We start from the raw sequence: 124,358 nt of genomic DNA on the forward strand, positions 1-124,358 counted from the left end.
CCCCCTCGGTCGTAAATGCGGCTTCGGAACGTCCGCGCATCTTTACCTTATCTGATTCGAAAATTTGATTTATATTTCGTTGATCGAATTAATACATTTACTTATTAATTTAAATTTTCCCGTTGTAATTTTATGATAAATTGTTTTCAACGTGTTACGCTACTTAAGCGGCTTCCGCGGTTCTTAATCTCTCTCCGCCTTCCTTCGTCTTTTATCCAATTTCTTTCCCTGTTTTGTATAAAATATTCGAGTTTTTACCTCGAATTGTCGTTGGACGAAGCGATTTCATCTCGAGATTATATTGGCCGAAACAGTTTTTGTCACCAGTTTTAATTGGACGGAGCGTTTTGACTTTTCTTCGGGTAAACTGTACGGCTCCAACCTATCGCTTTCCTTCGCCAATTTACGTTATCTATGTATATATGCATACTAGGCGTATATATAAATAAATATATTTATCACACACGTGGTATGTATTTATGTATAAATATATATACATTATGTATCGTTGTACGGAGGCAAACACTCCGTATGGGCTACTATATGGTGAAAAGGCGAGAAAATCGTGTATAATAGCGTTTCTGGCGAATTTAAAACTCTCGAAAGTTGTTTCTTCTGGTTTTTCCGTATTAACGGTATTGGTCTATCCCCGTACTCTATGCGGGAGGGCTCAAAAGTCACTTTTGTGCTCTTTGCACGAACTGAGTTTAGAACAATGCCATTTCCTGGTACAAAATTTATAATTAAATAATAATAGTAATAGGACAATCTAGGCTGTAAAAGGTTAGCTTTTCGAAGGAGACGAATGCTGCTTTATATTATTTAATTAAGGCCGATCTTTTCCTATATTCACTGACTGAATACGTAAATGCTCTTCTTGTTCTTCTCTTAAGCGCACATATTTGGTTATAAAATATATATTTTTTCATTTTTTAAATATTATTTTTGCAAATAAATTCAAATATTCTGCTGCTCTTCTCTCCATTTTTACTTCTTCTGGGCGTTGACTTACGCATTAAAAATTGATTCTGGCAATGGCCGGTTCCCTTCCCTCCGCTCTCCACTTTACTCAATTATACACATATATTAGACCTATATTTTTTCAAACTTTCCCGCTTATAAATGTCTAATTAATTTTGTGAATTTTATCGACTTTTAATCGAATTTATTTCGAAATTTTACGACGCTTCGGTCAATTAAAGCGGCTTTTATCTTTAGTTTTTATTGGATATGCCGATTTTATCTACGTCTTTCATCGGTTCATGCGGTTTTGTTTGGTGTTTGCACCGAGCAAAACGGGTTTGAAGCATATAAGGCCTACGGAGCGGTTTATCTTAAATTTGATTGCACCGATTAAAACGGTTTTATCGTGGATTTTCTTTTGAATTTTCTTCAATTTTCTTCGTCTCGAATAAGACGTTTGTATAATTAAGGCAATTATACAGAAACATTGACATAGAATTAAAGTATTTAACAATTTGTCAAATTACAATTTATATAAACAAAAGATCTTAATCAAACGTACAAATTCCTAGAGAGAAATTACATGTAAAACAAATAAGATAGAAGATAAATGGTGACAAATGAAGATAAAAGAGTTATTTAATAATAAAAAAAAAGCACTTAAGTAAATTTAATTTCAAAAATAATAATATATATTTTATATAATTACATTTACATTACATAAAACAATTTTCTTAACTTAAAACATGTAATTATAACCTGTTCTTAGCCTTCGGGAAGGGAAAAAAGAAGGACATAACTTGTTATAAGCATAAATCATGAAGCTATCGAATCGATGAAGCAGAAAAAACAAGAAGAATTTAGAAAAAGAGGAAAAAATAATGTTTTTGCAGCTTCGACATGTCGTAAACATTAAATTCTTAATGATATACTGTAATCAACGAAGCGAAATTAAAGTTAAATTCGCAAATTAAAAAGAAATAAAAGAAAAAATAATAGAAGGAGAAGGAAAAAAGAAGAAATTACGATTGCTTTCATTCTATTTCAGTTTTTTTATTTTATATTTTATAAATATTTTTTCTTTTATTTTAGTTCTCCCTCTTTCTGCTTCTGTGCACGCCGTAGACCGCATACAGCGGAAGATGTATGATAATATGACAAGGACAGATGAGCAACTGCCTTAGACAGGTTATATAGAAATTTCAGAGGGAGAAGAAGAAGGAAAAAAACTAAAGGCGGTCGAAATTGCTCGGGGCAACAGATTGAAGGACGGAGAAGGAAAATGCGGGAGGTTACAAGCGAAACAGGATTGCCCAACAGATACCAGACTACGCATAGTTATTTGCTAGTTTTGATTGTTATGTGCAAGATTCTTTCCGAGATACAACTGGATACCTCGTTATTTTTCCCCGTTTCTTTTTCCTTTTTTTATTATATAAAAATTAAGAGTTATTCCGAGACTTTACGCGGACGTCTTTGCTAATTTTGCTGGCGAATTATTCCTAAATTATAACTATTTATAACTCGGATATACTTCTTTTCGATAAAATTCAAATATTCTGGCCCCGAATATCGAGAGATAAAAACTGGGATTTAATTGAACGGGATGCATTTCTACTCCTTGATATCTCGATATCGAGTTTTTGCTCCTCTATATCTCCTCCGGGACGAGGTTTTGCTTCGTTTCCCCACCCTCGATATCCGCATACGAAGCAAAACATTATCCCGGACGAGATATAAAAAGGCAAAAACTTATCGTCGAGATATTATCGAAAGGCAAAAACTTATCCTTAGGATATCGAGGAACAAAACTTCTTTTAAGGTAAGGGAATGGGCAACCCGCGGCCCTCGGGCCGCATGCGGCCCGCAGTAATATTTTTTGCGGCCCGCGTGGCATAAAACGTGAATAAATATATCAATTTCCCAGCTTAATGAGATATTCGACAAAAATTCAAACGTTATTTTCTACAACTTATATTTGTGAAAAGTTTTTTCCCAATGAATTTAGTAAAAATTAAAACAAGAAACCGGCTAACAGATACATCGAAACTAATTTAAAACTAGCAGTGACTGATATTTAACCGAATATTTCCGATATATTACGTTTAGATCAGTGCCAAAAGCTATATTAAGTATACCTATGCTAATTTATAATTATATATGAATAAAGAATCTGTGATTTACCGACAGTTTCCCCCTCTTTTCTCTTGTGTGCGGCCCGCGTCAGTTCAAAAGTTTATCGAAAGGCAAAAACTTATCCTTAGGATATCGAGGAACAAAACTTCTTTTAAGGTATTAAGAAATAAAATTGTTGGCAGAAATATCGAGGACCGTGTCTTATTCTCGACAGATATCCGAGTGAAAAAGCCTATCCCGAACCGACTTTAAAGGAGAAAAGGTTTATCCTTAGATATTAAGAGGCACCAAACTATATACAACGAAGACATAACTGCATTTTTAACTCGGTCTTTTATTTTTCTATTTATACCTTACGTTGTGTTTATAGTTTAACACGATTTCTTGTGATAAAAGCTACATAAATTCTTCTTGTAACATTAAATAAATCCGTTTTCTGTTACTTTTTTCAACTAAAATTTCAGTTTTTCTTTCTTCCGTTTTATGCATATTGCAATTTCTCAATTTTCTAAAAATATAGAAAGTGTACCTTTTAATCACATTCGTAAATGTGTTATTTGAAAATTTCACAGACGAAAATGTCACATAAATTATTGAAAATAAGTGCTTAATACTTTAAAGTGCGCTTTACTTCGAGACGTTTTGTTAAATTCTACAGATGCAGTATTACAAAGAAAAATTGAATATGTTTATAACTAAATCTAATAGATTAAACTTAGGATTTCATTTAAAAACAATTAAATCGGTAAATTTTATAATAAAAACGCGTTTTCTCTCATTTAACTCGTCTAGATGCTTAAAAGTTTAGGCTACGGTGTGCGGGGTGGTCGGGCGTTTATTCTCCACAATTGCCAATTGACTTTCGGACCATTGTGCGTATAAGTAATTTATACTTTTTGAAATAAATTTACGTTTACGTAGATGCATTTGAATGGTATTTATGCGCCGAAAATGTAATAAATACGACGGAAAGTGGATAAAAAACCAAACCGTAGCAAATTTTTCGTTTATTTTCTCATAAACCCAATTCGTTTCTTAATTTTAAACACAAATTGATAGAAAATCTGGTAATAAATCAAAATTATTAAGAGGAAAACTCGTGTATTCGTGTATATATAGATATAGATAGAAGCGTATAATTTGTAGGAAGAGAAAAAGTTGAAAGAATCCGCTCCACGATTAAAGTGAATTAGAAAAATTGTAATTTAGGAATAAGAAAGATTAAAAATGAAATTATATTTGTCACTTCGTAAACAGCCAGAATATAAAGAGGAGGAAAAACACAGAAGAGATTGTCATAAATTATCGAAATTATCATCGATAATAGCAAATAATCCCGAAGTTTCGGTAGCAAATTTCGTATCTTTTATTATCATTTTCTTTATCCATTAAAATGTTGTCACGTCATTATTGCCTACGAAATAAAAAGTGCACTTATTCAATGGATGATTTAGTCTCTCTCTTTCTCCTTCCTTCCCCTCTTCTCTTTTTTCCTCTCTTCGCTTCCCTTTCCTCCGCTTGTTTCTGTTGTAATTTTGTTTCGTCGGTTAATTTTCTGTCATTTTCCCTCTTTGGAAAATTGTCTCGGTAAGATTTCTTAACACGACGAAGCAAAATTAAAGGAAAAAAATTATATATATATAATAATAATACGGGGAGGGAGAAGCGAAGGAGGAGAAGAAGAAGAAGAGGATGCTGGCTGGCAGCCAAATGAGACGATTCTTGTAAGTTCGTTTAGAAAAATTAAAGAGACGTCTTCCAATTAGATTATCAAAAACGTTTCTTTTAATATTTTTGTAATTTTGATAAATTATGTGAGGTTTTAAGAATAGATTCGTGGTAAAAAAAGCGCAAGAACTTTTACTTTTATTCCCCTCTTTCAAAAAAATATAATTTTATAATTCGAATACGCTCTTTAAAATGTCTTTTTTAAAGATAATCTTCCGTTAATTAAAAATTATTAGTCGGTAACTTTTTACTTTAAAAAATGTTATATTTATTCGTTTATTTTAGGTTTATAAATATAAATTCAAAGCCGCAACTTTAATATATAAATTAAGTAAAGAGCTACTCTTAAAAAATAATTTATATAAATATTAACGTAATTGTACGTGTAGGGTGGCCCGAAAGTCGCCCGAGTATAAAACGTAAAGGGATTTTATCGAGTTTACGTAATTGGCGATTGAACATCGAGGCGTTAGAATAAGAATGGTGTTTAAAAGGTTAGTTGACTTTTGGCTCGGCCTTCGCATCCAACGTTCGCTTAAAGAGGTTAAAAGCCTTTTGAATAGTTAACCGACTCCCTGTTTTATAAGAACAAATTCTATATTCTACCAGATAAAATTTAAGATAAATACACAAAATACGTTATAAATTCTCCATTGCTTTTATACGAATGACAAATTTTTGCGCTAAAAACGAATAAATCACTAAAATTCTAATTTTTTTATAATTTATAACGCATAAATTAAAATACTTATAAATTGTAAAGGTTTTATTAAATCGAGGATATAAATAATAATCGATTCTAAGCCATATAAATGTGGAATATAGGCCCTATATATTGTAACTACAACGCCCGAGAGCTTTATGTCGTATAAAGATAAGAGCTTTTTTTATTTAATCTCTTATCTTTACAAATAAAAAGAAATGTTTAGAAATATAAATGGGCATTCTCGATCTTGTAGACGTAATGAGCCCTGTCGTATAACTCGACGACAAATGTATCAAAATTGAAATCTCTAAATCGCGCCCTGAGGGCTGGCGCGTTATCGGCATCGATAAATCCAATCATTTAGAATTATTCTAATTATTATATCCGCCGCGTGTTATGACAGAATTCTCCTTCGTCTTCTTTTTATCTGTCGAATCGAAAATATTTGGAAGGAGGAATTGTGTTTCGCCATCTTTTGAGATAATATCAGATAAAATGGATTTGCATCGATTAATATCAAGTCGGACAAATCTTACTTAACAGGATAAAAGTTAATCCATAAAAGTATGCATTTTTCTTTGTTAACTCCGAGTAAAGATATAGAATGGCGATACGCTCGCTTCTGTGTTTAGTTCTTTGTCTTTCTATCTTCTCGTCTCTATCTTCCGCTTTTACGCGTGTATTGTACCTTATAAATATACTAAACTTTTCTACGTTGTAATTATAAATCAGCTAATTTTTTTGTCTTTATACGCTATTATATATACACTGATATACCGCTAAATATTGGTACGATCAATATATATATATTTATACTTTTAGATTATTATATACTGTTATATATACTTATTTAATTATTTTTATCGGGCTTTTAACTCTCGGCAAGGGGAATATTTAGTCTTTTACTACCGAGACGGGCTTCGTTTTAATTAATTTTTAAATAAAACTATTTGAACTTTGGAAGCGATGCCTTATTTGTATATAACTCGGAAATATTTAAAGTTTTTTTTTAAAATAGAATTTGAATTTTTAGAATTTTAAGGCGCTTACTCGACGCTTTTCTTAAGTAACGAGGTCCGAAAGAATGTAGTTTACGTACGAAAAAACGGGACAAGTTCAACTTTAAACGATTTAATTTTTCGAAGAAATAACGAATAATTAATCACTTATTGAGAAATCTAAGCCGATAAAATATGTAGAGTATTAAAACGGATGCGATGTTGTCATTATTTAAGCTAGATTTATGTTCAAATTCCAATTAATACTTTTGTAGTATTTTAAAAATTAAATTATCCTTTCTTTTTTGATTTGCTTTTGATTTCTTCCGAGAATTTGCCGATTCTTTTGATTGAAACAATCAAAGTTCTCAATTTACAGTTAAAAAATAAAATGAATTAATTTAAAAACTTTTAAAATTTAGTAATATTATTATTATTATTATATTAAATTAACAATAGTAATTCTTCGAATTATTCGTATTTTGTTGTACCAGTTAAATAAGTAACTTGCGCTATTCAGAAATAATTATTTCGATTTGCCTCAATCTTATAAAGTTTTAATATAATTCTTTAAGATTTTTTATTAATTTTGAACAAATTTTACTCTCGATATCGTCTTTAGTAAGATTTAAATAAAGGATATTAATTTTATGACCACCACGACCGTTTCTTTGTCACAAAAGACTCTTATAAGCGTTGTATTAAATAAAATCGCCTAAAGTATATTTTAATACATTTTTATTAATTTTTAACAAATCTCCGTGTCGGCAGTTAGTTCATTAAAATTTCAATAAATATTTTAAAAATTCCTTACTAATTTTAATACGTCGAATTCTTTATAAAGATTTTAAGAGTGAGAAACTCTTATTAATAGAGGAAAATGTCGAGTCGATTCTTCCCTTTTTTCATTGTAACTAAATTGAAAACAACTGTTTCACTCGGAGAAAGGATCATTCAACACTACGTAACAAGATTTACTTTGGCTAATGTTTACGTACGAAATGAATAAAAGTGTTTACTTATGGAGTAAAGGCTTACTTTTCAAGAACAACACCAGCCAGCCAGCGAGGAAATAAATTTGGAGAGTTACCAAGTCGAACGGCCAAAATCAACACGGTCGACTGTTACTAAGGAGAAACGTGAATCTGGATACGGGCCAAAATATACGCCCACACTACGCTCTAGTAGCTAAGTTTTTATCAAATATATTAAGTTATATACCGAGCGATATATCGGTTAGAAAATATAAAGGCCGGTGTAAAGACGGAAGACTGGAAAAAGTGCCTTAATTAAATGGATGAAATAATAAGTTTCGTTATATTTTACCAAAAGATGTGCGTAATTTTTCAATTTTAATTCCTTTCCTACGGTTACTTGGTTTTTGCCGATTCTCTCTGTGCAGCTTTTCTTTGGATGCCGTCCATTTTTTATTCCAAAGTTTTACTAAGATCTTTTCTTTACATTAGTTCTCTTACCCTCTAAAAGGGGACTGAAACGAATTTTGAGTCATCGACACTTTTCCTCCGAGTCGGGTTTTTGTGGTCGTTTTGACTCGTATTGAAATAAAAATAATGAAGGATTAAGAACTAATTTCGACACTTTTCGTTGAAAATTAAACGTCATTTTTCCATTTTGATTCCTTTACAAACTCTTCTTTCTCCAGAACTTTCCATCGATGCTGTCTTTTTCTTCTTATTCTAAATACCTACGAAGATCTTTTATTTTAGTGCTTTCGGCCCTTTAAAAAAGGTGTATAATTTTATTAAATATTTAAAATACTTTTCTAGTCATTTCGATTATTTTCTGCTTCCCATCGACTTTTCCGGCCTAGTTAAATTGGTTAAACTTTTGTTAATTCCAGCCATATTTAGTAAAAAATTTCATTAAATACGGCTGAAAATATTCTTTAATACAATAAAATATTTTACGTATTAAAAAAACTTATAAATAAATTTAAATTTAATTATTTTCTACACATTTTTCTCTTTGCCGAGGAATTTAGTGCTGAATATTCGGCGCGCAACCCTCAATTTAGAATTTATTTACCAGGTTTTTCGAAGGTTCTACCTTATCATTCAAACTCTAAAAGGCAGAAAAAGTGCAGAGAAAACAGTTTATTAGTCGAGCGAGCGAAATTAGTATCATTCAAAGGCAAAAATCACAACGAGAGACAAGTCGATCGAGATAAGTTAGGGCAGAAAAAAGGGGAAGCGGGGCACTCTCTTGAATTATGGGATAGCTTCGTGCCCTAGAGAGGTCCGAGACTATCTGTTTCCATCAAGGGAGCAAGCGCACGCCAGTGACACTGTTAATCATGGGGTTCGTGTTTGACATACCTACTGCAACATCCGGACTGTAATTTTCTCGTGCAGTCGGCACATTGTGATTGGACGATTGACAGGTCGAGTCCTTGGAGCAGCCCCTGTCAATAAGAACGCAGAAATACCGGTGCAGGCTATAGTTAATTACATAGGTGGCACACATCACTGTCTAACTTACGGGACATCTTGACAGATAATAGGAAGTGTGGTACTTGCTTTGCTCGCCCTTTAGCGGCCGGATAATGAAAGGCTTTACTCTATGAAAAGAACCGTGACCCGAGTCGGGTCACTCTCATGACGTTTCGAGTGTTTAAGGTACATTGACTTCACCAATTAAAAGGACTGCGGGTTCTGCACGAAATAAAAAAATAAAAATCCAATCGATAAATCGTCATAAAAAATTTCGTCGTCTTCGCCGCTCTATATAATAAAGATGGGCGCCGAATTTTATCGTTAATTAATCATTTTTCTCGTTGTTTCGTGCCATTTCTCGGGCCGTTCGCATTTCTACGAATGCTTTTCCAGTGCAAAAGTGCATATTTTACGCATTTTAAACACTACGTTTAGTGTCTCGAAGGGAAAGGCAATGTCGGCCTCCGTTTTCAAAGGCAGAAACAAAAAACGTTATTTAGATGAAAAAATTGTTCGGGCGACTACCCACAGGCAAGTTCGTGACTTTCAATTAAATTTAATGAAAAAGCTATAACTCCTATCGACCGTAATTCATATATAAATGTCTAATTATAGGAAAAATAGCAATTTATTCTGTTATAAACACACAATAAGTGCAACAAATCTCCCAAAAATGTTTTTCTTTTGTTCTTCGATTTGGCAGAACAATCGATTATTTTCCCCCTCGTGCGTTGTCATTAGCTTCCGATGGGCATTATAGCAAAATATTTTATTTAGACGACATCTGTAAAAATTCGTTCTCCTCGTTAAATCTTAATTCTCTCTTATTAATAACATCGCCTTTATAACTTGTATTTAGGCCTATTGTCGTGGCCTTTTTCCCCGTCGCATATACGCTATATAAAGGTCGAAATAAGAAATGGGAGCCGCAAATTTAACCAGAAGCCAGCCGATAATTGCCAATACGAATTTCGAGAAGCGCCTTCGTTGGAAGGGATGTTACTAGATTTGTCAATTAATTAATTACTTATAATTACAAGATAAAAATATAAAAAATTGAGGAAAAACGTTGGCCACTGTAAAATTGATGAATGTTGTCTTATTGTCTCGGCAACGTCTAATTAAAGAAGAAAAAATTTCAAAATATTTATATAGTAAATGAAAATACAGAATTTTTGTATTGTTTCCAAGAATTTCTGGGGCCTCCTTTGTTACTTACGTCGAGCGGATTCGTTTAAGTACAGGCTTCAACTTTGACAGTCCGCTCCGCCCAAATTCCATACAAGCGCATCATAGACGTCACTTAGCTCCTCCCGATCTCATCTGCCCGCTTGATAACTTTTTCAAATAAGTGTATATACATATATAGGACTATAATTTCCCGAGTGAAAAAAGAACCTCGGTAATCTCTCGTCATTATCTCTAATTAATTAAGTTTATTTTTTAAATAAAGAAAGAAATTCCGCCGGTTACCAAATTGGATTAAGAATAATAATAAGATTTATGATCCATTCAATATTTGATACGATGACAAGAGCTCGGCGACGCCGAGTGAGGAACAATCGATGCCAAAAATTCATCTTTTCTTCAGGACGGGCGACCTAAGAAGAGCGAAAGAGAAATACGAAGAAGAGAAAAAAGGCAGAAAAAAAGATCAGTAAACTGTTCGGTCGATTAAGTTAGAGGAAAAATCTCATCAAGTGCAGCATTTTTTCCTTCTTCTTCTTTCCGAACTACGCAGAAATGACTAGATGTAATTATAGTTTGCTTAATGGCTGTTCTTTTCCAATTAATTCTCATTCAGTCAAAAGAAATCTCCATCTGAATGAAACAAATTTTAGAAAAAACAAGAAGAACAGAAAGTTGTTTTCGTTTTTTCTTATTTTTTAAATCGCGGTTATTAACATAGGTGCTCTTTTTATAATTGATAAAAATAAATTGAAGATATTCTATATTCTTCGCTACACTTTTTCTATAATTAACAGAAATTGCGGCCTAGTTTGGTCGAATGTACTGCGCTCTTGTCTATCGTTTGCCTTGTTTTCGCCTATTCCCGCTCGTTCCATATATCGGTCCCACTTTTACACTAAAATAAAAAATGCTTTTCGAGTTAATAAAGCGGTTAGAGGTCTCCCTTATTGCATTTCGGAACAAGTTTTCGCGTTTTGGCATAAAACCCGAGAAAGGTTTCTCTTATATTTATTTACGAAACATAATTTATAAAATACTGGGCTACCTTACGGGATTTTTAACTTTATACGCAGTTTTCGTGTCCTATTATTATCTCGGTATTTATTTTTGGCTATTACATATAGTGTAACTACCACCGGAATGCCCCTCGTTCTCACCCCAATTCGACATTTCAATAATCCTTCGACGTTGTCTTATGGGATATTTGGAAGAAGACGTCTGTCGACATTTTAGAGAAAGTGAAGTAGAAAACGCGGCATCCTGCACCAGATGGCAGATCGCCCGCTACACACTTACACACGGACACACACAACGTAATTCCTCGGGTTGATCCTCTACACGAGTTATGCTTTCGGAATGTTTAATGGTTTTAGATAGTGCGCTATCGGGATAAGGAAGAACGACAGATTTTACTCGCAGTTTAAACGATAACCAAAACTGATATCAAATTTAATGGTTCATATCTTACATCCGAATGTCATCGACTTATTGTTATTCTAAACTCGATCCTCGAAACTCGCAATATTTAAAATCGCCGTAGCGACAGTCCTTCCGTATTCATTTCTGTTGGAGTTTTGTATTTGTACGGCTTACGAATAGGGATAATTAATTTTCTGTCACCGAGACGAGTCAAAAGATCTACCTTTTTTCTCTCTAATTTCGGATCTCATAAGCTAATTTTGGGTACCTTAACCTACAACGCCTGCGAGGAACTATGCTTTATCTTCTAATTTTGTTCGGTGTTTCCTATGTCGAGGGAGGAATGTTCGGTAGGAAAGTGGGGAGGGGATGGCTCATTACATATCTTCTAGTACTATAAAGAGGAAGATTGAAAGAATAGCTGGAGAGGACAGTCTATTCTTAGGGTTCTCGCCCTGCTGACTAGACAATGTAAGTCTTTTTGACAGATGGTGACAGCCAAATGACTCTAGCAACTTGTCATTAACTAGAAATTTGTAACACTGTATTTAATAGAGAAAGATGCCAAATAATTTTAACAGCGACAAGTTTTCTCTAATTAAAATTATAAAGATTCGCCCGGTCGAAAAGAAAGTGAATATTTTACTATCTAAATAGAAAAAAGAGATTTCGAAGAAAATATCTAGCCATACACACAGAAAAAAAGAGGCTCGAAGGAGAATATCCAGCAATGCACAGTACCCTACACAGAAAAATCAGATTTAGGGGAGAATACCTAGCAATCTGTACAGGGAGAAAAGATTCTAAGGAACGAAAACAAAGATATATTCCACAGGCTTCCATAATAACCTATCAAACTTACGAGAAGGTGAGAGGTAAAAGAAGAGATTGCATTAAAAAAGTTTTCTAGTAAATTTTTATTTTATTTTATATATATATATATATTTAAACTGGAGACAAAATACAGTTTTTAAGACAAGCTATTTATCTAATTTGAAAAAAATAATTGAGATTTATGAGCGAGAAGAATACGGCCTATAAAACTCACAAACATGATCATAAAATATAGTCTTGGGAAGATTAAGTTAGTGTCTTTGGCATTTTTATAACGTCGAGATTACTTTATATCACCAGTAGCCTAAAAAATAAAAAAAACTTTAAAAGATATTCAAACGTGTTCTAGAGTGGTTTAAAGCGTATGGGCCTTTGTTATCTGTATTAAGGTATATAATATTCAGATTTTTACAGGACGAAAATAATACTTTTTTATTATAATTCGATGTAACAAAAGGATTTCGTGTTTCATCCCTTTTTAGTAAATAACATACTCGAATCTTAATACGTAAAAATCAAGAAAATATAAGAAAAATAAGCCTGGTTTTAAGGGCTTTAACCGTGTTCTTCTATGGAGATATTCATTAAAATCATCAATTTTAGGGATAATTTGCGCCGCGTAATTAATTTTATGACGCAAATTAATTAATAATTAATTAACTTAGGCTTACTCTAATATACTTATAATTATTTTTAAGGCCTGCGTAGGCTTGACCTAATGCATTCGTTATGTGGTTCGAAAATCCTGAATTTTCTACAGTTTGAGTGTCAATAAAATAAACACTTATTTTAAATAGTTTAAAGGCCTAGGCGCTAAGCGCCGTGGAAAGTTATTGGTATTACTCGTAGAATTAGTTTTGCATGCGGGGTGTTGAACGTATTCGTAGCGTCTGTAATACGGATTTTCATCAATTTTTACACATAACCGATATTAACTAAAAATTTCGTGACTGTAGGGTTTGCTTAACATAGAATAAATGCCAAAAGCTTTTCGTGTCATCCGACAGATGAAAATTCATATTTTAGCTCGTATTCAGTCAATTCTCATATGCAAATTTTACAGAATTTTATTTCTACTTTTACTCGAAAATATTCAATTATAGTCTATAATTTATGTCTTTAATATTAAAATAACGTCGACAAGCCAACAAATTTGCATAGTTTAATTAAAATGTTTATTTATTTTGTTTTTCTAAAAATATTATCGATTTTATTTATTTTTTAAGTCATTCGAGCGGTTATCCTTAGCTGAGACTGCGCATTATTATTAATAATTGATGTTATAACGTGCTTCTTAATTCGATTTAAGAGAAAATAAGCTTAAGGAGCGGATAGAAGACGCCCAATGGGCTATTTGGTTGCGGTCCCGGACAGGGATGGCTTCCAAAATTTATTCTTCTATGTAAAAGCGTGATTGAAAACTGTTCATTTGTGATTAATTCGAACTCGACCTCGTTTCTCTTAGTCCTTATCCAGCCCTGTATTCATTTAATGAAGAATGTAGCATCTGTTTAAATATACCTATAAATTATATAAAATACTAAATATATTTTAATGGTTACAATCATGTTTTGAAAATGAGAAAATAATTGAGTATAATTAATAAAGTTAAAAGCCGAGTTGGCTTTTAAACATTTTTTTATTATTATTATTTTAAATAACGACGTAACACTGTTAGTAAACTAAGCTCTTATCCCAGGCCCCCGACTTTAAAGGGCCTCGAACGGAAATAATTTCGAAAGTTACTTAGCGCTTAGTCTCCGGATGTGCTAATCCATTATCGATTTTAAAGTAACTTATAATCATCATTATTAAAATGTGTTCGACCTCTTAATGCTTCTCTAAAAACGCTTATTTAATAATTAGTAAGATTCATTAACTTAAATTTTCGAGTCGAACAATTAATATTGCATTAGACAGACAGCAGTAAGCCTTAATATAGACCTACTTCTAAACACACAAACTCTGCGTAAACTTTTATTTTATTTTTTTATTCAAAACCGTGCTTTTTCTAAGAAATTTCCACAAAATTAAGTATATTAACGCAAATTTCTAAGAAAACCAATTATTTTAACGTGTAAAATGCATTTTTAATGACTCGTAGGCCGTTTAGATTAATTCTAACGTAATAATTAGCATATAAACTGCCTCTAAATACAAAATATGGCTAACATTTGTATAGTTTACACTCCAAATATACGTATAAAGTAACGCTAATTTATGTCACAGTTTAATTGGAATATTTGGAAGAAAATGAATATTTGAGTGTATCCCATTAAACATTTAGAGAATACAGGCCTAATGTAAAAAATACTTAAACTTATCTACGAATATCTAACCAATTACTAAGAGGACATTACAGGATGTGCAATTTCGAATATCTGATTATGCAAATTCGAGTTATTGCCTTTCTAAACTACAGACGAGTACTATCTGCGGTACATCCGGTACTTACGAAGCTGCCAGTCATGACAGATGACAATTACCATTTTCAGAAAGCGATTGACAGTACATTGTTATTTTCGCTAGGTGTGGGAACATCCACTTTTATAGATTTACTCCGCATAATGATCATTTTTTCAACTTGTTTACGTTCTACTTTACTCCATAAAGTTTCTAATTTAAAGGTAACACCTGCCCGAATACTCCTAACTATTAAACACGAACAAGGGACAGGGACTATGACGTATTTCTTTACGTTTATCCTCAGTTTTGTAGAAGTTTTTCGATAGAATTTAATGAGGAAAAAATGTATTTTTCACCAGGAAATGTTCATTTTCTATCTTGATAAAAGAAGGGGGTCAATACGACGCATTCCTATTCACTTACGATAAATTAATTAGGGATGTTGTAAAGTAATACGGGTCCTTGACACGATTAATATAAAAAAGAATACACCTTAATCTATAATTATAGTCGAAACGAAATATGATATAGCTAATTTTGTACAGGACTAGGTTTTTTTTAGGAAAAATGAAGGAAATGTCACCTGGTAGGAAGGATCTCGATGTAGGATCTCGCCCGACATTACAGGTTTTATGCATTGCAAATGTATTTTTTGCCAGAGAAATAGGTGTAAGAAGTTTATGTAGTTCACTGTACTGAAAATTTGTTTCATATTTGATTTCTTGAAGTATTCGTTCAAAATCCTGCAGAAATAATTATCTAAAATCTCGTTTAAAATCAAAAATCCTTAGAATTTAGCTCATTAAAATTTCTTTCTAAAATCATAAACATTCATTTACAATCGCGAGTCTTTTCAATTTAACGTCGTTTTAAATCCAGTTTAAAAATTTTTAATTTTAAAATTCTGTTAAAGAAATTTTAAAAATCCGATTTAAAATCCTGATTTTAAGCTCTTTTCTAATTACTGCATCCCGCTAATACTTCGCTATTTTTAAAATTTCATATTTTAGTTTAATTAAAATGATATAATAATAAAATATCACCTGATTATTTTTATCGATACGGTTGCAATTTCGCTTTAATATTTAATAGAGTAGCAATAACAGCGCGATACAAAATACGATTCTACGTTATAATCCAATTAAGGTTTACCATTAAATTGCTAACTATGGTACAATTTATTTAATTGGCTATTGGCTTAATAATAATAATACGCAATTAGTAATCGGGTTAGATATAATGTTAATTATTAATACTTTTATTAAATATATAATAAGCAATATAATAATGAGACGTCTGGACGAGCCTCTTCTTTCTTTAGTTCTTTTAAAAATTACAAAAAAATTTATAGGAAAATTAAAGTAAATAAAAATATTTTTACAATTTAATTATATTTTTAATTACGACGATGATTTTACTAGAAGATTTGCCGAAATAAACGATTTGTTAATTGAGAAACTTGGAAAACTCATTAAAAACTGTTATAAAAAGATGTATTTAAAATCCAGTATCGACAGACCGTCTTCGATTTTTAATATTTTAAAAATATATTTGTTAAGTAAACAACCCTATAATGAAAACGATTAAAATTCTTATTAATTGAAATGTAAAAATATTATTAAAATGAGCATTAAAAGGGTGTTTTTAAGCAACGATTACAGAATTTACACGGGAGAAAAAAATAATAAGAGTAGAATGCATTCATTTAGCATAAAATATATATTATAGAAAAAATAATTAAATAATAGAAATGGAGCGCCAAAAGAATTTAAAGAAATTTCGGGCCCTAGACGAAGCCGGCCATGCGGGCCCTTCGAGAATCGGTTCATTTCTATACCTACTCCCGAATCCCGCGGGAGAAGCTACAAGCCATAGGCATCTATATAGGCCTACTTAATATTTGATTCGTTTATAGACAAATTTACGAGTCAATTTACGGACCCCCTCGGATCCGGGCCTTAGACGATCGACTAGTTTGCCCAAGTGGGTCTAGCCCCAAACGGAACAGAATCCACGCCCAAAATGGCGATTCGACCACTAATTAGCCACAAAATCCGAAAAGTACGGAAGAAAGAATAAAAGATAATCACCGAATTAAAATCGGAGGCGTAAAAAACGCGAAAAGATTTTAGGGATTTAAAAAGCTTTAACCGCTGCGTAAACTTAATAAGAATATAAGAAGATACCCTGTCCGGACGAGTCCACACGGTGGAAGAGAGGAAAGGAAAGGCATAAAAGAATTACAAGTCGACTCTCATATATATATATACACAGCATATAGAAGCGGTAGAAAAAAGGCAATTTAATTTGGGAAGAGGCGAAAAAGTAAAAAATCGGATTTCATCATCCGAAACGTTTTCCCTTCATTACCGGAAGAATAGGATGGGGTAAAGAGAGATAGGTGCACCTTATCATAATTCCAGCTGTATCAACGAGATACAAGCGAAGAGCGAACATTCATTCCTTTCCAAGATCTGTAAAGGGGGAGAGAGAAGAGAAGAGAAGCGGGCGAGGCAATATCTAACCTTCTTTGCCATGTGTCATCTTGGCTCGCACCGAGGGAGTGGACGTAATCAAATTATCTTTCCCACGAGCACCGGCGAGCCCTCATTCCGTGTTTGTGCAGTAAGCTTTAAGCCAAACACGATCGCTTAATCACACGAGGACGTCTGTTTTTATCACCGTTATTGGATGAGGCGTGATAGAAAGTGGATTTCCGGCAAATGCGAGTTTTATGGTGTTCCGAACGAAATGGGAGATTAAGGAAAGTGTTGTTTGTACTCTGCAAAGTTCCGTTAGAAATGCGATAGAAACAAGCCCCCGCTCTCGCTCGCTTCCACATACAATCGTTCTTAAGAGTCTACCGGACGAGTCCATTCCATTTCGGTTATTGTTATAAATTGCCGGTGCCCGGTTCCATTTCGCTTTACGCCCCTAACGATAATCCACACTGACGATTTCACCCGTTTTACCTACCTTAAAATTACCTTTAAACTTTATCGTAACGCTTTCATTTAAGGCAAATTAAGCAGTCGAGGTTAAGGGGAGTTTGGCACCCGAATGTATTAAAAGGAAATACTCGCAGCCTGCCCCAATTCGTCCGCTATTGTCACCCTCGTGCGACTCGGTGGCGTCGGAGGGGCCCAAAATTCGGTTAAGGACGGTAGAGACTACGCTAATACTGTACAGCAGAGGCGAAACGTTTCTTCCGGGCTACGATAGGCTTTGGCAAATTACGGATCGCTCGAAACGAAAGCCGTCATCCGAGTTTCGGGCTCCCGTAGCCTTCCTACTTTTTTATTTTGTTATTTTACTATAAAAAATTGTTACGCGTATAGAATTTTTTAATCCGTGTTCTTAACCCACACATTTAAGGCACGGCGTCAGCAATTCGAAGATAAAAATTTCGTATTATATATTTAAAAAGTAATATTTAATATCTAGAACAAATTATTTATCTATATTTTCACTCTTTTACGAAGAATATGAGCTACAATTTTCTTATTAAGTTTTTTGAAAGATATCCTTTTCTTTCATTTTCTTTCGGCCGTTAACAAATCAAAATATTTATCGTCTTGGTGAAAACTCTTCGAGATTCTTTTTAATTTACTAAATTTCATTTTGACAAATTTCCCTTTGTTCGTTGAAAAATCGGTTTAATCAATTCGATAAATGGTGCATTTATTTTACGTTCAAATTCGTAGAACCGAGATGCTTAGCTCCTTCTAAGAGTTTTACTCTTTTCTTCGCTACTCAAACCGCTCGAAATAAGTTTTAAAATAATAAAATTAGCCATTTTTTAATTACTCGCCAGTTCCTAGTTTGCGCTATCGATCCAAACTACGAGGACAATCGAGGATTAATCGAGTATCGATTCTTCCAACCATTCCAGCATCGCGAGTCTGCAGAAGAATTCGTTTGAAATATCCACGCAGAGAATTAAATTGTTAAACGCATTTTCTTCTTCCTCGGCAGATACGAGTTTTCTCGAAGAGCAACTTCTCGGATATTTAAAAACCTGCAGATAATTACTTTCTAGATTTGTGGCCTTATTAAATATAAATTTAAGATATATGTATATATATATATTTTTTTTTATTATTTAGAAAATTATTTTTCTTCTTTCTTTATGAATATTGCAACGAATTCATTGATAAGTGCTCTTGGAAAGAAGCCAAATGTACTTCTAAGAAAATGTGGAATTATTAATTCTTCGAAATTATCGAAAGCAATTCGTACACGAGACGAATGTACAAAGGCTTTTTTGCATTCTAATTGCATCGCGTGCAACTTATTGCGCTCTTATTTTTCCAAGATTGTATTCCAGATAGTAAGTCCCATTCCTGGAAGTTTCCAGGTATTGTTGCTCCGTTTTGTTGAATATTTAGGATTGTTAATTCGAAGCCAACGCCCAATTAATTCCCATCCCGAAATTTCTATCTTTCGTCTCGAGCAAATAAATTTTCATTTAACACCAACTTAAGAATAAGCTGTTAAAATATTGTTTTAAATCTTAGCTTCGCAGCCGAATCCGTAAGAAAATATTCGGCGCACACTTTAATGCTATTTAATGGAATTTTCTCGGTTTATAAATAAGCCGATTAAAGATTTCGTAAGATCTAATTTAGTTTTGATTTTACGTTTGGTGCCGGTTTGACAATAATGACGTTCTCGCTATTAAAAAATATGCTCTCGGTCGAAAGGATTCTGTAAAGGTTTATTAGTGTCGCGGTTTTCGCTTTGTAGTACGAGAAATGCGCTAAGTTATTATAAAAATCACCAGCGATTTTCTATCGTAACGTGGCTGCAACTTTTAATTACATTTTAATTTATTTCATTTAAAATATGTGTTATCCACCTCTAATTAGCAGTGGCCCGCTCCGGTACATCGTACTGTACTTTGCCTTTAACTATAGTCGTGCCGGTCGTTTGCGTAACTTTTCAATCGAATATCCAACTCCGTTCTCGAAATTAAGGAAAGACGGTCTACAATTTTTTCAAATTGCGGCCCAATAAGAACTAAAATGATTATATTGAAAACGTTATTAATAAAATGCAAATTATATGATTCTGGTAGCTTAATTAATTTACTACATTTAATTTTATAGGGTTTTAAATACTTTACATCGAAATTGCACTTTTACGCATCGATAAAATGGTTCTCGCCTTCAAAATATCCTAATAAACTGGCAATTTTTATTTAACTTAACATTTAAGTTTTTATAAGAATAAAGTACGAAAAGAGGAGGTAAGCGAAGCCGACGTTGCCGTTCTCGCCTCTACTAATAATTTTAAGAAAAAATACCTAATATTGGCGTAACTTTTCGCGAAAAACTCCATTTACGAGCGTATTAATTCCTTAGTTCACTCGACAAGTTTCGATTGCGGATTAAGCCAATTTTTAACGATTAATTAATTGTCTACGTATTTCTATATCTTATTATAATGCTTTTCGACCTTACGTAATGACAAATTTAAGTCGTGTAGTTTGATAGAACTTACTTCAATTAAACGTTTTAATCTTCCACATTTTCGAGAAACAAGAAGAAAAATAGTATAATTAGGCCTATATTCACATTTTTCTACTTTAATACATTCAAACGTGCGTAGTTGTATTAAATCATTATTACTTTAAAGATTAACTTTTGCCGTTTATTTAGAAAAATCTATATTCGGTGGACGTAGAATTTTATAAAATTTCGGAAGAAATGTCGAATTTTTTATAGCGAACGATTTATTTTCGAGTTTTTTAAGCCACCAGAATTTGTCCGTAATTTATTTATTTAAATCCCGCCGACATTTTAATATCGAATTTCGGCCATTTAAAATTACTTTTAACGGATATCGATGGTCTAACGTTGTTACGAGTGTATTATAACCAAACTGGCAAGGTTTCGGCCTTTTCGGAAAAACCGACGAGACGGCCAATTGCGACCGATTCGGCGTCGACCGAAACCGATACCGGAACGAGCAAGTTTATAAGAAAATATTCGAATGCTTAATTGTTAGTTATAGAAAATAGCGCATCGATTATATAGACAATTACTAAAGAATTCGACCGGACCGAATGTAAATTGTAAAATTACGTGAAATAAATGCGAAAGGCGAATTATCAGAAAAATGATAATCGAATATCTCGGTCTCTCTGTCTCTCGTAGGGGCCAAAGAGAATTCTTATAAAAATATTTAAATCAATTTATAATAAAGCAGACGTGTTAACATCGTCTAAAGTTTCTAAGAGTTTTCGTAAAGCCGACGACAGTTTTCTGTTTTATCGTAGTATAGGTAAGACGAAAGTAGTTAATGGTTTCGCTAGTCCCGCGATAATTGGATATTATCGGCGGGAAAACTACGTTTTAAAGGAGAATCGCGAGAGAAATTCGTTCGACGTTTACAATATCTTTAATTAACGAAAAAGAGTACATTTAAAACTGCGTTATTGATTTACAAAATGTGGACGAGTCCGAGAATAAAAACGAATGCGTAAAATGATGTCTAAAAATTAAAACTTCGCATTAAAAGCGGAATGCGAGAAAAGGAGGAGCAAATAAAATAAAAACGAGGACAAAACGTAAAAGCGTAAAAAATTTTCTGTTCACATTTCTATTATTGCCCGATTTCTCTGGAATGTTAAACGTTTGTTTCATTTCGTTAACGGTGACCAATAAACGATTGTCTTATATCTTTAAAAATCGGTCACTTATTTTATATCCGCCAAAATAATTCGCGGGTTTTAATTTTGGTTAAACTAAAGCCACGCCTCGAAGCGGAACCGGTATACGAGTCTTAATTTGGTCGGTTAGGGGCGATGCGGGTGCCGGATGACCTACTACGCGGCCTACGGGCCTGGAAATTAAAAAAAAAAAAACAGCAATTTTACCGTTTCAATTGCGTATCGTAACTTATAATTAATTCTACAGCTACAGTTACATCTTTATCGTGCGGTAAAATTATGTAGACGGGCCGCAATCTTCTGCGCCTAGGGCCCGGCGAGGTCTCGATCTTCCTCCGAGTCGCATCGTCCTCCATTTAATACAGAGAGAACGAGTGATAAGAGTCGTCCGAATTATCTTAAAAAGCGACGAATATATTCGATTCAAAATAAATCGATCGACTTACCACCTCGAAGGATCCGGATCCTTCGGGGTGGTAAGCCGATCGATTTAATATTTTTCGCGGTTCTGAGCATTTATGGGATGTTTTAATGAGGAATATTTCTTATAAAATCTAGCTTCGTATTTTCTACAGTAGGATATTTATTTATCTATATAGTAATTTTATTTCCTTTAATTTTTTTTTTTTTTTTTTGTTGTAGACCTAAACTGTAACTTCGTTTCCATAGTTTAGTTAACGAACATTTGTGTAATTTGTTTTATATAATTGCGAATGTATAAATTTATAGAAAGCTGTTAAAAACAATGAAATTAAATCTTTGTTTTTCGCATTTTAGTAAGCATTTATTTTACGCAACTTCGATAATAATGTTAGTGTCGAAACATTATTAATAGCGTAATGTTTCTTTCGTAACCTTATGAATAACACGCCAATATTATCGTTAACATTCGAGAATAATTTTAAAATAATATTCAAATTTTATACTAAAATTACTTTTGACAAACGTATCTCTAATAATTTAATAGGCCTATATAATTAGACAGGGTGACCTAGAAGTCGGTTAATTATTGTAAAGACTAAGTCGATGCCTTTATTACTTAAAAAGTTTACAAAAAATTGTGGAATCGATGGCAAAATCGCGGTTAACAGACCTTTGGTCACCTGTATATTATGTAATGCCATACGACCGATTCTTTCCTCGTGTTGAATACGTAGATAAATGTTAAGTCTTTAATAGATAATGCTTCGTATGTACTGTATATATAATAGCATATATAATGCATTATCTACAATAGATAATGCATTATCTATGTACTGTACTCTAATTCAGTTTATTTTTAGCTCATCCTAAAAGCAACAAATGGTCTACATTTGCTGCTTTTAGGATTATTTTGATATAATTTTCGATTTAATATCGTAAATTATGCATCGAGAATGCATCCTGTATTTATGCTGTGTAAATACTGTAACTGCATTCGAAGAATTTAAATGCCGTATGCTACGTACTCATTCGAGTTAATGTCGAGTGCATAGCTTATAATAAGATATGTTATATAGCAAATATATTACATTATATTATAAAGTATAAGTATATAGTAAAATATGCAAATGTGTCACGAATTCGTACGTAATACAGTATGTATAGCTAGATGTTTAGCTGATACGAGGGTTTAATAATTGGCGTAGGCCCTTTATATTTATAAACGGTAAACATAAATAAGAGAGAGAGGAATTATGCTGTAGTCTATCTATTTAATTTGATTTAAAAAACATAATTTATTCGATAACCAGGAGACGTGCGAAGAAGCAAAATCAATTATTTGAATTAATTACGTAAATATTGTTCTCCGTTTAATTTCTCTAATTTTTTAATCATTATTTCTATCTGGAAGTATCTAAACATTTAGTTATTAATTGCACAGAGCTATAATAATATTCGGAATTCAGAACTGGATTTTAAAGCTATTTCTGATATAAATAACCTAAAAATATATTTGCGAAATAATTTTCCTGCGATTATCTTTAATATTCAACTCTTAAACTTATAAAATAATTGAAGGATAAACGATTTAACATCGTGATAAAATGAACTCGGTACGAGTAATATCTGATATCCCGATCGCTTTCTTTAATGATTCGATTCGATCTTCCCTCTTCATTTATAATAAATAAGTTAGTTTCGGGCAAGTTAAAAATATAAAAGTTCTCTACTTTTATTTGTTTACCGAGAAACAGACCGATATAAGGCTGCATGTAGAGAAAATATCCTTTAACACTATTAATAATGTACGAATGACAATAAAAATGTCAGAAGTAACAACCCGTTAATCAAATTTATACTCAAAATAAGCCTAAAAATTAGCAATTTCAAATTGGAAAAGTGTTTTGGAACAAAATAAACTCGGTGAAGAATGTTTCTGATACAAAATAATTATAGAAAAATGTCAAATTTGTGTGTTTTTTTAACAGAGAACAATTCTTTGCGTTGCTCTTAATTAGCAAATCCTCACTTTTTTCTGCCGTGGAAGACTTTCCGTCTTTTCTGACTCGTTAATTAGGCCCTACACATTTTTGTACTGTACAGTACGTAAGGTCATTTATTTATATGACAGTTTTTCTGCTTTTTAGAAAATAAATGGTTTATATTATCATTTTTAACAACAAAAAGTAATTGAATATATAATAAAAAGTTTCGTAACTCTTCTTTTAGTAGTTATTTATTGAATAGTATAATTATTTTAAAGTAGAGAGGCCTTTATTTATTCTATATTTTCGAATAGATATGCAATTTTGAGAAGGGCATAATTGCAAAATAATTTCGTGTTAACCTTGCAAATATAGGCTAGTAAAAATTTCTAAAATTTTGCTTCATTCGCATAAAACCTTATTAAAAATCTCTATAAAATACAATTGTTTTTTTGCGAAAATTCGTGATAAATGGTTCAAAATTGCTACAGTGTCAAATGAAATAACTATACCAAAATTATTAATTAATATAATTAAAAAGGATTAATTTTGTTAAGCAGCAACGAAGAGAAATAATGTTCCCTTTTTCTTAAGCGAATTTAAAATATAAAAAATGATTTCGGCTACTAGGAGAGAAAATTGAGATGTATAATTAAGAAAATAAGGATAAAAATGAATATTTAAAAGATAAATATTGTTAAAGAAGTTTAAAATGATTAATGTACAAAGTATAGGAATGATTCTTCCATATATGCTTATGGGAAGAACATGGCATTGGCTCGATTAATAAATTATAACAAAGTATATAAAGCGTATAAAGTTTTTTTTATGAAATCTGTACAACACGCGGAAATTATGTAACAATTATGAAAGAAAAACTATAAATAAAAAATAAAATAAATAGAAAATGACGTGCACCTCCTACCGTCTGGTCTTTTTCAACTGTAATTAAAATGGCCCCGAATGCAATCTTTTGCTCGGGGAAATAAATATTGATAAATATATCAACAGTTTTGATTAATATTTTAAAAATTAATACACAATAATTAAAACTTTTTAAAATTAACTTTTAATTAGGCTCTGTTATTTTGTATTTGAAGAAGGTGTAAAATTCTTAAAATTGAATTTAGTTTATTCTATTTCTATAAATTTTTCCTAAAATAGGTAAAAAATGTCTATTTTAACTTTACACATTTTAGGAATAATATAGGAATAAGCTATGCTATTCCTAAAAAAGTAATAGGCCTAATATCGAACCAAAGAAAAGAATATTTTTATTTGCCTTTTGGATGAATCCCTAAATAAATAAGGAATTTTAAATAGTCCCTATTTATCTTTATGCTTTTATTCCTTCAAAACACTTGACTATATTAACTCGATAAAATAAATAAATATAACAAATTATCTCTTGTATAATTTTGGTGTAAAAAATATCTAAATAATTTTAATTTTCATGCATCGAAAACTACGATAAAATATCGATAGAGCTTATAAAATTGTATAATATAAATCAAATTAAAGGCTGACGTAGAACAATCTTCACTTCCTCAGCCGATTACTTACAACTACACTCAAACACCAGAACACTTGCCGAGCTCACTGCAACTTTAATTTCTAACGTTTTCAACCTCAAACAACCTTCAAACAGGTCGTCTTCGGGAAAATTTTACGGTTCTACATTCGAACATAAAGCTTTCGAATGCTGGCCACATTTAAAATTTTCCAAATCTTTAAAAATTTATTACATTAAAAGATTAAATAATAAAAGGGCACGACAGCTTTAACTGGTTTAATGTACTTTCGATGCAATATTTATTTATTTTTATGTTTGTTGGTTAGTAGTGTATTAATCATTTGTTTGTGGTTGGTTTAATATTTATTATTTAATCCTTTAATGTAATAAATTTTTTAAAGATTTGGAAAATTTTAAATGTGGCCAGAATTCGAAAGCTTTATGTTCGAATGTAGAACTGTAAAATTTTCCCGAAGACGACCTGTAAAAAATAGGTTGAAAACGTTAGAAATTAAAATTGCAGTGAGCTCGGCAAGTGTTCTGGTGTTTGAGTACAGTTGCTTACGTAGAACTTAATTTATCTCTCATATACAATGCGTTAGCTTAGATCTGCATCATTTAAACTAGCAGAATTCATCTGTGGATAGTTTCAGAAGCAATTTATATAAATTTACCTTCGATATTCGGATATACAACGAAATTTTGCCTGTCATCTAGCACAAGTTTTAACTTTACTCGGAGAATAAGAATATTTTCGCAAAGTCGGCTCCAAAAAGTAGTTTTCGAAGCGTCGCTTACCTGAATTTTCTTTTAATTTTGATTAATATCTGGAAAATAAATACTTCTGGTGTATTTTATACGAAAGACAATGACATTCCCAAAGAAAATGAAACTGGCACCACGCTATTTATTTACGAGTTGTTCCAAGAGATGCTGTCAATTAATTGTCAAAATCAATAGAAAGAATAGAGGAGACGTATGTTGTAACGTGTCTGACCCGTCTTCCTTTCCAGAAATTCGATATTTAACTCAAAAATATTCGACAAATATGGAATTTTAATCTCACACGCCACAATTTAGTTTGTTATTACGAAAGCTTCGTATGTTTAATATTAATTACCGTCATTTGTATGCTTATTTAGCTTCAATTTATTTCTGCTGAACGTGTTCCACACAAGAGTTATTTAGTTGCTGGATCATATTATAATTTTGTTTATCTGCCAAGTCATCTTATTATAATGATATTTAACTGCCAAGTCTACTTCAATAAGGGAATATTTAGCTGCTGAGTCTACTTGTAAACAGATTATTCGCGTATTTTCTTCGTCGATATTTTTTAATTTTTTAAGAAGTTAAAAGTAAAATTTAAAGTTTGAAGAGTTTGTAAATAAATAACTAGAGTTTTGGAATATTTTATGAAGAAAAAACATGAGGAGAAGCGCATTATAAATAGGTGTAGATAAAGTAAATTGCTAACTGGAGTGCAGTACAGATTGAAAAATTAAATAACTATCTTAATTTTAAATTTAATTAATAATTAATATAAAAAAAAACTCGGAGAAATTTTGAAAAATGGTGGAAAATAAGCTAAAATCTTTCGAGAAAATCGATTTTTTAGTCATTTACTCAAAGGATAATAATTCTGCTACATACATTTTTTACATCATCATCGTTAAAAGATTATATTTAATATTAAATCATCCATAAATTTAGGAATTCGAGTGTGTATACAGGCTATATTTAACCAGGATATTATCGTAAATCTTTAAATATTATAAAAATCATTCCTGGTTAAATATGGGTTGGCCTAAAAGTCATTTCACCGTGTATTGTGTTTCAAATAGCCTGAACTTGTCAGTGTGATTTCTAAATTGAGTTTGGAACAACGTGAAACGACGTTCTTTCACAAAATTTGTAAAAATATGACCGTATAAGACAGAAATTTTCTTTTTATAACTACGTGGACCTAAATTCAGCTAACTGAGTTTAGGGCCATCCTGTAGTACAGCCCAAATAAAGTTGCTAAAAATAGTTTCATTTTTAACCATTTTTCTATAAGATAAATGCATTTCTTGTTATAAATTAGTCTATTAACGATAAGTTTGATTTTTTCCAGTAGAAGAATCTGGATGCCAGAGAATACAGATTATATTCAATTCCTGAAAGATAAAAGGGTTTAATTGGGTAGACATATGATTTTGATAACCTTCTGCTACAGAATAATAACCGAAAAGTAAATATATCTTGGGTACATCAAACCGTACAGGAACTTTAAATAAAAAAAAATGTAGCATATATTTGATGTCGATGCAAAGTGACAATCTGCTGGGAAAAAAAAAACAATAGAGCCAAACAACGTACTGTACAAGGAAAAAGTTTGTTTAAATAATAAATTAGATTCTCTAAGAGTTAAATTAATTTTCAAAATTAAATTACACAAAAATCGATTTTAACTTTAGAACATGATTGATATTAAACTATTTGAAACACTTCTCTTATCACTTAACTTACTAAGCGCAGAATAACTCTTCAAATCTGGAAAAAGTACTATGCTTAAGTAAACGATGAATTTATAGTTTAAAAATGCTGATAAATTCATAAATTTAATGTAAAGGAGTTCATTTATTTACAATTCAGTTTAATTCAATAGCTCTAAGTATCGTAATTAATTTTTGGTAGCTTCGTAAAGACTATAAAATTATTATGTAGTCAATTTAAATTAATATACCTCAATGTCCTTATATTATATTATATAGTCATTTTAATTGCAATTTAAGTTAATTATCAAAGCAATTAAGATTATTTCAAGATGATTTTTTATATAATCTACTTGGTACGACGAAGGTTTGTACAGTTTTGATAGTAGACAATCTAAGCGCAAAATTAAACTTCTTACAAGTTAAGATCACTCGAACAAATTAATTAACATAATGTAGCCTAGTTGTTTGTTTCGTGCATATAGAGACCTAACAGGGATAAATTATCTAGGCTATTCTCAAGTATGATCTATTTGAAGATGATATAGATCTAAATTCTTACAACACGAAGCATATTCAATTAGAAATGACCGCCCTACATACTTATTGAACAGGACATAAGATTGAATACATTACTTTTAGTCCGGTTATTGTCTTGGATTACATAAAAAATGAAGAAAATGTAGGAGAAAATACAAAAACCACTGCACTTTTGTTCGAAAGCTCAATAACTACTGCGATAGAATGGATAATAAATAAACAGATCAAAGATCTAAGCTTAAGTTCGAGATATATCTTCTATATAATCTTTATTTATCAATCTGCTATTTATTTAAAGTACCGACTTAAAAATTAAACTTAAACGGTTTTATATAAATGATAACGATTTAAAAAATGTGGAAAAATTGCTTGATAAATGTAAAATATCGGAAAGAATCAAATTTATTTTTAAGTGAATAGCGATGATTAAACACGCAAAAAACTTCCTCGAGTAAAGGGTAGAAGCAAAACGAATGGAAACGTCACGCAACTCGCTTGAACTTGACAACCTGTCACTTATTGGTTCCGTCTTAGCCACGCCTATTCTAACACGTAACCAATAGTAGATTTTTATCCATCATTCAGTTAAAGCGCGTTACGCCCACCTGTCTGACTCCGCAGGTGACTGTTGTTCTTCCTTTTTTCGTTTTTGTTTCTTTTTCCCCTCCTTCATTTTTGCTCGAAGAAATATTTATTTCAACTTAACTTCTACATTAAAGTTTCTCCTTCGATTTGACAAAACTTTTAACTTAAAATGACAACAAAAGATTTGATATTCTTCATTTCTTAAATTTCGTTTTCAAGCCTGGACTATGCGGGAATTTTTTTAATCTTCTAAAAATAATTATAACTACTGATTTTTAATTAAAAATGTCGCTATTTGCATAATACTGTATTGTTTTATATATATAATAATTTATGCGACATTTTTTAAACTATTGTGTGCTACGTTAAAGGTTTTAATGGCTGTTTTACAATAAATAAACAATGGACTATTTTACTTTAGCAAAATAACAAATATTTAAATTATTATCAGAGAAAAGTTTATGTGAAATTACAGTTCTTTACGTATTTTTATTATTTGTGGTGTTTAAATAATGTATTTAAAATATTCTATGCACTGTACATGTACAGTACAGCGCAAAGTTTGATAGCTCTGAAAATGGGTATTTACTAAAAGTATAGTAAATAATTGAATGATATCAGTTTAATCTACGTAAAACACAATAGGAAGGTTCTACAACAATATATACATATTCGAAAGAACAATGATTTCTTTTAACTTATAGAATACTAGCGCAGTTGGATTGTAGAAAATATTTATTCTCAAAATACTACTTAGCTTATGTACTGTACTGGACACCCTCCCGAAAAATCCAAGTCCTAGATTTTGTCTTCGAAATTATCTTAAATTTTGGTCTGAGGACTATCTGATCTTCAAATAAATAAAACATTGAGAAGAGATAAAGATTTTTAAATTATAATAAATCTAGATGTATTATAATAATATTATAAATGCTAGCATTATACTATGCGCCATGCGAATATAGTACTAGTACTATTCATAGTATATTATAAATAAACAATATTATAATAAATACAAAGACGTATTATACTTTAGTACAATACACCTTTGTATTTATAGCATAGCCTACCTGAATGTGGTGTTATAACAACAAACGTATCTTTTGTAAGCTATAATAAACCTTAACTTTGAAACGAAACATCTTTCTGTACCCGAATCTTAAATACTTTCTGAAATTTAGATAGGTTTTATCAGGAAATATTCTTATAAAGCTTATAAATTGTACGAAAGGTTTTAAATAATTAACGTATAAAAAACACAATTAACCTATTGATATATCTAATTTTCAGCTCTCATATCTAATGATTCTCTTCATTCATTTTACACGATATGTAAGTTTACTATACAGTACGTGTGTTATAAATATGTCATAGATCTATGATATATATATATATATCTTGATACTATGCTAATGTTATTTAAGTCTATACGACACAATTTTAAATCATTCTATTTAGACTATGTTATAGATCACATCGTATCCATAAATTGCTATTTTTAGAATCTATAATCTGTAAAAAAAAAATTTGGTGTTACGTAAACAAAGGCCTACGAGCTTTTATTGTTTGGATGTTGGAAATCAGCACGAGTTTTGTGTTAAAATAGACTTTTATTATCAAGCAGGCTAGCAGCTGTGAATACCTGTAGCCAAGTGTTAGCTTATTAATAATGCGCAATATTTGAATAACACATAAATCTACATGTTTTATAAATTACATAAATAATTTATAAATAAATATGAGTATAAATTTTACTTTAGGATAAGTCTGTGATAGAGACATTGTATCTAAACTATTTAACACTTGTAGAATATATCAATAATGAGAGCCTCTTTTAGACTTAAGAGAACTTGTAGGCCTATAATAGTCTACGTATTCCTTTATTATTAGATAAATATATAACTGTATTCAGATAACGCTTTCAATATCTTCTGTATGCTGTTATATCACAATATGGACTTACTTATAAAAGTATTTAAAGTATGATCATAATTCTATGTTGGCCTGTCAGAAATAGAGAAGAGAACGGATCGATTAACGTTTTGTGAGCCCCATAAATGCGATGCTGCTACTCTCCTTGTGATAAGATGTGGACAAAGTTGTAGAAATAATTTGAAATAATTTGCATAAATTACATTAAAATTAAATACAAACCTTAGCAAAATAACAAATATTCGCTTTTAAATTTAAAAACTTTGAATTAAACATTTGGATTTTGTTTTGGAGGAAGCAAAACGATCTGGAATTGTTCTGAACTGAGCAAAATAATATTAATGTTGCTTCAACATCATTGTATTACGATTTTCCGACAGACCTATTGAAAATGTATTAATATTTACTTGTCAGTATCGAAATTCAGTTCTGGTTTCTTTTGAAAATACTTGTTTAATTCTTGAAGTTTCTTCGTAAACGAATTTTTACGGATGAAAGTCTACAAAGCTGCGTGTGAAAAAATACAACTTCGATAATAGTTGCTACTTGGATGATGTAGCATTACTTTTTAAGCATGATAAAAAGGGTTGTTGCACGATTAATTGAGTCTGTAATCATTAAAAAATTATTAAAAGTTAGCAAAAGTTGACCGAAATAGCATTTATTTAGGGGGATAAATAAGAGAACGGTAGATGTTTCATTGTTTTATCCTAAACGATGGATCGGGTATTGTGAGGAAAAAATTATATTTTTTCTGCTTTCTTGTATATTATGCCATTTACTATGAAAAATTTATTAAAAGAATATTGTGACTATAACTGTTTTATTATTGAGGTTAAAGTGACTGGCATATAGGATATTGCATATTGCGTATGAGGAAATAGAAACAACATTAAAGAAATGATATGGTTGAATTTGAAACTTACCCTTAATTAATGTTTTGTTACCTATATTTAAAGAAATATACGGCTTAAAAATGTTGTAACAGCTTCACAATTCTTAAGTATTTATATATTAAACAATTATTTTTATTGTAAATATTGTATAGGCCTATATATTATCATAATAAAATAAAAATTGTATGTTGAATTCACTGTATTAACCTCGTTAAATAGAAATTTCTTATAATTTTAAATTTTGTTTTGATAGATGGATACAGATAAGTGTAAGCAGATTCGGAGAAGCGAATGAGTCCCAGGTTACTCACCTACGAAATCTCCTTTCCGAAAGACATAAAAACAAGAGAATCAAATCAATAGAACGTATAGAAGTTACATTTTTTAACACTCATTAAAACAAATCTTATATCATTTTTGTGTTGTGTTTTTATATAAAATACTAAATTTTGAGAGTTTCCCTATATTTGGATGCGAATGTAAAAACTTATCTGCACGAAATATTCCTATTATCTTGAATTATCTCAGAGAACGAAACATTTTTAAAATATGCTTCAAATTTAGATTAGAGTGTTATAAGTTTAAAGAGGTGTAACTTAAAGCCTTTCAAACTCTCCTTTTTTAATAATATTTACTAGTTCGGAGGAGGACACAAAAAGCTGCAGCTTAGAATGAATAAAAATTGTAAGAACGAACTTGCGTAATTCTTCTCGTTTTCTCCTTGTCTCCAAGGAACGGCACTCATTTCTTTGCACGATGCAGTATAACTTAATACACAAAAATCCTAATTTAATTTCATTTTTAAAAGGATTGTACGCATTACAGAACTATCTTTTAGAACAGGCTATATTCGAGAAGAAAAAATAAATCTCGACTGTAATTTTTCACACATCAATTTTTATCAATTTATTTCCTAAATCCATCAAAGAATCAAAGTAAAAATAAATAAAGAAATTAATGAAATTCGAAAAGTTATTATTCAATTCCCTTACGAAACTTAAGATTAAATTAACTGTCAAGAAGAATAAAACCGATGTGTAATTTGTGTTTATGTTAATGATGTTTCTTTTATACTTCCGTTTTAGTACGACTTGTTATTTAATACTCATCCATCAATGTTCGTTCTTCGTATCGATTTGCTCACAGGGGCTTTCCATCGGTTCTCGTAATTTATAATTGCATTATTTCTTTCTTAATTTACATTTAAAATTCATATCTTAACACATCGTAAAACACTAGATTTTTCCTCAATAATAAATTATTTTTTCTAATAATGTAATTTTTTATAGGGAAAAATGTGTATAGCCTATGTGTACAGATAGATAAGGAGACGTAGCCAGGGAGCCGAGCCTCGGTATTCTCAATAAAAGTACGCCCTAGCCAGGGACAAATTTAAGCTGTAATGTGTAGGTTAAGCACACGACGAATTTCCCTCCACTAAGTAGTAAGAAAGACTCGAGACCTTTAGTTCGTCAGGCGTCTCGTAGATCCTTGTTACAAGTTAAAATGATTCATTTTAGTTAAAATTACGAATAATTTCTTAAACTAGACGGATTTCAGTGCCTTGTAATTATTTTGCGGTTTAATATAACGAACTTTCCTTATTTGGTTACGATTGAAGAGACCCGATTAAAAAAATATTTAAAAAAATTTTACCTCTCTTGTCAACTTACAAGGAAACTTTTCGGTAGTTGTTTGTTGAAGAATTTATTTATTCTTCTTTTACACTAGGGATAGTTAGTTTAATAACGAGAAACGGCTCCACCCCTCTCTCGAGTGTAATTATAAGAATAAGGTGATGTACTGTAAGAGTAGTCGAAAATCGTCCTTATCTAACTTACACTTTATTCAAACCAATAAGATAAGATCTTTTATTTTATTTTTTATCTTTGAAACTTCCAAACATTGTGTGGACACCTACGCGCACTGTTAAGGGTTACACGGCGGCCAATTTACATCTTAAGAATATAATTTGAATTTCATCAAATTGAATTTTGTTTATTTTGCGCTCCACCCAACTCATCAATTTAAACGACACACATCAGCTTAAAGTAGTTAAATCTTAAACGGAACCTTACCCAAATATTAATTAATCTATGCTCGAGAGAGAAATTTTAATGTGTTTTTAATAAGAAGAGGTCAATGGTTCGAGTCGCAATTAAAGTAGGTTTTTTACAGATTCTTTGGGTGAATTGTACAGGTCAGTACATTAAACAAAGGCTGGAAGTAGCTTCGTTTGTTAGACTCTGCCCCTCAGATGCATACGTGCAGTATTTAATGTAGGCCTGCAGTGTTTGAGGCGCAGCCCGGGCTGTACGGTGGCCGCTGTAAAGAGATTGCGGTGGAGTCGACTGTGGTATTTTGCTAGACGAACAAACGTAAAGAAGGTAGGAATTTCTCGGATGGGATGGACGATGGGGAGTTTAAAAAGTATCGGTTTGTGCAAGTTCTACCGAAAAGAGCTTCTGTTGGAATATATTAGAGAAGAGTCGAATGGCATCGATTTTGCAGAGATAATAAAAGAACAGTTGGAAATAAGACAAGAAAACGAATCACCGTTTCCTATTCCTTGGATATTCAGTCCGTTTAGCCAGATTGGGTTGGCTATTCCCCGGAGATGCACACAATTCCATTGCCATCGATTCCTGTGCAGCAGATTTATTTAAATCGGATGGTTGTTCGCATCGAACATGTGTTCAAAATTGTTTCCGACATGTTCGCTGGTTTCTCTAAGAATTAACCTTTGTGTATTGTTGTAGCGTGTTTTCACGGAAGACACTCTTCTTTCTAGATTGCTTCTTCTTTGCAATTGCAATTATTTTCCGACTAGGGACGGGCTCTCTTTCTATTTTTCTTTTTCTTCCTCGGATGTACTTTTAAGTCTATTAAAAATCACTTTATAAGATTTATATTCCTTTTACAACTGTTTTTTGATGGTATCGGCAAAGGGATAAAAACATCAAATCCATTAATCATAATTCGCTATGCTTAATATGCGGGATACTTAAATATGTACTCTTAATTTACAGGCATTCTTGCCCGTACAAACGGCGTGTAATTCAAATATTTGTAGTGTAAGGAACACGGAGAATAAAGCTTGATTTTTGTGCTTAAATTAATATTCGTAATTCTTTATCGGCTGCTGACAAACGGAATTACTGTAAGTATGCAGTTTGTACACAGTTACTTTTATACGGCATTAATTAATGTAATCGTATGCGGATGCTCGAAAAGTAACTTAAAAGTTGTTCATATTAAAACGTTTACCCTCTTCTTTGACTTCTTTTTCTTCATTATAAACTGTTTTGTTCACATTTCCAATATTAAAATATTACTCTTTACAGCTTGTAAGGCTTAAAAATTAAAAAATATTATTATATAATACGATGACGGTTCGGCCGTTTAGTAAGTTAAAAAGAGCCAATACTTTGACATAGAGTTGTGATTTAATTGAAGTTTCTACGCTTGAAAATTACAAAATTCCACTTATAAATCCATCTTATATTATATAAAATGATATAATATAATTTCTATTCCAATTCGGTAGGCTAAAGCAGTGTTTCTCAATCTTTTTGGACCGCGACCCCCTTCTGCACTTAAAAATTTCAAAGGACCCCCGAAGAATAAGTATGTGTCGAAAAACATCCCGGAGGGAGGGGGTTAGGCTCGTATTTAAATATTATTTATATGTGCAATTTATTTAAGTAAAATTATTTATATATTTTTTATTTCTATTATTTCTAAACATGAATCCATAGTAAATTTATAAAATATTTGAAAAAATTGATCTGGCATCAATTTTTCAGCGACCCCCCAAATATTTTTCACGACCCCCACTTTGAGGATCACTGGGCTAAAGCGTGTGTCTGCCACTTTAAAAGGCCGGGATCAAATTGAGTGGGGTTCTCAAGAATAGAAAGAGTCTTCTGGTTCCGTTCTTCCCCGGACGCTTCATTGTGGGCCGGTCGAACTTACGGCAAGCACGAATGAAGGCTTCTTGGCCAATATAGAAAGTCCAGACCCGCAATGTGCACTAAAAAGTGCTCGTTGCGCCTAGTCGAGCCTATAATTAAATAAACAAGAGCCACATTAGCGTCGATAGTAGCCTAAGCCCGATCGATCGAGTGGCGAGCGTGAATAAAAACTGTCTGCGCTTCCAGTGGGCCCACCCGAACCTATAACGAACCCGAATAAAGGCCCTCTCGGTACTGTACCTACGGAGGACGAGTCTTTGAAAAAGATTGAATAAAATCTTAACATCCCTCGGGCATACAAAGGCTCCCGAAAAGGATCAAAACCCCAATTTCTACATAAAATTAAACTTTTGTAGCCACAAAATGGAAGTTTTTCACTACATAATGATCTTTTCTTTTAAATGTTTGTAGAGATGTTAAAACTCGAGATTTTATTGCTATAAAAAATTACTAGACCTATTCATGCTGACTGTTCAATTAAAATTTTCAAAAAAATGATAACTCAGAATAATAGATCTATTGTCGTTTCGTAATTTTGCTAATGACGCTTATTAAATTTTAATTGTCGTCATCAGAATCTTATTTAGGGTAGAATGTACGGTAAATTAATATTAAATTATTGACATCAATTTAAGATAATATACCTTGGAATTGCGTGTTGCTTACAGACGTTAACATAGACTTTGTGTTAATTGTTTACACGACTTACAAGCCAGTTTTTATATTAAAATCAAGAATTTTAAAACAGATTTTAATTCGAATAAATTCATTAGAACATTGTTAAGAATTAAGATAAATTTTTAGGGAAACTTTTAAGCTTATTTGGACGAATGGAGCTTATCTTTATTAAACTTAACTCCCGAAACACATTAGATCCTTGTTAGAGAATTTAACTAGAACCGCTTTAAATACGTACTTAAATAGAAAAGAAGAAAAATGGAGAGAAAATTTATTTCCTCGGAGAAGACTGATTAATCTTCTTCATCTCGACAATTTACTTTAAAATTCCGATGAGAAAGAGATTCGATTAATCGTTTGAGAACAACTCTGTAAAGAAATTCGTCTCAACAATCGATATAAAGATTTTTGCAAAGAATAAAATAATTTCAAAAAAGGTTCTTGGTTTAAAAATAAAAAAGAAAGAAAATTTCCTTTATCGCATTCATTCTCTCTTCCTTGCTTTGAGCGGGAGCTCGGAGAAAGATAGCCGAAGAGGGGGAAGGAGACAGAACCTACAAGTTCTAGCTTAATAAAAAAAAAGCAAAAGTAACTTCTGAGTAAGCTATTAACGGATCAAATAGGGGGTTAGAAAATAGTCGTGTTTGCATGTTGTTTGCAATAAATAATGACTTCAATAAATGTCAAAGCAGATGGATAGATGTGCCACCTTCGGATACGGCAACCCAATAACTAAAGAGGCCCGTCGAAGCTAATAAATAATAAGCCCCGAGCTAATTAATAATTTCCGAACCGCCGAAGAAGATAAAAATGATTTTCGCACGAGGCCCAAAAAAGTGGATGATTATCTTTAAAAATTCATTACGATTTCGGATAATTACGTAGATGATGATTGAGATTTCTCGCAGAGTTCCCGATTTTCGCCACTTTTTATTTTCTATTTTTGGTGGCTTCCGAGTCGAAAAAAGCAGCCATCTGTGTAGAAGATTAAGGACTCGAGTTTGAATAAAACATATTTATGTGCCTAGCGGAAGAGGGTACAAGTTTATCAGGTTTGTCTCGCTTGTTTACCGCGAATTAAGCGAAGAAAGAAGAAAATTTCCGATTCGGATCTCTGGGTCGAGGAATGCCACACCCCAGAATCGAAATCTTGGAGATTTTTCTGGCGCTGCATCAAATTATCTTAAAGGAGAAGAGAATAAAATTCGAACAATAATTGAATTTTTATCGCAGTAGCGAGGCGGAAAAGTGGCACTTCTTCGATAAATAGTTGTTGCAGTTTGCTTTGCGTTAAGGAGTAATTGGCGAGTCGTGTAGGGAGTTGCTGCGCTTCATAACAGCAATCAATCTGTTGTAAACACAATAATTAAAGCGAATGTGAAGCAAAGGGGATCGACCAATCACTGTCAGCGTTACAATGTGTCAAAATGATTCGGGAATCGGTAAAGCATTCGCTAAGTATATAAAAAGGGGTTTACCATTCGAATTTCAAGATTTTTAAGGGTAAAATAATTGTAAACATACGTAAATATCGAAAATGTGTTAATGTCTTATGGTATATATTTATGAAAATATGGCAAAGTCATGCAGACGTCATAAATATTAATGCGCTTTTATTTTAATATTCATCGTGATGTGCAGTTCTATTGGCTGTTTATACAATATATATATGTATATTAGAGTCACGTACATGTAAAGATATGTGCAAATCGATTAGTAAAACATAATTTTCTTTATTATACACAACGTGTCTCCGAGTTTGTCTCGTTTACATAACGCAAACTTGCAAATTATTGCCCGCTTTTTACCTATTTCCGTAGCATTTAATACTTTTCCGTCGGCGCAATTGTCATACGTTCGTTTTTCTTCTCGTCGCAGCTTTACCCTTCGAATTTGCCAGTTCTATCGACGTCGATGCTGCGGAGCACTCGACATAAGGCCACCATTGCGTAACACCGAGATCAATCCCGTATACATATATATACAAAGTAAGAATAAATTCGACATGGTGTGACAAATTAGGTTAAATGCGGCGAGAAGTTTAATGTAAAAGGAAGCGATGCACAGATAATTATTGTTTGTTTTTGTCCTCCCGTAGATTGTTTGGAAATCAAATCACCTGATAAAGAGGAAACATTCTTATAGAAGGAAACTGGTTAAGGAAAAACAGCTGAAAGAATCCGTATATAGGTCTAACAGCATGCTCCAATGCTGATAAAAGTGCCGCAGTGTGATGCTACCGAGACACGATTCGAATCCGAGATTCCTATTGACTTTTAAAAAAGTGAGCTTCGAGCGGAAGGGAAGGCAAAAAACGGCAGACAAAGAAGCGTTCTCGGCTACGAGTCGTGTGGCAAGACTCTATAAATAAAGCCTGTTTCATTAAAACACAAGAGAATGGTATAAATAAAGGCACCTAATTACTTGTACATTCTCGACGCAATCATCTTTCTTCGCCATTTACTTTTTTCATTTTCTTTTTTGCTTTCTTTAAGCGTCGTTCCAACTCTATTTTCGTTGCAGTTTGGTAAGAAGCGCGAGTGATAGCGTTGAAAAGGAGGAGGGCAGAAAAAATAAGTACAGAAATAGTTCACGTCCGAATATCTTCTCATTAGCGATGTGGTTGCGCCGGCGCGGCGCACCAAGCCACCCGCGCCGCGCCGCGCCGACACACCACCGACCAATAGTAGAGCTGGAAAAGGAACTAACCACGCCATCTACCCAGACGCTAGAAGTGGTATTGTCCGACAATCAGAGGCAGTCAGTCGACTCCATGCACGCGCTGGTGTAGCGGTGCCGCTACTCCATCCTGTAACGTTGAAAACTTCGATAGTGTCACCTTAACTTGACTTCGCTTCCGGCCCGCTCGACACTGTGGTGTGATAACTTTTAACACTAGCTCTAATCGTCTTTCGTTCGTAATCAGTTTGCCATCTGATAGAATCGGGGGTGTAGTACTTTAGATGTTTCGGGCCGGCCTAGCCGGTGGACGTCGTGCCTAGAGCTTGGCCTAACAACCCGATGGCACAGAGGGTAAGTGCTAACACCCGACTTTTTTGATCTAGTTCGTGCCCCTATAGGTTTAAGTAAAGCTGATTTTGTTGACCCGCAGTACGAAGATACGATGTCCCACTATGGGGCTATGGATGGCCCGGCTTCGATCTACGATCCACACGCCCACAGGTCCATGCAGACCTTGTCTCATGCGCCTCACATGAATCACACGCCTGCCATGCACCAGTATCATGGAAATCACGTTTCTTCGGTCATGTCCAATCACGTTATGGGCTCCGTGCCCGATGTTCATAAGAGAGACAAAGATGCCATTTACGGGTAAGTTAAATTTTTTTTTCCTATGGCGCTTTCGCAGCACAAATGTGACCTAAACCCGACACGCCGTAATAGAGTAAACACTCCAATTACACGTCACCGAGTTGCCAAAAAGTTGGCCAAATTGTAGCTAAGTTAGAGCGGGGAAAGAACATCAGTTTAACACGACTGGAAGCCTGGGAAAGGCTCGAACACCGAGGAAAAGTGTAAAAGTATTCAATTAACGATTACACAGTAATTAAATTAAGTATCGGATTTTTTAAGCCCTTTTCGCTTTATAGCAGTATCCTAGCGTAAGAGTTGTTACGATAAATTAAAAAGGGGCAATGAATTTTAAGAGCCTATTATGCAATAAAGCCTATAGTTTAATTATTTATTTACGATAGACATACAAATTTTACGACGTGTACGTTTTTATATTCCACGCACACTTGGTTACTAGTGCTGCTTGTGCAGCTGCTAGTGCTGTCGTACACTTTCGCAAAGGCGAGTGTGTAGAGATCTGGTACTTTTTTCCATCCACTCCAACTGCAGCTTCGTAATGGGGATAAAGGGAAGAAGTAATCTTTATCCGTTTAGTTTAGACGAGCGACTTACAATTGGAAATGGCAGCAGAACTTTAAGTGTTTGTTGCAGAAGCCATTGATTCCACTCCACTTGCCGGACAAGCTGGACGTGCAGTCGGGATATACTGTGACACTTTCTTAATCCCGTCTCTGGTATTGTTGGTAGCAATTAACAAGACATCTAGACTGTGTCACCGGCTCTGTAAGACCTCCCTAGGGCCAGGGTATAAACTCGAACAAGGTAGAAAAGGGAAAGTGAAGTGCAGTTGTGGAAGCGCCTCTATTATTGATCCGACTGTGATTATCTATAATTATCTTGCTTATCTCGGTTCCTTTTTTCGTTCCTTATAAATGAAGAAGTGTTTATAGACTTATTACTTCTTCTTCCTCGCACTTTTATACCGTTTTTAACACAGAAAAAATATAAAGCGCGTGTTATTACAGAAAAAAGAAGTTTACAATACACTTTTGAATCACATAACTGTGTATAAACTGCGGGCATTGAGAGCTGTTTTTGAAATTTGTGTAATGAACTAGACTTTATTTACTTCTTAGAATTTTAAAGGTTTATCTAGGAATTAACCAGGCCTAATTGTAGTTTTCATTACCTTAGGGGCTTCGTTTAGAATTGTAACTTAAGGACACACAAAAACCTTGGGATTTGCTGGACTTTTGCATTAGTACACACGTCTAATTCCTGAAAGTGCTCTATAAACAAGACATAAACAACAGGTAGTCACGTTTCAAGTAGATAATGTTACTAAAAAGAGAATGCTCACAATGATTTTCAGACATTATTCCATTTCTATTAATTAATTTCCGCACCAAATTGGCAGAGAATTTATTAAGCCAACACTAAAATTAAGTTGTATGAAACGCAGTTAGCACTAAGGGAGAACAGGATTTACAAACTTTTCTGGTGTATTGAATAAACACTAATTCAGGAAAGTTTTTCTGTTAGCAGATGTATTGTTGATTCTATTACGAAAGACTCAATATTGTGTTTAATTTGTAAAGAGAAAGTTTTAAGTTTTAATTATATAAAATTCTGTAGATGACAAACCTTTGTTTGTGTTGTGTTGTGTGTGTAAATTAATACGAGAAATTTACTTTCTTACTTTTTAGTGATTTAATTTGAAAGTAAATGTTTCTAAAAGATATTGTTATTATTAATTTCAAATATTGCTTTAAATTATACCACCGACTTAATTAATATTTATGTTATTAGATATTTAATACTGTATTTCGCGTGTAATATAATATTAAATTAGCATCAACAACTTCTTTCATACTAGAAAATGGAGTATATTGAATATATAAAAATATCCCCGATAAAAAGTGTTTATATGAAATTTAGCTCTGTAAATTAATTACAAAAAATTGTTAATTGTGATTAAACAAGAATTAAATTGTATTTTGTAAGAGATAATTTTGTTTAAAAGGTTATTCTGGTAACTTTAACGACGACATTTGATCGACTTAAAACAAAAATTGTCTTGTTAAGTTACACTAGATGTTGCGTGTTTGTTACTGGAGAATGACGTGTGTGTGTGTGTGTGTGTCTGTGCGAGTACAGTACATTCTACATTAAAATGTGTTTAGGTTAGAATACAAAATAACAAAATCTACGACTTTCTGTTGCGCTTAGTCTTAGTTACACTTCTGTTAATATAGGAGAAGGTATTAAACACTAAAAGCGTTTAATTAGACTAGAAAATGGAGAGAAGCTGCGCTTTTGTTACATTTAGTTGTGTTTTTCATTAATAGAGAAGTTAAGTTACGCCTGACATAACGTGCATGTGTCTTGTATTCTATAGTGAAATATGTATAAATTAGCATACAGAATAGTAAGAGTCTGCGACTTTCTGTGGCAATTATTTATACTCTTATTAATATAAAAGTTATGCAAGACGTAAGATCTGTACTTTATCTAACGAAGAGATTTTTTAATTTTTTTTATTTTGCAGCCACCCACTCTTTCCCCTCCTGGCACTGATATTCGAGAAGTGCGAACTTGCAACTTGTACACCTCGAGAACCGGGAATTGCAGGTGGGGACGTATGTTCATCAGAATCTTTTAACGAGGACATCGCTGTATTTGCTAAACAGGTTAGCGAATTGTAGCATTATTATCTTTTTGTGCTAGCTCTTTGATGGGAGATAAGGCAAACAATGACACTTTCCACTGCACCTGATAGGGCCTAACGAAAATCTTTATGGTTTGTAAATCTATCTGTATGTGTTTTTAACCTCTAAATAACTCTCTGTTATTGTAAAGTTTAAGCAAAAACAAAAAAAAAAAAAAAAAAAATGTATAAGACTTCTTTTTTCTAGTGAAGGTTGTGTGTTGTAATCGAGACGGCAATCCTCTGTTACGTATATATATATATATATACTGTACATTGTTATCATCTGTTGACACTCGACTGTTTCGCGGCCATCTTGCTTAATATCCTCTTTGTTCGAAGGCTAAATAGGGCGTGGTTGTGCCCCCTTTAAAAAAAGGCCTTAATAAATAGGCCTAGCTAGTGATACATTAAATAATAGTAGGCCTTATCCTATATCAAAGTCGCTTTTTGATATGGCTACTATAGATATAAATATCAGCTTTATCATCGGTTTAGAAGCGATAAAATTTTAAAAAATATGTGTGTAATTTACTTAAGAAAACGGCTTCAACAACAGAAAGAATTTCAGTAGCGCTCCAGGCTTGTGGAGAGAGGCTGCAAGACTACGATTTTGGGGTGTAAAATGGAGGGATTTTTGAAACATAATTACTATTTGTAATTAATTAGATGGTAGTTAATGAGTGACGAGGGTTCGAAGGGGCTTTCCGGGGGTATATTTTGTATATTTTGAGGGTTTTCGAAGCGGTCGGTCGACACAGCTGCTCAGTCTGTCGGTATATAAAAAGGCCTGAATGAAAAAAGCAGACAGTAAAGATCGGCCAATCAATAACTACTATAGTAACAATTCGGGAGTTGATCGTTAATCTAGTATTTATATAAATAAAACTTTGTTACTGTAGTAACAGTTTAATATTACACACTATTACTCTTAGCGGTGTTTTGATTTAATAATTTATTGTTTTGTTTTGTTAATGGGACAGCATTATAACGAATAGACCAAACGGATTTTCTAATTCGATGCTATAGTAGCATACTTTTTATCGAGTGTTTAATATTAATGAGTAACCGTTAGCTGTGTGTATTTATGGAAAGATTAAAAATGGAAATGAATACAGTAGTAAATGATAAATAGGGTGATTTGAAATTACTATAGGAATATTTTTAGTAGTGTATTTAGTGGAATTTTTCGACTAATCTAATTGGAGTTTATAAGCGTGCAGAACGAATGCTACTCGGTAAACAAGCGAGTTTACTTTAATCAAATCTCTTAGTAAAAGTGGCAGTTAGAAGAAGGAACGGGGGTCACGCATGGCAAGAAAGACACCCTAGGGTCAATACTCGTCACCTTTAGTAAAAGATCGGAGTTGGAGCTGGAGTAAAACTAGGATTTGGAACAGACGTACGAGTTGCAAATCCCAGAAAACAGGATGTGGAAAACAAGATGGCAAAAGTGGAGAGGCGTTGGAGAAGCATCGAGGTAAATTAACCATTAAGGAGTCAAAATAGGAGTAGATATATATAGGGAGAATATCCAGTAAAGCAATTTGGCCAAAGGAGCTAGAGTAAATCCTTTAGTAGGTAGGAGAAACGTGGCGCGTTGTGTCAGGAGAAGCAAAGGAGTGAACGTAACCTGTCGACTGTGTCGCTGGCTATTTTACCGAGAATATTAAACGATGTACAGGAGATGCTGCGTGTTATAAATACAAGCTGTCAGGTTTACGCCGAAAGGCAGTCCGTAGTCAGCTCGCAGTTAAATATTTGATGAGTGCAAGATTGCATCTGAAATCCCTGGCGTTCTTCCCTTCTAATAGAGTCGATGATTTATCACCTTTCGTAAATGCAAATATCCAAAGCGATGATGTATTTTAAATGTGCGTAGGGTTTTACCATTCCTTCTTCACAATCGATGGATACGCCATCATCTTTACTTTTTTTATATTTTTCTCCTTTGCCATTCATACTTTTCTTCTGTTTATTGTGTGTTTTTAGACAGATGCTTTCGTCTCTTCCTCTTTTATGGAGATTTATTTGTCCAACTTGCTCCTCGTCTCTCTCCATTTTTCATCCGGATTATAATTGGGTTTATCGGATTTTTCTTACTTACTCGCTTGCCACCTTTCCTACCACACTGCCTTACTGTTTTGGGCCTTCTTACGCCACCTAGGCCCTATTTAATATAAAAGAGTGAAGAGTCCTCTTCGTCTTTTCCCTTCTTACGACGTATCTGGCTTTTAAAAAATGCCTCGGGCCTCTTTAAAATCTCTTAGGCCCTATCTGATCTGGGTGAATGAAATAGTATAACCGTCTTTTCAACGTTCTAGACCAGGAATGGAAGAGTGCCTACCTTTTAGATCCCGTGTAGTGTAAAGAATCGACGGGTGTATTGGGCCTTCTTTACCACCTCTTAAGCCATACGTAATGTAAGAGAATGGAAAAACTGCTCTAGCTTTCGTATTACCTCTTAGGCCCCGACCAAGGGCAGTCTCGGGCCTGTCCATTTTCTAGGCTTTACCTAATGTAAAAGAATGGCGAGGGCATTCGGGCCGAAATATCCCGGTTTTTGTGTTTTCTGCCTTTTCTTTGTCGTTCGTTCTAAATATGGTGAAGCGTTGAAGGTCGCCCGGTTCAAGTTTGGTCAAAGTTGTGACCTGAACCCAAAGCAGCTTTAACAAACTCTTGGCATCGATACGCGTATATTTTTTCCTCGTCTACTTTTTGATCTCTTAAAATCTAGTTTAATCGCATTTTGCTTCACTTATAACAGAGTTTATTCGAATTACTCTAGTGGAACCATTGAAGTAAATGTAGTCTAAGTAACTGAACTGCTGAATTTAATATATGAAACTAACTTGTACCGGAAGAATTTTAAACTGATTGACACGGCCAACACAGAGGCAGTTACTGTTTAATTGAGAAATAAGACGAAATGAAATGGGTTATTGCTTAAATTATACTAATAAATTCGCCGTGAATGGCCTAAAAATCAAAAATTTGACACATGTCGATATTATCTTAAGCATACTTCTATTATCCGAGCCTATCAATCTTCTGTAATTATCGTCAGCATTATCTATTTTCTCTAATTGAGCCTAAGTTATCCCGAAACAAGTGGAAAACTATTTCCAGTTTCGAATATTTTTTAAGCATTAAATAACTTAATTACGAAATGATATTTTCGTAAACGTTATTTACACCACGCTTAAAACTTGAAGTCTGATCTCGAGGAGCGGAGAAGGCAAACTTTGAACCGTTCTCGGCCGTTTTCTGGTAGAAAACGTTGGAAATTTCGAATTTATTTGAATTTAAATGTGCTAAATTTAAAATTTTTGAAGGGAATTTAATTGCTTATATGACTTAGAGGTTAAACAAATTTACTCGGAGAGAGAGACTGGCAAAATGTAAGATTGCAGCTGTTGCTCTGTTTACTTTTACAAATCTATTTGTTTATATATACTTTTTGAAAATAATTTCCAACTAAAATAAATTGTACGAGATACGAGCGTACACAAGGCCCTTTCGAATTTTATTTTCTTAAGATTTCCTTTGCTTTTTCGTATATTTTAATGATTTTTACGGCCCTTAAAAGATATCTTTGACAAATTTTCTGTATAATTATAAAGAATATTTCGAAGGTTGTCAACTTAGAACAACTGGAAGCTCTTTAAAGTATCTGGCCGAATTTCCCAATTCTTAAAAACTTTAAAGAGCCTTTTAAGCTGCCGTACTTTTTCGTTTTAAAAGATGGCCCAAGTTCGATTTTAAAAGGCATTTTTATGTTTTGGGAGCTTCTAGACACAATCAAAATTGCAATTCACAATTTTTCTTTTAAAATGAAGCTGAATTTTTATAGCTCGTGGACTATCTCGTAACAGAATACAGTAATTATTTAAAATAATAATAATAATAAATCTCACTTCTGAACGATTCAGTTTCGTAAACTTTAACAAATATTTACATTAATTGCGTACAAAATTCGAATATTTCGGAAGGTCTAATTTAATTAGATTATTTCGTAAAACCTACTTAATTTCAACGTTTTACAAGGAATATCTGCCGATAGTTTAATTTCTTACAATTCACTGCCTATTAATAGTTATACAGTTCTTAACACTAGATCCTCGCTTCCTGGAAGTTAATTTCGACCTCATCTGATACAAAAAAAAGAAGTTTTTGATGTTTTTGTATCTTAAGAAACATAGAAAAACACTTAAAATTTGAGAATATAATTATAAAATATTTGTAAAGAGCAAATTTCTGTTGGGACAAGTCCTAGGATTCTTGTCTATTACTAGAATCTTGTTCCTTTTAAGCAAGTTTTAATCTTATCCAGTATAAATTATTACAAAAAAGTATTTAATTTTGATACTTGTAAGTAGAGAAAAACGCTTCAGCTTTGAAAACAGCCGAGTTTCCAGTAGAAAAAGTCCTCTCTAGAACAGTACGGTACGTGCACACAGTGCTTTTTTAGGAATTTCGACTTTAACCAGTAGAAGAAAGGATTAAAAAGTCCAAAATTTAGATTGTTGCGAGTAAGAAAGACGTTTAAATTTTGAAAATGGACTAATTGATATTTTTAGAAGGCAAATTTTAATTGACGGATGGCGTAGAATGTGATGAAGTCTTAACTTCGCAACGCCTAACAGTGAAGATATTATTCATTTTTCACGGTGGAAATTAAATTAAAAAAGACGAAAAAAGACCATCTGGATGACGATAATTAATTTTATTATCTAGATAAGTATTTTTAGATAAGATCTAATCTTTTTATAGATAATTAGCAGGTATTAATAAAGTTATCTACAGTCCAACTACCGGATTAATCCCTTTGTTTCTTCAAGAATATTCCTAATTAAAAAGTCTTTTTTCCCCTTCGTCTCTCGACTCCTCTCTACTGCTTTATAGATTAGAAAAATCTTATTTCTTGCTATCAAATCCATTAATGAAGTCGCGTAAGCCCTTATCAGAATAAATTATACATTAGAAAAAAGAATTTCGAGTCTATTCTTTGCCTTATGCTCACTATCTGGTGCAGATGGAAATGAATTTAGTTAAGGGAGGGGAGAAAATAGTGTTTAAGATCGTTGTTTAAAGCCGTAAAGTATGATTTAAACGTGTTTTTTTATGGATAAATTATAATCCCGGTGATGCTAAGCCATTATAATTCGAGGTTTACTCGTCGAATTCTAATTATATTTTGTATTAGAAAGGCTTCAAAATCTGAGTTGTTGCTGTGAATTTAAGACCTAAGAAGGTGCTGCGCGCGTTAAAAACAAGAAAATCTTATTACTTTTGATGCAATTTAACTTTATAATTAAAGATTTAAGTAGGAGGATGTCGAGAAATAAAAATTATTTAACGCCTGTTTGAAATTTTGGGGGTTAACGATGGATACGATTGGATGTGGCGAGTAAATATTTTGATCGACGTCAGTGAAATAATATAAAGGTGACAACTTTATTCTTTAAAATTTAAGATATCTTTGATCTGCAGAAGAAAGGAGTTACTACGGATATTAAGTTACTTGCAAGGTATCAAATTATATCAAACGGTTGACGTTTATCGGTGTTAAGTTGTCACAAAAATACAAAGAATATTCTTTTTTGAATCAAGCTAAATTAAGATACGGACAAGGTATGCGGAGTCACGTCTTTCCAGACGCGGGTAGCTTCTTAAATGTAAAGTAACGCAACACAAAGATTTGAATACATAAAATTGCAAAAACCAAGGAATTATCACCGAGTTTAAGTAAAATGTTGTATAAGGAGGGCTCGAATCTGCAACATGCTTGCCAGTGTGGTAATTGCCAATGCAGGCGATTGAATGCTAAAAGGTAAACAATATTTCGTGTTTAAGTCAAGTTTCGGGTGTGAGAAATTCCTGTCGAGTGAGTTATTGAGACATTTAAGCCGTGCTCTGACAAGATTTATCGAAGTAAATCTTTCAATTTATTCCGTTTAAGTGTAGGCCTAATTAGGCATGCTAGTAGCCTCCAGTGTTAAAAAAATCGAAACAATATTTCGTGTTTAAGAGCGAGTTTCGGGTGTGACAAGCTCTCGAAACCAGAGAGAGTTATTGAAGAGATTTAAGCTATAAGTAACCAAAAACTATGTGCTGCAAGTTGAATAAATTGTTGTTAAGTCCTTCGATTTATTCTGGCGAAGCTGAACCGTGCTATTATATAAGAGAAATGACGAGAAAACAAAAAAATTCGAAACCAAATCAAATTATTTTTGGAATTTAAGCCTGTTGTATGCAGGGTTTGATGAAACTACGACGAGAAAACAATGAAAATTGAAATCCTAAGCTCTTTTTTAATCCGAATCTATATTTGGATAAGTATACGATATCAAATTTGATAAAGAAAATTAAGTAACATTCGAGTTACAAGTGGTAAAAATTCGGTTATGAAACACTAAATGAACGGTGTAAGTGTGTAAAAACACGGGCGGGTGAGGTGGGATTTGAATGTATCATTCACACAATTCGGTCTGTATCTAGAAAAGAAAAAATAAATAAAGAGAATGTAAGTTTTCGGGCGGGTGTAGTTTGAAACAGAATACACAAAAGAGTAGCCTAGAGAGATCCCTTAGCGATCTCGGGCTGAAACTCTCTCTTCAACTTTCAGATCATGACCGAAAACCTACCCTACACTTGTGACGAAGAATTAGACACTCTAGTAAGTATCTTCTTCTTGTACTCTGTCTTAGTGTCGTTTGGTCTTACTTTTGCTTTTTTATTTGTTACCGTTGCAGATTAGACAGGAAAAACCATATTACGTACCAAATCCCGAGTTAGACAGCCTTGTAAGTATTTCCTAGCTTTTTTGTTTCCCCTTCTCTTCTCTCTGTCTCTCCCTGCACTCTTCTCTCTCTCTGTCTCTCTCTCTGTCTCTCTCACTCTCTACTCTCTCTCTTTTCTGTTATTATATATGGAGGGCTAACTGGTGTTCTATTCTGCTATCCATGTAATGGTTTACTGTTGGGCGAGCATGCTTATTGATCGCGGTGCGACTTCTACAGCGTCAGGTGCTACTGACATGGATATAATAGATACATGTGTAGGTGACAGGACCCACTCAACGAGAAATATATAGAGAATATTGGACCAGTTCGAGGTGTTTGTCTGAATTGGCTCGAATGAAGAAATTTTTTATATTTTTTTTCCATTTCCCCAGACGTTGGAAAAGCTGGAAAAGCAGCTCGATAGCGCAGGGGGGGCGGCTTCGCTTCTCTATACCCCGAGCTCTGACAAAACATACAGTATTACGGCCCATCCCCGCCAATGTTTCGGATCCAAAACATTGAAAAAAAGGCCGTTTCTGGCGTGCAAGAAGCTAGTAACGGGTTTAACATATGTGGTATTATAGTTAGAGCCGTAGGAGCTACGGAACGAGGGACGTGTAAATTTAGTCTTTTGGGGGAGGAAAGTAAAGACGGGAGAGATAAAAACGACACTAGAACAATTTCCCATCGGGCAAAACAAGCTAACTGCACTTGTGCAGTTATAAAACAAATCAACAGCCAATTTCAGTGAGAAAATCCTCGGCGATTACCGAACTTCTCCCTCATTATAGCGTTATCGGATACTTACACATTCCCAACACAAAAATGCAATTGCAATAACAAAGCAACATTTCTCATCACGTAACGAGCGAACAGGAAAGAGAGAAAGAAAAAATGCTAGCTCATATTCATTTCTCCTTGTTAACAATAACAATTTTACATCCGGAGAAGCAGTTGTTGTAAATAATGCATTCTGTATATACAAGGAGGGAAAAGAGACGCCCATTAGCTGCGCTTACTCCATGGTAGGAAAGCAGCAGCTACCATGAATCATTGCAGAAGATAAGAAGGTGAAAATTGAGTAGAGTAACACCCGACAGGCATCTGGTGTGGATAGCATCCCGTCAACCCCGGGCAAGCTCATTCTAATAAAGTAGTTCTCTTCTTCAATGCATGCTCATGCCTCTATAATATTAAATATATCGCTCTTTGGTAGTATAGTAGCATGAATTTCTAGTTCTATTTTCTCTGAGGCTCTCCCAGCGATGTAAGTGAAAATATTATTTATTTTTTCCAAATTGTTTTTTAATGTTTTATGTGTAGTATACTGTATCTTTTTGGGTGTGGTGGCTCGTATTTTTTTATTTTTCAACTCCAGACGCATCGGAAGCATCAGATATTACATTTTCTTGACTCGAAAATGTTAATCTTTCAACGTTTAAAGATCAATTTTTAATATTCTAAACACGAGGCCTTTAGCTTCTCTCGTACAATCTACAATGCAGTTCTGCTTATATTTTCAAACGTTTTCTCTTTAATTTAATCAATTAGAACAAATATACCCACGGAGCCACCGTGTCTTAAAAGAAGAGTATGCTATATGCTGCTTGGTAGAAGTTAACTTTACATATTTTTTACTCGTAACTTTTACCAAAAAGTTTGAAATTGTTCTTGAAAAATTCTATTTATATATTGATATTTATTACTATAGAAGCATAGCTTATAACAGTACGTAATACGCGACTTGTATGTGATTAAGCAATAGAGAAATTTGAACTCTTTGTTTATAATTTAAAATTAGCATCGATTGGAAGTGTTACTTACACTATTAAAGCTATGCTTCCTCCCTTTTATGTGTATATTATTGTTGTTAATGCATTTTATGAATTATATAAAAGTATGTAATGTTAATAATAATAAAACGAAACGATTCGAACGATCATTTCTGTGCATTTTGTTGCAAGAAGTGAAGTACTTTCACCAGTTTTGTTTATTCAAAATTAAGCATATGATACTTTCTTATCGATTCAAGACGATTTCTCAATTCGATTTAATCTAAACAAAATGGCAACAGCGTACAATCCAATCTTATTAATTTCCCAAGACAAATATTTATATAAAAACGATTTTTTCTTTAAGCAAAAGTTCCATTTAGATCTGCAGAAAGGCTCTTTAAACCATCCTCGTTGTGTGGCTTTAAATGCAAGGATTTAGCGTAAATCTGTAAAGCGCGGTGCTATAAGACCTTTTTCGTGAATTCAAGTAGAAAATTTTAATTACCAATTTAATTTAAACCCAAGAAAAGGGCCTTAAAAGACGTTTTTATGGATTTAAATGATTTTTTAATGGAATCAATAGTCTTAAATCATTTAAATCCATTAAATGACGAGAAAATAATTAAAAGCGTTATAAAGTTTATTTTAATATAAGATTGGATGTCACGAATTAAACCCAAGGCAAGATTCAGTCGAGAATTGTTAATTGTATTTTTCTACATATTTTGCATTTATGTTTGTTTCTAATTTCTGAGTAAAGGTAGGAAAAAGGCCCCCATAACCTACCAGGCCCCCTCTCGATGTTTAGACTGCATCCAAAGACCTCAGGCTCTTAAAATGTAGTTAATTGAGGTCAAACAAGTTGGGTAAGTAACAGAAGGCCCTGGGAGATGACGATAAAAAAAGAAAAGCGCTAGAGGTATCGTCGCTGAGTTGATATTTAGGAGTTTGTAAGGCATCTCTTGCAGATAAGAGAAGAAAAGCACAGCAGGGACTTCGTCTATTCCGATAATTGGCATCAGAGAATGCCTTAAAAGTTCTCTATAATAATCAGATATTATAAATTTAAAACTTAAATTTTACGAGTTTTACTCATTTACGCCGCCACTGCTCTTTTCTTCTCTACCGTGGCTCATAGTCATTCTAATCCTCCACGTCATCCCAATGATGTCATGCTAGCGGGATTAGGACTATGTGTACCTTCCCAGGGCCAAGTTATGAGCTTAGAAAGTACTTCACGTTAATTTTTTATTGTCAAAATTTCGTATCCGAGATGAAATTTTGATAATGTAAGATGTATATTTGTATATATCCTATATGCAGTACGTGCCAGTATATAATTACTTTGTTATAGCTGTACATTATTATATTCCAGATGGTCCAAGCCATTCAAGTGCTGAGGTTTCATCTACTAGAATTAGAAAAGGTAATAATGGAAAATGGAAATATAGTAAATTAATTATTGAATTCAAAATGTTTCCGGAGATTTAAATGATTTTTTAACGAGTTAATTGACTTTTTTAAAAGGGGATGGCCGCATTTTGTGTTACCGCTTCTTTCCTATGCTTTTTCTCGACGAATTTTGGCAAGAGTAATCGGCAGCGGGTCCAACAAGGAAGCAGAAACTATCTAGTATTTAGTGAACAGAAGAGAAACCGAGCTGGTCCCAAGCGATAATGATGAGTTGGGAACACAGATCTAGAAAGAAGCAAATACATATAATTATCGAAACGACGTTAATCAGAGGCTTAACTACTTAATGGCAGGTTTCACACATGGCCCTAAAAGTCCCCAGACTACACTTCTGCCTTTATAACCCTCTTGCAAATATATTAACTGTAGCAAAGTCCCTATCCACCGAAGCCCTTAAAACCGCAAATGGCTTCATCCCTCTTCGAAAAAGGAGATGCTAAACCGAGCTGGAATATTCACGTTACGCTGTCGAGTGTCAGGTCCTTTGCAAGGACGAGGCATATTTGAAATTTTGGGAATGCTATCGGTCGGTCGAGACGATTGCGAATTTAATGACGGTTTGCAGTGTTGTTGCTTACAGTAATATGAGTTAATTGCCGCAGTCGATTAAAGAGTAATCGCAACAAACACGCAGCCATCAAACAAGATGGAGGATGCACGAATCTAAGCGTGCCACCTGCTTACAACGAATATTGAAAACATCTGTCTTTCGGCCCTCTCTCCCAATTTACATTAATGAAGTCTCGAAATTCATTTTCGATCGTTTAAATTATCCCTAGGTGGTCCTCTTTAAAGGCTTTGTTTGCTTCGATTTCGTTGCTCCGTAGGATACGTCGATGACGTGTTCTACGGCACACGAAACGTCTCCAAGTTAGTGCCAGTGTCACGGGCAGAAAGTTAGTGGAGTTAATTTGTGGGTGGAGGCGTGAGACGACCAGAGGGCACCACTCGGATTAGATTAGATTAAAGGATAGCTTAATTAAGGAATATCTTCACTTAAAGGGAAAGAAACGTTTGTCGATAGAGTGACTTTTATCGTGCCAACAGTTTCTCAAACAGTAGGGCTCGTTGGGTGGCTTCGACCTAACAGTCGACTAACTAGGCAAGCTAATGCAAGGCCTATCTAGAAAGTAATAAAAAGAGTCTTATAATCGGACAAAGAATGTGCACCTCCTAAACCCGACTTTATGAGCAATTAATGTAATTGGATCGAGTCTAAACAAATTATCTAAGATTAAGCGTTTATCTACATCTTATCTTCTTTTTTCTGAAAAAGACAGACTCTGGCGGAGCGTCGTAAATAACTTTTATTTCGTCGTTGAAAGAAATTATGACAACAAACGGAGAATGAATCTTTACGTTTTTCAAATTGGACCAATCCCAGCAAAATTCGCAAGATTCTTCATTTATTCTCCGCCTGTCCATAATTCGGGGATCTAAAAATATCTAAATTGTAATCTGCAGTTACAGGAGGGAAAGTGAAGCATCTTGTTATCCCTGACAACAGTTCGGTGGAAACAAGTCAGTTTTTGTATTCGGGATACAAAGTGGTGTTGTTTCCAGAGGAGTGGAGTAGGTGTCTCTTTTTGATGGCTGGCTGCCAGTCAGGTGACAAGAGAGCCGTGACACGAGTGGGTTTAGTCAAGGACTTTTGGATTTTGTCGTGGCCTCTACACAAATCGGGTTCTCGCCGATCCGTACGCCCGTTTTAAAGTCGTTTTACCCTCCCCTTTATCCTGTTGTGTATAGCTTAACAGAAACTGTTGGTCTTCGAGAGATTAAGAGAAAAGGGGTGCGCGGATAAGTCGGATCTCTCCACCCGCTTTCCTACGCTGTTGGCTGTGTTTTTCTTCTTTTTTTAAACGTGTTAGTGACTCTAAAATTGGCGATCGTTCTACCTAGCTTCTACTTAATTACGCAATAAAGGAGCTGCAGTGAGAGTTGTGATTAGGTAGATGTAAGCGGCGAATAAAAGAAGAACGTCACCGGTTCTCTCCGAATTGCAAAACTATGTAATTTTCTAGCCCAAAAAGGAATTAAATAAGGGAGAAATTTCATTTTAAACGTGGCGCCAACGTCGTAAGGATGTTATTGTTATTAATTCGCCCCCAGACCTTACGGGTGTCGTTATATAAATATCAGATAGTGTTTCTTCTCATCCGGGTTGTTAAAATAGCCCTTTTGCGTCCGGTCGGGGCCTTGCCTATGCCTAGGCGATTCATCACGACTTCGATTAAGTAAAGGGCCCACCCGGATGTCTGAATTCGAGCTAGACTGAATCACAGCTCTCACGACCCTCGCGACCCTCGGGGTCATGCATGGGTGGTTAGTAAAGCCCGTCACTTCTCCCCCTCCTCCATCGCGATAATTAAACGCCTGTTTTACACAAGCGATCCGAACTACATCGCGCATGCTCCTCATACTCGCTCAGACTAAGATGGATCAGCCCTCGTACGCCAAAAGAGCCTTTAATCTAACTCGTCCTGTTATTATAAAGGGAAAAATCAAGATAGCATCGCACTCGTGCCTCCTCTTTTTTTCCTTCTTCCTTCCTATTTCAGATCTTACTTTTAAAACCCTCCGTAAGTCCTCCTCTTTATTTTAGGGGGCGACAATCGTCTAATTATCAACGTTTTTCTCGTCAGGTGCTTCTTTCCGCTTTTGATTGGCCTTCGCCAACAGGGCTACAATTATTAGCCCTCGTGATTATAGTGATTGTCACATCGCCGGTTGTGTTGTGTTCCTAAGGGGCTCTCGCGATCTGGGAGGGACCTTTCTTTTTCCTTCTTCTTCTACGTCTATGCGTGCTTTACGAACGTGCTGCACAATCTAAACCAGGTGTTGGACTTGTATTTTTATTTTATTCTGGGGAATTTAGATAAACTTTACTCACCAATGTCGTCGTTTAAAATAGAACGAAATTGCGCCAGGCCTCTTCTGGTCGTAGTAAGAAACGAGGAAAAATACAAATTAAGCATTGTTTGAAGCTTTGATGAATTATTCTAGGGACCTAATTGGCACGTTTTCCCCTTCTTTCTTCTCCTTAGAGACTGCGATTTTAAAATTTTCTTGTGCCACGCCCGTAACCAGACGGCTTTGCTGTTGGACCCTGTTTAAATCGCTCGTTCCCTCGGGTCCTTCTCGCTCAGGGTGTTATAAATGACTAGTTTTAGCGGCGTAACGGTGTTATACTAACAATTTTCTAACGTTTAGCTTCTTAGAGGTGTAATTAAATGTTAACGGCTGCATAGGATGTCCCTACGAGGGCTCATTGCCGTTTTCCACTAATAAATATTAATAGCAATTGGGCAGTTTATACGGCATTCGAGTAAATTTGATAGGAAACAAAAAAGGAAATTCGAGTTTAACCCGCGCCGCGTAGAATCGAAGCGAAGAGCGCAAAAGTGTTCGATAATACAAATTCAACAAGCTTAACCGCTGCGGACCTAACGATCCGACCATCTGCTACACCTATCGATATTTATGAATAACCAATCTGGAACTGCTGCACTTCATCAATTTGCAGCGAAAGATACGGAAAGAGAAAGAGAGAAGCAAAGGATGGAAGTGAAAGCGGGTTTATCCCCTTTCCATAATTCAAAACGTGAATGGTGATTATCTGAATTTCTCCCTTTTCAGGTGCACGAGTTGTGTGATAACTTCTGCCAGAGATATATAAGCTGTCTGAAGGGAAAGATGCCAATAGACTTGGTTATAGATGAAAGAGACGGAAAACCCGGAGATTTGGGGGATAACAACAACAACAGCAACTGTAGCAGCAACTGCGGAGGAGGGAACCATACAGGAACCGGAGGTGGAGGACACAGGGGCCTCCTCGACACATCGGGTCATAACAGTAGCGACAGTGCCTCTACTCCCGACCAGGTAAATGTCTTTTCCGATTTATTTTCCTCCCCTTCCTAGCAAATTGTGTAAGTGTCGGTCGTGTAATTTTCGCAGCTGCACTTGTCGACATCTTTGCGGAGAAGTCGAGAGCGATTACTCTCGCCCTCTCTCACTCTTTCTTTCGCTCTCTCCAGAAGCTATTTGGACAGATTGGCCTTTATGTCCATTTGTATCCAATAAGGGAATTGCTTCCGCCTCACTTCTCCGCCATGCTTTTCTAACAGCACACTTTGTACAAGTAAAGACGTGGCTCACAAATCGCCCATTTCTCTCATTTATCCGAGCTTAACCCCTGCATTTTTCTCCGTTTTTTTCGCAATGGTTACGAGGTCAGAGGTTTAACACAGCGTTGTCGACCGGCGTAACCCAACGGGAAAAACCCGGACAAATGGGAAACGCCAGCAGACTTCCCCCAGATAACCGATAGTGAGGTAGTAAACACAGGCCCCTGAGCAATTTCCAGTTGGGAGGATCTCTTACAACATCTGTAATTTAGAGGAACCTAATTTAGCAATTTCCTAGCCGAAAGAAGGAGATTGGAAAAACATTTCTTTTGCAAAAAAGTATGCATAGAAGGGAGAATTTGCATTTTTTTTGTAATTTGACGTGTGGCGAGGATGGAAATGTAAGAGGAAGGGCTATTGGCCCACCGAGGAATGGAAATCATCCGTCGCGCGTCCGGGATGGTCGGGACGAGACGACGTAGGCGTGACGTCATTGGGATGCGGCGGCACGCTTACGTAGGCCGGAGAGAATGCAGAAATGCGTAGAAAATCGCTTAAAAATCGGGAGGAGAGTTAAAAAGTAAAGAAAAGTAGAAGGAAAGGACAACAATCTCCTCCTTCGACGTTGTTATTGTACACCTATTTGGATGAAACGGCTCATTGGCTACATTTCCCATTAAGTAGTGGGATTTTTTGCCGGCTTTCTGCCGCTTCTTTCCGGTAATTTCACTTCCCCGACGGAGAAAAAGGAGAGAAAAAAGGAAGCAACTTGGACTTCCCCAACTGGAATGTCGAATGGACTCCGCGAACCATTTGGGCGGGACGAAGGGAGGAAGGAAGGAAAAAAATGCCTGTCTAGAACAATGCAGCCGCGCTACCGAGCACAAATTATGTGGAATGCACCCACTTTATGCTCGTTTCGTTTCTTTCTAGTACTTTTTCATTTTTTTTGCCTCACTGTTGCTGAGATTCGAACATCTCGGAGTATAAAAAGCAGCCCTGTGCCGATTATGCTATATCGTAGCGTGCATTAGGACGGTGAGGGTTCCCAAAGTAAAAATAATATGGCTGCGCTATATTTGTATCTTTTAGCAAAGCCCCAAGGCCCTACAGGAAGATGCAATCTCTTTCAGAAAGCGAAATGGGTTAAGGGAGAAGAAAGAAGCTATCTGATGCGTTTAGAGAAGCAGAGTGAGACGGGGGGGAATACAAAAGCATTGTGTCGGTGATACTTCGCTAGCGAGGGATGCGTCCCGGTATGGCCATGTGCAGCCTAAGGGACTTGAATGAGGTAATAGGTTCGGTTGACCGCACGGGTGCGATTACTGTCACTTTACCGGCAGACAATAAATCACGGTAAAATCTATACCGACGAAGGTCTGTAACGCCTCTGGCCGGTATTCAACAGGTACGATCTGCCTTCTGCGCACTTTGCACGCTTCTTCTTTTTGCCAACTCCTTCTGCCCACCCAACACTCCCAGCATCCGAGAACCTCTCGCTCTGTTTATGGAGAATTCTGCCCTTCTTGGCTTTTATAGTTTGGCATCTTTGGCAAAAGATAGCTCTCTGGAGGGACACATTTTCTGTTTTATAGTCTCCCTTCTAATGTAGAATACATCGTCTATCTTTCAGCAATGTTTTAGGGAAAAAAGGGATAGCACGCTGGGAGTTCCGGGACGAGTCTGTAGCAGATAACGGTAGAGCTTTTACAGAAAACCCCCCGCTTACGACGGTGGAAAATATTGTAGAAGAAATAGCCTATTCGATGAAATTCTACGCCATGATTATAATAGAGTCCATTATCTATTCACCTAAGAACAAGCTTTCGTTGTTCGTTCGTCATCTACCCTCCTACCCTCCTTTCGCCTTACTTCGTTTACTTTTTCTGCCTTGATTTCGATAAGAGTTTATGTAATTTTGCAGGAAAAACCGGGAAATTCCGCATCGCGAATTTAGCCAGAGTAATTAACACCGAGAAAACGGTCGCCTTAATCCTAATTTCCCACCTTTACGTCGTTGGTGAAGGGATCGTGCCTTACTGCTTAAAGACAGCCGGCATCGCTTCACCTACCCAAAAATCATTAACGTGGAGTTTCTGCTTCTGCTAATTTATGAATTGTTTCGGTAGAGTTTTGCTCGTAGGCTGCTATTCAGATTATTCGGCAAACGGAGATCTGACGGCCACGTTTCGGCATAGGAAATTTGCTGTTTAGAATAATAAATGAGCTTCCTCACGCTGAATATTAACGATTAATTTAACTTTTATATGGTATCCGGGGAGAGGAGAGGCCCTCTAGTTTAGGCTGTTGCTTAAATAGGGTCTTCTTCCAGTCGAGAGAATGGAGCCATTCTTTCTTCTATCGATATACGAAAATTTAAAAAGGAAAAGTTCAAATTTTGTTAGGACATTTCCTCGAGAACTATGTGTTGTTTAAAGTGTAAAATATAACTCGATATATTCTTTATATATACAGCATATTTCTTTCCTTGTTTCGATAAAGGACAAAATGCCAGATGTTTATCTGACGTCTGAACGGAAAGGGAGAAGGGTAGAGCTCGCGCATTCACTACAATGTGTCTCTGGTGTGCTTATCTTTTACTAACCCTCCCAAAAGTGACATTCCATTAGGATAGAATGTTTGGGAAAGCACACACAACAATTATCTAGCACGGGTTTAGCATTAAAATAGCCTGTAATGGAGAACTTGTGCAGGTGGTATGCCTTTGTACATGCAGAGAGGCGTCGACAGGGTCAACTGCAGCTTGCCCACTTGAAATTTGGTCGAATAAATCAAGAAAGGAGAATTTCTCGTTCTGTAGAAAATATGTCTGCTTGCAAATAATTCTGAATTTTATAAATGAACGGTTGCATCCAATGGCATTTTATTGTTGTTAGAGTTGTCGGTGGTTCCCCTTTGCTAAAAAAAATTGCTGCGAAAGTCTAATGAGCCTTTGATATGTAATTATTCCATTCTTTATGCTATGGTTTAAGTTTGATGGCAGAAAGCTCCACAGTTTCCCACTCTACATCAATAACTGCACACTTCACTTCGCAATGGGTGGTAGAGAGAGCTCTTCTATTCGTTGGCGTGGGGGTGGCCGCAGGGCCCGTTCCGCGAAGTATGTTAATAAGTATCGTCCCGCATTTGTCACTAACGGACGGAAAAGCTCTCTCACAACACGCGAAATCTGCTAGCTCCATTCGGAACTTGCCCCGTGAGAAGGTAAATTTCACCCACTCGTGAAAGAGGCATTAGTTAGCTCTGTACGAATTCCCATTGATTTAGAGGGCCTCGTTAGTTGTAGGAATTCTTTACGCTTCAGCTCTCGTGCTCTTCTACGGATATTCTCTCGTTCTCTCTCTATGGGATAACTTCCGTAACGCGTTACTTCCTCCAGGAAAATCGTCATTAGGAAACGAGTGTCGACGTCACGGAAAATTTCCCTTTTATGAGAGATTCGATAGAGTCCATCTCCGCCCGTTTTTAATTTGGGGAAGAGCCATCTGACGTAAGGTACAAGCAGTTTCGAGAAACCACAGCGGGGAACCACCACACCTTGGTAGACAAACAGCGGGAGTTCTTTTGCTAGCTCGTAGGGAGGGAAAGCGTAGAGAGAAAGGAGAGGGAGCGGAAAATTGAAAACAGGAGGCCTCGACCGTGTCCCTTCTGTAATTTATGTGGAGGAAGCGAAATTTTTAACCTTTCTGGTGTAAAGAAAAGTCTCTTGCAAGTCGGGTAAGAGAGTTTGCCTGTTGTAGAGTTGCAAGTTCGTCCTTGGGTCACGCCAACCGAAAACCGGTTGGAGAATAACCCGGATGTTAAATATCCGATCAATAGATCCTTCTACCGTCAGTTTTTTCTTCCTCCCCCTATCGGGGAGAAGCTGTCTTCTTTGAAATATTTCCTTCGTCGCACAGACTCCCCCTTCTACATAATCGACTTTCCTTAACGGAGGGCCTCTTTCCTTTACAAGCTATTTTATAAACTAACGTTTCGACGGGCCTCGAACCTTAACCAAAGCTCCTTTAATCGATATTTACGGGCTCCTATTGTTAACGACAAGCTTTACACGCCCTTCTAAGAGGCCTTAAATTACGATAATGAATGTTTTTTGTCCCTCATTCTAAACCGATTACAGAAATTGTATTCGTCTCGGCTTCTTACGCGCTAAAAGAAAAGAACGAAAGGGTTGGTTATAGTAATAATGCATTTTGGAAATTTGGGAGAGGGGAAAGTGGCGCAGTCTTTCTGCTGATTTGTTAGGTAGGACGTGACCGAGATAGGTCGCACGTGCGCGAGTTGCATACATGTGATTGCCGCTCACCTCCGATTTCCAGTCACGTAGTGTACTGTCCTCCATACTGTCACTGACACCTGAGCTACTACTACTTCGTGCTTGTGTCTGGACCTTCTCCTGCGCTTTCTCTTTATATATATATTTTTTCTTTCTCTCGGCCAACTTTCTGCTGAATCCTTATAAATATTGTAAAAGAGGGAGAAAGAAAAGAAAAATTTCATCCGATAAACTGGCGATTTAACTAAGCGCCAATGCGAAAACTTTTCCAGAAATTGTTAGAGACGTCAGGGAAAAGTTTTAAAGAAATTTCTCGCCCAAACGACCAAAAAACTAATTTGCTGGTTCGGGATTTCAATCTTTTACTTCGGCCGTTCGAAACGGGATGCTGCGCTGACCGAAAGTTAGGCAGAGGTCGGGATATATTGCAGCCCTGATCTGCATGATCTCTTTCGATACCTGACGTTATAGTTAAAAATGAACCGAGCGGAATATGTTGTGCATACGAGTCGATAATGCCGACTCACATGAACCTGCGGATGCTAACGACCTGATTGTTATTCATTCGCCCTCCTCCCTTTTCCCTCCGCCTAAATACCAATCGATACTGCAAAAGTGAAGAAGGATAAACCTAGTCGACTTTACCCAATTCGGCGCATGATTAAAGTGCTACCCACACCTGTAAGGGGTAGCTACAGGTTGGTGGGTCACTTCCCTTAGGCTGGTCGTGTTCTCTTTCGGCTTCCTGTATATTGTGCACTTTTTTGCCTTACTTTTCCCTCCCTTTTTATCCCCTCTTTCTCTCATCTGGTTTGATTCGTTTAATTAATAAAGGCCTAGTTCGTTTGCTACCCCTGCAGCAATTTGTACGCCGGGTACATTTTAACAGGCTGATTTCTGGTGGAGATAAGGTGTTTAGATGCTCCTCGTGCCCTTAGGCGGCAGAAGCCTCTACCAACTTTGAATTTAGTCGTTAGACGTGTTGCAGCGATTCAATAGAGAGGAACGAAAACAATTAATCCGATGTTTAGATCCCGCTATAAACGTTTTTTTATGATCAATTGATACTTCGTAATAGTGCCAGTGTTCAAATTTTAGGTGTTCCGACCGTTCGCGCCTAATAATAGTAATAAAGTCTAAACTAAGAACACCCACACGTAAGGACTGGTGTAAAAAAACTTTCTTATTAACACGCTTCTAAGATTCGATTTAATTATGGGAATTTGATACTATAAGACTCTTCTCGGAGGTCAGTGAGACAGGGAGGAAAAAACAACGAAACACTTTCAGAAGAGGGTCAGGAATGCGCTCCGCTTTCTCGACGAAAAAAATATTTGCTGGTTATAAATAAATAAATGGGCGAGAGCTTCATATTTGCAGTCTTTTATAGGCTATATGGGGAGATGGGGGCGATGAGTCACATTGGAAAGTTAAATAACAAACAAACAGTCCATAACCTAATTGGGAAGGAGCCCGGCAACCACAGTTACGCATTTGGAGAGGAGAATGTGAGCGAGACGAAGAGGGATCGATAAAGCGCAAGTTTAATCAGAAATTCAGAAAAAGTGTGTTTACGGCTAGGTCGAAAACACTTTATCGGCCCTTCTGCAAATCTGTTAGTGGTCATTTGCTCTTCTCCCTTAAGTATTTATCAATAATACCCTTACGGTCGTTGCCGGCCTTTATAGCAGATTTATGAGTCTTCATGACAGCACGCAACCCAATAGAAGGCCGATTCTCACGCATACGGATGGGGCCCGACGGACAGAGGAGTAAAGAAAGCATTTGCATGTCTCTCCCATCGAAATATGTACTCTTCTACGTTCTAATAATAGTATCGCCTTCGATTAGATAGCGTCTTTTTACAGCTCTCGATATTCGGCTTCTGACTATGCGGACGACAGGAAGAAAGCTTGAAATTCCAACAGTTCCTTCTTCTTGCGCATCTCGCACTCATCCCCACCCACATCTTCAACAACCGCCATTGACTTATCGCGTTTAATAATGGAATTTTAATCCTTTAAAATTTTTTCAAAAGACATTTACAATTTCAATTTAAAGAGTTTTTATTGCTCCGAATTGAGGAAAATTCACTCTCTCTTCGAGTCGATCTTCAGGAAGTGCTCGTGTCATCCCGAAGAGCGGATGAATCAAACGCCTTTTTTTCGTAGAAATAGATCGTAGCCACTTATATATATAATGGTACAAAATTAAATTTGGCACCAAAAAATAAGTAATAAAGTCGAGTCATAAAGAAAACTGGTGGAAATAATGGAAGAAATTATCTTGGAGATCCATCTAGATGACGTAAAAACTATCCGTGCGTGCATGGGTCCTTGCTTGGTCGACCCATAAGCTGTAGAAAGATGGATGTTTTCTAAACACTTCTACAATGCTTATGGAGTGTGCATCCTGATTGGATTCGTTTCGCTCCAATGTTTGTTCATTACAGGCTTAAATGGTAGGCCTGGTTGAATTAATACATTAATTTATGGCACCGGTCGAAGAGACAAATTTCTTCTTTGATATGTCTAATTATAACTAATTTATACTTCTCGTGCAAATCTCGGTGATATTCTAGACAATTTCCTGTTAGAATTTGCAAAATAGCGGATCTTAGAAACCCTGTTTACAGGCATTTCTAGACAAATCTGGATTAAAAAAGAGGGGCATTCGGAAAATCCGTTCTATGTTCTCGATTTAAGCTAAAATCCTGGAAAAATTTGACTCTTCTTCCTCTTTTTTTACAGAATATTTTTATTGTAGTAAAGCGGCGTGAAGTAAAAGATCATTAAAGGAGAGTCGCGTGCAGGGATGCGAAATGCCCTTCTTTACAGCCGAAGAGAATCGCAGTTTTGGAGTTTAATAAGTGGTGAAGGGTATTCGTGTTTTTCCTTATATAGTTGCGTATCTTTCGATTAAGCCGAGGCAAAGCGCGATAATGGGTAGAAGCGGGGGGAGCGACATTATCGCTTTTCTAAGCGGAGTATTAAGGAGGGGGTGCTCGAAGTGTAACGGTGCCCCTCGATGTATTCATAGGTCGGTCTTGCTGACTCCTAGATGAGTAGAGGCGCCAGCTTAAAAGATTTCCTCTATCGAAAGAAACATCCATAATTTATGAAGAAGATATAGAGGGTCTTTATCCCTTGAGAACCCCCCTATAGGGTCCCTGGCGACCGGCGCCTTCCATCCCCTTTACACCCCCGAAATCTTTCGTCTCGGAGTGACATTTTGGACAGCGGCTTTTCTAATTGATAAAAGTCATCCTCTTAATCGATAGAGAGCGAGCGGGGGTGCCTACGCTCTTCCTTTATCAAATTAAACTGGGTTTTAATTTTTTTAGAAAGCTCTAAAATTCATAAGGGCCTTTGCCAGAGGTTGGCGTATAACGCTCGTCTGCTTTCTTTAAACGTAGTAAAGGATCTCTAATTTTTAAAATGAAATTATTGGGGTGCCGTAAGGGTTCTCGAAAATTCCCTTACTTATTAGAGACTCGGAACAAATAGGAAGTGATTTTGTAGTTTAAATTGGAGAAATTTATCAGAAAACCGGCTTTTTAATCGACTCGACTCGCCCCTTAACTATAAGGGTGAACTTCGGGGTTTGTTCGTGTTAAAAGAGTTCTTACAATTAATTATTACGTAGATTTTATCCAATCTAAACTCCTTTATCTGTAATTAAATTACACAAAGCAGTAAACAAAGGTCCTTGGACACGAATTAGAATTAGTTATAGATCTTGTAGCAATTTAATGCATCATTTTGAAGGCAACACAGAACCCACGGGCCGTGTTACATTATCCAATTTGAAGAGCTGCATTGGGGAAGGGAGAAGGGTGGGTTCATTTAAGAATCATGGCCGCATTTACAAACTCATTAGTGTAAGTACATTTATTGTTTATATTCAATCAATGGTTATGCGAATTGGTCGGCAATCATTTGAATCCCGAATCAAAAACGAATGAAGGAAGTCACGTTCGTCAGTCGTCATTCTAAAAAACCGTTGACCCTTAAAGGAGCGGAAAGCTAAGATGAAAATAAAGATAAGGCCAACCACAGGAAGGATTAACATTATTCGCTGCGTGAATCAGGTTTTTTTAGCAATACACATCACAAATTAGTTGTATATTATCTGCTAAACTTTTCTCATATATTGTAACTATAGCGAATTAAAATTATACGAGGAGATAATTGCATGGCCGATGCTCGAAATGGGCCTTTTTATGACCAATATTTAAGGTTCAATAGGTTATAAATTGTAAGACGTATTTTTAACAACCGTTCACACGGAAAGGGTGGACAATACTCTCCTTTTTCGTTTTATAATTGGTATGTTCAATTAGGGGGTTGTCGGCAGTTAGGAGGTGAAGTTTCGTTCCCACAACTTTCTCTCCTTTACCCTCTTGTGTAGAGGCGTAGTGTGTCAAAAATAACACCTCGGTGGGGTGTCCGGGAGTCTATCACGCATGGCTATCTCCTGGCAGCAGCGATAAGGCCATCTGCGTGCCCTCTCCACAACCCCTCTTCTGGGGAGGTTGCGTGTTTACCACCCCCTCCCGACATCACAAACCATTTGACAGTTTTGTCAAAAAGGGAGAGGGAGGAAGAGGAAGGACCGTTTTTAACGTTTTTCTAAAAATAAGAGAAAATATTTATAATGGAAATTTCGTTCACAAGGTGAAGTGGAGCTACAGAATCTCCTCTTCTCAATCCCGTAAAAATGCCGTTCGAGACGGGAATGCACTTAGCCACTTTCGGAATTTTTATACCAATGGGAACTGTCCGACTGGATTGTTTGCTCCTCTGGAACGAATCCCATTTATCATCGCCCACTTCCTAATCTGTAGTTTATATATATATATTTTTTTTTTCAAATGTCTAATAAATACAATTTTTAAAGTAATTTCTATCGTCTTTTGAAGATCGAGGGGATGGTACTGATTAACAGGGGATGGTTTATCATATTGTTGAGCTTTTGGGGGAATCTTTTAGTAGCTTTATAAAGGAATAAACCTTTCATTTAAATACACCCCGAAGCTGGATTTGCGCGAAGACGAACTACATTATCGAGTGAAAAAATTAGCGTGAAAGTTTTACAAAGGAATGCAGAGGAGAAGAAAGGGATGAAGTTTCGACTTTCGACCGAGTTTTGGCCTTTGCCAAATCTTAGAACGGAGCCCTGGGGGCCGATGGAAATAAATGACAGAAACTGTCAGGTTTAGAGGAAGACGAAAGACTAGGACAACCGCAAGTTGGAGTAAAAGAGCCTCAGGCGAACAGTTCCAGTGATCGTCTTCACGTCCCCCCTCTTCTCCTCCCTTTAGAAAGCGGAGATTTACGGGGAAGAGCGGTTGGGGAGGAAGAGAGAGAGAGAGCGAGAAAGGCAAAAGGAACCACTAAACAAAAGTGTTCCTATCCCTTTTGCATATTTCTGCCATTAGTAGCCTTATTAACATAGGGGGCTTAGAAGAGAAATAAATCGAGTCGAGATAAGTCGTCGTGCAATTTTTTCATATGAAATTATGTTGACTCGACACCTCTCATAATTAATTAATCAAATTCTAGTCTGAAAGAAGAATATATATATATATATTTGTGGAGTCGAAAGACAAACATATGGAAGAAGCAGCCATTTTGTCTTTTCAAACACTTTTTGCAACTGTTTCTTTTCTTCTTTTTCTTCTCAAAATAAATCAATAAAATTTCGACTTTTTAAGACGAGAAAACATTTTTTGAGGCATTTCTAAATGCTCCAATCTTTAAGCGATTGCGATATAATTGCCCCAAAATAGTGCTCGTAGCATTTGTCTTTATGCTGGTTTCTTAAGTGCCATTAATCTAAGAACTCTCTTGTTTAGAAATCTAAGCAATTTGTAAACAATTAATTAACCTTTATTCTGCTCGCAAATGTTTGGAAATGCAAAAATTCTTATTTTAAACGGGGAGGTGTATAAGAAAACGGTTTAAAACTCTAAAGTTTGCAAAATTTTCACCTTGGCACTGACCCCGAGCCCCAAAATTTAGATTTTGACGCAAATTAAGTGATAAAAAGTCAGTTTTTCTGTATAATTTTATGGCTTTTGGAAAGCAAACCCCTCGACTACCATTTTGCTTCTCTCGAACCCGACTTTAACTATACTCGTCTGTATAACGTATTATAAGTCCTTAGGCTCTAAATAGTTTGATACTTTCAAATTTGTTACTATTTATTGCATTTTTATAACCATTTCGATGGGATTTTGCGCCATCGTATTCGTTGCTATTTTGATCTTTACATCTTTCCTGCTTAATATTATTCACACAGAACTTTTTATATTGTTTTCTACGGGAATATTGCTTTGAAATTATTTATTTTTTCTCAATATTCTTCTCTACTGACAACTAATTCCGCATAACTGGGTTTCGTAGGACACTGAAGTCACAGATTCGAGCTTCGACCCCCGATAGTTTACGCTCATTTATGCTTAGAATGTAATTAATATGTAGAATTCTATGGCAATCGATACATATGTCTAAATACGTATAGACTTCTATCGGGATTTATGCACGTATTCGGAGGTTAAAATGGCAAATGCAAGTTGCTTAAGAGCAAAGAGGAGGAAGAAGACGGCGGATACTCCGTTACCGGGTTCGATTTGGGCCATATTTAAGCACTTAAGAACGATAATAGGAATTAATGGAGAGAGTTTAATAGTTTCGGATTCAATTAGAGTAACGAAAAAAGAAAAAAAAATTAAAAATGAAGAATTATCGGAGCGATGGCGACTAATGAATTAAGGTGTAACAATCGCGAAGAAGTATCGATTATTTTATTTTATTTTACTTTTTTCACTACTTTTCGGTCGGTGTAATGCGGAAGATTGAATATCATTACTCCAGTTACAGTCAGGACCGCTTTATCGAAAAATAATTCGATATTAATGTACTTTCTTAGCTGAAACCATTAACGTTAACGGCTTCCCTTCTACAATTTACTACCATTACTATCCTCAAACGATTTCGGCGTAAAATGAGAAATTACACATTCATAGAGGACTTTCTCCTTCCCCACCTAAAAGAAGCTTTCGGCAACCTGTAACGTCACCGTTTTTATTTGCTTTGATTCTCCCATTCGTTCTACACGCTCCGCAGGAGTAAATGCTCTCTCGATTCCAGGATCCCGCATCCGACCCGTGTGAACTGTAGGGAAGCGCTGAATCTACTTTTATTTTCTATACAGGCTCGTTATTGCGGTTTGCGATCTTTGATTTTTGCTTTTCGAATTCTTCACCTTTGCTCTCTTCCACTCTCTGCCGAAAGATGTGAGGAATTTGACCTTGTTTCTTGGCTCTGTTAAGTTTTCCAGGGTTTAAACTAGTCTTTCTTCTATAATATGCATTGGTGCTCCCGTTTTTAGCTTCTAATTGAAAGCGATTTTTACTTTGACTAGCTTCTACCATACGAATGCTTCACTGGTTTGTTCACTTCTGGACTGTCTTCCCATTTAATTCGTTAAGATATAATATGCATACGCTTACATTTCGATTCTCCGTTGCCTTAAACTTATTCTTTGACTACATTGTTTCCACCAGTAACTTCTAGCCACTAAATACCTATTTGTAGTTTCCTATTGAGATGTATGCCTAGTTCTAGACCTTCCGAGCTTTCAATTTGCTAAGATACGGGCTACTTCCTAAATTCTAGTATAAACACGGATCTCAAAATGAATATAATATTCGTATGTGAAATCTTTTAGCGCTTCACACCAGTCTAACCTCGGAGAGTATCGACTTGTATTCGACATTTGCGGGTCCTTATTACTTTAAACACGTGTAATTTTAGTTCCTTCGTATTCATTTATCATTTAAGCCCGTGTAATTCCTTGATTTATCTACCCATTCCTATTTTCCTCATCCTACTTAGTTGCAGGTACCGTACAGAACTGTACGAGGTCCGAAAAGAATCGAATTTTCGCCTGGTTTTCTATTGGCTAATTATAAAAATTCAAAAATTCCAAAGTCGTTTCCTAAACCAATTTAAACTGTGATAACCGGGAGGGAAAAATCTGCGAAAAAGAAACGGAGCGAAAGAAGATCGAGTTTAATCCACGGCGTGGCAATTTTGTAGGTTAAATAGGGCTAAATAAGTAAAGATACATTAGTGTAGACGAGCAGCATCTATAGCGATTGCGGAGAAGTAACATTAAACGTGCTCTATTGATTCGGGAGAAGTGAAGAGACTTTGCAGTAGGAAAATGAGGGGATTGACGCTCGATCGCCTATTTCCAACTTCGCCTTGCAAATATCGGTATGGTTGGTTACTGGAAGGAAATATGGGCGAATCTTCTTTATTTCCACCCAAAGAATTTCCTTCCACCGATAAAAATAGAGTTTCTCCTCTTTCCTTGCTCCGGAAGCAGTCGTGCATACGCCGAGGTGCTGCCTCTCCTCTTTGTTTAGAAGGGAAAGAGGTCTATCCAATGCGTTTTTAATTTACTTTTATATCCCGAATCACGTGACGTTTCCATAAAAACTTGGACCGAGATTTATTTTTTATTCTTAAGGGTTCAGTCCCGCTGCACCCTCTGGCTTTCTGGTCATTTATCCGTTTTATATTAATAGTAGATATCCGAGTTTATAAGGTAAGAAAGAACAGTTACAAGGTGAAGGCCGTTAAACACGGAGTTTAGTCTTAGAAGAATTCTCCATTGTACCCGTAAAGAGGAAGTAAAGCTTGTGAAAGAACAGATTAAGACGCGTCATAAAGACGTTGGCTTTTCTCTTCCTGTGCCGAGTGGTTTTTTGGGAAATCATTACTGTTGTTTCGTGCTGCTTTAAAACGCTCGTAAAATCTCCTCTCGCACTTCTTCCTTCACCTTCTCCGACAGAAACAAACATCTCTCTCGCCGCTCTCCCTTCTTTCTTCTTCCTCCTTTCCTTTTTTAAAGCGGCGCAAGACCAAGGAATTAGAAATCAGTGCGTCGAGTAAACAAGGTTTTTCGCTGGTTCCGCGCTTCCACGGTGACTCACGCCTCCTTCATCACTGCACCACCCACACAGCGCCCCGCATTTCTGGAACGCATCCATCATATCTTTTAAAAGTCTGCCCCTTCTCTAATTGTCGAACACGAAGTGGCCGCAACTACTACACACCCAGTTTTCGCACGGGCAACTCGCTCATGTGTCTTTGATTGATGACTGTTATTTCTTCTTCTCTGTTTGTCTTTGATTGTATCTTTGGAAATCTTCGGCTCGGCTCCGTCCCGGATCGATACAACTACCCCCTTTTTCCTCTTTCTTACGGATCGAGACACGACCGTGCTCTTTTCTACAGCTTAATATCGCTCTCTCTTCCCTCCTAATTATTGTCCTTCTGTTCGAACTCGGGATTGTCGCGACGAGAAGAAGTGGCAGCATCGTCCACATGATCGGTAAAGACTCTAGATGATGTCGAAACACTCGAATAGATTCGAGAGATCGTTCCGTCGCCACATCCTCTAAATCCTCCGTACGAGATGGGAAGCCGAATGGGCTACGCCAAATATGCCGGAGATTTCGCTTCGACCGCTGACGATTTTTCTATTTAAGATATTTTTCCGCCTTGCAAATTACACAAGACGCATTTTCCACGTTTTCTCGGCTCCGTCCCAATCGTTATCGAGTCGTAACGAATGACAATGGGAAAACAATCTTCGTCGTCAGTAGGATCTTGGGATAATTTGAGGTTTCCTCCACTTGGGAATTTTAATTTTGCGGCTATTTTATCGAGAAACAATAGTTTGTTAAAATATTTGAAGATGGGCCGTCCCTTCGTTGGGATAATTGACGATTACCCACTTGTTCCAACCGACATGGAAGGATTTCGCCCCTCAATTAACGCCGAAATTAGCAATAATTAAAAAGAGAAGGGCGACCAACGACTGTGTTAAAACATCCCTCCGCCCAATACGTTTATCTAGAAGCAGCGGATAGATGAATTATCAATTCATTTTCTTGGAGTAGTTAGCGATGCCAGAAGAAGAAAAATGCCTTCGGTGTTCCGATATGTTTTTAGCACTTCCACCTGAACTTTTACTTCGTAGATAGTCGAGTTTTGAGATAAGGGGAAAAGCTAAGGAGTGCGGAGGTGCTGACAGATTGTCAAGATCGTCGATCACGTGACATGGGCAGATAAGATAAAAGAAAAAGAATGAGTTAATGGGCTGCGACGAGAAGGGGGAGAAGCCAAAGAAGCAGACGAGAATCGGCCTTTTGTGGGTGGGAGTCATTAAGAGTTAGGATCCCGGTTTTTCGTTTCCCTGCCCCTTTGTGATACTGCTACCTTATCTTTTTCATTAGCTCGACACAAAGAAAAACTTTAATTGGAATGTCTAAACGCTTTCCCTTTCGGAAATTACTACATAAATTAAGCTCTTCGTTTGCGTCCACAATTCACTTTCTGGTTTCTTTTCCTGGCCGCCGGGCGGCGCGCGCCTGTGTCTGTGCAGTGTCTTAAACTTTGGGACGGAGCTTACCCCATACTGACAAATCGCTCCTCCATCTATCGGCATCCAACAGAGTTAGAAAGCTTTAATTATCGATGAAGGGGGCCGATTTTAATTATTGTCGCCACGGATGACTCGCAACCTTCATTAATTACAATGGGGCTTGATTAATTGTCCGGCATTTCTCTAATCCTCGTTGGCTTCTCGATGCCTATAACCGGCTCGGGGTCTTTGGTCGGGCTCCGGCAGATAGTCCGAGTGGAATCGAGCTCGGAACCGACGCTGCCCGGTGTACGAAACTATTACTTTGAACTCGGTGGCTTTGCTACGCCATCCGACGAATCTGCCAGACTCGTTCTTGGATACTCTCCAACCAATTTAAGCATGCAGAATTAATCTGCGTGTTACTTGCCGAATAAACCTGCTACGAACTGTTCGTGATAACTGCGCTGGCTCGCTGGCTCTGGCGCTGGCTCTGGCGCGGTTCCGGTTTACTTTCTAATCGTATCTTTTCTTTTTCCCTTCAATTTCCACGCTGTCTGCTTAATAATTATTGCATGGCCTGAAAAATTATTCTTACGACCGCACGCCGTATATATATTGTGAAAAGCAATTAACGAACTGTGCCTTTCGATAACAGATGAAATCAATACGCTGTATTCGACTAACATAATTAAGTGGTAATTTGTTAAATAGCGTAGTTAATTAAGGAAGGACTCGAGAAAAAACCGAGGAGTGTAATACCTACAAGTAAAGCAGCAAAATTAAGGGACGAAGCGTCCTAGCAAAAACGAAATTAATGTACAGTACAATGCCTATTACTAAACGAAAGAAGAGAGTGCCTACTGTTAGTGTTACAATATTAGTAGAGGAATGAATTATTCTTACCTTATACATCCGTATTGAAACGATGCCGAAAAAGGGGGAAATATCTTGCTAGGAATTTTGCCCGGACCAAAGGACCTAAACGAAGAAAAAGCGTGGAACTGGGTGCATTTTTTAAGCGAAAAGCATCGATATCTGTAGGCAGAGCGGCATTAAAACTCTATTGAGGGAATGTTTTTTCTTTGTTGGTAGACGATTGCGCTATCTAACGAACAAAGATTTTTCGCTTGTCAATAAAGGCGACGATTTTGTGCGGAGAAGGGGGGAGGCGGTAGGAGCGCAACTCTATCGGCCCGGATACACGCTATCTTCCACACAACTGCAATATTGTTAAGGGAGGAGAGGAAAGTCTGGCCGTACTCTCCGATTTCGTGGTTGGAAGCGGGGAGGGTGGAAGCAAAACGAGCAGTCATATCTTCCGCGTTCGACTGAGCGTGCACGGCGCCCTACGATGGGATTATTGAAGCTGTCCAATCATAGACTTGATGTATTGCCTCCCTGACCGATATACAACAGATTGGTCACTGTTGGGGAATTGGATTTTAGCGGTCTCTTTCCCTCTGCACTTCTCCCTCGTTCCTAGACCAGCTTAATGTAACACGAACCGCTTTCTTCTCTTCAAATCTACCAAGAATTATTGTTATAACAGTTTGTTGGCCAACAATGTTCCGAGTTAGCTCCAAACGAGTTCCACCAACTTTCGTAACTGCTTTTTTCTCTTTTGCTTCTATGGAATATTCTCTTTTCCCCTCTCCTGTTTTAAAACCATCTTTCTCCCCCGTTTTTTCTTCAAAAATAGAAAAGTGCTTCCAACTGCCAGAAAACTTAAGTATTTTCCTCCAGAAACACGTCGAATTTTCTAGCCCGTGTAGCGGATTTGATAGAAAATTAGCAAATTAGTAGGCATTCTTTATCTTACTGGGGGAGTAGGTAGACGAATTAAAGTATTTTAGTATTCTCGGCGTAGTTTAGCTTAGAGAATCCAAGTGAAGCGTAGGATGGAAGCTAGATGAGTTTAAAGTACTTTATCTGGACGGTCCATTCGTGTGATTATCGAGCATTTCTCCTCTTAACGCCAGTAGAAGTCGCCCCGACTCAATAATCGGATTGTACCTAAATTGGTGTAATTCTTGCGCATCGGACAAGTCTTTTCTATGCTACTAATAATTAGCGGACAGAAAAGCTCGAGGCAGTTGTCCAGAACAAAGAAGCTTAGCCCGAGCAACGTCATAAATAACAACACGTGACTGGTGCAGCTGTTATCCAATAGCATCAATCGTAGCTTGGGCCGGATAAACAAGAAATATCTTTGGCCATTATCTGCTGCATCCTTTCATAACTTCAATACTTCATTGATCTATATTGAGAATAAAGTGCAATTATGAGGAGTGAGGCGGCTTCTTGCTTAATATTTTCTTTGCCCACACTGCCTAGGCTTTCTTTATGTATATATTTTGCCTTTGTGAAATGAATCATTCTGCGGTCGGATCAATGGGAAATTTTCTTTATGCGTCGAGATCTCCCCGTTTTGTGGACTTTCGCAACTTCTTCCGATCCATTTGCTTCCAGTTGCTCTAGATTCCCTTTCTTCCTTCTCCGCTATCTCCCTTCGTACATCGCTTTTTCGTCCAGATACTGGCGATAGGAATGGCCCGAGGCCTTCTGTGCTTCTATAGGAACAAGTAGACCAGCTTATTTTATTTGAGGATTTCTATTGCTGGCGACGTAGTTTATTCTTCTCTACCATTGTAACAAACAATACCGTCGTCGCAACGGTGCAAATCTAGTGGCAAATAAAACTTCCCCAAGATTTATGCTGATATAGGAACAATAAACGGAGAGATAGAGGTTTGAATTAGTTACCAGAAACGGAGAAATTGTCTACCCCGGTAAGGGAATTGATTCTACTTCACCGCTATGGGAACAAGTACAGTTTGCTAAGATTTATGCTACCGTATGAATAAATAAATTCGACTATACTGTTATAAAAACAAATAAGGGCAATTTATTTTCTCCATATAGTAAATAGGAATAGATAATGCGAAAGTTTCGCTATCCAACATGACTTTCAAATTTGTTATATTGCTTCTAGAGTAATAATATAACTCGGAAATTTCAATTTTTTCTTTTACCATTATAATAAAACAGCTACGGAATTTTAAGAAAAACTCCGATATGCTCGCTTATTTTCTTAAAATATTAGGAAAATGCATTCGAATTGGCCACATTCGTAAGTTTCCTAACGTCTCGCTATGCAAATTAGTGCAGTTCGTAAAAATTAACGGCGAAGCCATGGTTTATATATTTACAACTATAATACTGGCCTTTGTTGCTACACAAGTTTTAGTTATTGATTATTCTATAGGACAATTGTAAGCAAAATTCTTTTGTTCCAGTGTCATACATATACATTTGTTCTGAAAGAGGTCGTGCTTATACGCAACTGAAGTAGCATAATTGATATAGTCTGATGTTAACAATCGAATTATAGGTTTTTCGTACGAATGCCAAGAGAGCTTTTTATGTAGGGTTATCCTTTGTGGAAATATTCCACGCTCTTTCGAGTATATATTAATGTTTAATTCTCACAATAACAATGTTAAACCCTTTTAGCCACCTCGAATTTTATCTTTGCCAAACAGGAAATGACGTCAGAGATAGCGCAGTTGTGGCAAAGTAAGAACACAAGTCGTAAGTCAAAGCGGACACGTCGAGGTTGCACGGGGCGAAAAAACAGTTATGTGTCGTAAATAATGGACGGGAGTGTAAAGATGTCAGGGATGGCCGTAATTCACTCTCCACAGGTGACTGCAACGGTCGCCATCTTTCTCTTCGCTTGGGTAACAAGCCACACCTCCCACCTGGCCTATCACCACGCCCCGACGGTGTTTTAACCAATGAGAAAAATTCCCACCTTATGCAAAGTGCATTTGTAGGGATTTTCTTCTTATCCCCCTGGCGTCAGTTTTGTTTTCCGTAATCGATATATCGGCCCGACGGGGTTCTCTGTTTGTGCATGTGCCTGCCCAATGTGCTGAATAATGTGTTGATCCGGCAGAGTAAACGGGACCAACTCTCGTTGATCCTGGATACAACTTCGCCACTAACCCGTAGACGAAATTTTTCTATTCTATCAACGCTATCGTTTGTTTAATCTGGTCCCAAACTTCAGAAATTCTTCAACGAGGTGCACACAGAATTTAAAAGAAATTACGATCTTGTTAACTCCACTTCATCGCCTCCGTACTTTTAATGGGATTCGCGAGAAAAATAAGAGTAATTTTATGTTAAATTCATTTCAAAATACCATATTTTAAATAAGTAGCCTATAAGTAGCAGAAAGAAAAAAGCGAATTTCTATAAGGAATAATAGCGAAAAACCCCTGCAAAATGGAATTCAATACTCACTCCTAACACATTTAAATCTATTGACTATAGAAACAAAAATATTCCTAAATTTTTATCCAACTTAGGAAAGTCTAAATTTCTACATTCCTAGTTAATAAATAAACTGATAAGTTTTAGTTTTTGAACTTGTCACTCATAGATCAGGCTTTCATCCGAGGATTCTCGAGGCAGCATCGTGAATTAAGGGATTGCCAGGACGGCATCCTGTGATTCAGTGATCCTTAAGCAAGCATCTCGAGATTCGGGATCATCTGTCATTCGAGGACTTTTGCAGCAGCATCCTAGGATCACGTTTTGCAGAAAGAATTGATCTCAAGGTTCCACTTAGTTTCTTGTGATGAATTTAAGGACGAAGCAATTACTCAAAAAGGAAATTTTGTAGAATTTGAATAATTTGTTTTTTGGCATAAAATGTTTAAAAATATTCGCTTTCGTACGCTAATAGGCCTACGCGGATACCTTGGAGAAAATTAAACGGTAATATTTTATATTTAAGTCTATTTAATCATTCCGCATTCAGGAAATGCTATCGATCGATCCATAAGAGATTCTTCACCTAGATATGAGAATTAAGTACGAAATTCCTCAAATTAATGGCAACAAAACCCAACGACCGTATCAATTGTAACAGCTATTTTTTTAGAATTTGGGTAGAGGTTGCACCCAGGGGCATGAACGCGCAATGAATCGTATAGTTTTGGTTTAAGTTGACAATTACGACAGCGAATTCGATCAGTTCGAGTATATAAAATGAAACCTTGAACTACACTCGAAAAATCGATAGAATCCGGAAGGTTTTCGAACTCGGATCACTCCGATACCAGAAAAATTTGTATACCTAGAAGGCATACGAATCTTCCTAATATCGGGCGTACTGCTTGCAAATACTTTAAAATATCTTTCATCTGGAGGACCAACTCCAAATTCGTTCCTAGTCCACACGTACGGATTATAGAACAGAGCCAATTATGACGCCGTGCATTTAGCTATCGAGAAAGTGACATTTATCGGTATCGCGCCTTCGATTTCCGCCATACCGAAACATTTCACATTTACGTCGTTTTATTTAACTTTCAAAGGGCTCGATGGCGTAGTTAAGGAAACGTCGGAGATAAATTATGGATGGAAGAGACGGTTAGGTTAATTGCACCCAAAAGAAAGATGGAGGAACGAGTAGGAAGAGATTTCCCATTTCTTGAATTAGAAAGGCATAAATCTCACCGAATCATCTTCACATAAATCACAAAGTCGATTCGTGTGATTCGCTTTTAACTTTTAAAACAACAAATAAAAATGTGCTGCGGAAGAATCAATCTGATTTGCTACTCGCCGTCTCTCTCTGGCTCCGTGTTTGAGAGTTTTTCCTCTTAATGTTTGCATCGTCTAGCAAATTCAACAGGCGCCATATTTATCAGTCGGTGGCAGCCAGGCAGCGGCAACAGGGCAAAAATTAATTTCTCAGACACGAGGAAATTGTACGTTTGAACAGCTCCGAGCTGTTTTGAATAAAATCGTCTTCACTTGAAATTGTTATCCTCTGTTAATAAATTCTTAGTAATACAAAGTGGAAGACTCGTGGCTTATATTGATATCTCAGAAGTAATCGTGGAGTTAACGGCAAGATTTCTGACCCTCGGGGATGCGTTACGCGTGGCTTGTTTTTACGTCATTAACCCTTCTAAGCCACCAATTCTTAATAAAACTTACGATGCTGGCTGGCATGACTAAGTTATATTTCGCTAAACAATCATTATCATAAATTCATCCTCGTAGGAACACGATAAAATAGTTTTTCTCGTAGGGCTTGGCAATATTTTGTTATAATTCCCTCCTCCTAAAGCCCTTCGAGGGGCAAAAAGCGAAAAATTCTTCAGTTTAGCTTTTCTAGTATTGGCTATAATTTAACTAATGTCGAAACTCCCACCGACTTTAAAAACTCGGTGGCTAATAAGTAGAATCGTTAAGTTATCGGTTATTTTACAGAAGATGGGTCCTCGAACAATTTATTGCAGCTTATTATTGCGCTGACTGTCTGAGAGAGCGACTTCTGCTGCAGAAAAGTCCATAACTCTCCCGCTGGGCTCTCTTCTCTTGTGTCCATCACTCAGGCACAAAGCTCAACTTGTCCGAGACAGCTGGCCATTATCTCCGTCCTTCTACACTTAAGGTGACCAAAGATTTACAGATATTGCAAAGTCCATACCTTCGGCAACTTCCATGTAATTAGAGCTTTTTCTTGTTTCTTACAAACATCCCCCTTTAAGCCTTCCGGCTGCATTTAAAGTTTAAAGTTTTCTCGTACGATAGATAATTTACTAAAAAGATGTGCGAAGAAGTCAACTGGTTTCGCCCTTCGGTGAGTCTTGGGGGGTAGAAATGGATTTTTGCCGGGATAAATAGGGTGCCATTAGGTAATCCCAATCGAATCAACAGTAATTTGTTTACGAAACGACACCTTTTCCCAGCCTGCTGCAGTCGAGCATCGATTGTAGACGTGGCTGACTGATTGGTACATCGCCACCGATACAATTGTTAGACTCCCAGTCTTAAATCGATGATCGTTTACTCGTTGACTTGTATTGTACGAGGCATCGAATTCGGTCGATAGCCCAACGGAAACCACCTCTTTCCTATCGCCTTCTTTAATTTTTGACATTTCGGTTTCCTCCCCCAACCTCTCTTTCTCTCTTCCTCCAACTTTTACACAACGTCGTAAATAATTTGCTAAGATTTATCCGGTCAAACCGACTTAAATTTGTCTTTGTCATCCTTTACTAAACGGGGATGAACCGTGTTTGATTCGATGTTTCTCGCGCTTTATTCTACCTGATATAGATTCTAATTAATATATTATTAGTCTAATGTTTATTTAATGTGTAAATTTTTATATTTTAATGTTTTTATAAAAGTAAAGTAAATTTACGTATAAGTTATATTGACTGTAGTTGTAGCACGATTTACCAAGTGCAGAACACGTGTTATAGCTAACGTAGGCCTATTGTTTCTCCCCACAGAGACCGCCCTCCCAGTCCCTGAATTCCTATAGCACCGGTCCCGACGATGTAAGGTCTCCAGCAGGGTCGACAGGGACACCGGGCCCCCTCTCCCAACAACCCAGCTCCCAGCAGAGCACCGACAATAACAGCGAAGCTGGTAAGTCACCATTTATCACTTTTCGGGGGTAAGGGGAGAAGGAATTCTATTTCCTCGCCCGTGGCAATAATCCGCTGCTTAATTCGAGAATTTTTGAAAAATCTCTCCACCCGGAAAGTGCAATTTAAGGGTTAAAATTGGTGAATGGCGTCACGTGATCGATAACCGGCATTTGCAGGTGCGGTTTAAAAGAAACCGTTTTTAAAACCTTATCATTTCCTTAAAAAGCACTGCCGTCCCCCTTTTAATAGGTATATCGACTTCCCGCAGTGTATGGGACTGAGTTATCTTCATTGGGCAACAATCAGCGATACTCGAAAATGTAGAAGTGCAGCCGGTAGCTAAGTCTTGTCGATGCAGTTCCTGTGACAAATTTTATGTCGCTCATAAAATGTCAACTCGAAGTTTATGGTGTATCAAATGGGAAAGGCTTTTTCCCCCTTTCTACCTTTTTTCCATCTGCCATATACTCCATACTCTATATAACTGCAGTAACGGGACAGTCACTTCCCCTCATTAGGTGCCGTTTCTACCTCTTTCGACCTGATAACTTATCGAAAGCGAGAAAAACTATACTTTTGTAAAAAGGAATGCTGTTAATCTTATCGGGAAAATACGGCAAACACGCAGCAATGGGATGTTGTTGGACTTTACAATTTGTCTAACGAAAATAGAAGGTGAAGTGCCCGTGTTATCTTAACGTTTTTATCTCGTCGCTACTGAATTATTTTATTTATTCATCTATCAAAATGCTTTTATAAAACTTTTGAGGGTTAACTATCAAAATTTTACAGTTAAGGCCCCTAGAAGAGGAGCGATAAATCTTATTTCCAGGTTTACGCTCGACTTAAGAGGATCTCGCTTCGTCCGTTTGCTACGGGGCTCTATTTTTTCTTCACTTTAACATATTTTTAAATCCCTTTCGTCGGCGGAGAAGGGACGTCTTATCTGTTTACTCTCGATACATAAAAGCGGTTTTTCCACTTACGAGGTGGTGATTGAATAATTCGTTTTTTCCCTTACATTTCGGAATAATTAATATTTTAGGGTGTTCTGGCCTAATTAAAGAAGTTGTACAATTTCCAGATTTAGCGCAACAAAATCACGTTAATTCTTTAATTTCTTATCTATGCGACCCGCTGTGCATCGAGCTGCTTCTATGCCCTTTCTCCAGAGCATTAATCCAACACGTGTCTATAAAAGAGTGCAGCCACCCGAGCTCCAATCTCTAAACTTAATTCTTAAAGCCAGTGAAAAATCGGGTCCGATTTCGTAAAGAAAAAGCCGAATTCCAAAAAACTGTTTGACTATTACTTCGGCGCAGGAGTTGCCAAAGACCCGAAGCCATTTATAGACGATTATTTTCGAGTCATAGAGCACACTTGGAGACTTTTACATCTCCTCTCGCCGCTCCCGTAATTCCTCGCTCATTACATCTAAACTGGACAGTTGGGAAAAGGCAAGGAGGCAAGAGAAAAAGTAAAAAGAAAAAAAAAGCCATTTTGCCGACTCATTTCGATGCTAAACAAAGTCTAAAATGTTAATTAGAAAAACAAGGGAGAAGTGAGAAAGGGTGGGAGGAAAAAAAACCCTCTTAGACTTCAATTACGTTTTCTTTCACGCGCCAACGATTTTACTACATTTTTATTCGACGATATTGGAGTAAGGAGCATCCGAATGCGAGGAAAAAGTTTTAAAACGTGTACAAACTCCCTCCTTGTTAATTTTATATATGTCCTATAAGTCTAGATAAGTAATTTGGGTTTCCGGTCCTCACCCGACACTAAACCGAAACTGGTCTCTCGCGTGAGAAGCGGAGCAACGTGGGAAAATATGGACAAACTACCTGTTGAAAACTGCGGCTTTCATATGCGTTTATAGATAGGTTGTATGAAGAAGGAAAAAAAAGGCGAAGCGTAGCAAAAATGGCAACGCTCCTTCCCCATTCACCAGGTGTCGAGGACAAAACGTTTCCCTGGTCCTCCCGCGTTGTTTAGGGAGCAGCAAAGCATCCTCATTCAATGCCTCCTATTGTGTTCGTAAAGAGGATAATCCTTAAAAGTGGCGCACATCCAGTCAGAAGTGACGAGAACATCTCTCTGTTGGAAGGGTCTTTTTCGTGTTTTTACGTGAAAATTATTACTTATTCGTGAAAAAATCCCGAGCATTTTTTGCTCTACTCTACCCCATTGTGGTGGAAAGTGGTAGGAATCGAAACAAAAAAAAGTTGATCGAATGATCTTGGCCCCAGTGGGGAACTCGTGTTCAATCACGTCGAGTGGGGAAGTGCCGCATTGTCCTAGATGATTAATTGCCTCTTGCTATGTGGATCCTGTATTAAAATTAAAATAAAGGGCTAGTAGAGCACCACCCGAGGTAGATTTATGATTCGAGATGCACCTCACCAATTCGGAGGATAAGATCGGTCGGTGAGCCTGCAAATTAGGATGGAAGATATAATCGTAAATCCTGTCATTTGCGAAAGAATCGCATTAGAAGTTACCGACAGAGGACAGAGATGATGGCAACGTAAAGGAGGTTTCGGGATATCTACAGTAACTTCGATGCTATTCAGCTATTGTATTGCCGTGATCCAGTGTTTTCTTAGAAACTCTCTTGCGGTTTTTGAATTGCAGCGTACCTCTTGAGGCTTCGAGTGAATCTTCTCTAACAGATATTACAGAATCTTAAATTATAGCATTTGGGGTTTCGGAAAGGAAAAATGTAATGCTCCGTCGAGTTTAAGTGTAAAAAATCACAATAAATCTCGAAAAGTCGAAGATGACGAGAGAATTGGAGGAAGATCATCAACTTCTATTCCCGGAACCAATGTTTCTTTTTGAATTCGAGAAATACAATAGGCCGGACATAAGTTTATTCCAGAAAAATTTGATAAATTGTACGAAAATAAAGGAAAAAGAGACTAAAAGACAGAATAGGAACATCGGAGACTCGGGATGATAAATCTCGAAACATGGCGAAAGGCGAATGGAATTAGAGGAAGACCCATTGACTTGTGTTTTTAGAAACCGGTTCGTTCTTTATAACAACGAGGAATATAACTGGCAAAACTTAAGTTTACTCCCACAGAAATATGATGAATTAAGGAAAAAACTAGGAGCACGGGTGAATTACAACTAGTAACAATTTCTTGTAACGTTTTTCTTAAAATCTCTATTAGCAATTTGGGAATTGTCACGAGGAGGGGGCACTGTATAACAGCGCGTGATGGCCAATTACAAACTGTGAACGTGTGTGCGCGCGCGCGTCGGGCACGGAGAAAGGATGGTTACTACCCCGAGTGATTTTTCATTCGAGAAACGAGCTTATTTGTTAAAGAAGGTGTCGACGTCCGCACGCGGTCCACCCGGATAAGTGCTGGGTCGGTGCCAGACTAAAGGGGCTGAAAGGGAAGCGAAGTATCCACACCTGACAACATTTATCAAATGAATAAGACGCCGTCATTACGGCGAAAGTACCTCATTGGTCGGGGCAAGTTTAAATATTCAAAATAACAAATGTAACTGTCAGTCGAATCTTTTTTGCATGCACGTTGAATAATTAAAGTGCTTTACTTCTCCAACAACCCTTACCTCGGGGACTTGTTCCCTATGAAATATTGACGTTACCCATTTTTTTCTTTTTTTTGTAAACCAATTTTTTCCGTCCTACCTAGATTAGTTTTTGAATTCTTGTTGTGCCGAGAAGAACAAATGAATCATGTCCGCTCAAGGATCTCCCTCTTTTTTTCCCATTCTTCTTTCTATTTTTTTATTCTTTTCTGTGAAGTTTTCGAGGGGTTGGCGAGCCGGGCTTAAGTGGATTACTAAGGAAAGGGTCACGTGACGTGTCGACGAAGGCGGAAGGACGAGGAAGTCGTCATCCATCAATTCCGGTCGGAAGATGTCTGACGTAGTTTCGAAGCTTTCGACTCGGAATTTCGGTTTCCTTCGTCGATTCCGTTCGATCTGGTCTTCTTTCCGAGAAGTAGATCGCGTGTTGCCGGACAGAAAAGAACAACCCCCGAGGTAGGTTCGAAGAAATCAATTTAGGAGCTTTCCGAGGCGCCGAATCTTTAGTAATGCGGAAAAATTCCATCAGAGGGAGTATGATCGAGGCGGTTCGAAAGTCCTTCCACCGGAGAGAGACTCCAAAGGACACATTAGCATACAAATGGTTCCGAAAACCGGCACCCGTCTCCGGGTTAATCGAATGGTTTCTAGCAGTCGTCCGTGTTTCGCCCGGGGCACTGGTTATTAATATTATATATATATTTTTTAATCTAGGGTAGACGGTGTTCTAGTGACCCGGATGGAGGAAAAGAGGGCTTTCTCGTCACTCCACCGGGATGATTAAGGGCGACAATCGAATGCTGCGTCTGCTCCTTGTCCGGTTGGTAGACAGGTCCCATAAATCAGCCCCCGCTTACCGGGGCCGTTTAAACAGGATTGTCATTGTATTCTAATGAATGGCACGGCATTCCTCCTCGTGCGTGATAAGATACCATCCCTTTACTTTTTCCTTTACGGCTTCTACGTAAACGACGACTCCACTTTCTACTCTCCCCTCGCCCCCTCTGGCCGAATTTGTCGCCGGTCGCCCATTTTTTTTCGGGGTTGGAAGGCCAACCGGCAGAACAAAATGGCGCCGGAAGACCACGGTAGGACGAAAACGGAACCGTCGGCTCGGAGCGGGTGGAAGGGGTGTTTATTTGTCAGAGGCGTGTTAACAGCTTCTGGCGCTGACACGTCATTAATTCCAGACTTCATCCGCCATTGTTCTGTCACGTAGAAAGGGGGGAGACGGGGAAAAGAAGGGAGGAAAACGAATTCGTTTCTTTCTCGATGTTGCCGGGTTGATTATTTATTTGTGTTCGGGACGCGGAGATGGAGAAGCAAAGCGTGTCAAGATTTGATGGTTCCCGCGACTACCATTTCCAAGGGCTACAGGCGAAGGATGAAATTTGTATGAACATCACTTCTCGTCGACGGACGCTGTCCTTTTCACTCTTCTTCCCGCTCGCAACGCCTCTTTTCTTTCACTCTCCCTCTCCTTTGACGTCTATTTTCTTTCCGCTCTTTATAGTTTCTGTTTCCGTCCACTCCCTCCACTCCGACTTGTCTTGGAACATTGCCACGCGGTTCAGACTTCCGCCAGTCACGTGACCGGGCCGAGATTTTTCATTAAGGAGTGTTTGGTGCGCGCGGAAGTTGTTTGAATAATTGTTAGGGAAGGGGAAGAGAGAGAGAGGGCATTGCCAATCGGACAGGAAAGTTAATAGAAGTGTTCCCCGGGGACGAGTTGGCCCGGCGACGAATGTCAATAGCGACAGGACAAACACCGGCTTGGCCGCAATATTCTCCGCTCTTCGCCAGATCACGTGATCAGGAGGCAATGGGTAGTTCGCGTGAAGGTTAATTTGTCGCGACGCGTAAGTCGCTGCTCCGTACCGTTGGTCACGTGAACCGCGACGGGAAGAAATTCGGGCTTAGAGCCACGTCACGTGACTGGAGGGGCGGGGCGGGTGATTTATTGTACGAAGGCCAGGTAATTATCTCGTCGATAGAGTGTAATTCCGACAGCTGCACTTCTTCTGGTTAGGGTCGAAATTAAACCGGGACGCTTGACAGTTGTGACTGACGTGTCCATTAAGCAAATGGAATTGCCTAGGCCAGCTCTTCTTTCTTGTTTTTTTTCTGTCGGTTGCCGGGCGACGCCTCCGCCCTTAGTTTCTGCGTGGCGGAAGGATAAGGAACCGCATCGGTCTCGTGTTAGGAACTACCACTTGGCGGGACGTGTCACGTCGCCCCCTTTTTGCGTCACGTGATGGAAGAGGGATCGTCCATTGTCGACCACGCGACAATGGGACAAAAGTCGAGGTGGGTGCGGCGGCGGCTGAAGAAGGCAAACAGCCGCTCGGATACAATGGCCGACTTCCTCCGCTTGGACGCGTCGTTCTTCCATTCTTCTCTCCTCCCTTTCCAAGCTTAAAGTTCCCATTACCCGGCTTAGGAGAGGTGTGGGGAAGAGAACAAACCTGGCAACCTACAGACACCTGTTAGAGACCAGCTGCCGTCCCCGCCGCAGAGATGGTGGAGGAGGCGTTCGGACCGATTCTCGACTTTAGTAAAGTGGCTCGGGGGTGTTCTTTACTGGCGGATTGCAAACAGACCGGGGGTTCCCGTCGGGGGACGAAAGAAAGATTAATCGCAGGCGGGCAAACAATCGGTAATGAAAGGCCCGAGTGATGGGGTTGTGCAGGATATTGCCGTAGATACACTCGGGATGATTCATGAGTCGGCGGAAGGTGATGGATGACGCCGGCGCGTGTATTTTGCATGACGACTGAACAAATAAGGCCGCATTGTCAACATGCAACTAATAATTCATCGCGGTCATTCGTCGTGGCCCTTTTTTTTGTCCACGGGCGAAATGAATGATGTGCGAGTTTACAAAACTTCTCACGTGGTGGCGCTGCAAGTTGCGCCGCGTCGCGTCGTTTCGACAGATAGCGTGACCGGACTGCCACCAGCGCCACCTAGTAGGATTTTAGCTCCTCGTCGGCCACGCGAACTTTGCCGTTTTCTCTCAAATCACGCCAGTGGGTTCTTGCAGTTATTTTCGATAATCACCCCTTTTATCGCACGATTTTTATCGAGATTATCGGAAGAACCGCGTGTGGCGGCCGTCGCGTGCGAAGGTCGGATTTTCGTCGTTACCTATGCGTCGGTATAAGGCGGTAGTCACGTGACCGGATCTTACGTTGGAGGAAGCGGAAGGAAGAGGAGCGGCGGGAAGAAGGAGGATCGACCGCGGAGGAAGAAAGAAAAAGGTCAGGAAGCCATAAAGGAAGGCGGTACTGCTGCATTTTCGGCAGCGGGAACGACAGGGGAGCCATAATCCAGCAGTAAGGGGGAATAAAGAAGTGCAGCGGGCCGTCACGAGCGACGTCACGTCACGAGGCTCTTTATGGCTCTCCCGACGGCCGGCACGACGCCTGCGGAGACTGATGGGGCCGTCCATCACGAGACATCGCCACTGCACACACCGGTCACGTCTGCAGGTGATTGTTATTGTAATCTACGGTCTTCCACTCCGCAGATGGAAAAATCCCCCGACGTCACGTGACGAGTCGGTTCCACTGCGCGAAGCGAGATTTGCTCCGGACGAGCTGGCTCTTACGAACTTCTCCTTTTTCCGGACTCGAATTGGCCGACCGACCCGTCTCGTCTAGCCTTATTAGGCCCTCTTCTCGTCCCTTTTAATCCCAACTCCCTTAACAACCCTTAATCTGTTGGAATGGAACGTCACGTCGGCTTAATTCTGCGAGTGACGAAGTGTTTGTACCCTTCTCCTACTCGTCCCGGGGCCAATTACCGCGGGGAGAACTGCAGCTATCATTAAGGATGGATTAATAAGGTCCGCAGAGCTGGACAGTGGCTAACTAGCTCTCAGCCGGTGTCAAGTGAGAGCGTAATTAAAGACAGCTTCGTGTTACAGCTCCTCTGCACACCGCGGGTGACATTCGACCCTCTCTCTCCCGTTTCCGCCGTGACTGTCTTCCTTTTCTCCTCTTTCGCTTTCTCTGGTCTTTCCGTTTTGTCATTTGACTTTGTTTCCGACCCGCCTTGGACAGAAACGCCCTCCCTTCTTCAAAAATCGGAATATCACTTCCGTTACTCCACGCGGCCGAAGTCGTTTCGGACGTCACGTGACCCTGGTGCCCGCCACGTAATTGCGCGTTAATATTTGACGCCATGGCGGTACTCGGATGACGAAGACCGAGCGGAAAAAATGGCGCTTGTAGAAATGGCAGGGCGACACCTCTTACGAACGTACGAGAGCTCTTTTAGAGGCCACTCGTCCGGAAAGTTGATTTTATTAAAAGGAATAATCGGCATTAGAATGCTATTACAGTAACAAAAAGGGGAAATTAACCTCTAAATCCTATTCAGCAGAACAGAGTAAAGAGCATTCTGCGGGGAAAAGGGCTTGGAGGCATAATCCCCTAAACCTTGACATTTCTAATCCGGATATTGTTATCTAACGGATTTCTTCCTCTCTTTCTGTCCGACCCCTCGCGTTTTGTCGCCCACCAAAAAACAGGCATTTAAGACCCTCCTCGAGACTGTCCTGTGTTGGGGGAAGTTTGGTATTATCCGTTTAGTGGCGCCGGAGTTCCACTTTAAAGTCGACGATTTGGAAATTTCTCTCCTTCGCCCCCTTTCCAAAGACGCCACGGCACTAAATTTTCGGGGAGGGGAATTTTAATTTATCGGTCGGAGGCGAAATTGCGTCATTTCCGGCCCTCGAATGAGCTCTTTTGGAGGATAAGTCGAGAAATTATCCATATTTTTCGTCCGTTTATGGGACTACCCCCTCTCGTACTACGCCGGAACTGGAATTGCTCCGGGAGGAAAATGCGCTTTTTGCACTCGGAAAGTAAATTTAAGCCTCTTAACCCGGAACGGGTGGGGCCGTCACGCGATTACTTCTCTTCGGAACCCGGGAAGTAGCTTTATAGATGGTCACGTGACTGGAAGTTGTCCTCCTCCGTCTGGTGTAGGTACCGGGTGCGGGTTGCGCCATTGGCGCCGCGGGTTTATCAAACACGCGACGGTGGAAAGTGGGAATTTTTCGGTCACGTGGCCGGCGGTAAGGGGGTTCGAAAGCAAGAAATCGGGTAAGCGTTGCGTGAAATGGAATTAGGTGGGTGGACGCGGCCTGTATTATTCATGCGCCATCCTTCAAAGTTTTTATTTCCGGTGGAGAAGAGGCGGCCATGTTGGCGTCGGCAAACCTTCCCGAGGGAATGGAGGAAATGCGTCCATCCAGAAACGGGAGAAGAGGTCCGTTCGCTTTCTCTCCCTTAATACGGCCAAATCCTACGGTAATTTGTCAATGTCAAACGCTGGATGACGCCACATGCTCGGGGATTTGTCCCCTCCGCGCCATTCGCCTGCCGGGTCACGTGATCGGCAGGCCCGGCGGATGGGGTGGCCGTCGACCGCCCCATTATCGTAATGGAAGTTTTGGGTCCCGAGCGCAAGCCGGCGCGCGCGCCAGCGAAAAATGCGCGTATCTCGGGCCCTCTGCCGTTGCCTTGGAGACGCAACCCGAGCGTGATTGATGAGCGCGCTATCCCTTCTCCCCGGCAACCGGCCGGATTCCTAGGATCCGCGCAGCCCGGGGTGATCGGGGAAGGAACATTCCTCGGCTCTCCCGCCTTAAATTGGGCCTGGCGCAAAAATACGCTTTTCCCGTGGTAAATAAACCCGCCGACATGTATAAAACTCGCAGCCGTTTGGGCCGAAAAATGGAATATTTCGGGTCATTCCGAGAGGGGAAAGGTTCGGTGGTCGTCGTCACGTGTCGACAAGGCCAGCGAACGGGAGAGTCCACGTCGACCTTGACTCTGTTTTCCCCACTTGTTTACTCCTCTCCCGTTCGAGTTAAATTGAAATTAAAGAAGGACAAGGCGCCGCGGGCCACATACCACCGGTTAGCAGTTACGTGCGCTGAATTTTATCGCGTCCAGTCGTCGCGCGATTGGGAAAAACTGGCTGGGCCGAATACGGAGAGGGAAACTTCCTGGCAGCCGAGACATGTTTTATATCGATACGTGAGATCGATGAAAGGCAGAGAGTGTCCGTGACCGAGGCGGTTCGAAACGCGCGTGCCCGTTATTCTTCTTCCACTGCCGTGCCGAAAGACGATACCTCGGCATCACGTGACCGCCCTAGTTAACAACCACTACTTAGAGGATTTCCTTACGCCCGGTGAATAAGAAACCGCGCAGTTTTTTCCTTTATTAAAGCCGAAATATCGCGTGACGGAAATTAATTGGCGGCGCCGCGCCACGCCGCGCCGCGTCGCCTCGCTCTCGCCGACGTTTCGCGTGGCCACGGTGGAAGAAACGACAAAAATACACTCCCGAAACCCTGGCGCGGGCCGCGAGGTTTCGGACGTGACTCGGCGCCGGGCAGAGGCGGGTCTGGACCCGGAGGAGGAGAGGAACCGGCTAAAAAAACAAAGTAAGTTCCTCTTTAATTAATATGCAGACTCGCTCGTGCCAATCTGCCGACTTTTTGACCTTCTCTGGTGAAGAGCCGCGGCCCGTGTCTCCGCCCCTTGGGAGTTAAGCTCCGCCCACTCCCACGCCGGATTTGTCGAAAGGCGAGTTGTCCAACCAGCTTGTTGCTGCCGCACGGGGGAAAAGGGGGATCCACTAAAGACAAAAACCTCCGCTTCGCCTCCTCCCGCTGCTCTTCGTCGCACTGTCCCTTCCTCTTTTCTCTTCCTTGCCCTCCTTATCCGACGGTGTGCTACTATGGTAACAAAATCAGCAATGGCCGCATCGGCGCCTTTTGTTTCTACACTAGCATCATCCCGTACAAAAAATACAAAGTACAGTACACGTCTGTCGGTGTTATATCAACTGGAAAAACAATGTTTACACTCGGTCGTCTGTGCCACTTGGTAACAGAAAGTGATATTTTTGGGTTAATCCTGGCAAAAAATATTTCAAACGACATTACTCTTTAATAAAAATGCGGTTTTTACAGTTTCCAGAGGACAAAAAGCCGTACAAAAGCCAAGGTTGGCGTTCGATAAGGCTAATTTTTTCAAGCGCAGCAATGATACTAGGAATATTTGATAGGCATTCCTCTGCCGTCGGAGACGATAAGCGATTTCATTTCATCTTTGTGTTGCGCAATTAAAATATAGCAGTAAATCGGACGACACCGGTTATTCGTTACTATAGACGTAGGCTAAGAATACAGCAGCGTATTGAAAAAGAGGCAATGCAGGTTTATAAATAAGATATGAAATGATGGCAGAGGTTGGAGAGAGACAGAAAGCGTTATCGTCAACAAGTGGAGCCCAGCGGCCCGGTAGAAGCGTTGCGAGGTGAGAAGCTGGGATCACCTTTCTTCTTCTTTATCAAGCCTTGATAGCATTGCCATGTAATGCCGGCAGTCCATCTTCATTATCTTTCATTTAGGCCCTTCTCCGCTTGAAAGCTTCTGAGCTTTCTCTACATCGAATCGGGTTCGTGATCCATTTGCAGTATAAGAAGAAAGATGTTGATGTCGTAGCAGCATCGTCACTAAACCCGCTTAATGCTACCGTTGCATAACGAGTTACTAAAGCGGTTTCCATTTCTACACCGTTCCCAACACTATCGTTTCTTCTTTAATTATGTTACGAGCAATAATTCACAATTACTTACGTAGGTTCTCTTACCCTGACAAGATTTACACTACGCCTAAGACAATTTATTGTTGCAGATGCTCCCCAGGGTAAGAATTTCTTGCAGGCATATTCGTCATAAATACGCCGGCAACACGTTAAAGAAGGTGTCGCCAGGCTCCCGTAACATTCCTGGCAGTAAATATGCCCACGGCTGGGAGGGCAGTAACAAGTTACCAAAATGTGCGTGGAAATTCACCCGTAGCGTTAATGAGTTCTTTATTATTACAGTAATTAAAATCGTCGTATTTACGTCCTCGGCCAGGGCATCTTTCGTCTACTCTGCCGAAAATGCCCCTTAATGCAAATTAGATCGACGTAAACCTCGGCCCTAGTCGACGGTTTCGGCCAACGGATAAAGAAAAATACGCATTGAATTGGAGATAGCGATACGCGAATGGGTGCAACGAAGGGGGAAAAAGTGAGAGAATGCAAAGTTAGAGTACAAGTGACGTCAAACAATCAACAGCTTGTTAAATAAATTCATATTAACAAGGTAAAAGTAAGGTAACAAAAGACTGCCGACTCGGCATTCTTTGTCCTGCAGTGCTCGCCTTCGTAAGCTGGCAGCCTCTTCTCCGCTAATCAAGCCATTTGGCCGAGTCATTTTCATTCATTCTCCACTTTTGCTTCTCGTTGACAAGAAACTCTCGCTTAGCTTATACATGCAAATTAATCCAATTTCCTTTGCTTCACATCCACCAGGAGAAATATATATACACGTATGTATGTATATATATCCCAACGAGCTCCGAGCAGGATGGAGTAGAAGAGAAGAAGGAATGGCGAAAAGGAAAAAACCCTCCCTCGCCCGTTAATTAGCAACTCGTGGAGACTTGGCAATGTTGTAGGGGCGTCCGGTCATGTTAATTAGTTGTCGTGCACTTTCGTCTCACTAAATTACAGGAGATGTCGTGTCCGGTATTAATTAATCGCGTGGATGGCAGTAAATAAAATCCATACACACCGGGGAGATAAAAATCTATAAGAATATCGCGTATTCCTCTTTGCTCGAAAAGAAACCGTCCGGATTTGATTAAAACTTGACGAATTTGCATCCGTTTGCTGCAATCCGCAGAGGGGTCCTGTTCGGGTCTACCCATAAATGCGATATTGCGTCATTTGCTTCTTAAATGGTCGGGCCCACTTCTTTGCCGATTGTGTCCAGCCGAGCCACTGCCGGCTCGGGAGATGGATAAATGAGCCCATTTCGGCACGAAACGGGACTCGGGGTCCGTAATATCTCCCCGAACTCAAATATGCATGCGGAGTAGAGATAGAAGGACAATGTTCGATAAGAGTTAGTAGAACATCTGTAAACCGTATTGATTACGTGCAGCACGAGAGACTAATATTGCATTTATGATTGATTGTTGTTGGATATGTCAAAGGTCGTTACAGAGGAGTTATTTATTCAACTGCAGCATCTTGTTGATTGTCCCGCAGAACTGGTAGTAAGGCTGCGCCGGTGCTCCGCTTCCCTCTCCCTATCTTTGGAAACACTTGTGGAAGCTGGCATGCCGGAAAATCGAACAGATCTTTCGATTTTCCAGAGTCGGCCATTACTTACGGGATGGCCGCGAGAGAAACGTTGATGCTCGATTTTCAAACAAGAGGAATAAATCTGCGGAAAACCCGATAGATCACCCCTTTAAGCACGCGGGGAGAAAAAATGGACGAGTGCAACCTTATCCGGGTTATTAATTAAAGCAGCGAGTTTTCGGCATTTCTCCCCCTCGAATAAGTTCGATACTTTAACTTCACGGGTTGTTAAAAATGGAGGAGAGGAAGAAAAAGAAAAATACTTAGTAGACGGAGCCGCTTCCCCGCTGTCCGGAGGGATGCCAACCGGGATTACGTTTCTTTCAGATATTCGGTGAGATCAAGAAGGCAAAGGGGGAAGCCAAGAGGCTTTATTTCTTTCCATTGCACTTATACAGGTCCTATTAATAAAGAGCGAGCCGAAGATGCTTCGTTAAGCGCGCAATGGACGAAACATAACGACCCAGGGCCGTCTCGTCTCTATGGTAACGATGCTGTCTGTGGAGTTTTGATAAAGGGGGAGGGAGGTGGAATTATGGGATCTTCCCCCTTATCTCTTTATACTAACCGCCCCGATGATACTCCAGCCATAAAGTCTACCTTGCTGTTGAAGAGGTCGTGGGGTGCGGCGGATCTGTAAGCAGATTTGCTGCATCTACACAGATGACGCAAACAGGCCGGCCTGATCAATTGTGCATGAATAATCCAATCAGGAGAACGTGGCCGCTTTGGACGGATAAAGGAGTGCGCAGCATTCGCTTCTCCCTTCTCCTCCTCCTCTTCATTCTTTCGCTTTCTCCCGTTGCCTCGCAGGTTTCGGGGCTAATTTTGGCAGTTTCCGTCCACTCGTTAGCCCAGGGAACGAGATTGTTTTTAATTTGGGCCCTCTGGGTTCATCTTTGAGCGCTGACAACTTTATTACTGTGGTAACATTAATATCGGAGTGATTGCAGTTTTATTACACGTCGTTAGGTGAGCGAGAAATGCACTATATTACTTTAGTAGCATTTACTAATTGCGCCCGGACTGCCACTCGACAACCTTCTCCGATTTGTTCCTTCTGGGTTTTTAAGGCATGCCCGGCAATTTTCGGCTCTTCTCGTCTTATGGCAGGGTGATTAAATAAACCTCGCCGTTGTGCGGATGTGCTGGCACACTGCGGCGCAGGCAGCGGATATCAATGGCACCTATCATGTGGAAGGAAACGGATGCCACTAACCAGTGATTGGGTGATTCACACCAGACCCCATAACTCCGATATGGCCCTTGTCGGGACCAGAATAGACCAATTACCTTACTCTTTCTCGTTGGGGGCCACAAATCATGCGGCATGATGTCATCGTTTCTCCCATCCCCCATTATGAGAAAATTGCTTCGATTATAATTAATTATCCTCCGCACGAAATTTTTCTTCCGATTTATAGAGGCTCTTAAAACGGGGCCCTCCGACCAAGCTTCTCCCTTTTAAAATCGCCTAAAGAAAACCCACTTGCGGAGCCTGACGAAAATCCCCGAATTGAAGATATTTTTACACGTTTTTAAATATTGCAACTTAGTCTTGTAGAAATGATTTATACGCAATAAGAGGATGGTTCTTCTCGGACGACTCGCCAACCCAGAATTTAAGCACGGCCCCGAAGTCGATGCAAAGTGCAGAAAATGAGATTCTCCTTGTTCCGTACGCGGATTGCAACGCTGCGATTTATTGGCCGGTGTAACCGAAACACAGGAAAGCGACTTTAGGGCTGGCCTCGCGCGTATAGTGAAATTAACGTAATGGCGGGGACGAGGGAAGAGTGGAAGATAGCAGAATGTGCTACCAGATTGTTTCGTCTACAATAGAGGAAATGGGCAAAGAACTTCTCCTCCTCCGGGAGAAGCCGTTCTTGTATTTTGTCGCCGAGCAATCGTTACAGAATGAAACTTTTACGACTTCCTTCCGAAGTAACTCGACTCGACGTTTCCTATCATTATTTCCTTTTTTCAAACTTATAGAGTGAAAAGATATTGACTCCGATTTTGCAACCTTTTACGCTCTTTTCCTCTTATTTAAAAATAGAAGAACTCTTCATCTATTAATAAAGCGGGACCTTTCCTTTCCTTTATTCACTCTTCCACGTTATTGAATAAGATAAACGTCCTTTCTTCTTCTTTTTCTTCTCCCTTTTTTAATAAAGAAAAGTAATTCTTTCCTTTTTCTCTACACCGAAAATATTATTAATTCGGAACTTTTTCCGTAAAAGTTAATTATCGAAATTTTCTTTTATTTTTATTAAAATTAAAAGACTTTTGACTAATTTTTTACTCAAATTCAACGCGGGATTTGTACGGAAGAGGCTGCTTAAAGTATTTCTAGTGTCTTAGGAGATTCCTCTATGTTCGGGACACTTTTTTGCCTGTATTTTCCCCTAGAGAAAGGGCGTGTTTCTCCCCGTGCTTTAGCAGAAGGCAGACACACAGAGCTTGTTTTTATAATTTGTATCTTTGATTTTACTAAATCGAGCTTTGAGGAAGTGAATTATAAATTGCATAGTCTCGCTGTAGAAATTAGAGGCGCCACTACAGAAATGGCTGGGCATCGTTCTTACTACGGCAAGAGTTCGTTTCGACCGTATCGAATTCGTCTATTGTTTAAATTAATTCCAGAATTGCTTTGCGGCATCGACAAATTTCAACTGTAAATTTTCTAAACCTCGGTCGACTTTTCACTTCTCCAATGATTTCTTCCACCGACAATTTTCTAAAGCCATAAATTTTCCATGTTCCTTGGCCAATTTTCCGAGTCTCGATTAATTTCCGGTTCCTTTAGCAAAATTTGGAATTCTCTGCAAATTATTAGTGAGGGACACGTTAAAAAATTCATTCGACTCGTCTGTACCCGGCTGGGCCGCTCTCGTTCTTCTTTTATTAAGAAAACAAAAGCGATTGCGAGGTGCAGAAGTAAAAGGAAATTTTCCAAGCTGCACACCACCTGTGTAATTGCAGAGGGTCCTCGGTTATTTCCAAGCGTGATTTATTGTGTAAGTACCGGTCAGTCGGGCTTAGAGCTGTCGTCTTGCTGATGAAAACAAATGGTAGTGGAATCAATTAGTTAGCAGACTCCAGCCTCTCTAATCCCATCCACCGAGCCTCCGACGTCTTTCCTCTCTCACTTCTCCGCTCTCTAATCTTTCCTTCTACGTCCAGACTTTTTACCTATTCGCCATTTTAACTTATTCTAGAGTAAAATTCGAAAATTCTTTGTCTCGCTTCGCATAAAAGAATCGTCTTCTCCTCTCGAAAAAGGGAAAGAAACGGCGGGATGCAATTTACGTCAGTGTAGATCTCTTATAATAAAAAGATACACGTCTGACAGAACGACATTAGAGATTGAAGCCAGAGTCGAAATTTTTCAAAAATTCGTCACACTCTTTACCAGCCCGGAGCGTAAATACAGTAAATTTGCTAGCGATTTTTCTTCTTTGTATATTATAAGAGAGATGACCGTAATCTTATTCTTTACAGGTGATGCCAGTGTAGGCTCGGGAGACGGTACAGGCGAAGATGACGACGACGACAGAGGGAAGAAGAGACAAAAGAAAAGAGGAATCTTCCCGAAAGTCGCCACAAACATCATGAGAGCCTGGTTATTCCAACATCTCACTGTAAGTCAATTTTTATACAAGTTTTTTTATTTAAAAAGTCCACCCCCGTAGACGATAATAGTAATTACTGTCGAAAAACGCCCACGAGTCGAAGCGGGACTACCACTTCGCGTGTCGATTTTCTCACGTTTAATTCGTTCCTAATTATAATTATCGTGCAAACGTAAAAGGGAAATTGTTGCTTTAAGAAAAACTCGTACGTAATTAATCGATAACGACTCTCGCAACCGTTCGAAGCTCGTAGAGCGAGGATTACGATAACGGTATTTGGTCGGCGAGTTATACGGGATTTTTAATCTTTTCTCTATCACACGCGCGAGAACTCGGTCCAAGGCAGATCAGTCCCCTCGGGTCGAAAGACGACTTTAAGGTTTGAATTTCATCGATGCCGCTCGATCAACGAGTTAAGAGGCAAATCGGGTAGATTTCTTAACCCACACGCTTCGTTTTCTAATAAAAACACGCCACGATCTTCCATACATACACGCCAGACTACCCCACGTGTCATAGACTATAATTAAGAGGGCATTATTAACATAAAAATCCATAAAAATTAAGGAACCGATCGGGACGAGAAATTAATTATCCTTACAAAAGTTAATTGTATTTTAATCCTGCAAAAAACGGTTTAGTTGGATGATAAAGAAGGATTTAGCAGAAAGGATGGGGGAAGTAGGATGGGCGTAGAAGGAGCGAAAAGTTATCTTTAATACGGGCGTGTTTGTCCCGGTTCCTCCTCTATCTATAGATCATCGTCGAATGTGCAGTGGCCATCTCTCACGGTTAATGTGGCGACTCGTGACACGTACTGTCGCACTTTCCATTAGCGCTCTGCTTCCACTGATGGACTGTAAACTGTAGTCGCAGCATTGATCCGCATTCCCGAATAGAATTAGCCAAAGTGGATGTTGAACGTTTCGAGAAAGAAACCCTCCCGAAGAAGAAGAAGAAGTCTGCTTCTCCTTTCCTCTGTTAGACGACAAAGTTATTACGACCGAGCTCTACTACAATTTGTTGTTTCTGACGACGAAATTTCCACTTTAACTTTTCGTCTTATTAATTTTCTCGCTACTCCCTCTCGATTTTCTTTACTTTCTCTACTTCTGCTATCGTTTTAAAACGTAATTTCGATAGATGTAACGTTTGAATTTAATTAATTTTATGAGACTTGCAAGTTTTTTCGACGCCAGTAAAGCGCTATTGACACCCAGCCTTTATCTTCTCCAACTTTCTCCGTTCTACTTTTTGTTAAATTTCCAACATCTAAATTTAAACTCCGCCCCAAATTCGAGGACCGTTTGAAATTAAGCGCCAGGTAAATAAAGGTAGAAATGTCGATTTTCTAAATTCTTTATTGAAGAGAATCCTAGCAAATGGATGCACTTAAAACAACGGCTTTCGTCGTCGTCTCGCGTTATCGTCAGAATGATGATGATGTTTTTTACCCGCAACGTAGCGTAGAATCTGATACAGCGTATCTGTGACGCAACAACTGATGCTTTATCTATACAGACCTTTAGGTATCATCGTAACAACTTTCGTCTCTCGTGATAATGATGACGTTGCCTATTAGTGACGGCATTACATCATTTTCTTCCGAGAATCCATTGGCAAAATGTTAGTGTTCCGCCGTCTTTTAAAGCCTTTATTCGCCTCCCTTTTTTAAAAGTGATTTTTCTATAGGCCGATGCTTAATTTTCTGTACCCGATCTTAAATTTGAGTATCGACCATTCGTTATCTCCCGAGTAACGTTTCTGTCTGCTAATTTTTAATATTTTAAAGATAAATATTATTGTTATTATATAGGAGGCAAAGGATGGAGGGGAAGAGACTCGGCCTGCTGGCAACACTGTAATTTATAGATAATCTAATTCTACAACAATAAAGGGAAGCAAAGCAAATCAAATAACGGATCCGACTTATTAATCTTGTTTTACTTTGTCGCCCCTCATCCTTTTGTCTTGTCCGATTCTTGCGCTATCTCTTCGGGACATATCTGGAAAGTAAAGACAATGGAATGGTGCGCACGAAGCTTTTATCTTTTGTCCGCACTTCGACAAGAGAGAGGGTGGATGTTGTGAAATGTACTCCTCTATCTTCCGACAGCCAAACAAAGTAAACAATGGTACTTGACATTTCTGCATTCTCCCCATTTCAAAGATGACGTAATTAATTAATGTTTAAGCGAAAATGCAAAGTTGTGCAGCTTCCGTTCTCGTGTGTAAGATCAACAAAACGGGGGAGGGAAGAAGGGATCGTCTTTGCATAAGGCGATAATTAATGAAAATTTAGATGCAGATGACAGATTCTTCTTTTGTTCCTTTCCTTTCGCCATTTGTTTAGGAAATTCTCGTGTCTGACTACGGCCGAAAACAATCGAAAGCTCGACAAATCTTTCCTATAGTTTTAAATTATAAAAAAATTCAAATTTGCCGAATAATTCGGGTATTTTTCTAGCCGTAAACGATTTAATTTTGTCGTAATCGGCGGAAACGTAATATTTATTATCGCGGAATTTAGCATAAGTTTCTTAATAGGTTGCTGGCATAAATTTGCATAATGCGTGCAAAATAATAGCATAATTTATGTTATTAAATTAATTTTAATTGCGTTACGATATTCGCATTTTGTTCTTTCCGTGGACGATACCTTTTATTCAAGATGGAGGTGCGAAATGTCATCCGTCATGTCATCAACAGTCATATCACTGTCATACAACACTACAGAGCACCGACCAATCGGGGGAAGCGAAAGAGGGGGTGGTCCATGCTGTAATTACGTGTTGTTATCGCCCCCTCCTCTTTACCCCCTCGTGTTCCTTCTTGGATGTATTAGGTTCCTGGAGGAAGTAATCGCATTACTGGAACGTAGTGGTGGAACCAGTGATGCGTTGTACTAATCCCCTCAGTCCCATTGTACTGATTAGATCCGCATCAGGCACACGGAACACAGAAAGCGCAGAGGAAGGTGAAGGGGGAGCGGAACAAATGGCAAAGCTACAGGAAACTAATGTCGGGGTGGGGAAGACGAAAAAGAGCCTCGGAAGCCCAACTGCTTGTTGTATGTAAGGGTTAGAAGAGGGATTTCCTTTCTTGATCCCCTTCGAGTGCAGCCAGTAAACATCGCTTGGCCAAACAGTTAACTAATTGTTTTACGCCGTTGCGGATAAAAACTTCTTAAATCGGCGGGGGATTTGTTCGGTAACCCGTTTCTAAGATGGCGCGTCGTCAAGTGGTTGGACGAATAATTCGGAATAGAACTTGTCCCCTTCGACCGGGGGGTTTAGAATCCTTCGACCTTCATCAATCTAGCAATGGTGAAGAGAGATCCGAAGGAGGAGTGCTCGGCCCCTCGCACGTAAGAAGCGCAGATTATCAAACTAGCAAAAGAGAATAAACGACTTATAGCGAGATATTACGGTGACAAATCGAATATATAGTCTACTAGCTTCCGAGGAGATCATTTCGCTGCCATCCATCCCAATTTCCCAGCATGGGAAGATGACAATGCTTCCTCCTTTCTGCATTACAATACCTTCTTAGACTGTGCCGAATCGAAGAGGGCAAGAAGAAAATTTCCAGCGACAGTTAGATAGCCGGAAACTACGGGTCGTCCCCCGAATGCCACTCCATCCGTAAATGGCGGGGCGAAACTTAAACGGGGAGAAGAGTTGGAAAATAATCACCATCTCGTTAGAAATGGCGTGAGGATATTAGGAGCTGCAGCAAGGAAAATCTTGTTTAACGAAGGATGAAGTGAGTGGCTGCTCTTACCAAAAAGGGGGACGGCTAGCGAAACTCGTAAAATATGCATTCGCTGTTGCTGATGTCATTTTGCAGTCTTGATGCATTGAAAAGTGATTGAATCAGCGGAGACATGACATGACAATATCCATGCCGAAGATTAAATTATTCAAGATCTCTTCCTGTCACGCTGCAGCGATAAGGACGTTTCGTTACCCCATTTCCACCTTTCTGCTACTCGCCCGCCGGCGTTTCGTCCACTCTCTGTGTCGGGGGCCTCTCTGTCCCTTTCCATCTCTGGGGTATGAGCCCAGACCACGCGCGCTCTTATCTAATGAATGTCTGCGTGTCCTAATTTCCCTTATATCCCAAATTTTACCTCTTTTGAAATTCTCTTCCCGTAAATGCAGGTGGAGGGCTCTCGGAGGTGCATTAAATGCTTCGTCCGAGACGGCGACGGTTTTGAATTAAGCACAGTTTAAGGAGAAAAAAGACGCCTTTTTCTCCTCTTAAGTCGGGGCTAATTTTGTGTGAACCGAGCCCCAAATTAGCGTGGCCCGAAACATTAAAAGGCGAGCGAGTTCGGATGGAAATTTAATTTCTGCCTTAGCCCCTTTAAACGAGATAATCTTTATTTAAAAGAGGCGAGTGAATTTTATTCTATGGAAAAGCGTGGAATAACAAATATTTGTTTTTGGCAAAGTCGAAACAGCTGGAGTAAGAATCCCTATATTTACAGAATATAAAAGCACGGTGTACGAACAGAATCTGGGATTTAAAATTCTCCCAGACGTGTATAAAAGGGGAGCAAAGGGGGAGGAACATAAATCCCACAACTTCCGAAAGCGAATTTTTATGTCTGAGCCAGAATAGAGGGAAGTAATCCTTTTTCTCGCAATCTCTTAGCCTCGGGGATTTCCTAAAGTTCTGTAGACTTTAAGTATCAGGGAAACAGTGTGCAGCCTGTGATGGAGTCAACGACTTGACACCCACTCGCACTCTCCCGCTCCACCCAAGATCCGAGCTGTACTTATTCAATTTTCCTACGGATTTCACTGTCACGCAAAGTTTTATTCATGCACGTGTCAAGCAAAGGAGATGTCAATAAAAAATGTCAGGACACGAGGCGAGAGACGTCACCTCGGTGCCCAATCATTTGCAGGTGGCAATTTGGGGGTTGTTAGGGACCCGGTGACAGACTTTCCCCCTTATTGTCAGCGGGCGAAATGACAGCTAACTTTTGACAGTTCCGTGTGAAAGCGTTGTTTGTGCCCCCGTTGGCGACCCCCTCTCTCTTGTGTAGAAGTTGCATTAATTTTACGGATTTTATTGTAAAGAGCTTTTTCTTATCAGTTTTTGCCGAGTTGGAAGACTTTTTTATATATTTTTTTCTAGGAATGTAAACTGACAGTCGCGCTTGATGAATTGTTCTGTGGAAAATAACGAGCTATGTTGGAAACGGAAAGGACTCGAGAGATCTTGGAGTCCGGCTGTTTATTTAATTGTCTCATTTTTTAATGCTTTTGCAACACGTTACTCAAATTTTCGTCCCCTGTTTCATTTAGTTACTATTCTTTTAAAAACAGTGAATTATCTTGACCTTTCAAGAGGCAGACAAGACGAGCTCTATTTAAACGATACGATTTCGGCAACTCGCTAAACATAGAATTTAAAATTCCTTATAGGCAAACGTAGAAAAATAAATAACCCCGAATCCTGCACGTCATCGGAAAGTATCCAATCACTGCTAGATAGGCGCGACCTCTCCGCGAAAGGTCAGCGACCCTAGAACATCCTTTGGTGAAGATGGAGAAGAAGGAAAGAGAGAGAGGGGATGATTTATAGGAGCTAATAGGACGTCGTCAGCGGTGGCAAAGGAACGCATTAATTATCGTCAGAAGCGACATCGATGGAGTTTTGGGATTGATGGCGAACCGTTACTTACACAGAAAACTTTTCCTCTTTTTTTCCTTTTTTCCTTCCTTTCTTTCTCCCCATCCTTCTCTCCCACAACACCATTTGGAAACAGAATCTTTGGTTTGCTCCGAGTACAGACTCCAGTTTGTCTTTTACTCTTTATAGCAACTACCACTCACCCTCCGACATCTTCACTACACACTATAAATTTATATTCCCTTATATTTTAAGAACATTTTTACTAAATTTATAATTCCTTTTATAAATAGAGCCATTCATTTTTTATTATTAAGCGATTTGTTTATTTTTAACTGTTATTTTAACATCCGGTTTAGCGAAATATATACCAAATATATTAACTACAAAAAAGTAGAAGGATCCTCGGTGTAGTCGTGATTTACGTTTTCCCCCTACCATCTACGGAAAGTATCGTACAAAACGGCACTCGGTCTTAATGTAACAGTGATGAAATACGTCCCTTTTATGAATCCTAAAGCTGTCAGTCGATGCTGTGATTCCTACATAAAGTGGAGTTGTAAAGTCTGCAACGGTATGGGTGGTTGACAAAATCTAAACACTCGTAAAGTCATACGTGACGTGTTTACACAACAATGACGATAAAAAGAGGCTGCAACCATTGTCATGCCAAGATAAACAGGTGTCATAAAGTAAGAAACATCCCTTCACTTCTCTATCATTTCCTCACCCCAAATCGATTACATCAACGCTTTCTAAATTAAACGTTTTTCTATACGAAAATCTTATACCATACATATATATTTTTCCTCGCCATTTTATAAATATAGCTATATTTAGATAGGGTGGGATGTTGGAGATGTTCTTTCTCTTCCCATTATAGATAAGGTTAAATAGTAAATTCTTCCACAGCCTCTTTGAGAAGCTAACCGATCTCCTGCTGATAGAAACTCACCAGGATGCTCGTATATGTAAATAGGAACAAATTGATTTGAAAGGAAGAAGGGGAGCCACACTGGGGTAAATGCAAAGTGCAAGAAGGAAGAGTGTAAGGAAAGATTATTTAGTTACACACGTCCTTTTTCTTCTCCAAATCTAAACGGTCGTTTTTAATTTCTTAATGTATTTCTTTACTCGTTTACGATAGAATTTTAATAATTATCAGGTGTTTAATACGTTCGAAATTCGGGAGATGTATTCCGATTTCTTTTCGATGAAATTCGCCCGACGGAAAGAATCGGCAACGAATTCGCAATGATCCGAAAGCGCGTGTTTGGTGGCCAAAGGTGGGCGAAGCCGTGATTTTTCGCAAGTAATCTAGCAATTTTTCCAGTTTCTAACTGATAAGGTATTTAAACGAGACAGTTTAGGCTTAACAATGCTTAAATGACGTGTGGACCACCCCGTGTGCTATTCGGTGCAAAAATTAGAATTGAGTTTTAAGAACGGCATTTGTGAATTTTGACGAACGTCACACTTTTCAATGTCGTGCCTTAAATGGTTACGTCCGTTGAAAAGAGGGAAAGTTCGGCTTTTAACCGGCAAAATCATTATAAAATTCGAATAAAAATTATTAAAAAGGAAAAAGATTTAATGAATGAGGCGTGGCTAAACGAAAAGAATTTAGTTTAAAGTGTATGCATAGGTAATTCCCTTCATCAGATTAAGAGAAGGCATAAAACAATCCCCGCAGCTGAAAGGGAGGATTCTGAAGGAAGAATTTCAAAACTGGCAACGCCCTAACCTGACCTTACATAAAGGTCATTGTTCTCTTCTCCAAGGGTTTCGAGTTACGGGGGGTGGGAAGTATCCGCATACGCGAACACTTCTCCCTCCGGTGAAATAACTTAAGAAATTCTTTCATTCGTTAAGACCCCACTCGCTTCTCTCGGCTCCCTCTCGGAGGGAAAAGAAGAAACTATTTTATGTTAGACGACTGATGTAAAAAGTACACGGAGCGGGCAGTGTCGGTTTAGTTAATAATCGAAAGCGCGAATTAGTATCCCACTTTAAAATTGCACCGGATAAGTTAATCGTGGAAGCCATCTTTCATCGATTTACTTTCGGTTCGCATGTCAGACGAGTAGAAGTAAAAGAATTTGACGCATCTCCGAACTAAACAATAAAGATTGTATTTACGAGGCTCCGGAATCCCATTAGCTGTAGTGGAAGGCACGAGCAGACCCTCTGCCAAATGTCACACCGATCACCAGTACCTGTAAAGCTTGCAGTCACGCTGACATTACATTGTCACCAGTGACTATTCCAGCGTGAGAAGTCACACAAATGACCTGTCATCCAGGTTGTAGCCACTGCTGTAGCACCCTCATTACTACAGATTTATGTAGGTGCAACCGGGACCGTTCGAATTAGGCATCAAACGTGATTTACCACACTTCTACCCCCGTGATAATTTTTTTAAACACGAATTATCGCCGTTTCTAGACAGATTTATGCAACTTTTTCTTTCTTTCTTGTAGCATCCATATCCATCTGAAGATCAGAAGAAGCAATTAGCGCAAGACACCGGGCTTACTATTCTTCAAGTTAATAATTGGTGAGTGTATTTTTATTTTTATAAATACCCAAAATGAAATCGGCCAATGCCGCGAAGGGGCGTTCGCTTTGTGAAGAACACAATTCGAAAGGTGGCATTATTGTCAGCATTTCGGAGCGAGCGCTTTAATGAAGGGTTCTTTGAAGAAACCGGGTTATTTTGCAGCTTATTCTATTTTAATAAAAACTCTCTCCCGTTATTTATATCTTTTGTGATGCGAAAGCAAAACTCGAATGCTCGAGGAGCCATCGACACGGTTTTATTATGGAAGCAAAGCTGCAGCAGTCTAATTAATAACCTTTCTGCGGACGGTGTGAAGGTCGCGAACAGACCCGGAGGGCTTCCTATGTGTTGTGTACAGGATTTAAGAAGGGGGAGAAAGAGATTTGGAAAGGTGGAGAGAGCTAGCTTACACATTTTCCACCTGTCTTTGTTAAGAAGGGCAAAGGAGCCATCTGGTACAGTATGCACCTCGAGTCGTGATAGACGAGCCAGAAGGTGGGTGGTCAACACACCGAGGGGTCTAGCCGTCATTAAACGCCCTTCTACCGCTATTCCCGAACCAGGTGCGCTTCGGTCTAAGCTTTGACATAGCACAGATGGCAGGTCTGTCCAGACACAGCATGTGTGGCCCCGGTCCGGGAGACAAAAGCGGATAAATTAATTCGCGTTTTGGGATGTTCGTCTCGGTTCTGGAATTTTTACAGAGCCAAAAAATGCCTGCAGACGTTCTTAGAGATTGCTATTGAAGTCGTCGTAGAGCCAAAAGAAGAGAGAGTAAAAAAAGGAGGAGAAACAGGAGGGAAGCCAACGAGCTAGTAAAAGGCAAATGGTAGCGATGGAGAAGGTAAGATGGCCGATGCGTTGTTGTCCCTATGGCTCTCGTGGGAAACATCGGGATCTCGCACCGTCACTTAATAACACTGTTTTAAAGTTGCTAAACGGAATGGAGAATGGGAACATTTGGCGCCCCCAGGGACGAGGAACCGGTAATCAGACTTAGTCTCACAGTATGCGAGTATAAAACAGTCATGTGCACTCTCTGGGGTGTTCTGCAATGTTCCGCTCCGCTGATTGGGTAATCAGTCCGTGTTCTTGTTTACCCTCGTGTGTGTGGGCTCGTTTAGCAATTAACTGTCTTATATTTATCAAACGCCTCGCTTTTATAATTCTTTCGACACCGCCCCTACCTATTGAAAAGGGGGGTCGAGAACGAAAATTTTCCATATCTCCGGTTTTAAATAAACGGAAACCCGCCTTTAACTTTAGTCGGCATTATCTTAAAACTCGAAAAAAAAATCGGCAAGAGGGGAGAAAGAAGTATATAAAATGGCGCCGCTCTTTACCGAGGCCCATTCTAAATATTGATAGAAACTGTTAACAATGCGAAACATTTAATTGCGTATCAAATACCGAAACAAGAATCCGTTTTCCACTCGGAGGAACAACAGATACGGGATATGATTTCCTAACCTGGTCGCAGATAAATTCTAACCGTCCTACACTTCTCCGACGTTCTCTGTGCACAAGGTGTGTAATGAGCGCTGTACTTGGTGGGATGTAATAATGGGCAGAATGGCAAAGTCTGCTGCTCTTAGTGAATTACTAGCTTAATTACGGCCGGTAGCTTCTGCTGCTGGTAGCACTCGGCCGCAGCTAACTGCTACTTGGTAAATGTTGCCCATTACTGTTTGGTCAGTCGGAAAGTGCAGCGCTCTCTCTCGCTCCCCCCTCCCCGTCCAACACTTTTATATATTCTGGCTCTGGGGTATGTCGAGGTGTCGAAGAGAGACCCAATTTTCCCTTGTCACTTTTACTTTGATTTTTTCCCTCCTGTAGACGGGGTCGAAAGCCGATAAGTTTCATTACGTCGTTGTCTCCGATTTCATCCGCGCTCTCTCGGTTTTCCGAACGTAAATGGAGTCGAAAATTGTCTCCAATGGTTAAAGTAATTCTGTAGGGTGAGCGTAGATTTGCCTTCGGGTCTACCAGGCTGGCTTTAAGCACAATTTTAGTATTTTGCACCGACATTCTTAGTTTTTAATGCCGTCCGACGCTCCGGATATTCTAGATTTGAGATAAAATCTGAATTTAATTACGTATTTTAAGTGCAGTTCATGACAGAATTTTAGTTCGATTTTTTAATAACATTTTCCCCCTTAAAATTTGTTTAGACTTATTCTTTAATATTTTAATTCCATAAACAAATAATAGACTTGTAAAAAATGTTTTATGTATTTTCACTTGCGCAAAACCTAGAAACGACTAAATACTGTAATCAGGGAAATTCGCAAAAACTCTGTTTAGAAATCATTTGTAGGCCGCAGTCTGCTAGAACAAAAATTGATTTCAGTTTAAAGTGATCCAACTTATCTCTATCCCTACCGACAATAATTTGTTTCTCGACTGGAAGATGTTCTTAGTCGATACGGATGAAATGAGCTGTCTCCATTTTGAATGATCACATTCGGCTGATACTAAACAGTTTGTCGAGTTGTCCAAATTCATTTTAGGAGACGGCAGACGTCACCTCCCACCATTGTCCTTCCTAATTCTTTTTTTTAACCTCCCTCGGAGTTACCTTCCATACTACACAGAGCGTGACTATATAAAGCCTCGAGGCCCCAAGACGGTTTATCGTGGTGTAGAAGCCCCGTGTACCGATAAATCCCCCCTTCTCTTTTCTATCTCTCTCGCCCCCCCGATGGAAACTAAGGGCACTTGACAGATTGCGAACATTTTATCGATTAAAGGAAAATACTTATTAATGTTAGATTAAAGAATTTTAGCCAGATAAAAGGAGAATAAGTCGGCCCGGAACAGCCCAATTATCGTAGCGAGGAGGAGGAGGCCAAGGTCCGAAAATGGAGATTTCTTTAATTGAATCACCTCCCGGCTAAACACAGGGTTCGATAATTTACTGAGGAAGGGAGGAAAACGGTTGTTAGACGGTTCCTACTTTTAACAACTGTTCCGACGTTACAGAGAAGGGAGATTGCTGGTTAAATTTCTTTTAGTTAATAGGGATGTTCGGGAGCACGGACGGGAATTAAGGATAGGAGCCAACCACGGCACGGTTTACGATATTTATTCTATAATTAAATCGTGGATAGTTTAACGCAATAAATTATAACTATTGAGGGTTACATTCGAGTGTTTGCTTAAGAATTGGAGCGGAAGTCTAGGTTGGTATAATGGAAGATAATCGCTACGCGCTCGATGTTGTCTGCGGATGCACGCGCGGTCGCATCTACCCGAATACAACTAAAACACATTAGGAGAGCGAAAAAATAAAAATCCCCATCGAATAGGGGCGCGGAACGAGAGAGAAATCCAAAATCCACCCCGATCGTAGGTGAACGTGGCGAGCTCGCTTCATTAAGGTATCTTGTCATCCGGCGACCAAACACGATAAATTTAACGGGAGAGCGAATCTAGCGAGAGATGACCAAAGGGGAGATGGGGAACTATAATAACGCATTGAGAAGGAGCTGCAGATCTGTCATTACCAGACCCGAAGCTGGTGGTGTGTTGTTCATTACCTTTAACAACTGACCTGTCATTGCCACCTGACAACTTCTGCGGCAGTCTTGTCGTGGGGCCGGGTAAAAAAAAATTATATATATATATATAACCTCGTCAGTACGAAGATCCCCGTTGTCATAGTAACGCACTACCTGTACTTGGGGAGATAAGGGGGTGAGAGATTAGACCCGTCTCTATTCTGAACTCCTTCCATCAGCAGTTTTATCGTTAGCTGGTTCCACCGTCCCGCATATTTTTCTTTTTTTCTCTCGTATTTTTTGTTTCTGTCAAGAGAGAAAAAGATAATTAACTTGCCAGATGGAAGAGTAGTGAAAGAAAATGGAGAAGATGTGTTACAGCAGTTTTTTTCCTTCGTCGTTCGGGATATAAAAATTTTCTTAATGTTTACGTAGGTGTATTTTGATATTTTTAATGACAGACCATCGACTGCTTTGATAACCTCCTTTATTTTCAAACTGCTATGATGAAGGAGATGCTAATTTTTCTAACAAGTTCCAAGGTAAGAGTATTCTCTAAGGATTTATCTACTACGAAAAGGTTGTTTATGTATTAAGACACCTTGTAATTCTTCGGGGACGGGCGAAAAAGACGATGCTGTAGAGAAGATCCATTGCATAAATATATAGGTCTGTGGCCATTAGGTTAAGAGGATTAAGATTAAGAAAAGTTTAAAGCGAACTTTATCCACCGTAAATGCCATTATAAAATGATTTTCGGGAGTACGAGAGCTACACTTAGACGGTCGGAAAAGGCGGTGGCCACTTAAATTTAAAGTAGAGAAAGGAAGAGCCCCGGGGCAATCTTCTCGGAGCGTAAAGAAACGCCTTACAATGGGTAGAAGATCATTTAACAACAGCTTGGGTTGTACAAAATAACCTTGTAAGTTAAAAATACCCGTTAGAGCGTTTCCAGTCTGCACTAAGCTTTTACACGACGAGAGGAAGTCTCCTATATATATTCTACAGATGGCAAAATCGCCTTAGAGATTTAACATTTCGAAAATTTTGCGGGATAGGACGCAAAATGTCATAACCTTTCGTATCCGAAGAAGAGAAGGGAGAGAAAGAGAGGGAAAAAAGGAAGACAGACTGAGGTAGTTAAGCCCAACGTAAAAGAGCAAGCAGACGAAGAGGAGGAGGAGGAGGAGAATGGGGGAGCAGTCTGCAGTGATGGGGATTCTACTTGATGGAATAAATGAGCTATGAAAGCAGCCAAAGCGGCAGTGCCCAACGGAGCGGAGCACCAGCATTACCGGCCGTGTGTGACGTGGCCCACTACTCCCGAAGCTCGTTTTCGGCGACTTCCTATAAACTCCTTCTTTCCTACGTTCAACATCGTTACCGCAAAAACGGTAGGGCGCATTGCACTTCACCAAATTCTACCAAACAATAATATTAACCGAATTCTCCTCTTAGATTTATCTCTTTTTTTTTTCCATTTTTACAAGGCACCAGCGCGTCTACGGCACGGGATACGTAAGAGGCAGAAGGTGAGGATTTTTCCGCTCGGTTTCTGTTTATCTGCGCCTTTTTGTAAGGGGTAGTCGGCAGATGGTGGACGTTGGTACAAACCGCTGCCTCCCCGTTTACAACGATTAACTCGGAAGATAGCTCGACCAGGGCCTCGCCGACTCACCCACCATTTTTCTGTTTCATTAGTTCTCTCTCGCCCACCGTCTTTTCGTCGTTCATTATTCCCCACCTCCCCCGTTCGCCGCGTGTCACTTTTATTTTTGCCAATGGCCTTTTATCCAAATTTGCAATTTCTTCCGCTAACGGCTCCGGAAAACATCTAGAAACTACCGAATTTACTCCAACCGTGGCAGAAATCCGCGTTCGCGCCTCATTTCGTATATAAACACCCACCGAATCGGTTCCATCGGTAACTTTATGGTATACTGACGTCATAAAGGTCAGCGGTACCTCTTACGATCCGCTATTAAATGTCGCGCAACTTCATAACCGCACAGTAAAGAGGCGAAGTGGCAAATGTCTTTTGTGCTATTAACCCTTTTGCAGGAGGAAGCAGTCAAGGCTAAAAGTTAAAATAAAAGTCATTACTCTAAAGATATCCTGTATCTAATATCATTTGTGTTCTCTTTTTTCCTTTCTCTTCTTTACAATAGCGGCAATTTAATTGCTATTTGCGCTTTGCGGATAATTGCCGCGGGGCCGCTCTGCCATTTTTCATTCCGGTAAAGTCCCGTTCAGAATTACACGGGCCACGCACATTTTTGATTTTTTTAATACTTACGTAAGCTCTTTTTTACCAGGCTTTAACTCCACTAGGTACTCGGTTATGCAAAGGTTTGCTTTGAGGTGCCTTTCTGCGGGCATCTTTACGGAGAATACGGCACACAACGCTTCCAGCTTTTGGCGTAAAGAAATGTGGGAAAATATAGCGCACTCGGAAGCTTCGGGTTCATCGACTGCGCTAAAATCAACTTTTGAGGCTTTCCTGCACGAAAAGACGGAAGAGACAAAGACCGTAAAAAGAAAAAATCCTTAAAGACATTTGGTTTCTGCAATTGTGATTGGAGTATAAAATCAAAAGATGGTCGTTTAGCCCTTTGCATGGCGAGGATTTAGTAGGTCCGCAGAACTGGGCACAGTCGTCTGTCCGTATGTACTATTTATAGCGTAGAACAAAAGGTCTGATAAAAGATGGAAGGAATCCAAGAGGAAGCGCAATAAAGAAGAGCTGTGGAGGCTAGTAATTAAGGGGCTTAGAGAGAAGCAAAGAAGGAAATTCGAGTTTCGAATCCGAAATCCACCTTAAATAGAATAAATTCGCTGCAATCCTTCAAGCAGACTTAAATAAAGGGACAAGAAAACAACGAAGTAAATCCGTCAATAAATCACGGATTCCAATAAAAGTAAGGGAAGGAAATTTAACTTTTATAAAAGCGCAGGGGACCTGTCATCCGAAATGTAGGCTCATTCGTCTGTCAGACAAGATGGCGACGGTATTTCCGTTGGTCGAATGACGTAACGAGCTTCTACACCCTGCGAGTGAAAAATGACCAAAGTTGTTAGACAGGAAGAGTCGTATTGCACTACCCGGTTCCCGCTGAGCCCCGACACCCGATGACCGGCCTTTTTCGGGCATTTACTCCTAGTTGTTCGCATTGGATATTATTTCCTCTTCCCTCCGCTTATCTTTGTTAACTCCCTTCCACCAACGAGATTTATTTTCTGGCATTCTTCACGTTTTTCATAAATTACAAACTGTCTTTGTATATTCGTTACTTTCTTTCGAGTCGCGCCCGAGATATTAATTATTGCTAATTAATTTTCGCAAATTTTCTGGAACGGAATTTATGTTTTTGTGTCGAGAAACAAGCGTGGAAAAATATCAATTTATAATTAAAGACGAGAAAGAAGAGGGGAAAGGCGTATAAAAGGCAAAGCGCAATAGAAAAATCCCTAGGGTTACTTTGACTAAGTTAGTATAATCAACTTCCATTCTGTTGGTGGCAAGAAGGAAAGGAGGAAAAAAACCAGTTGTGCAAATTACAGCGGCAGCAGCGAAAGTCGTCATAGAAGTAACAAAAGGCGGAAGAGTGAAGGTGTCAAACTTAAGTGGACCTGCAGTAGCACTCGGCATACATTTGCCTCTTCTCCGGCGGACTTTGTCGTCCCTCCCCTAATGAGATTTCCCTCACTAATTTCCTGTTTGTTACAGCCCATCACATATGCATGAGGTGGAAAACTGAGCCTCTACTCACCATTGTCGATTATATGGTATTTATGGAAAGCAAGGAATCCTTAACCACTCCCTATTATAATTAGACGAGAGAGCTCTTCCCTGTTTCTTTCCTTATTTAATAGAAGAGAAAAGAAAAAATTAAAGCCGTTGCTACCCTCTTCGTCTCGACGTGGCAAATAGTTAAATATGCAAATTAACTTTACAACCGTGTTTAGTTTTTCCGGCGATAAATTGGAAAAAATTTATGGTTCAATTCGGTTCCGAAATTTTAACGAGAATCGAAATTTATGCATTAAATCTTGAATTTTACATCGGGTCGAGAAGGAGGACCACTTCGATGCGCAAAGTCCATTTGACTATTTAATTATAACGCGTGTAATTAAAGGGGGCACGCCGATCAAATTCGACTCGTTCGATTTACGTAAATCCGTCTTTCTTCCTTTTTAGCCTAAAACAAGGCTTAAATGGCACCCCGTCTGGTTTTTAAAAGCTCTTCGAACAATCATTCGGGGTTCTTTCGACACTGACCATTAGCACTTCGAAAATGGTCCTAATCAAAATTTTAATTACTCTCGCCATAGGTATTCAAATATAATTTGTTAAACCGTCTTAAAAAGTCTCTGGTTTAATTACAAAACTTTGAAGAACGAAGAAAAATCCATACAAAAACATAAGTACGGCGCAGACGACCCGTACCACTAGAAAGAGCCCGCAATAATGCCGCGCACTAATAACTGACTGTGTCCTATTTAATAATCCAGGATGAAGGCAAATGGAAGAGGGTCGGATTAAAAATTCAACACCGCGGCGTATAATGTAGAATGAATAATGATTTCGAATCCGGTATCGTTAGCCAACCGATACGATAAGTGCAGGTTAGCCAGCCGAGCTTCATTACCCCCTGCAAAAAGTACTGGAATAAAGCATTCAAAAATCAAATCTTCTCCCTGATTGATGCTTAAGAGCTAAATGATAAAACGCGTTTGTAACTCGGGAAGAAGAAAAAAGGCACACCTCAGGTGTTGCAAATTTAAACTTTCATCTTTTTTTCTTTTTTCCGACGGAGGAAAAGTGCATCATCATCGAGTAAACTAGCATTTACCTCCGAATTGATCTTTGCACGTGTTTATATACCCATTTTGTTAAGATGGTAGAGCGCAACAACAGCCTGTTTGTTGGGGTAAGCACATTACTGGAAGCTCTGCCATTGCGGTAATGGTGTTTTGCTACACACTCCCAGTACTTGAATGACCAGTGCTTTACTCTCTCTATAATTACAGTCTGAGGCTGAGACATTTAGTCGACTTTGTAAAAGGTATCTTTGCTTCGCTTCCACTCCTGATGGACACAATTAAGGATGCTCTCGTTTATCTTCTTTACCTTTATTCTATTTTGTCAAATGCCAGTTCTGATTGCCGAGGAGGAAATTAGTTTCTTTAACTTTCCTCCTTCCGATTACGTTGTAAAAGTATATTTTTCGTAACGTGTTTAGAACCGTGTAATTTTCCTTTATAAATGTAGAAGAGTAATTAAAATTTGAGCGGCGCTTCACGGATGCCACCGATTATAAAATGGGGGAAATCTTCCCGCTCAAACAGTTATTAGCGCCCGCAAAACAACGAAAATGCTTTAATCCGTCTCCGAAATAAATTCGGTGGTTTTTCGAAGCGCGAGGTAAATTACCTCCGATTCCTACTTCAAATTAGCCGAGTAAACTTAACGAAACTTCTAAAAGCAAATAATAATACGCAATTTTACTTTGCCCCGCTCAAAATTTCACATTTTCTTCGATTCTTTCTTCCCGGTCTGAAACTTCGTATATGTATTATGTTATGTACAGTACTCCGAGTTTCGTAGACTCGAAAACTTAAGAATTATTAGCCGTTACGGTGTGTATTTAGGCGATTCGTCCAATTTTAGCAGCCAAAGGTATAAAATTTCGAGTCGTGCATAATAATTTATCATCGGAAAATCCATCCCAAACAGATTATTTTCGAATATATGGAATTTTGGAGATCGAAACTCGAGAAGGATTGTAAAATCCCAGCGAAAATGCCCCTCGGTATCTGGTGTTGGAAACTCGGGTGTGTGTTAACTTCTCCTTATTTCAGTCAACTAGTCTTCCCGGCTGACAGGATGCAAGATATCGACACCGGAGGTAATCTCGGTGACCGGAAAGAGAAGAGGGAGAAGTGCGACCGAGAAGGTGTGAAGAGACACTTGCCCACCTAATAAGACCTCGTGGCAGAGTTTACGACTCTCGGACCCCCTGTGTCATTTGACACGGACAGCGAGCCATTAGTGGGGACTCTGAAAGAGGGACATAAAATCTGATTTCCCCCGTAGGGACTTCCAGGATACAGGCTGCAAAATGGAACAGCGAGCAACAGCAGCAGCCAACTTTCATTCGCTGTTGCTGCTTTTTCCATCCTACTCGGTATTTTTTCTTTAAATTTAAACTAGAAATACGACGATTTAGAACACCGGAAAGAAGTTATTTTGTTTCGGTTCTAGAATAATTTATACGGCAGTTAAAAGAAGACATTGTTGAAGGAATAACGTTCTTTTTTTAACGTGTTCCAACTGTATTCAACCTCTTAAGCATAATCGGATAATTTAATCTAAATATAGCGTTTGGAATGGAGAAGTTTTTCATTAATTTTGAACAAGTCGAAAAGCATTAACTTATCCAACAGGTGCCACGAGAACAATGGGTTTGCAGGAAGGCATCGCTGTTCACTTCTCATCAGCTTTATAGGGTTTGCTCTCTCCACGTTCATGACCGCTCATTGAGTTTGTCTAAATGAGGATGTGCTACTGACGTCCCAGAAACCACTGAAAACGGGAAGCCGAGCCTACGAGAAACTATAGATATTGGCACATGTTCAAATGAGGGACATCTATTGGCCAGGGTAATGGTCGCGAGCCGTGTTCTCTTCTCTACAAAACGACTTTCTAGCATTATTTTAAAATTTTTAAGCTTAACTATTGTTTTAAATAATCAACTACTGTGTAGTTACGACAATTCTTCCATTTATAAAAAAAATTTCTGGGAGTATTCTCGTATTTTTCCTCCTCTTTCTCGTAGCTGTAATGTTAAATTATACCCAGTTTGACATTAAAAAATCGTAAAGATTCCCTAAAATGGGGGAAAAAACCTTAAAGAAAGATTTTTCTAACTTCTCCAGAGAGAGATAAATTGTCTAGTAGAAAAGGCGGTTAAATCCACTTTTGAAACATTTTGGATTCTCCATAATCTGTAAAAGGAAGGCAAGTCCAGCAGTGTGTCCGGGATTAAAGCTAACACGTCTCTTGTATCAGCAAAATGACCGCCGTAGGGACACTAGATGGATGGCCGACTACAAAATCAATACCCCAACAATTACTGATTACGGGGAGGCGTCCAAATTATGAAAAATAACCCTCCGGGTGTTGTCCCTGAGGTGCAGTAAAGCGCCTTCCCCGTTTCCCTCCCCCTTTTATCCTCCCCAAGAACGTCCAGATGCCGTTCTGGACGGAATTGGGGGAAGGCATTAACCTAAGTGATTTTTCCCTTTCGTTGCCATGGCGACGGTTCCTGGTAGGCGGTCTTAACTCATTCTAGTCATACCAGAAGGCACTCCGATGCTAGCGCAACCCCCATTTTGAAAATGGCGTCAAAATTGACTGGAATAAAATTTTTCGTGGGGGAGTTTAAAGTTTTATAACTCCCATTTTAAGATTGGTTGGTACCCGGTGCCGAATTTGGTTCTACCAAGCTTCCGAGCGTCGAACGTCCGGGATCTTAAGAGGAACCCGACTCTCGCTCTTCACCACGCTCGGCGACCGTGCGCTATGTTGGGACAAGAAAGTGGTCCATTTATGAAAATCACACTGCTTCAAAGTCCCGCGTGTTTTAGGATTTTGGATATTTATAAAGGGATCGAGCCAAGTCGAACAGTCGGAGGGAAGACCCCGTTTCCATTTGGGACAAGCAATAGCCCCGTTTATTACATTCTGGCACCCATTTCGAATTTAACGGGTAGCTGTGCGGGGAGCTTCCACAAGGACTCGGTAAAATTGATTACGATAAACAAAGCCACTTAGTTATCGAACAAACTTTACTTTTGCACATTTTGCAAGAACGCTCTTGCCATTGATTTGGAAATAGCATCGTGTTATCGGTTCCATTCCGCCATCTGTTACGGGTTGTCTTTTGACCAGTCGATTTTGACAATTGAACAGCTACACCCATCTGCGGATCGATTTCGTCTCGATAAAAATAGAATAAGCCCCAGTCTCCGTTTTAAAATCCTTTAAAACGAACTGCACAGTGGGGAAAGGAGGGTTGCCTGGCAATTCCTCGTTTTCTCCCACTTCATTTTGTTCTCTGGTGTTTAGCTCGATTCTTGTTGTTCCAGGGCCTCCAGCTTCTGTTGATCTTACTCGTCGATTCGCTACCACCGACCCGATTATATTGAATCTTACCCCTTGGCCGGAGTCTGTTGATCTTATCCGTTCGTCCGGCTTCGTTTCTGCCTAACTGGCTTAACTATCACCTTTCGACGGTCGTCCCCCGCGGGCTGCGCTTTCTTCTCTACACCGACGGAGAATACGGCAGTTGGACCATCCACTCGTCGCCACGTCTTTAAATATATGCGAAATAAATTAGTTACGTCATAATTGTGATCGTCTCACACTTTTAAATCACGAATTACAAGCACGGCAAAAGCTACTGTGCCAAGCAAAGCGGAGATTAGAACGGCTATAGAGGACCGTTTTACGACTTCCGATACGACTTATTTTATAGACACTCGACCACCGGTAGAATGCAGTAAAGATAGCCATCGGATGCACTAGCGGTTTTTAATATCTAGACACTTTGATGGCGGAACAAGGGACAATTAAAATGCCATTAGTCGTTATTAAGTAACGTTATGTCACCTCGGGACCGTCCACCGTTCCGTTATTGCCTCGGTCCACTCCCACCACGACACGCGCTGGTCACTTTAATGCCGTTTTAAAATTATCGTCGCTTCCGCTGTTTTTTCCCGTCTGGCTTTATTTTTATCGTGTTAAATATCGGGCCGAGCAAAGATGGAAGCGGGATGTAGGCGGAGACCCGATCGCGCGTTCACAAAGTTCGATAATAAAACTACTGGATGAATCGAGTCGCATTAACCGCAGCAGTCAGGCATTATAAAAGCCGGGGTAGTAAATGTGTGTCTATTGTCTGCCAACACCTCTCTCTCACAATTAGATGAATACTTAATTCAGCGACGTCCATTATCCACATCTGCCGTCTATTTATGAACTGCCGAGTTTTGTTAAGGTGCGTTTTTCGTTTTCGCATTTCATCTTTTTCTTCTGTCGCGCAGATGTCGCAGGTCGTGCCGCGGAGCGACAGCTTGGCCACCATTTCCTCCCTTCCAAATTATTTATGTAGTGCAGTAATGAGAGTGCTCTCGCTCTCTGCAACCGTCTCCTCCGCTTCCATTCCCTAAAGAACGACTGCGAAAATAATGTGGCTTCTTTAACAAGTCCGCATTTTCTGGTTATTAAAGTACCTCGCGCGCCTTTTTTCCTCTCGTAGCTGATTATAACTTGAATTACTGTTTCGCAACTCTTCTCTGTTCATTTTTCCTCTCCCCTCGCCACCGATAACCGGGATAAATGGGAATTTCGCAAGGAGCCTACTTAAAAACTTTCTCGGGATCTCTATCGGGGTGGAGTGGAGCAACGGTAATTAAAAAAAGGCCAAGAAAGTAGTTTGGGGCCAACAGTTTCTGCCGCAAAATAAGGTAAAATTTAGTCGGATTTAAAAGTCGAGAGCCTAACGAGACATCTGACCAGATTCGGCTGACCCTCCGACATGGTCTCTCCTCCGTTCTCGCAAATTATAAAATCAATAGCGTAGTGTACAAGCTCGCTTCTGCCGCTTTTCCCTTCTCCTCCTGCATAATTTACTCCCTGTCTATTATTAATGCGAGCGCTCACTCAGCCAGAAAATCGTACGTGAAATACAGCCCAGAAACCAGAGATGTCGCACAGAATCTTGTTGAACGTTGACATTTAATCTGTTAGAGAGCGAAATTCCCTTATATAACAAAGAAACATTTATAATAAATAAAAATCGATTTTTATTATTGTTATTTGCCGACAGTTTCCCCTTTCCCGGCACTGCGTGGCGCGTCGCTTCGCCTCGCTTCGGCGTCGTTTTGCGAAAATTCAATTATTATTAAGATATCGTATTGTTTTACCCAATGCGGAATTTATTAGAGTGATAAATTCCTTTGTTTTTGGAAAAAGGAATAAATTCTATCGTCGCGTCGCGTCGCGTCGCTTCGGTGTCGTCGTCTTCGCGTCGCACCGAAGGCAAAGAGCGTGGAATTATTACTAAAATGTGTACCGAGTCCCGTCGAAAGTCGAAGGTTTACTATTACGCGGGAGGATATAAGTGAAATTCGATGATTACGCCACCAAAGTTTCGGTCGACGTCGCGTCGCCACGGTTTCGTTGGCGATCGAAGACACGATTCTTATTAAACACCAGCCCCGGGCTACGGATCCCGCGGTGCAGCCATCATTTTTTAAAACTTATATATACACTTTTTCTTCCGGGCCAAGCGAAGGAAGATAAGCGCTAACGTATTTTTAAAGAATATACATTCGTCAGCGGGCCATCTTTTCACGGGGGAGGCAGATACGAGAGTAACGGAACGAATAGCCCCCGGCTGTGCCCATTCCACATAAATACCACTAGAGGCTTGGGTATGGGATTTTAATGAGGCTCGATAGATCAGCTGCAGTCGGATCTCTTGAGGGACACACAATTTGTCTTTTCGCTCTTTGCGTCGAGATAAGTCTTGGGTGCAGGTCCCGAGGATACGAGGATGATTTATTTACGTTAGGTATGTGTCAGACGACTTTCTTTTTAAAAAAGGAGATGAGAATGCGTTACAGCCCGGGGTCAGGTTTCTGTCGTGTTCTTTGGATAAATTTTCTTTGAGAATTTATCTCGCTCGGTGGCTCGTTCTCTTCCTATCGCTTCCTCCTCGTATTTTGCCGCTCTGGAAAAACTACACCTCGTTTTAACGCGGTTAACCCGTCTATCGGGTTGCGGCCGACGGGCCACCTTTAATCATATCTTTTTAATTTGTCCGACACACGAAGGATTCGTTAAGGACTTTATTGTTTCTTTCGCAGGTTCATCAATGCAAGGAGAAGAATAGTGCAGCCGATGATTGATCAGTCTAATCGTGCGGGTGAGTAGTTAATTATTATTTAATAATGCGCTTTTCCGTAGTTTATATATATATATATATATTATTTGTGGCAACGAGAATGATAAAAAATTCAATTTTAGAGAGATCGAAACGAAATTCTAAAATTCGAAACTAAGTTAGAAAATCTCTTTGAAAAGTTTGACGTGGCCAATGATAAACGACGATAGTTGCCATTGTAGAAGGTCTAGGATGCAACAAACGGGGTCCTGAACGGAAAAGGAGAGGGGGAAGATAGAAGAGAGGGGTTGGGGAGGAGGGGAAAAAGTAAAAACGATTAGAAAATGCCTTAGTCGCATTGGAACGCAACATTTCATCTCGATACCCAAGATGGCGTCGAGACAGAGTAGCTGGATAGAGAAAACTCGTTCTCATTAAACTAGCCATCAGTCATTCTCCTTTTTTCCCGCCTGGAAGAGGAAAAAGCCGGGGGAAGAGACTAGTTTCTTTTGTGACCGCTTCACCTAACAGGACTAAAGTGGTGCTGGCCAGGAACGGTTTTTATCGAACATTGACAACTCGATGATTGATGATGTTTCAATCCGGGCCACACAGTCCAGGTCCGTTTCCGAGCTGAATGAAAAAGGGAGGTCTGCGGGAGGGTGGATGGTGGGGACATTCAGGAAATGGCATTTCTCATTAGGGGACGGCAGTCACTTTCACAACTACTACTAACCTGGCTTTAGAAGTTCCCTCTAGGATCCCTAACTTTTTCTAAACTTTCTTCTCTGAGTGTTACCGAGATGGGATTTGTAAGGGGACGGACGACCTTACCTTTCCATTAATTGAGTTGTCTTCTATATAAGAAAAAACAATAAAGGAAGAAAAACGGTTCTTTTGGGTTTGTTTTCGTTGGCGAGAACGGGATCCGAGAGATGTGAAATTCTTTTCTTTTTCTAAAACCGAGTAAAAAGGAAACTCTATTTTTAGTTTATCTTCTCTGAGCAAAGCCTTCTAAACTTGTTAGAGGACCAAAATGGGACTTGTGCACATTCCGACCAAGATCTGCAAAGGGAAAATGTAATCCTCTTACTTACAAGTCCCGTATTTGAGGATTAAAAGTGGCCAAAAAATCTCCAATCCACGATCCTAGAAACCGTTAGACTTATTTAGTTAGTAGTAAAGAGCAAACTTAGTTTCTTGTGACGTTTTACTTTATAATATTAAGAGAGGATGGTTCGATTCTCGAAGCGCTGAGAGTCTTGTCGGCAGGGGTATGAAGTGTCTTGTGTTGTGTTTTCAGGTGGATCTATTGGCGGAGCGAGTACCGCCTACAGCCCGGAAGGTGCGGGGATGGGTTACATGATGGACGGTGGTCAACAGATGCACATTAGACCTCCAGGTATGAAAAATGTACTATCAACATATTTAATCTTGAATTCAATACACTGGACTATCAGAGCCAAGGAATCGAACCATCGTCTAGGATTCGATTACCAAACTGTTAAAACCGAATTCTCTCTTCACGGTTTCATCCTTATGGCTTGATTTTTATGGTTACTGATAGGCCCGGTGATTTTCTAATTTTCTTATTACAATAGTTTTAATGTAGAATTTTATTTTATCTTTATTAACCTCGCGCATTGTCCCGCCACGGCGCCGGACAGACCTAGGTTCGGATCGCACCCCGATAAGCCCGATAAGAGGGTGCAGGCTTTTATTGCCACGTCTCAATTACCCTATTCTAGATTAAGGGCAGATTATAAACATCATTAGTAGTAAGGAATTTATCAGATCTTGCAGGAGATTCCTTCCTATTCGGTGTCGAGATCTCGTAACAAGCCGAGAGCTCCTTTAAAGAAAGGACTGCGGTATACTTACCTCTCGTAATTAGCAAACGTTGCGGAGACAGATTACAGCTCGATTGTTACCCGCAGCACGTCCCACGTGTCACGGTAATAAGGATTAAAGGCGACAGTTTCATTAGCCTAATTACATCCTCTGTATTTTGGTGTCTCTTCTTTTTGTATCGCATCGATTCTCTTGTAAGAGGCGTGGATAAAACAGTCGAGCCACAACAAGCCAGCGGAAACGTTGTTTACGTTTCCGCAAACAAACACGACCCGACGCATCTTATTAGCCGCTTTATCTTCTTTCCCGCCAGTCTTTTTAATCAAACCGGCGCGCACAGTGGCTCCGCCCTATTCGAGTAACCTCGGCACCGAATTAACTCTTCTTTTCCCTTACAGGTATGCAAAACCTTCCTTGCACCGACGGTTCCATAGGCATGGGTCACATGGGCAGCATGGGCGGATATTCCCAGATGTCGCAACTCAGATCGCCCGTTCACTCGCAGGCCATGCTACTACCCGGGCATCCTCACGCGGCCATGATGATGACGCACGGACCTATGGGCCATCCGGGCATTCCACCTCAGGGTTCGCCGTACGACGGATCGGGACAACACATCATGGATATTCACGCCAGTTAATGTATTTCTGTACGAATGGAGAACACTGCTCTTTCCCCTTCCTGGCTCTCTCCCCGACAACGGAAACCGACGCACCTATGCAGGTGAGAAACTGAAAACGGGGAGGCTAGGTGCGGGGAAGGCATCTTTTATAGTCCTATCGTCGTTCTAGAAAAAATCCATATACGTAAACGGTTCTTGGCCCAACCAGCTGGGTAGAGCCGCAAAATAGAAAAATGTAAACCGGCTGGCCCGACGGTTTCGATGGTACAAAAAGAATGGCTAAAAATAGAAATCCTCGTAGTGTCTGGATATAAAGAAAGAAAGAACAAACAACTGGTAAACCGTAGACGCGCCGTCGACAATTAGCTTGGAATTCGGGTATAAAGAAGAAAATTTTTTAAAGCAGTTCGCGCAACAACCTAACACCACCCGGTTATTATTATTATTGTAATTATTATAATTATTATTAATTCGAACTCTTCCACATAATTTTTTTAATTGTGATTCGTCGAAGGTCAGCCGGAGTCACGCGCTTCCTGCTACGTCCTAGAGACGACGAGGAGTTAAGATGACTCGCCGAAAGAACGATTACATAGGGGGACCACAGCTTTACGGGACGGGGGAAGGAATAAAGTTGTAAAGGACGGCGGATACCAGCCAAGCTGGTGGTGTTTCGTGTAAGTCAGTGTACGTGTGAAGGCGGGACAATCAAGTCATTATACCATTTCATTGTACAGGGTGACTGTGGCACTGTTGTTTTCTGTGACCACAATGTACTTTAACGTGAATAAAAATATCATTGCACTACAGCCTCCGTCGAAATTATTTACACCCGACGAGATTTCCGTAGGAGAGCGAGTAAAATCGCTTTCTCTTCTCCAAAACGGTTCGGAGAAGAATTCTCCGCACCGGGAGACGGGAATGTTCATTCGATACGGCGCCCGGGCACCACCCCACCGCGGCCAGACAGCCGATACCCTCCACAAGTGGTTCCACATCTGCTGCCGAGAATCGAATTTTCGCCCGGCGCTTGTTAACTTTTTGTCAAAGCCTAATTTCCAGGCAGTCGCCAATGCAAGACGCGTCAAAAGGACAATGCAGTCGCGTCGAGTTTCTCCGGCCACGCCGGTACAGACCGCCAGATTCCATCTCCGGTAATGTTCGAGGTCTTTGGCCTTTCACGCGCTTCGAGGCTCGTGCCGTACGTACACGGGTCAACCTCGAATCCCGCCGACGACCAATTCCTCCCCATTAAAAAAATAGATATATTACTCGGTTTTCGTCTTGCAAATTTAATCGTGGCGGACGGCTTAAGTGAGAAATACGCGAATTAGCATCGTTTTCGAAAGGAACGATTGATATGGCCTTTATTTTAATCGCGGTATTTTAATCCCGTTGGCCATCGATTCTTTTTTAAACTCGGAAAACGGATTCCACTTATTTTAAAACCTTTCGAGGCAAAACGAGTGATTTTCGAATGGCTCGCTTCTTTCGCCTACGCTATTACGAATATAACGGATCGTTTAATCAAAGCGAAAATCACGGGTTTAGCTTTTAATAGCGGGCGCGACATCGAATTTAAAAAAGCCCGCGGCCGTAAACGCAACTTTGTTTAAATCCTCAAAATTATCGATAAAAAGTTCGAATGCCGCAGCCGGTGGCCGAACTTATATTTCGATTGACCGATATCGAGACGTTTAAATTTTTCAAATTTAAAATAAGCCGATAACGGAACGCGCCAATAATGCCCAATTTGCACGTGGCAGGATCCCAAAATGTCGTAATTTCAAATCGAATTAAAATATTTTTTACCATTAATATTAAATTATGCAACGTCGTAATAACAGTAATAATTCTTTTCTTCTTAATTGATAGCAATAAATAAAATTTAATGAGAGCCACTTGATGTGATAAATATATCCTTTGTTCTAATATCAGATAATTTCGTAAATTATGGCTTTTTAAATCGTTATACGTTTAAAACGAAAGATTTGGCGGTAAACCGGTATTACGAATTAAAAAAGGGAGTCTGGTCGAAAACGATACGGCAAAAATACGCCGGCTGCCAGACAATTTCGAATTTAAATTACGTTCGATTCGTCGGTTTATTAATTTTTCAAATTTCAAATTAAAAAACAGTCGCCGAGCCCGATACGAATATAAAAAGTAGTTTTAATTTCGACCGGTGCATTTTGGCAATTTTAAATTCGTTTTATTGGCCGAATACGTAAACGTAATTTCGAAGCGGCCGACGGTGCGTTTAGGAGGAAAAATTTTCCGACTTACGCTTAATTTTAAAATTACGAAAATACGAATTAAAGCCGGGGTATAAATGGCGTTTGGAAATTTCTTGAGTGTCGCCATCTGTTATCGTCTACGGAAATCATAAATTAAATTTCAAATATTTTTAATAATAATTGACCGATTCCTTTCGTAAATATTCATTTTACGATAAAAAACTTTTATTAATATATTCTCGTTAGTGAAGATCTATAAACGTTTCCCGTTATTGGCTAGAATTACCGTTTGTCGGAATCGTATCGGGTGTCGCTATCGACTAATATTAACATTCGAATTCGAATCCGAGAAATGATTGGTCGAAACGTAAAATTTGAACCTACCGACGAGATCTTTTCGAAAGAAAAGGAAGAAGCGAAACGCCAGACGAAAAACTTAAAGCCATCCGCAGCCGGTCGACTTCCTTTACGAATCATAAATTCGAAACGTTTGGCCAACGGCGCAAACTCCCATCGAACCTAACGCGAATGGGACAGAGAGGCTGCGGAAGGCGCATCCGACCGGTTTTAAATAGCGTATAAGACATTTTAAAGTTCTAAAAATTCGATACAATTCGCCGGGGGTGAGCCAACAAAAAGGGATATTTAGAAAAAGTACGCGCGCGGGGACCATCTTAGAATAAAGACGCGATACAGACAAAGATAGAGAATGTTGCAATCAGACAAACGTGCGCGGGATGGGAATGGTTTGCTTCTACACTAGAGATTGACCGTAAAGTATGTCAGACGCCAGACTGGCTAGCTAAGATGGCGGTTTTGTGACAGGAACAAATAACTAACGTGAAATATCGTCTCCGAGATGTCAGACCGAATCGAGAGGAATCTACTGCCGAGTGTCAGAGATCGCCGCGAGGGAACTGAATACTGCCCTTTCATTTCGTCAGAAATCACAACCTAAACACGCACTGAGCATGCGTTCCCTCACTATTTCTCCCCTCTCTCTCTGTTTACTCGGACATTCTCTCCTCTTTAACGAGGTACCGACGTTATACCAGGTTACCGCATCGCTTATTTCGGGATGCCGATCTCGTTAGTCGGGGATCGGACGCGGTTACGGATAGAAAGGTACGATCTTTAACACGAAAAGGGACAAATCGCGTTATATCGGGGAAACTAACGTTACTTCACATATATACGGAGGCATAGATTTTCCGAAAACAAATTCGCCTCCGAAGAACAGTAACTTGGCATTACGCGTAATATTCACCTATTACCGTCGTACGGAACTTCGACGTAACTATCGGTTTAAAAAAGGCTGCGAAAAAGATTACATTATCTAGAAGCACCGGCATTACTCGTTTCTTACGTCGGGACGCGTTATATGGGGATGTAATGGATAAGTTTCGTGGAAAGACCTAACAGTTCTCGGGTATTACCGGCGTGCTACGTTAGTAACATTGCCATTACGTCACTACTCGTCGAAACGTACGGTGACGTCGTGCCTACTTATATACGTTACTGCACGTATTGTACAGTAACGTTTACGTCGCTATACTGGTACGCAATACGAGGCTCTAAGGAAACCACACGTTAAAAAGGAAACGCATTTTTCCGGAAAATACAATATATTGTACTGCAGACATCGACATTACGCATTGCTT

General features: G+C 38.7%; 1 protein-coding gene across 8 annotated transcripts; it reads left to right on the forward strand.

Moving 5' to 3' along the window:
- Nucleotides 1-39,086: 39,086 nt before the first annotated feature.
- LOC136981103 (homeobox protein Meis1-like) lies at nucleotides 39,087-121,269 on the forward strand. 8 transcript variants are annotated; one of them, XM_067277366.1, is made up of 13 exons: nucleotides 39,096-39,543; nucleotides 39,623-39,843; nucleotides 42,374-42,515; nucleotides 49,161-49,211; nucleotides 49,288-49,338; nucleotides 52,468-52,518; nucleotides 56,205-56,450; nucleotides 78,740-78,899; nucleotides 95,199-95,338; nucleotides 103,456-103,532; nucleotides 117,971-118,029; nucleotides 119,291-119,389; nucleotides 120,237-121,269. In XM_067277366.1, exons 1-13 carry the CDS (start codon nucleotides 39,532-39,534, stop codon nucleotides 120,476-120,478), a joined length of 1,551 nt encoding a protein of 516 aa, XP_067133467.1. In that variant the 5' UTR covers nucleotides 39,096-39,531; the 3' UTR covers nucleotides 120,479-121,269. The 8 variants fall into 8 exon arrangements, with proteins under 8 accessions (XP_067133473.1, XP_067133467.1, XP_067133470.1 ...); XM_067277367.1 differs by having other exon boundaries at nucleotides 39,099-39,543; nucleotides 78,761-78,899; XM_067277372.1 differs by lacking the exon at nucleotides 119,291-119,389 and having other exon boundaries at nucleotides 39,087-39,543.
- The last annotated feature ends 3,089 nt before the right edge of the window (nucleotides 121,270-124,358 follow it).

Source organism: Centruroides vittatus, unplaced genomic scaffold, assembly GCF_030686945.1.
Source record: "Centruroides vittatus isolate TY-2023 unplaced genomic scaffold, ASM3068694v2 contig_743, whole genome shotgun sequence".
Classification (NCBI taxonomy): Eukaryota; Metazoa; Arthropoda; class Arachnida; order Scorpiones; family Buthidae; genus Centruroides; species Centruroides vittatus.

Bases quoted from the DNA above. Each gene is read 5' to 3' on its own strand.
- LOC136981103 (XM_067277366.1), top strand. The intron at 39,844-42,373 runs GTAAGTTAAATT...TTTATTTTGCAG, and splicing joins GACAAAGATGCCATTTACGG to CCACCCACTCTTTCCCCTCC. The intron at 56,451-78,739 runs GTAAATGTCTTT...TAGCTAACGTAG, and splicing joins GTGCCTCTACTCCCGACCAG to GCCTATTGTTTCTCCCCACA.